The 144,179-nt window shown below is 41.5% G+C and overlaps 1 protein-coding gene across 1 annotated transcript; it reads left to right on the top strand.

The window, feature by feature from the left end:
- Nucleotides 1-60,719: 60,719 nt before the first annotated feature.
- On the top strand, nucleotides 60,720-121,193 carry LOC120054304 (BMP/retinoic acid-inducible neural-specific protein 3-like). Its single transcript, XM_039001719.1, has 7 exons — nucleotides 60,720-60,982; nucleotides 94,081-94,271; nucleotides 94,474-94,658; nucleotides 99,512-99,617; nucleotides 99,989-100,225; nucleotides 103,764-103,986; nucleotides 120,077-121,193. The coding sequence occupies exons 1-7, from the start codon at nucleotides 60,720-60,722 to the stop codon at nucleotides 121,191-121,193; spliced, it is 2,322 nt and encodes a 773-aa protein (XP_038857647.1).
- Nucleotides 121,194-144,179: the final 22,986 nt, after the last annotated feature.

The following is a 144,179-nucleotide window of genomic DNA, read 5'->3' as shown; positions in this document are numbered from 1 at the left end:
GGGCATTGGGCTTGCAACCCCATCCCATAAAACCTTTGTGATAAAGAAACAGCAACAAATGACAATCCTACAACTGGATGCAAATATTTACCAGAGTCCCAGACTTGTACGAATGCAATCAGTGAAAGACTAAGGGAAACTAGTGATGTGAAGACTGGAGCACTGAACACCAAAAACAAACTGCACATTGGCTTATGGAATGTTCAAACAATGTTTGAGTCCCAAAAGCTGGCACAGGTTACCAATGAAATTAGAAGATACATGCTACAGATCCTGGGAGTGAGTGAAGCCAGGTGGACTAACTCTTGTTCCAATGAGAACCAGCACTGGAGAAACACAGTACTACACTCTTGCCAAACATACACTCGTAAAACTGACTATCCTACCGATCCTTGACTTCGGCGATGTCATTTGCAAAATAGCCTCCAACACTCTAATAAGCAAACTGGATGTAGTCTATCACAGTGCCATCCGTTTTGTCACCAAAGCCCCATATACTACCCACCACTGCGACCTGTATGCTCTCGTTGGCTGGCCCTCACTACATATTCGTCGCCAAACCCACTGGCTCCAGGTCACCGTAGGAACACCCACCCGGAGCACGCGCTCCAGCAGGTATATTTCACTGGTCATCCCCAAAGCCAACACTTACTTTAGCCACCTTTCCTTCCAGTTGTCTGCTGCCAATGACTGGAATGAATTGCAAAAATCTCTGAAGCTTGAGACTGATATCTCCCTCTCTAACTTTAAACATCAGCTGTCAGAGCAGCTTACCGATCACTGTACCTGTACACAGCCAATCTGTAAATTGAACACCCAACTACCTCGTCCCCATATTGTTATTTGTCTTCTTGCTCTTTTGCACCCCAGTATCTCTACTTGCACATCATCCTCTGCACATCTATCACTCCAGTGTTAATGCTAAATTGTAATTATTTCACCTCTATGGCCTATTTATTGCCTTACCTCCCTAATAATCTACATTTGCACACATTGTACATACAGTTGAAGTCGGAAGTTTACATACACCTTTGCCAAACAAATTTAAACTCAGTTGTTCACAATTCCTGACATTTAATCCGAGTAAAAATTCCCTGTCTTAGGTCAGTTAGGATCACCACTTGATTTTAAGAATGTGAAATGTCAGAATAATAGTAGAGAGAATGATTTAATTTCATTTCACTTTCATCACATTCCCAGTGGGTCAGAAGTTTACATACAGTCAATTAGTATTTGGTAGCATTGTCTTTAAATTGTTTAACTTGGGTCAAACTTTTCGGGTAGCCTTCCACAAACTTCCCATAATAAGTTGGGTGAATTTTGGCCCATTCCTCCTGACAGAGCTGGTGTAACTGAGTCAGGTTTGTAGGCCTCCTTGCTCGCACACGCTTTTTCAGGGTCAGGGCTTTGTGATGGCCACTCCAATACCTTGAATTTGTTGTCCTTAAGCCATTTTGCTTCAGCTTTGGAAGTATGCTTGGGGTCATTGTCCATTTGGAAGACCCATTTGCGACCAAGGACAATGGACAAAACATGTGCTTTTCTAAGTGACCCCAAACTTTTAAACGGTAGTGTATGTATACCGTAGCTAAGAAAATAATACTAAGTGTATGTTGTGTAGTAAGCTGTTAGTTACCCATGTGCCTCACCCTAATTGGTCCCTTTCCACTCATAATTTAACTTACTGTTGTGACTTGGTGGTGCACGTGTAGCCTGTTTTAGAGAAATGTAATCATGGAATATTGTAAGAGCTTTCTTTGTCTGCTTATATGACCCCTTTACTTATTATACAGTTCTGACTTGGTGTACAGGGAGAATATTGTATGAACAGCCAATGTTCTGAATTCTGTCGCAGTACATTTCAAAAGTGCGGAACAAATAGTTATATTGCCTATGTCAGTCCTAGCTCGCTCATTAAAGTCTTAATCAAAATTACAGATAGCCTCTTATCCGCTCGTCGTTCTCTTATGCCATAGTTTGTACATTCAAGTACAGATGGAGATTCACTCCATCTATCTTGCTGAAAAGAAAGCTCTGCTGTTGGAATATCTTTATGTAGGCCCTAACAGTTTGTGGCCACTGTTTGTCACCATTACAGTGCAATCCATGTATTGTTTAGCAATGTGTTGTGTAGTGGATTTATTGGTATGCATCTAAAACATTTGTTTTGAGTTGGCCCCATCAAGATTAACATGATAAAATCGCCACTGGTCATAGATTTAGCTGGTAACACACAGTGTATTGGCACGGTAAAATAAAATTGCTATAGTTCACTCTTACATGCTCTATATTTGAGCTGTTTTTGAAAGCAAAAGTTGAATTGAAAACATTATTGACATTAGAACATGATTGTCATAATGGCAAGCTAGGACTGATGGTTTGGATAGCTAAACTGCCAAGTCTGTTTGTTTGGTTACCACGGCAACAACTGTAGCTAGCTATCTAGTAAACTTGCTAGCTACTTCAATAGATGTTGAACGTATTTATACTGTCAAATGTGTTAAATTATAGCCATGGTTTAAAAGGGATAACCAACTCGAGGTTCTATGCGTTCTCTGGAAAATAATGCAACTCCGTGGAACTCCACTAGCGCATTGTGGAACACACCTTCCAAGTTGTTCATTACTTTTCCATAGAATGCATAGGCCCTTGTTGATTATCCCTTACATATACTGAACAAAAATATAAACGCAATATGTAAAGTGTTGATGTTTCAGTGTTTCCCAACCATGGTCCTCGAGTACCCCCAACAGTACACAGTTTCGTTGTAGCCCTTGACAAACACACCTCCTTCAACTTATTGAGGGCTTAATGATTAGTTGACAAGTTGAATCAGTTGTGCTTGTCCAGGGTTACAATAAAAATGTGTACTGTTGGTGTGCACATTTTTTTTTACATCCCTGTTAGTGAGCATTTCTCCTTTGCCAAGATAATCTATACACCTGACAGGTGTGGCATATCAAGAAGTTGATAAAAAGCAATATCATTACACGAGTGCATCTTGTACTGGGGACAATGAAAGGCCACTCTAAAATGTGCAGTTTTGTCACACAACACAATGCAACAGATGTCTCAAATTTTGAGGGAGCGTAAAATTTACATGCTGACAGCAGAAATATCCACCAGAGCTGTTGCCAGAGAATTTAATGTTAATTTCTCTACCATTTAGAGAATTTGTCAGTACTTACAACCGGCTTCATAAACGCTGAACACATGTAGCCACGCCAGCCCAGGATCTTCACCTGCGGGATCAGCAACCTGAACAGCTGATGAAACTGAGGAGTATTTATATCTGAAATAAAGCCCTTTTGTGTGGAAAAACTCACAATTGGGTGTCCCTATGCCCTCTCAGTCAAACCCATAGCTGTGCCCCTGCCCAATCATGTGAAATCCATAGATTAGGGCCTAATGAATTTATAACAATTGACTGATTTCCTTATATAAACTGTATGCATGTAGTTCTGTCCTTGAGCTGTTCTAGTCTATTGATGTTCTGTATTATGTAATTTTCTATTATGTTTCATGTTTTGTGTGGACCCCAGGAAGAGTAGCTGCTGCTTTTGCAACAGCTAATGGGGATCCTAATAAAATACCCAAAATACCAAAACTCAGTAAAATCATTGAAATTGTTTTATGTTGCGTTTATTTTTTGTTCGGTGTATATATACAGTGCATTCAGAAAGTATTCCCACGCTTGAGTTTTTTCACATTTTGTTATGTAACAGCCTAATTATAAAATGTATCAAATTGTTTTTTTCCCTCATCAATCTACACATAACACAAATGACAAAGGAAAAACAGTTTTTTTTGTAATATCACATTTACATATGTATTCAGACTCTTTACTCAGTACTGTTGAAGCACTTTTGGCAGCGATTACGGCCTTGAATCTTCTTGGGTTTTGCGCTACAAGCTTGGCATACCTGTATTTGGGGGAGTTTCTTCTATTCTTCTCTGCAGATCCTCTCAATCTCTGTCAGAGATGTTCAATTAGGTTCAAGTTCAGGCTCTGGCTGGGCCTCTCAAGGACATGCAGAGACTTGTCCCAAAGCTACACCTGCGTTGTCTTGGCTGTGTGCTTGAGGTTGCTGTCCTGTTGGAACGTGAACATTCGCCCTAGTCTGAGGTCCTGAGTGCTCTGGAGCAGATTTTCATGAAGGATCTCTCTGTATTTGGTCCGTTCATCTTTCCCTTGATCCTGATTAGTCTCCCAGCCCCTGCCACTGAAAAACATCCCCACAGCATGATGCTGCCTGATCAAGGTCACCTCCCTGACCAAGGTCCTTCTCCCCTGATTGCTCAGTTTGGCTGAGCGCCCAGCTCTAGGAAGTCTTGGTGGTTCCAAACTTCTTCCATTTAAGAATGATGGAGGCCACTGTGTTCTTGAGGATCTTCAATGCTGCAGACATTTTTTGGTACCCTTCCCCAGATCTGTGCCTCGACACAATCCTGTCTTGGATCTCTACAGACAATTCCTTCAACCTCATGGCTTGGTTTTTGCTCTGACATGCACTGTCAACTAACTGTGGGACCTTATATAGACAGGTGTGTGCCTTTCCAAATCATGTCCAATCAATTTAATTTATCACAGGTGGACTCCAGTCAAGTAGCAGAAACATCTCAAGGATGATCAATGGAAACAGGATGCACCTGAGCTACATTTCAAGTCTCATTGCAAAGGGTCTGAACTTATGTAAATAAGGTATTTGTATTAAAAAAAAATCTAAATTAGCAAACATTTCTACGAACCTGTTTTTGCTTTGTCATTATGGGGTATTGTGTGTAGATTGATGAGGGAATAAATAAAAAAAACACATTTAGAATAAGGCTGTAACGTAACAAAATGGGAAATGGGAAAGGGTCTGAGAACTTTCCGAATGCACTGTATATATTTATATTCCGGACTCTGACATTGTTCATTCTGATATTGCTTAATTTCTTAATTTTTACTTTTTGGATTGTGTGCTTATTGTGGCTAGGAATTATTACTGCACTGTTGTAGCTAGAAACACATGCATTGAGCTGCAGCTGCGATAACATCTGCAAATCTGTGTACAAATCCAATAAACTTTGATTTTGGTTTTGATTTAACCAAACACAATTCAATATAACTTTTGCAATACAGTAAATAGCCTATTCAAAATCACTTTCAATATCACTTTTGCAATACGATAAGTAGCTTATTAACTAGTCAATGATGTTCACTTCTCCAACTAAAACAAAAATAAAAGTTAGATAACAGGAATAAGCCAGTGGCTCAGATTAACTGCCTAAACATTAGATATCCTTTAAATGTTGATATTTGGTTGCATTGTCAACCAAACACAATTCAATAAGTGTTTTGTAATATAGTAAATAGCCTTAAATTAAGGCTATTTACAAACTAATGTAACAGTATTTATTCAACCTTAAAATTAGTAGCAAATCCGTGGCCAAATTGAGGTTAACCTACAGTAACAATAAATGTCTCTATTTAATCACAGAAAGTGTACAAGTCGCAGGTTTGTGGAGATCTTCACAATTGCTGTAATAATCTGAGTCTTGAACAGCATTGATCACTTGCGCTATGCACTCTAATCTCAACTGCAATCCAGGTCATTTGGTTGTTCTATTAGATGAAGCACAGTGATAACACATTAACACATGATAAAGCAGCGGTCTAAGGCACTGCATCTCAGTGCTTGAGGCGTTACTACAGACACCCTGGTTCGATTCCAGGCTGTATCACAACCGGACATGATTGGGAGTCCCAACACAATTGGCCCAGCGTCGTCCGGGTTTGGCTGGTGTAGGCTGTCATAGTAAATAAAAATGTGTTATTTTTTTTATTTTTTTTATTTCACCTTTATTTAACCAGTTAGGCCAGTTGAGAACAAGTTCTCATTTACGACCTGGCGACCTGGCCAAGATAAAGCAAAGCAGTGTGACAAAAACAACATCACAGAGTTACACATGGGATAAACAAACGTACAGTCAAAAGCAGTCAATATCTGTATTTCACACCATAAGAAACACAGGGAGGTGATGGGTTGTGGGTTACAGACAAAACTAGAGGACAGAGTTTGGCCATCCATCTATTTCTGTCGTTTTATATAGGTCTGGTGTGGTAGACATGGAACACTAGGGGATAGTATTTCAGTATGTACTGTACAGTACGAGAGGGAATCTTGCCTGTGGTGCTCAGGAATAGCAAGGTCAGGAACAACATAGCTGTTGCAGTTGTTCATGTACTGATAGTGGGAATGAGCTTTACCAAGCATCTATTTAATATGGATTTATACCCTCCACTGTGTTTACCCTCATCTAACCATAATAAAAATGTCCAGCACTTGCGAAAATGGCTAATGCAGAATGTGAGTGTTGGCTGTCTTTATTTGTTAAAGCTAGATTGCACCCAAAGATGCAGCACCTGTACGGTACACTCCTGTTCAGATTTGAGCACACCAGATTTTCCAACTGAATTGGCTCTCCTTTCCATCCGGTATTCCTAGTGACAGCAGAAGAGTGGTGTGAGCTTTGTGAGTGCGGTCAGGTGCTGATGCAATGTTTCGCCAGGTAGGCCGAGGTAAAGGCTCACTAGCTTCAACAACCACATCAGAGTGAGGATTCTATTTGACATGCATGACTTCATGGGAACACTTGGTACTCCCAAGCTTTCTCAACATGTCTCGTGTTATCTATTTGGGTTTTTCTAGTTTGTTTCAGTTACATACACAGAGGAACAAACTCTCTAATAATGGTATTGTTGTCTCAATCTTGATTCCACATTTTTAGAAATTGCCTTCTAACAGGGACACAAATGTAATTTGCAGATTTTGCTAATTTGAAAAGAATTCCTTTAAAAATCCCTTTTTGACGTTCAAGGAACAACACGGCTCCGTTGAATAGAAAGGCCCTACCGGATAACACAAATGTCATGCATAGAAAATTGGTGTGAAAATGACTGTCCAGAACAGTTTATAATGAAGACAGCAGCACCCACCCTGCCTCTGCTACCACCAGGCCTCTTTCTAACAGCATTCCCATCATGGATGCGGCCCTGCTCTGACTGATAACGGTGTGTACTATCTCCTACTCTCCCAGCCTCTTCCCAGGAATAGTTGCTCAGTGTGATTGGTTTGGGCGGCCGGTCTGAAAGCCTGTGCATAATGCTCACATCATTTTCACACCAAATGTCGCTGGAAATTACAGCTGCCTGGCCCTAGCTCCATACTGTGTGGCCCTAGCTGTCTCTCGATCGTTCTTTCTTTCTCTCTTACTTTTTCTCTCACCCTTTTCATCCTGCAGTCCTAAAGACAACGTACCGCCAAAGGAGTAGTACGCACACAGAGAGAGAGAAAATGTGTCTTCCGCAATTAACCAAACCCCCTTAAGGGTTCTCAACTAAGCATCGAGTCGTCTGTATACCACAGAACTAGTATTAGTATGCTGAGCCAAAGCCTAGGCATTAGCTTGGGGAGGTAAAACAAGTCTTCATGCAAGGTTATCATCACGTGAATGTGGTTCAACAAAACACCTCCATTACAGAGGCACACAGACAAACACACACAGACAATATGATATATTGAAAAAATATATAATCTTATCTTCATCGCACAACCCCAAAACATCAATAATTAATTTGTGGATAAGAAACCATCCCTTAAGGACAAAATAATGTCTTAATCAGTGTTTAAAACTAGCATGGAGGGAAACAAATGGATTTTAACTTTCCAACTTCCTCTCAGCTTTACATCAATTGTATAATATGCTGCCTCTGCCTCACCTGCTCAAGTAGTTGGTTGCAATTATAAACTGAAAAGTGGGAGAAAACAGAAAGTTCCACAGTTGTCTGGTGACAGTAAATAAATGGATTTCTGTCACCTTGGTGCGCATAGTATTAAAGTGTGTGTTCATTTGGTTTTAACACAACACTTCAGAGAATGAAAATAATCTAAAGGAACTCAATGAGGTTCTCTCTCTCTCTTCCATCTCCACCTCTGTCTGCTACAAGCTTTATTATCACTCACTTAGTGCTGCCGCAACAACCATACAACACATCTATCAGCACTCAGAACTCTGTTATTACTGTGTGTAATACCATGACATTTGAAGGACCTTTGAGAAAAAATTTACCTTCAGGTTTAACCCGATTCTAGACTGCTCTGGTTGGTTCTTCAACTGGAATCATGTCATGGTTTTGAGAGAAAAGGATAGTGAAAGAGAGAGGGGGGATAGATAGAAGAGTAGACAAAGCATGTATGGTTTCAGAGGGCTGTGTTGAGAAACTAGAAGTATAATTTTAGTCTTATGTTAATGAGTTGTGCAGGTATCTTCATTGCACTGAACTCCCAGCATAATTCTAAGTAATCTCCATAAAAGCAAAGTGCACTGTTGAACAGAGCTTTGTAGCTAAAGTAATAGCATACAATGACAGAGACCAAAAGCCTGTTGTTGTATCAAAGTTCAATACCAGTAATGAAAGAAGCAATTGCTTTTAATTTTTTATTTTATTTTTATAAAAAAAAAAAAAGAAGAAACCTGGCCCACACATTTACTACAAACCCATTCATTTCTTCTGGGCTGACATCACTGGAAAGTTGTACTTGTTTAGTTCTATTTGCTTTTTATGGGTTATTTAGCTGCCTAAGAGTCTATTGTCTGTCCCATTCTCTGTGTCTTTATTTCTCTGACTTTGCAGTCCACTCACACAGGCTCAGGGCTCTGCTTTGGACAAACACAGCAGTCTTTTCATTAAGTAGCCTCCACTGTTTCCAGCCCCCTAAATATTTCTCCCCTCACACCACAGCCTCCTCTAGCTCCACACTGGCTGCTCTGTTTAGCCTCTTTGTGACCAACTCATTTGCACCTGTTCCTCTCTCTCTCTCTCTCTCACTCACTCACTGCATCGAGGTGCCTTTGAGAAAATCCACTGGCATCTAGCTCTATGAAAATTCCCACAATCAATGGTTTGGGTGAGGAAAACATAATGCTTGTTAAAGTGAAGATTAAGGTTCCTCTCTCTCTCTTTCTCTCCATCTTTCCTTATCTCTCTCTCTCACTATCTCTTTCCCTAACCCTATCTCTCACACCCTTTCTCTCAAACTCTTTCTCTCTGTCTCCTTCTCTCTGTCACGCCCTGACCTTAGAGAGCCTTTTAATTTCTCTATTTGGTTAGGTCAGGGTGTGATTTGGGTGGGCATTCTAGTTTTCTATTTCTTTGTTGGCCGGGTATGGTTCCCAATCAGAGGCAGCTGTCTATTGTTGTCTCTGATTGGGAATCATACTTAGGCAGCCTGAACTTTACGTTCGTTTATATTTTGTTGGTGTTTCAGTATTAAATTATCATGAACACTTTCCACGCTGCGCTTTGGTCTCATTCATTCAACGACGAGCGTAACACTCTCTCCTTCTCTCTTTATGTTAATGTATGCTGTAAGCCTCCATAGGTTCAGCTGAGTAAGTGTTTACTATAGCTCCTATGATGCTATATTAGGGAGGAAGTATAGCAGCTCTCAAGGATTCCAGTCCTAGACGGTTTGCTCATCCTTGGCACATTTGCTGAGGTTTGTTAAAATAAAGATATGGTTGCACTGCAGCAGGCAGATAGGAAGGCTAGAAAGTCCTGAACCAGAACAGAAACAGAAGGCCATATCCTGTTGGCTAGCGGAACCCCTCGCCAACAGCCAATAAAATTGCAGGGCGCCAAATACAAATCAAAAGAAAACTCATAAATCAAATTTCTCAAACATACAAGTATTAGGCACCATTTTAAAGATAAAATTCTCGTTAATCCAGCCACAGTGTCTGATTTCAAAAATGCTTTACAGCGAGAGCTCCACAAACGATTATGTTAGGCACCACCAAGTCACAGATAAACCCAGCCATTTTTCCCGCCAAAGAGAGGAGTCACAAAAAGCACAAATAGAGATAGAATTAATCACTAACCTTTGATGATCTTCATCAGATGACACTCATAGGACTTCATGTTACACAATACATGTATGTTTGTTCGGTAAAGTTCATATTTATATCCAAAAATCTTATTTTACATTGGCGTGTTAGATTCAGTAGTTCCAAGACATGCAGTGATATTGCAGAGAGCCACATGAATTCACAGAGATACTCATAATACATGTTGATGAAAATACAGATATTATACATGAAACTTTAGATACACTTCTCCTTAATGCAACCGCTGTGTCACATTTTTTTAAAACTTTACGGAAAAAGAATAATCTGAGAACGGCGCTCAGAGCCCAAACCAGCCAGAGAAACCGCCATGTTGGGTAGTCAACATTATTCATAAATAGCATTAGAAATATTCACTTACCTTTGATGATCTTCATTAGAATGCACTCCCAGGAATCGCAGTTCCACAACAAATGCTTGTTTTGTTCGATAATGTCCATTTATGTCCATTTATGTCCAATAGCTTCTTTTGTTAGGGTGTTTGGTAAACAATCCAGAAGCGCAATCTGGTCAATTCGGACGAAACGTTCAAAAAGTGATATTACAGGTCGAAGAAACTTGTCAAAGTATAGAATCAATCTTTAGGATGTTTTTATCATAAAAGTTCAATAATGTTCCAACCGGAGAATTCCATTGTCTGTAGAAATGCACTGGAACGAGAGCAGCCTCTCAAGTGAAAGCGCGTGACTGAGACGAGGGTGTAGGCAGACCCCTTAGTAAAACAGCTCCCACCTGGCCCCCCTTCACATGAGAAGCCTGAAACCACGTTCTAAAGATGGTTGACATCTAGTGGAAGCCTTACATGCTGACCAGACCGGACACGTCGCGTGCGCGAGCGTTGCAAAATAAATTTTGAAATCCATGTTATTACATTTTTGCACCCACACTGCTTGCGTGCGCCAACGAGCGTCTGCGACACCAATGGCTAAAATAGATGTCGTTCCTATTTCTGACGCAGATCGCGCTGCAAGTGCTGCCTTTCCCATCTCCTCATTGGTTTATAGAAGCAGGTACCCACGTGCCATCTCCTCATTGGTTATACCCACGTGGGTGATAGAAAGACGAACTGTTTTGCCGGTAGTCGTGGTAATACAATGAAAGTTTAGATGCGATCACCATATAATTTAAACGATGAAAAAGCATGGAAGGAGGAGAGATGACTAGAAACGATTCGGTTGGCCGTTTTATGTGTGGATTAATTGTCGGAGTAGAGATCCTTGTGCATTTCAGGTAAAATAATAACTCAATGTTTATATCCCAGGACAAATTAGCTAGCAACAGCAAGCTAGCTAAATAGGACAAATGAACGTTAGCTAGCAAGAGCAAGCTAACTAGCTAAATTACCATACATGTTTAATGCTTTTCGACCTGTCCCCAAATTAATGTCATTGGTTCAGAGTTTGTTTTGATATTTTAACCTGCGTGTCGTGATCGCGTTTGGTGTGGGGGGGGCAAAATACATTTATGCACGATAGCGCACGATGGCGCACGCGCGCAGACGGTTTGGACAAGGTGTTAGGAAGTGAAAAATAACCCGTATCCCACTGTGTATTTGATAGGGGTGAGATCAAAAACTACAAACCTCAGATTTCCCACCTCCGGTTTGGATTTTTTCTCAGGTTTTGGCCTGCCATATGAGTTCTGTTATACTCACAGACATCATTCAAACAGTTTTAGAAACTTCAGAGTGTTTTCTATCCAATACTAATAATAATATGCATATATTAGCATCTGGAACTGAGTAGGAGGCAGTTCACTCTGGGCATGCTATTCATCCAAAAGTGAAAATGCTGCCCCCTATCCCAAATAAGATATACTGGAGCAGACACTAGCCTAGCATGAGGGAAAGCCATCATCATTGAACGCCTCTCAGGGAGAGAGAGAGAGAGGTAGGTGAGAGAGAGGGAGAGAAAGAGAGAGTGATGGTGAGCAGCGACAGAGAGGTAGCCAGAGAGCCAGAGAGACAGTGAAGGGTGTCAATATATATAAAAAATGTAATTAAAGTATAATTAGGAGAGTCATCACCTGACACTTCTCCAGTGGGATTTGGTTAATCCACTCAACAATCCTTCAGCGAATGGATTGCGTTTTATAAGACATTTTTTTTCCAGGGTGACTGACTTGCTGTATGATAGGAGCTGAACTCACAATACCCTTTCTGAGACTGACAATCAAAGGTGATGCCCAATCAATTCAATCAAATGTGATGCCCAAGCAATGTCTACCTAGTTTGATCAAAGTACACAACATTATTTTGTAAACTGGGGATGTCATTAGACATAACATGTATCTGGGGGTGTCATCAAATATATCTGACCACTGCCGAAAAAAAGTTAAGCAGGATACGTTTGTTACACTGCCAAAATGGCATGTCAAAAACAAGACTATGTCCCCAAAATTAAATTCTCAAAGTAAGTCAAATGATCTGCCAGTGCACTGAGATAATCCTACTTGGTAAGATTTTCTTAAAATAAGACAAAATATCTAGTTGACTAAAACCAGCCTTAAATCGTAAAATAAGTGAAAAGGGATCAATTTCAAGCTTCTCTGTCTAGTTTTAAGCATGGCTAGTTTAGTGAAATGTTTAAATAATTCAACAAAAATAAGCATTTTTGTCTTATTTCCGGAACACATACTTTAATCTTTGATGAAAATGTCTAGAATCAAGACTACATGTGAACTAAAACAAGCGCAAGGCTGACAATAAGACTGAAATTGTCACGACTTCCGCCGAAGTCGCTCCCTCTCCTTGTACGGGCGGCATTCGGCGGTCGACGTCACCGGCCTTCTAGCCATCGCCGATCCACTTTTCATTTTCCTTTTGTTTTGTTTTACACACCTGGTTTCATCCCCCAATTACTTGTTCATTATTTAACCCTCTGTTCCCCCATTGTTTTTGTGTGGGATTGTTTGTATATATATGGTCCGTTATTATGGGCTAGTTTATTGTGTTGTATATATTTGTATTCTTGCGTAATGAACGTTCATTACTCATATCTGCTGTCCTGTGCTGGTATCCTCCACACCAGCTACACACAGGCCACAATCTTACAATACAGAAGAATGAGGGCAAACCACTTAAAACAAGAAGTCGTTCCTTTTCAAATAAATTGCATTTATTTCAACATAAGGCACTCCACAATTAACCTAAACATGAATTAAACTCAAAAGTGAAAGCATAGGTTTTTCTATTTGATTGTATTTCTTGTCCAAGACAAAAGTTTACGAAAGAAACCAGGGTCTATGTTTTGTGATAATTCAAACATAAAACTGGAATACATTATTTATGATTTGAATGTGTCACATTTATTTATGCTTAGAAATGCAACAGCTTCAACCCACATCGAACACAGCATGAAATGAATATTTTTGGATTGAGACCAGGCTGCATGATGGGTTAGGGTTAAAGTGACTGTCCATTGCTTCTGAATGTACTTGATACTGATAACAACTTATGTACCTTACACAATCACTTCTTTGCAACCAAGATAATGCATTTTCTGATCAACTTTTTTAATGGAACTTCTCTGTTGACTGTTAACATGTTGGATTACGCATTTGTTGAATATCAAGACACGAAGTGCAAAGAGTATCAACGTTTGTTTCATTGCTAAAGTAATAGCTCAGCAACAGACACAGAGCAAAGAGTATCAACGTTTGTTTCATTGCTAAAGTAATAGCTCAGCAACAGACACAGAGCAAAGAGTATCAACGTTTGTTTCATTGCTAAAGTAATAGCTCAGCAACAGACACAGAGCAAAGAGTATCAACGTTTGTTTCATTGCTAAAGTAATAGCTCAGCAACAGACACAGAGCAAAGAGTATCAACGTTTGTTTCATTGCTAAAGTAATAGCTCAGCAACAGACACAGAGCAAAGAGTATCAACGTTTGTTTCATTGCTAAAGTAATAGCTCAGCAACAGACACAGAGCAAAGAGTATCAACGTTTGTTTCATTGCTAAAGTAATAGCTCAGCAACAGACACAGAGCAAAGAGTATCAACGTTTGTTTCATTGCTAAAGTAATAGCTCAGCAACAGACACAGAGCAAAGCACATTAATTCAAGTTTTGATTGGATTATCAACATTATAGCTAGTTTCAACTGTCAATAAAAATGCAGTAAACATGTGAGGAATGTTCAGATACAGTTCTGGGAAGAGGACTTAGAGTCTTTGTGGCTAGGGCACAAAGAGCTGCAGTTAGTTTCGGAATGGGTATCGAGGAATAAGTTAGTCCTAAATATTTACAAATCTAAAAGCATTGTATTTGGGACAAATCATTCACTAAACCCAAAAACCTCAACTACATCTCATAATGAATAATGTGGGAATTGAGCAAGGTGAGTTACTGTGGATTGTAAACTGTCATGGTCAAAACATATTGATACAACAGTACCTAAGATGGGGAGAAGTCTGTCCATAATAAAGCGCTGCTCTGCATTCTTAACAACACTATCAACAAGGCAGGTCCTACAGGCCCTGGTTTTGTCACATCTGGACTACTGTTCAGTCGTGTGGTCAGGTGCCACAAAGAGGGACCTCGGAAAATTGCACTTGGCTCAGAACAGGGCAGCACAGCTGGCCCTTAAAAGTACACAGAGAGCTAAAAATACACATTATGGAACAACGGTACTGTGAAGTAACACAAACATAGGCACAGGCACACAAACACATGATAACATACACACTATAGACACACTTACACATGGATTTTGTGTTGTAGATAAGTGGTAGTGGAGTATGGGCCTGAGAGCACACACTTAGTGTGTTGTGAATTCTGCAATGAATGTATTGTAATGTTTTTAAAATTGTATACTGCCTTATTAATTCTGCCAGACCCCAGGAAGTGTAGCTGCGGCCTTGGAAGCAGCTAATGGGGATTCATAATAAATGCAATAGAAGCCAAGGAGATAAAGCACCCCCTCCTGCAGCTGGGTTTTGGGGAAGGTAATGATCGGACAGGTCCCAAATGCCACCATGCAGTTGGGACCTTCACCAACAATCAGGACAGGGCAGGAGAGGGAGGGAGATCGAGAGCGAAAGCTAAACATGTTACAAAATGTTTAGGCTACAAAAAAACAAGGCCATCCCATTAATCAAATCAAATCAAATTGTATTTGTCATATGCTTCGTAAACAACAGGTGTAGACTAACAGTGAATTACTTACGGGCCCTTCCCAACAATGCAGAGAGAAAGAAAATAAATAAATAATAGAAAAGTAATAACATGTAATAATAAAAGCTATAATAAATACACACTGAGTTATGATAACTTAGCTATATACAGAGGCTAGATCAACAACATTGTAGTTCCTCCACGATACTAACCTAAATGACAGTGAAAAGAATGAAGCCTGTACAGAATAAAAAATATTCCTAACATAAATCCTCCTGTTTGCAATAAGGCACTAAAGTAAAACTGCAAACAATGTGCAAATAAATTTACATTATGTCCTGAATACAAAGCATCACTCAGTACCACTCTTCATATGTTTCACCATGTTGTTGGCTACATCATGTTATTGGTGTGCTTGTCATCGGCAAGACTATGGAGTTTTTTAGGATAAAAAGAAACGGAATAGAGCTAAACAGCAGGCAAAATCCTAAAGGAAAACACTGGGAGACAAATTCACCTTTCAGTGGGACAAGAACTTAAAACATAAGGTCAAATATACACTGGAGTTACTTACCAGACAACATTGAATGTTCCTGAGTGGCCTAGTTACAGTTTTGACTTAAATCAGCTTGAAAATATATGGCAAGACATGAAAATGGCTGTCTAGCAATGATCAACAACCAATTTAAAGAATAATTTGAAAATAATCTGCAATCCAGGTGTGCAAAGCTCTTAGAGACTTACCCAGAAAGACTCACCACTGTAATCACTGTTAAAGGTGATTCTAACATCTATTGACTCAGGGATGTGAATACTTATGTAAATTAGATACTATATTTCAATCTTATCTGTACCACATTTACATTAAATTTACATTTAAGTCATTTAGCAGACGCTCTTATCCAGAGCGACTTACAAATTGGAAAGTTCATACATATTCATCCTGGTCCCCCCGTGGGAATTGAACCCACAACCCTGGCGTTGCAAGCACCATGCTCTACCAACTGAGCCACACGGGACCAATTCTTGCCACACGGGACCAATACCACAATTCTTAAGCATCTGCCAAACATTGCCCCAACTGGATTAAATAGCAAATACCCCTCACTGCCTTGGGCACATGGGTGACGTTTTTCTTTCTTTTGGTAGCACCAGTGCTCCCAATATAAAAAAATTAGGAGCACCCAGATAGAATTTCAGAGCACCCCAGAGCAACCGTGTGTGCTCTTAAACTTTGTTTACCCAGCTAGGTTCATTGTTTACCTAGCTAGCTAGCTATATGTATTAAGCTAAAGTGTACTGTTAGCTAGCTGGCTAATGTTAGCTGGCTCCCTAGCGGACGTTATTATTAGTTTCCCAGAGGCGTTTGCTTTTCTAGTTCAAGCCTAATGAAATTATTGCCAGCAGAGCTGGTTAGGCTGTTTTCATGTTAATTATCTAGAGGTAAACAAATGATCGGCCAGAGTGTCAAGTGTGCACTCCGAGAGTGAAACGAGATGGTTGGAGCTAAAGCTTAAGAGGGTGTGAACGATGCTGAATGGGTGTAGACAAAGAAGAGTTCTTCACTAGATACCAAAACATTCAAAGGCAATTTTTTCAAAGGTGAGTTTATAAGTTGATTTCAAAGCAGGATTACTTTCTCATTGTTCCTCAAATGCAGTGTATGATATACCATTTTGTAGCTCTGTCTTTTATCCAATGTAAAAAACACTGTCTCACATTTTGCTTCATAAGACTGAATCCAGGTGGTGAGTCACATCGGAAGACTTTTAATGCCAAAACTTTGATGCTGTCATCCTATGCCCCAAAGAAGGGGTTCTTTGAATGTATTCTGGTGTTACTGATTTTGGAGTCAGGGGACTACTTTGGGGTATTTTGGAGTAAATTGCAGAAGCAGTTGACCAGCATAAAGCATTTATATCCTATGTTTGGTGGACTCTATAATCATGTCGCTAATCTACAAGTTTTTCCTTAACTGCTCTCTTCCATAATATTTGATTGTCACAAAGAGAAAATTCTCATCTTTCAGATGATGTTAAGATCATCTCTCTACCCCCATTATTGTGCGATTGGCAAACTGTTTAGACTATCAACCAAATCTAGCAATGCGTTATGAAGAGTATGCGGTTGCAGGCTGTGCTGCTTCTAACTAGGGAGGCTGTGGTGCTTCTGACTAGGGAGGCTGTGCTGCTTCTGACAGGGAAGGCTGTGCTGCTTCTGACAGGGAAGGCTGTGGTGCTTCTGACAGGGAAGGCTGTGCTGCTTCTGACTAGGGAGGCTGTGCTGCTTCTGACTAGGGAAGGCTGTGGTGCTTCTGACTAGGGAGGCTGTGGTGCTTCTGACTAGGGAGGCTGTGCTGCTTCTGACTAGGGAGGCTGTGCTGCTTCTGACAGGGAAGGCTGTGCTGCTTCTAACTAGGGAGGCTGTGGTGCTTCTGACTAGGGAGGCTGTGCTGCTTCTGACTAGGGAGGCTGTGCTGCTTCTGACAGGGAAGGCTGTGCTGCTTCTGACAGGGAAGGCTGTGCTGCTTCTGACTAGGGAGGCTGTGCTGCTTCTAACTAGGGAGGCTGTGGTGCTTCTGACTAGGGAGGCTGTGCTGCTTCTGACAGGGAAGGCTGTGCTGCTTCTGACAGGGAAGGCTGTGGTGCTTCTGACAGGGAAGGCTGTGCTGCTTCTGACTAGGGAGGCTGTGCTGCTTCTGACTAGGGAAGGCTGTGGTGCTTCTGACTAGGGAGGCTGTGCTGCTTCTGACTAGGGAAGGCTGTGGTGCTTCTGACTAGGGAGGCTGTGCTGCTTCTAACTAGGGAGGCTGTGCTGCTTCTAACTAGGGAGGCTGTGCTGCTTCTGACAGGGAAGGCTGTGCTGCTTCTGACTAGGGAGGCTGTGCTGCTTCTGACAGGGAAGGCTGTGCTGCTTCTGACTAGGGAGGCTGTGCTGCTTCTGACAGGGAAGGCTGTGGTGCTTCTGACTAGGGAGGCTGTGCTGCTTCTGACAGGGAAGGCTGTGGTGCTTCTAGGGAGGCTGTGCTGCTTCTGACAGGGAAGGCTGTGCTGCTTCTGACTAGGGAGGCTGTGCTGCTTCTGACAGGGAAGGCTGTGGTGCTTCTGACTAGGGAGGCTGTGCTGCTTCTGACAGGGAAGGCTGTGGTGCTTCTGACAGGGAAGGCTGTGGTGCTTCTGACTAGGGAGGCTGTGCTGCTTCTGACAGGGAAGGCTGTGGTGCTTCTGACAAGGTATGCTGTGGTGCTTCTGACAGGGAAGGCTGTGGTGCTTCTGACAGGGGAGGCTGGGCTGCTTCTGACAAGGGAGGCTGTGGTGCTTCTGACAAGGTAGGCTGTGGTGCTTCTGACAGGAGAGACATCCACAGTTCAGGTGCTAGAGTCAACAACAAAGTCCTCGGTTGAGGTCTCATTGCCCTGGTCGCTTGAAGTATCAAAATCAATGCGATGCCTTTTCAGTCCACAGCCCCTCTGTGGTGTTGGGCCCTACATCTTCTTTGGTGATCCTATATTCTGAACTCTCTTGTACAGTCCTTTGTACATTGTACATCTGTGGCATGTAAGGACATGATCACAATGTTTTTCCAGAAATATGCATGTACACTATGCACTTCCCCACATTAAATTTGAGGTTGAAAAACTGGTGAAGTGTTCCTTTATTAAAATAGACATATTTACTCCTCTATGTGTAAAGCCAGAGGGCTGGTCTTGCAGCATAGGATAGTATTCAACAAGTCTCTTAGCCATTGCCATTATCTCTTCTTATGAAGAGTATCTGTCATCTTCATCAGTCTCAACAGTTGCCCTCAGAATGGAGACTAGATATGTAATGGTGTGTCTCACCCAAATGGCAGTGTGAGGACAGACGGTGGGAGACGAGAAGCAAGTACAGGGAGTGAAGATTTATTGGATAAACGGTCATGAAACAAAACAAGAACAGCATCTGGACAGGGGGAACAAAACAACATTAATGCTGACACGGGGATCAAACTTTGGAACAGACAGAAATAGAGGGGGCAATCAACAAAGTGAAGGAGTCCAGGTGAGTCCAAAGAAGCGCTGATGCGGGTAAAGATGGTGACAGGGTTGCGTAATGATGGGCAGCCTGAGTGGGAGCAGGCGTGACAGGCAGGTGCTTTCAGACTGGGGAGGCTGTGCTGCTTCTGACAGTTAGTCTCATGTCAATGTGCATTACAATGACCCTATCTTCAGTAACGTGGATCCAGCTACTGTACATGAGTCTACTCTGAATAAAAGTTATTTAAACAACATTCAAATTGCTAAGTATTTTCTTCCCTCCAACATTAATTATTGTGTGAAAATATTGGAGGAAACTGTTGCTAGAAAGCATGTGCAAGCAGAAGCTCGCGTTTACCTGCTGGTTTAACTCAGGATGAATCGTTTCCCAGATACTTATTCTCTTCAGAAAGTGCTCTTGTCCGGAAAAATATCCCTTATATCATCCCTTGTCAGGGTGCGCAACAAGACTTCACTGAAGTTTGCAGCTGTAACACAATACGGTAGTTGTATTTTCAAAGTAGAACCTTGATTTAGAAAAACAACAACGTGTGCCCACAACACCAACAATTCCGATTGTTACTTCTCTCAAATGTCTAGATGCCAGGACTAATAGTCTGTGACATCAAAATTGAAGTTATAAACATATTATACATTGGTATCAAACACAGGTGTATGAGTTAGAAAGGAAGTCAGTCGTTCTGAAGCACATGAGCCGTCTACAGTGCCAAGAAAAAGTATGTGAACCCTTTGGAAATACCTGGACTTCTGCATAAATTGGTCGTAAAATTTTATCTGATCTTCATCTAGGTCACAACAACAGACAAACACAGTCTGCTTAAACTAATATCACACAAACAATTATATGTTTGCATGTCTTTTTCTGAACACACCGTGTAAACATTCACAATGCAGGGTGGGAAAAGTATGTGAACCATTCGATTTAATAACTGGTTGACCCTCTGGCAGCAATAACCTCGACCAACCATTTTCTGTAATTGCTTTACAAAACTGTTTCAGTTCAGCAATATTCTTGGGATGTCTGGTGTGAACCGCTCTCTTGAGGTCATGCCACAGCATCTCAATCGGGTTGAGGTCAGGACTCTGACTGGGCCACACCAGAAGGCGTATTTTCTTCTGTTCAAGCCGTTCTGTTGTTGATTTACTTCTGTGTTTTGGGTCGTTGTCCTGTTGCATCACCCAACTTCTGTTGAGTGTCAATTGGCGGACAGATAGTCTAACATTATCCTGCAAAATGTCTTGATAAACTGGGGAATTCATTTTTCCGTCGATGATAGCAAGCTGTCCAGGCCCTGAGGCAGCAAAGCAGCCCCAAACCATGATGCTCCCTCCACCATACTTTACAGTTGGGATGAGGCTTTGATGTTGGTGTGCTGTTCCTTTTTTTCTCCACACATAGTGTTGTGTGTTCCTTCCAAACAACTCAACTTTAGTATCATCTGTCCACATAATATTTTGCCAGTAGCGCTGTGGAACATCCAGGTGCACTTTTGCAAACTTCAGATGTGCAGCAATGCTTTTTTTGGACAGCAGTGGCTTCTTCAGTGGTGTCTTCCCATGAACACCATTCTTGTTTAGTGTTTTACGTATCGTAGACTCGTCAACAGAGATGTTAGCATGTTCCAGAGATTTCTATAAGTCTTTAGCTGACACTCTAGGATTATTCTTAACCTCATTGAGCATTCTGCACTGTGCTCTTGCAGTCATCTTTGCAGGACGGCCACTCCTAGGGAGAGTAGCAACAGTGCTGAACTTTCTCCATTTATAGACAGTTTGTCTTACCGTGGACTGATGAACATCAAGGTTTTTAGAGATACTTTTATAACCCTTTCCAGCTTTATGCAAGTCAACAATTTTTAATCGTAGGTCTTCTGAGAACTCTTTTGTTCCAAGGCATGGTTCACATCAGACAATGCTTCTTGTGAATAGCAAACGCAAATTTTGTGAGTGTTTTTTATAGGGCAAGGCATAGGGCAAGGCAGCTCTAACCAACATCTCCAATCTCGTCTCATTGATTGGACTCCAGGTTAGCTGACTCCTGACCCCAATTTGCTTTTGGAGAAGTCATTATTCTAGGGTTTCACATACTTTTTCCAACCTACACTGTGAATGTTTAAATTATGGTTAAATTATGTATTCAATATATACAAGAAAAAAAAATGTGTGTTATTATTTTAAGCACAATATTTTTGTCTATTGTTGTGACTAGAGGAAGATCAAATTTGATGACCAATTTATGCAGAAATACAGGTAATTCCAAAGGGTTCACATACTTTTTCTTGCCACTGTATAAGTAATATCTTTCAATAATTAACAAGATACAAGTATATCAGAAATGTACATGTCTAAAAAACGCATGTCATGGTAAATACACAATGCTAGGTTGCACCAATAGACTAACATTAATAATGCAATCTATGTCCTTTTAGTCAAAATGGCGGGCCAGATTCCCTTTTCATTGACCCTTTCTGCCCCTATACAAGTCATATTGATATATAGTAGGTCCTTTCCTCCATTATCAAATCTTCAAATAATAAAAGTGACAATCAATTTGCCAAGTTAGTTAAGGTAATGTTACATTAACACATAGTTTTAGGAAAGGCCAATGGTTATCGCTCAAATAGCTACTTAGCCGACCACACACCAACACACTAACGCTAGTAACATTGTTACCTACCTTAGTAGCTTGCTAGCAAACGTTAGCTAGCCTGGGTAGGTAACTAGCTATTTTAAAATGCTCACCAACGTGTCATCCAAATAGTCCATGTCTGACATCCTCTGCACTGTTCATGTGATGAGGGGGTTCCCTCACCAATGCCTATTCTAACTTCTTTTCCCAATTGTTAAAAAAAATGTGATAACGGTTGATTTGCACATTATTGAACACAAACAGCTTATTGACATAATTAGAAAATTATCATTGCTATTATATAATGTATTACCCTACACACACACTATGGGGAATGGTATAAACCAAAAATAGCACGGGAGAAAAATTTTGAAAACACACAATCATTCATTATTTTATTTCATTATTAGTTACTGGAAATTGCTGTCTGGAGCGGGACTCAACCTGCTGACTACAAATACTAGCTAACTAACTTGGAGCATTGTTTGACAAATGCAATGAAATGGCGGTGTGTTATTTGCTTTGTATTTGTGGCCTTGAGTTTGTAGTTTCTTTTTGGGCAACATAAATAAAGCACATGGCCGCAGTCCCGATTTCCGTGCTGTCTGTGGTATCGACAGCTGTGCAGAGGAGTAGAGTTTACAACTCGTGTGACTATCATATTAAATGTATTGTAACGACCCGGTATTGTGTTCTGTGTTTGTGGGTGTGTTATGGTTCTCATGGCTACTAGCAGGGGTTAAATATGTCAGGACAGACGGAAAGGTTGGGGGGGTATGATGGGTAATCCCGCGGGGTTTGGAAATGCATAAATAGGGATTACTGTCTCATCTCTCTCTCTTCTCTTCGGGGCCTTGATCTGTTCCTATGAGAGTGACCCTTAACTCGACATGGTATAATTGTGTACGTTCGGCATTTAGCGGCGTGGGCTGTGGCCTGAACAATAGCCCAGTTTAGGAATAAACCTGTGTTCTGACCTGCACACCTAGAGTCCGTCTCTTTTTCCTTTATGACCCAGCCGGGTCATTACAGTATGCATGCTTTCTATCTGTCAAATGGACGTCCACCAAGAAGCAGGACTACCGATGGAGCTAACGGTGGGCCTTGTCAGCTACCCAACAGAGATCCACAATCCAACAGGCGTAGGATTTCTGCGTGCACTTCACCCGAACACACCCCAAAAAACAATCTTGTTGCTTTTTCAGTGCATGGAGATGTTGATTTTGAGGATGTTCCACAAAAGGCACAAGAGACAGATGCTGGCGTCGATGTTAAATTGGATACTAAGGAGTCGATGCAGGTGGCACCACAAGACCGTGGCATGGTATGTAGTAGCGCCAGCTAGCTATACATTTTGCTAGCTAACATGAATGACTTTCTATCTGGCTATGAAGTTAAGCTTTACAAAAATGTATGAAATGTAACTGATAACTTATACAAATGAATGGTGGTCCCAACCCAGAAGGTTTCGAACACATTAGAACAAAATTCACATCTCCCCCCATTTATTTTTTATTTATTTTTTACGATTTATTGCAATATGCTTTTATTCACTAATGTAATGATGTTGATGGATTGCATAATAACACAGTTACAGCAAGTATTCTCACACTGAAAGGTATGCATGTATTTAAATAGGTGTTTTATGCCTAACTGTCAAACTGTGTGTAGAGACGGACCAAGGCGCAGCGTGCTCTGAGTTCCACATCTATTATTTTGTGAATCTTAAAAACAAAACAAGAAACCAACAACGACCGTGCAGTACTGAGGTGCCACATGCACTGACTCAAAAACAAGATCCCACAAAAAAACTGTGGGGAAATGGCTGCCTAAATATGATCCCCAATCAGAGACAACGATAAACAGCTGCCTCTGATTGGGAACCATACCAGGCCAACAACCTAGATAACCCACCCTAGTCACACCCTGACCTAACCAACATAGAGAATAAAAGGCTCTCTATGGTCAGGGCGTGACAGTTAGTCTGCTATTCATTGACATTACAGGAGGCGTGTCATTTTATTTATTTTTTTATTTTTTTATCTAACCTTTATTTAACTAGGCAAGTCAGTTAACTTCCTTGTTCAGGGGCAGAATAACAGATTTTTAACTTGTCAGTTCGGGGATTCGATCTAGCAACCTTTTGGTTACTGGCCCAACACTCTAACCACTAATCATGCATCAAGACAGAAACTAGAAACGCCCGTGCTAGGGTCTGTTCAACGCTGGTCCGACCAATCGGATTCCACGCTTCAAGATTGCTTCGATCACGTGGACTGGGATATGTTCCGCATAGCGTCTGACAATAACATTGATGAATACGCTGATTCGGTGAATGAGTTTATTAGCAAGTGCATCGGTGATGTTGTACAAACAGTGACTATTAAAACCTTCCCCAACCAGAAACGGTGGGTTGATGGCAGCATTCACGCAAAACTGAAAGCAAGAATCACTGCTTTTAATCAGAGCAAGGCGACCGGAAATATGACCGAATACAAACAGTGTAGCTATTCCCTCTGTCCCTATACTGACGCTTAGCTCGTTTGATTGTCTTGCCGACGAGAGGTATGTGGCAGGGTCTACAGTCAATAACGGACTACAAAAAGAAAACCAGCCCCGTCGCGGAACACAATGTCTGGCTCCCAGACAAACTAAACAACTTCTTTGCTCACTTTGAGGACAATACAGTGCCACCGACATGGCCCGCTACCAAAACCTGTGGGCTCTCCTTCAATGCAGCCAATGTGAGTAAAACATTTAAACTTGTTAACCCTCACAAGGCTGCCGGCCTATACGGCATCCCTAGCCGCATCCTCAGAGCATGCGCGGACCAGCTGGCAGGTGTGTTTACGGACATATTCAATCAATCCTTATCCCAGTCTGCTGTTCCCACATGCTTCAAGAGGGCCACCATTGTTCCTGTTCGCAAGAAAGCTAAGGTAACTGAGGTAAATGACTATCGCCCCGTAGCACTCACTTCTGTTATCATGAAGTGCTTTGAGAGACTAGTCAAGGACCATATCACCTCCACCCTACCTGACACCCTAGACCCACTCCAATTTGCTTATCGACCCCTCCCTGTGCAACTGGGTCCTGGACTTCTCCACCCTGCTGATCCTCAACACTGGGGCCCCACAAGGGTGTGTTCTCAGCCCTCTCCTGTACTCCCTGTTCACCCATGACTGCGTGGCCATGCACGCCTCCAACTCAATCGTCAGGTTTGCAGACGACACTACAGTGGTAGGCTTGATTACCAACAACGACGAGACGGTCTACAGGGAGGAGGTGAGAGCCCTCGGAGTGTGATGTCAGGAAAATAACCTCACACTCGATGTTAACAAAACAAAGGCGATGATCGTGGACTTCAGGAAACAGCAGATGGAGCAGCCCCCTATCCACATTGACGGGACAGTAGTGGAGAAGGTGGAAAGTTTTAAGTTCCTCGGCGTACACATCACGGACAAACTGAAATGGTCCATCCACACAAACAGAGTGGTGAAGAAGACGCAGCAGCGCCTCTTCAACCTCAGGAGGCTGAAGAAATTTGGCTTGTCACCAAAAATACTCACAAACTTTTACAGATGCACAATCGAGAGCATCCTGTCGGGCTGTATCACTGCCTGGTACAGCAACTGCTCCATCCACAACCAAAAGGCTCTCCAGACGGTAGTGAGGTCTGCACAACGCATCACCGGGGGCAAACTACCTGCCCTCCAGGACCTACACCACCCGATGTCACAGGAATGCCAAAAAGTTAATAGGGGACAACAACCACCCGAGCCACTGCCTGTTCACCCCGCTATCATCCAGAAGGTGAGGTCAGTACAGGTACTGGGACCAATAGACTGAAAAACAGCTTCTATCTCAAGGCCATCAGACTGCTGAACAGCCATCATTAGCATTGAGGGGCTGCTGCCAACATACTGACTCAAAACTCTACCCACTTTAATAATTAAAAAGTGGATGTAATAAATGTATCACTAGCCACTTTATACAATGCCACTTTATATAATGTTTACATACCCTACATTACTCATCTCATATGTATATACCGTACTCTATACCATCTACTGCATCTTGCCTATGCCGTTCGGCCATCGCTCATCCATATATTTTTATGTACATATTCTTATTCACTCCTTTACACTTGTGTGTATAAGGTAGTTGTTGTGAAATTGTTAGATTACTTGTTAGATATTACTGTATGGTCGGAACTAGAAGCACAAGCATTTCGCTACACTCACATTAACATCTGCTAACCATGTGTATGTGACAAATAACATTTGTTTTGATTTGAAGATGAGCAGTAAATCTGACCAGATGTGCTACTGCCTTTGCCTTAAATATGTGTGACATCATGTACCATTATTACACACCCTAGTCCTTAGATATGTTGTGGTCTTGGTAAATTGGAATTTCAAAACACTTACGGTATTTTTTATTATATTAGATGGATTACTTATAGAAGATTAAATGCTGGTTGATGTGAGACTTATTGTTTCTGCCTAAGACTGATTGTCTCTGTCCGACAACAGAAAGGAAACAACATTGAAAAATACTAATGTATTGGTGCATTTTGTTTGTGGCTAGTCTAGTGCGATACATTCATGCCATTCATGTTTTTACTACATACCCTTGCTCAAAAGCCTGGAGCAGTTGTTTTCTGACTCAATAATTCTTGCCATGACAGTGACAGGGCCACAGAAGTGCAAGGATAGATTCTTGTATGACATAGCCGATGCAGACCTTTTCCAGTCACACCCACTTTTCTCTGCCAGACCCAATGCTTTGCAGTTGATTTAGTATACATATGAAATAGAGGTATGCAACCCACTTGGATCACATGCGTCTAAAAATTGTTGAGGGTTTACTATTCATTAGTAAATATAGATCAAAGCTAACTGCAATCAGACTTCTTGCCATTGCTAAATTAAGTGACCTTGCTAAATGAAGTTACCTTTCTCGCCATGGTGTTGACGTGGTCTTGGAGAGAATTCTGAATGACTTGGATTTGTTGTATCATGGAGAAAAGATCCAAACTTCCAATAGTAAAATGGATTTCTTTGGTTCATTTATTTCTGTTTGTGGGGACAATTTAGCCCAACATGAGCTTGGTAGATCAAGGAAGGACTCGGGTTTCTGTACAGTAAATGCAGTCACTGAGTGTACGTTTGAAGACATGCAAAGGAACTTTGATTAGAAGGATTTTGTCAGAATGACATTGGACATGCACATTAGGCATAGCCTTGAAATAGAGAAGGCCCCCACAGATTTTCGGAATTTATTTGTTGTTGCCAAAAACCACTTATGGATTAGTAGAAAAAGTAAGCTCATTGAATTTACAGGCTTCTCTCTCATACAACAAACACCACAAGATATTATGCATATACACTACCTGTCAAAAGTTTTAGAACACCTACTCATTCAAGGGTTTTTCTTTATTTTTACTATTTTCTACATTGTAGAATAATAGTGAGGACATCAAAACTATGAAATAACACATGGAATCATGTAGTAACCAAAACAGTGCTAAACTAATCAAAATATATTTTATATTTGAGGTTTTTCAAATAGCTACACTTTTACTTGATGACAGCTTTGCACACTCTTTGTACACGTCTACCAATAGTTGCCTTTCTTTGCGAGCCATTGGAAAACCTCCTTGCTCTTTGTGGTTAAATATGTGTTTGAAATTCACTGCTCGACTGAGGTACCTTACAGAGAATTGTATGTGTTGGGTACAGAGATGAGATAGTCATTCAAAAATCATGTTAAATACTATTACTGCACACAGAGTGAGTCCATGCAACTTTTTATGTGACGTGTTAAGCACACTTTTACTCCTGAACGTATTTAGGCTTGCCATAACAAAGGGTTGAACACTTATTGGCTCAAGATGTTTCAGCTTTTTAAGTTTAATTAATTTGTAAAAAAATTCTAAAAATGTATTTCCACTCTGACATTATGGGGTGTTGTATGTAGGCCAGTGACACAAAATCTGAATTGAATCCATTTTAAATTCAGGCTGTAACAACAAAATGTGGAAAAAGTCAAGGGGTGTGAATACTTTCTGAAGGCACTGTAGGTAGCTAATCTAATTTGAATAATGCATCACCACCTGATCAACACAACACTGGCTTTTTATTCCACCTACCCCTGTTTCTGGAAGGATGTGGACTGTGAGAGGGGATGACAGAGGCTCACCTCGTAGGACACTGTTACTGATTATTTCAGATGTGTGGTGATGTCTCAGGTTCTTATAGCTGCGGAACCATCACCCAGGTGGATGCTACACTTTTGGTGGTTGATGTTCCCGCCTAGGAGGAGTAGCTGTGAACTTCAGAGACAGAGGTGCCTGATGAAAAGCCCCGGGCCAGCCTGTCTGACTGATGTTCTCCCACCCTGGCTGTACCATCGACGCCACCTCCGCTTAAGATACTCCTTTACTAAACTGCATCATCATCTAGCTGTGGAAGACTATCTCTCATGAACTGCCAGCTCACTGAATTATTTGTTTTTTAAAAGCGACTGAGATTCTTTATGAAGCGCTATAGAAAATCGATATATTATTACACAATGTGGTACAAACAACAAGCTTGTGATTAAATTAAGATAAACTGTGAAGAAGTAAATAAAGACGCACAGACAGACTGACGGTGAACTATTCTTAAAAGTTCTGTTCAAAACCACACATGTGTCACGGCTGTTGAAGGAGGAGGACCAAGGTGCAGCGTGGTGAGCGTACATTTTCTTTATTTAATCAAAAATGACGCCAAACAAAACAATAAACACTACAAAAACAAACCGTGAAGCTCAAAGGCAAAGTGCCCTAAACAAAGTCAACTTCCCACAAACACAGGTGGAAAAAAGAGCTACCTAAGTATGGTTCTCAATCAGAGACAACGATAGACAGCTGCCTCTGATTGAGAACCACACCCGGCCAAACACAAAGAAAAAAGAAAACATAGAAATAAAGAAACTAGAATGCCCACCCTAGTCACACCCTGGCCTAACCAAAATAGAGAATAAAAACCTCTCTATGGCCAGGGCGTGACAACATGTTCCACTTAAACTACTTCAACTCCAATTCAACTACAACAGGCAGCCCAATGCTGATCTTTTTTTTTTACGAATTGGTCTTTTGAAACACCCTAAGCGGAGTCGGAAACAACCGGATGCATCTGATTTTCAGTGATAGAGCTATCTTCAACTTAGCTTCCTTTTCTGTTGAAAACCGGATGTGGGAACTTTGTTTAGGCTTTTCGTTTCCGCCTGCTATGTTAGGTTAGCTCTGGTAAAGATCGGATGTGAAAAGAGCTGATGTGATTGGTCAAAAGACCAATTAGTGGAATAAAATATTAGAATTGGGCTGCCTGTGTGTTCACAGCCAAAGTGACACATCCATCATGTCTATCTGGATGACTTAAAAGTAAACACCGTTAACCCTTGACTAAAACAATTTAGGATATGACCCAGATGCAGACACAGGAGACGGAAGGTTCAATATACAGAGTAGTTTATTAAAACCACAGAAGGCAGGCAAGGGCAGGTTGGGGACAGGCAGATGATCATGACCAGGTCCGAGTCTGATAGGTACAGGGCAGCAGGCATGCTCAGGGTCAGGACAGGCAGAAGTTTGTAAACCAGGTCAGATAGATACAGGACAGCAGGCGGGATCGGGGACAGGGCAGGCAGAAGAGGTCGGAACCGGAAGAACTAGAAAACAGGGACTAAAGAGAACAGAAGTACAGGGAAATAAACACGCTGGTAAGCTTGACGAGACAAGACAAACTGGCAACAGACAAACAGAAAACACAGTTATAAATGCACAGGTGATAATGGGGATAATGGGCAACACCTGGAAGAGGGTGGAGACAAGCACAAGACAGGTGAAACATCAGTGTGTGATAGTATCCCCCCTCTGGGGACGCCACCTGGCGTCCTATCCTGGCACATACCTGGTTGACCTGGGTGCAGGCGGTGGAATTCAACGATGAGGGCTGGGTCCAGGATGAGGGCTGGATCCCAGGTACTGGAATCCCCTGCACCGAGGTCGAACACTCAGGAGGTGCCTTATCGTGTATGCCGGATGGCCGTCGATGAGACGGGGCAGAGGGATGGGCCTTGAAAAAGAAAACAGAGGGCTGTGAGACAGAGGTTTAATTCTTGATACATGAAAGTGGGATGTATACGGGGGGCGCGGGGCAACAGAAGATGAACAGCAGAGGGGCTAAGAATCTTAGAGATGGGGAAAGGGCCAAAAAAGGAAAGTTTGTGGGACTCCACCCAGAGGGTCAGATCCCGAGAGGACAGCCATACCCTCTGCTCGAGACAATAACGGGGAGCCGGGGTCAAGGGTGGCGGTCCTCCTGTCGTCGATACCTGGAGGTGGTCTTGAGCAGAGCAGGCTCTCTTCCAGGTATGGCGACAGTGGTGGACGAACATCTGGGAAGAGGGTATGCTGACCTCTTGCTCAGAGAAGAGCGGGGGCTGATAACCCATAGAAAGGCAAGAGACCAGTGGCTGAGCAGGGAAGGGTGTTGCAGGCTTATTCCACCCACATGAGTTGCTGCCTCCAGGTGGTGGGGTTGACGGAGACGAGGCAACAAAGAGTCGTCTCCAGGTCCTGATTGGCTCGCTCCGACTGGCCATTAGATTCGGGGTGAAACCCAGAGGACAGGCTGGCCGATGAAACCAATGAGTGTGCAGAACGCCTTCCAGAACCGGGACGAGAACTGAGAACCACGGTCGGGGACCATGTCCACACGAAGTCCATGGATCCAGAAGACGTGCTGCACCATGATTTGGGCCGTCTCCTTGGCTGAGGGTAGCTTGGGGAGGGGAATGAAATTGGTGGCTTTGGAAAAACCTGTCCACCACCGTAAGGATAGTGATGTTGCCATCAGATGGAGGGAGACCAGTTACGAAGTCTAGGGATACATGTGACCAGGGACGGTCAGAGACAGGAAGTGGTTGAAGGAGGCCAGATGGAGCTTGCAAAGGAATCTTATTCTGAGCACAGACAGTGCAGGCGGCAATGAATGCAGAGACATCAGAAAACATGGTGGGCCACAAAAAGTGTTTGTCACACAAAGGCCAGGGTCCGACGGGAGCCAGGGTGCCAGGCAAGCCTGGAGGAATGAGCCCATTCCAGGACTGTGGAGTGGGCAGCGTCTGGGACAAACAACCGGTTAGCCATCCCCCTCGTCCCCGGGGTCCAACTGGAAAGCTGCGCGTCACGGACATGGTACTCTATTCCCCAGATGTGTGCAGCTGCCAGACACAAGGTAGGAAGGATGGTCTTGGGGTTCAAGGGTGTAGCAGCGGGGTAATAGCAGCGTGAAAGCGCATTCGGATTAACATTCTTGGACCCGGGGGTTAGGAGATGGTAAAGTTGAACCGAGTGAAAAGCAGGGCCCAACGAGCTTGCCTGGAACTGAGATGCTTGGCAGTGTGGAGATTTTCCAGGTTCTTGTGATCCGTTCACACAATGAATGGATGTTCCGCCCCCTCTAACCAGTGCCTCCACTCCTCCAACGCCATCTTCACCGCGAGTACTTCTCGATTTCCCACATCATAATTCCTCTCTGTGGTGTTAAGACGATGGGAAAAGAAGGTGTAGGAACACAGCTTTAGGTCCAGGGGAGAAAGCTGGGACAGAACAGCCTCCACTCTGACATTTGAAGCATCAACCTCCACCACAAACTGACGTGGGTGTCAGGGAAAATATATGGAGTAAAAAGTACATAATTTTCTTTAGGAATGTAGTGAAGTAAAAGTTGTCAAATATTAATAGTAAAGTACAGATACCCCAAAAAATGACTTAAGTAGTACTTTAAAGTATTTTTACATAACCTTTCACGAGTATCAATCCCGGATCCGGGAGCACCCCCCACCCCCCACACACTGATTAGCATAGCTAGCATAGCTTCAGAAGTAGATAGTAGCATCTAAATATCATTAAATCACAAGTCCAAGACACCAGATGAAAGATACAGATCTTGTGAATAAAGCCACCATTTCAGATTTTTAAAATGTTTTACAGGGAAGACAAAATATGTAAATCTATTAGCTAAACACGTTAGCAAAATACACCACTATTCTAACTCCATCAGTTTCTTACTCCTTCAGGTGCTATCACCAATTCGGCTCAACTAAGATATTGATAGCCAATAACCTATAAAAAAAACCATCAGATGACAGTCTGATAACATATTCATGGTATAGGATAGTTTTTGTTAGAAAAAAGTGCATATTTCAGGTAGAAATCACAGTTTACAATTGCACCGACCATCACAAATCGACTAGAATTACTAGATAGAGCAACGTGTATGACCAATTTACTCATCATAAAACATTTCATAAAAATAGACAAAGCATAGCAATGGAAAGACCCAGTTCTTGTGATTTCAGACCATATTTCAGATTTTCTAAGCGTTTTTCAGCGAAAACACAATAAATCGATAAGTTAGCATACTACATGTGCAAACGTTACCAGAGCATCGATTCCAGCCAAAGAGCGCTATAACGTAACCACCGCCAAAAGATATTAATTTTTTCACTAACCTTCTCAGAATTCTTCCGATGACACTCCTGTAACATCATTTTACAACATACATATACAGTTTGTTCGAAAAGGTGCATATTTAGCCATACAAAACCGTGGTTACACAATAAAAATACTAGGAAATCAAGCCTCAATATGTCTGACGTCATCTATCAGAGTGATCTAGTTTAATTAAAAGCTAATCATATACTTGACTAAAAAATACAGGGTTGACAGGAATCGAAAGACAAATTAGTTCTTAATGCAACCGCTGATTTACATTTTTAAAATTATCCTTACTTTTCAATACAGGGTTCGCCAAGTGAAGCTATACCAAAGCTATACCAAACAAAATGGCGAAATATGCGTTTAAAATATTTCGACAGAACAACAATTTATCATATTAAATATTGCTTACTTTGAGCTGTTCTTCCATCATATTCTTGGGCAATGTATCCTTTCTATGTTATAAACGTCTTTTGGTCGATAGATGTCCTCTGTCCTTCGAAATATCCACTAACGATCGAACGGGACACCAAAACGTGTCCAAAGTTTCAGAGTGCACAACAAAGAAATTCCTCAAAATCGCACTAAACGGATATAAATTGCTATAAAACGGTTTAAATTAACTACCTTATGATGTTTCTAAGTCCTATATCGAATTAAATTACAGACGGATACATTTCAAGTTGATAACCGAGCCTGTGAAAATGGCGTCCGGAGGTCCCATCCTGCGTAAGGGCGAGCGTCGAAAGGGGGGCTACTCTCACTCCTTGGTGTTTTATAACCTCTGAGAGCTACCTAGAAGGCCCATTCCACTTCTCATTGGTTACTGACATCCAGGGGAAGGCGGGTGCAGTTCGTGTCGTTCCATAGGATAGACAGAGACCTTAAAAACTGATCTGAAACCAGAGCTTCGCTCTCAGACCTTTCACTGTCTGTCATGGATTTCGCTGTAGAAAGTGTTCTGGGTCACCCACAGACATAATTTCAACGTTGTATGAAACTAGAAGGTGTTTTCTATCCAATATAATTAATAATATGCATATTGTACGAGCAAGAATTGAGTACTAGGCAGTTTAATTTGGAGACGACAAAATGCTAATTCGGAACAGCACCCCCTGTAGTCGCAAGATTAACCTCTCTTGGGCACGTGAGACGGTAGCGTCCCACCTCTTCAACAGCCAGTGAAACTGGTGGGCGCTAAATTCATATACAGAAATACTCATTATAAAAATTCAGAAAACAAAACATATTTTACATAGGTTTAAAGATTAACTGCTTGTGAATCCAACCACGGTGTCAGATTTTTTAAATGCTTTATGGCGAAAGCATACATTACGATTATGAGAACATAGCCCACTAAACAAATCATTACAAACAGTAGCCAGCCAGCTAGAACAGTTACACAATTTAGAAATAGAGATAAAATGAATCCCTTACCTTTGATGATCTCCATATGGTTGCAATCAGCAGACATTCCTTTACTCAATAAAGTTATTTTTGTTCGATAAAGTATCTTTATACCGCGTTTTCTTCAGTAATCCACAGGCTAAAACGCAGTTAAAACAGGAAGACAAAAAAATCCAAATTGTATCCGTAAAGTTCATAGAAACATGTCAAACGATGTTTATATTCAAACCTCAGGTTGTTTTTAGCCTAAATAATCAATAATATTTCAACTGGACAATAACGTTGTCAATATAAAATGTAAATAAGAAACGCACTCTCTCGGTCTTGCGCAGGAAAAAGCTCTGTGACACAGCAGGGTCCACTCATTCAGACTACTCTTACTTCTTCATTTTTCAGAATACAAGCCTGAAACATTTTCTGAAGACTGTTGACATCTAGTGGAAGGCATAGAAACTGCATTTTGAGTCCTAAGTCAATGGATACTGTATTGGCATTGAATAGAAAACTGCAAAACCAACAAAAAAAACTACTTCCTGAATGGATTTTTCTCAGGTTTTTGCCTGCCAGATCAGTTCTGTTTTACTCACAGACACTATTTTAACAGTTTTGGAAACTTTAGAGTGTTTTCTATCCAGATCTACCAGTTATATGCATATCATATATTCTGGGCCCGAGATGCAGGCAGTTTAATTTGGGCATGCATTTCATCCAAAATTCCGAATGCTGCCCCCTACCCTAGAGAAGTTAAGTACTTTACACCACTGTTAATTATTTATTTAGGTCAAGGTAACTGAAGGAAAAGGTAAATGAACTTAACCTCTCTGCGCTCCGGATCCCTTTAGCGGGATCATTTTCCTAAACAACCGCTGAATTGCAGAGCGCCAAATATTACAAAAAATATTTATAATCATGCAATCACAAGTGAAATATAGGGGATAATTGGGAACGTTATTTAAAAAACGTTATTTAAAAAAATAATACTAATCTGACCCCTAGCGTCAAGAAGTTAATGACTATCACCTCTGTCGTCATGAAGTGCTTTGAGAGACTAGTCCAGGATCATATCACCTCGACCTTACCTGTCACGCTAGTCCCACTTCAATTAGCTTTACGCCCCAATAGATCCACAGATGATGCAATCGTCTGCACACTGCCCTATCCCATCTGGACAAAAGGAATACCTATGTAAGAATGCTATTTATTGACTATAGCTCAGCATTCAACACCATAGAACATCCAAGCTCATCACTAAGCTCGAGGCCCTGGGTCTGAAGCCCGCCCTATGCAACTGGGTCCTAGACTTCCTGATGGGCCGCTCCCAGGTGGTGAAGGTAGGAAACAACATCTCCACTCCACTGATCCTCAACACTGGGGCTCCACAAGGATGCGTGCTCAGCCCCCTCCTGTACTCCCTGTTCACCCATGACTGCGTGGCCAAGCACGCCTCCAACTCAATCATCAAGTTTGCAGACGACACAACATTAGTAGGCTTGATTACCAACGATGACGAGACAGTCTACAAGGAGGAGGTGAGGGCGTCAACAAAACAAAGGAGATGATCATGGACTTCAGGAAACAGCAGAGGGTGCATCCCCCTATCTACATCGAAGGGACCGCAGTGGAGAAGATGGAAAGCTTCAAGTTCATTGGCGTACACATCACTGACAAACTGAAATGGACCACCCACACAGACAGTGTGGTGAAGACAGTGAGGCTAAATAAATTTGGCTTGTCACCTAAAACCCTCACAAACTTTTACAGATGCACAATTGAAAGCATCCTGTTGGGCTGTATCACCGCCTGGTACGGCAACTGCACCGCCTGCAACCGCAAGGCTCTCTAAAGGGTGGTGCAGTCTGCACAACGCATTACCGGGGGCAAACTACCCGCCCTCCAGGACACCTACAGCACCCAATGTCACAGGAAGGCCAAAAAGATCATCAAGGACATCAACCACCCAAGCCACTGCCTGTTCACCCCGCTATCATCCAGAAGGCGAGGTCAGTACAGGTGCATCAAAGCTGGGACCGAGAGACTGAAAAACAGATTCTATCTCAAGGCAGACTGTTAAACAGCCATCACTAGAACATTAGAGGCTGCTGCCTATAGGCATAGACTAGGAATCACTGGCCACTTTAAGGAATGGAACACTAGTCACTTTAATTACTCATCTCATATGTATATACTGTATTCTATACTATTCTATGGTATCTTAGTCACTTAGTGTTTACATATCTGGCATTACTGATCTCAAATGTTTATACTGTTTTCTATACTATGCTACCATATCTCATTCACTTAATAATGTTTACATACTGTATCTTGCATTACTCATCTCATATGTATATACTGTATTCTAAACTATTCTACTGTATCTTAGTCCGTTCCACTCAGACATCGCTCTTCCATATGTATATAGTCTTAATTCATTCCTACTTAGATTTGTGTGTATTGGGTATATGTTGTGTAATTTGTTAAACTTGTTAGATATTACTGCACTGTCAGAGCTAGAAGCACAAGCATTTCGCTACACCCATAATAACATCTACTAATCACGTGTATGTGACCAATAACATTTGATTTGATTTGATGTATAGGTCCGTCACCTCTCTAGAAACGTAGAGGTGTAGGAGATTGATAAATTTCCTGTGATACAAAACATTTCATTCTTTCCTGAGGACACAACCTTGACTCTACCACTAATTTCTTCACACATCCCAGTATTTGAAGACAGCTGAACATTCTTTATTTGGGGACTATCCAAAACCACCCATCTCTGTCCCACTGTTGGTGACAGCTGACGGGGTGTCGTACAGTCATCCTACCAGTGACCTTCAGCCTGTAAAGCTTTAGTCCAGCCTGGCCATATAATCTGCTGTCACAGTGTGTGTCCAAACAACATCTGGCCCTGCATTTTACTGCCTGCCCACCTCTGACAGACAGACAGAGAGACTCCACCCGGCCCATCTATTATCACTATATTAGGAACATATAACCACAGAGATGCAGTTGCCATGGTACAGTGCCAATCAACTCAAGGGTTTGCATGTTGTTGTGTCATCACGTATAAGCCTTTGACATGGCATGAGGAGATGTGCACAGTAATACCTGATCTTTTTGTAAAACTAAATAATCAGCCGAGGAGCCTGATATCATCAGTGACCCAGCAGGATGTCAGTGTTGTTGGGATCATGATTCTGAACAGGATGCATCCCATCAAGCAGACCCTTAGGGGGGCTCTCTGACCCGGGTCAGCTCTCTTAGAATGGAGACAACGCTTTGCACGTCAGTCAGGGAATCACACACACATACACTCATTTCATGCATACGCAAGCTCTTACACAAATGAACACACACACACAGATGTATAAGCAAGGTTAAACTCTTACAAGGTAGAACAAGAGTAAACACTTTCATCTTACTGATTTTACATAATCTCCACATGTCAAGTTTGTGATTATCTTCCAATATAAAACTGCACTCTGTTCCTTGCATAGACTATTGAGCAAAAGTCGTTAAACCAATGTTGCTTGGCATCTGTATTTGTACAAATAACAAAGACACACACACCAATGCATGCACGCACGCAAACACTTACACACACACACACAAACACAGTCTTGTATAACGAACCTTGCGAGGACACACAATTTAGTCCCATTCTAAACTCTTAACCTAACCATAACCCTTGTCCTAACCTTAACCCTAACTCCTATCCCTAACCCAAAAACAAACCCTAATTCATAACCCTAACTCTGAACCTAATTCTAACACTAACACTAACCTTAACCCTAAAACCCTTAGAAACAGCATTTGACCTTGTGGGGACTAACAGAATGTCCCCAGTTAGTAAAATGTTTGTTTCTTTACCCTTCTTGTGGGGACTTCTGGTCCCCAAAAGTATGGTTAAACACGTCCACACACACACCATTTTTTTTTTACTGATTAGCAACATGTTGAATATTCTGATTTTCTTGTATATAGTCCTCAGGTACATCCACATTCCACAGGTGTGTGTAATGCAGAGCAGAGCAGATTGGGTTCTAGCAAGCTGTTAGTTTCACTGATGTAATGATAATTATGACAATCAGCCATGCCATTAGTTACAGTAATCAGCCCAGGCCTCACCACAGCATGGAGAGCGGGAAATGGTAAATAGTGGAATAGACCTCTATGATAAGGCCAGGCCACTGTCCTACAAGCTTACAGCTTTCTGGGCCTAAATCATTTATCACCTGCTATTGCTGTACACGGAGGCTGCACTACTTCCTATCAGTGACCTACACGCCCCATAAACCCACACCACACAGGTCACACATACAGTAGGACAGTCCTCCTAACGCTACTTTTTTATACCAGAAAAATATGCTCTAAAGTTGCTTTAGTAGTCTGCATCCTGTTTGTTTTAAATCATCCTTGACTTCTGGAATTTTGGAGATGAACTAAAAACAAACCCAAAATATTACTGTCGATTGTTTGTATTCCCTCTTACAAAATCCACTCCAAATGCAAAATTGTTGTAATGCAACCCGTCTATAAATTAATTGGTTTCTCCTAACAGGAGTGGAAAGATTCTGAATCTAAAATAAACATTTTGGGACCACAAATGGTTTCAATTCCCTAGTGGTCAGAATGTCTGGCTGTTCACCGGCTTAACCTTAGCATATTAACACAGTTGGTTTGTCCAGCCCTCAGGCCCCAATCCCCTTCACGGATAAACTGAAGGCCTAATGGACAGTGGTAATTTTAGGTTATGTATTCCCATCTGATACATATCCTGCCTTAACTGTTAATAGATACTATAGCTGTGTATGTGAGTGGAATCATAATGCTTTTGAGGATGGAATTTGGTTTGTAGTGCAGGGTAACTGGCCTTGGTATGGAAGTGGTTAATTATGCATGACATTTGTTGTAATCATGTTGTTTGTCTTAATTGTGTGCTTTTAAAATGTAAATTGTATGGATCAGGTCCAAAACACCTTGTGCCAAGCCTTTGATATTACTAATTGCCCCTCTGCATACTGTTACTCTTAGATTTACAATTAACAAGGAGAAAGAAGCCATTTGGATTATCGGGTTCAGCATATCATTTTCTCTCTTTTCCTAACCATTAATTACATGCATACTGTAATTCAATTAAATGTTCTGCTTAAATTGACCGGCAAGGTCTCTATGTTCCGTTTAACATATTTTTACTGGTGAGTAAAAATCCGAGGTTTGGGCTGACTCGGTAGCGCCGAACTTCCAAGCCCAAATTTTGCCTTCCAGTCTTCAAAAGGAAAATAGAGTGAATGAATCTACTGTTGATCACTTCCTTGGCTTGGAGTGTTGAAAACATTGTGAGGCTATAAACAGTCCTGAAGCGTTTGGAAGGGAACTAAAGTGAACAAGAGTGCATGTGCACAATACTATAGCAAATCAAATCAAATTTTATTTGTCACATGTGCCGAATACAACAGGTAGACCTTACAGACCTTACAGTGAAATGCTTACTTACAAGCCCTTAACCAACAATGCAGTTTTAAGAAAAATACAACAACAACAAAAAATAAACAAAGTAACAAATAATTAAAGAGCAGCAGTAAAATAACAATAGCGAAGCTATATACAGGGGGTATGGTACAGAGTCAATGTGCGGGGGCACCGGTTAGTCAAGGTCATTGAGGTAATATATACATGTGGGTAGAGTTATTAAAGTGACTTATGCATAGATAATAACAGAGAGTAGCAGCAGCGTAAAAGAGGGAGGGGGGGCAATGCAAGTAGTCTGGGTTGCCATTTCATTAGATGTTCAGTAGTGTTATGGCTTGGGGGTAGAAGCTGTTTAGGCTACAGGGCAAAACGCCTTGGTTTAAACAATATAATATTTTTTAAACTCTACTACCATTGTAAGAGTTGCAAAATATTTTCAGCACATGATGATGATGATGACCAGAAATAAAGCACCCGACAGTCTAACTCACTTACTGTGCCTTCGGAAAGTATTCAGACCCCTTGACTTTTTCCACATTTTGTTACGTTATAGCCTTATTGTAAAATTGGTTAAATTGTTTTTTTTCTCATCAATCTACACACAAATACTATCTAATGACAGAGCAAAAACTGTTTAGAAATTTTAGCTAATTTATTAAAAAGAAAAAACAGATCAATTTTACATAAGTATTCAGACATTTCTAAACTTAGTACTTTGTTGAAGGACCTTTGGCAGCAATTAAAGCCTTGAGTATGACACTACAAGCATGGAAAACCTGTATTTGGGGAGTTTCTCCCATTCTTCTCTGCAGATTTTTCAATCTCTGTCAGGTTGGATGGGGAGCATTGCTGCAGAGCTATTTTCAGGTCTCTCCAGAAATGTTTGATCGGGTTCAAGTCCGGGCTCTGGCTGTGCCACTCAAGGACATTGAGACTTGTCCCGAAGCCACTCATGTGTTGTCTTGGCTGTGTGCTTGGGGTCGTTGACTGTTGGAAGGTGAACCTTCGCCCCAGTCTGAGGTCCTGAGCGCTCTGGAGCAGGTTTTCATCAAGGATCTCTCTGTACTTTGCTCCATTCTTTTTCCCCTTGATCCTGACTAGTCTCTGAAAAACACCCCAACAGCATGATGTGCCACCACCATGCTTCACCACCGTCCCAGACGTGACTCTTGGCATTCAGGCCAATGATGGTGAATCTTGGTTTCATCAGACCAGAGAATCAATGTTTATCATCGTCTGATAATCTTTAGGGGTCTTTTGGCAAACTCCAAGCGGGCTGTCATGTGCCATTTACTGAGGAGTGGCATCCGTCTGGCCACTCTATCATGAAGGCCTGATTGGTGGAGTGCTGCAGAGATGGTTCTCCTTCTGGAAGTTTCTCCCATCTCCACAGTGGAACTCTAGAGCTTTGTCAGAGTGACCAAGGTCCTTCTCCCCCGATTGCTCAGTTTGGCCGGGCGCCCAGCTCTAGGAAGAGTCTTGGTGGTTCCAAACTTCTTCCATTTAAGAATGATGGCGGAACCTGTGTTCTTGGGGACATTCAATACTGCAGAAATGTTGGCTTGGTTATATAGACAGGTGTATACCTTTCCAAATCATGTCCAATCAATTGAATTTACCCCATGTGGACTCCAGTCAAGTTGTAGAAACATCTCAAGGTTTATCAATGGAAACAGGATGCACCGGAGCTCAATTTGGAGTCTCATTGCAAAGGGACTGAATACTTATGTAAATAAGGTATTTCCGTTTATTTTATTTTATTAATTTGGTAAAATTTCTAAAAACCTCTTCACTTTGTCATTATTGGGTATTGTGTGTAGATTGTTAAAGATTTAAAAAAAAAAAAAAATTAGAATAAGGCTGTAACGTAACAAAATGTGGAAATTCAAGTGGTCTGAATACTTTCCGAAGGCACTGTACATCATCTAAACGAAAACATGTCTATTTCTCTCCCATTTTGTCAAACTATGAATCAAACTACATAATTATTATCTTGTGAATCTAAAAGATTCCACTTGTAGTAAACCCCAACCAGTCCATCTATGTCTGTACAGCAGCACGACTCTATTTCGGGAATATACATTCAAATGTCTGTACTGTAACCAGCCAACATTATGTCTTCAATAAACAAATCACAACACATGATACTGATCTGACAAAGTAGTGACAAAAGCTGTCTAGTATCTGGTAATTAAAATATTATCTTTGGTAACTCTTCCCTGGTTGCTTGTCACTGAGACACTTCATTGGTGTTAATGAACAAGCTAGAATGAATACTCTATTGACTGTTAGGCAGTTGTATAGAGAAAATACTGTGCATACCTGAAATGTCACCTGAATAACACTTTATTAGAAGGTCTGCTTATAAGCTGTTTATAAACACTATTACATTATTAATTTGCCAATATTATCAAATAAATACAAACTGAGCATTTATGAAAAATTCCAACGATATGAGCTACCTATATACGACAAAAATATGAGCTCACCTCACCTGCCAAGGACATCATTTTTGCAAACTGCAGCCCCTGTAACACAAACCTATCCAGACAAGTCCTCATTATTCTGTTGAGCCACGGCAACCTGGACAGACATCCTGTGCTTTCTATCCCTATAATGAGCACTCTGCTTTGACACACTCTTAGATTTTCCTCTGGCTTTCCAACTGTTCTTTCCATGGCCAATCAGATAGAATACTGGCCATCAATTGCAAATCACTTTGACCATTTTTTTTATAAACGATTAGACAGGCACGCAGGCACGCAGGCACGCACACACATGCATAGCTCAGTCACACTTATCATTGATTCTGACCTATAAATAAAATATTGCCTCTTGGTTCTCTCCACCATTGCGTAGTTATGCCATGTTGAGACACGTCAGTACATGAGTCACCTTTTATTGCACCAAACAGAAGCAGGTGGATGACCAAAGAGGAACCAGACTTCTGGGTCTTATCTAAGGAAAGTGAAAGAGCATAGTGTAGGATCCAACATCAGTTTTTTTTATCAAGGATCCAGTGCTACAGTTGGCTGTGTTCCTTTGTCATAGTTTGCACACAAACAAGGCTCTGGTCAAAAGTGGTGCACTATAGGCCTATGGGGATTAGGGTCTGAGATCAAATAAAATACAATTTTATTAGTCACATGCGTCGAATACAACCTTATAGTGAAATGCTTACATATGAGCCCCTATACAACAGTGCAGTTAAAAAAAATATGGATAAGAATAAGAGATAAAAGTAACAAGTAATTAAAGAGCAGCAGTAAAAAAAATAACAATATATATAGGGGTGTGCTGGTGCAGAGTCGTTGTGCGGGGGCACCGGTAAGTTGAGGTAGTATGTGCATGTAGGTAGAGTTATTAAAGTGACTATGCATAGATGATAACAGAGAGTGGCAGTGGTGTGGAGGGGGGGCAACGCAAATAGTCAGGGTAGCCATTTGATTAGATGTTCAAGAGTCTTATGGCTTAGGGGTAGAAGCTGTTTAAAAGCCTTTTGGACCTAGACTTGGCACTCAGGTACCGCTTGCCGTGGGGTAGCAGAGAGAACAGTCTATGACTAGGGTGGCTGGAGTCTTTGACAATTTTTAGGGCCTTCCTCTGACACCGCCTGGTATAGAGGTCCTCGATGGCAGGAAGCTTGGCCCCAGTGATGTACTGGGCCGTTTGCACTACCCTCTTTAGTGCCTTGTGGTCAGAGGCCAAGCAGCTGCCATAACAGGCATTGATACAACCAGTCAGGATGCTCTCGATGGTGCAGCAGAAAAACTTTTGAGGATCTGAGGACCCATGCCAAATCTTTTCAGTCTCCTGGGGGGGAATAGGTTTTGTCGTGCCCTCTTCACGACTGTCTTGGTGTGCATGGACCATGTTAGTTTGTTGGTGATGTGGACACCAAGGAACTTGAAGCTCTCAACCTGCTCCACTGCAGCCCCGTCGATGAGAATGAGGGTGTGCTCGGTCCTCTTTTTCCTGTAGTCCACAATCATCTCCTTTGTCTTGATCACGTTGAGGGAGAGGTTGTTGTCCTGGCACCACACGGCCAGGTCTCTGACCTCCTCCCTATAGGCTGTCTCATCGTTGTCGGTGATCACGCCTACCACTGTTGTGTCATCTGCAAATGTAATGATGGTGTTGGAGTTGTGCCTGGCCATGCAGTCATGAGTGAACAGGGAGTGCAGGAGGGGATGAGCACGAACCCCTGAGGGGCCCCTGTGTTGATGATCAGCGTGGTGGATGTATTGTTACCTACCCTTACCCCCTGGGGGCGGCCTATCAGGAAGTCCAGGATCCAGTTGTAGAGGGAGGTGTTTAGTCCCAGGGTCCTTAGCTTATTGATGAGCTTTGAGGGCACTATGGTGTTGAACGCTGAGCTGTAGTCAACGAATAGCATTCTCACATAGGGGTTCCTTTTGTCCAGGTGGGAAAGGGCAGTGTGGAGTGCAATAGAGACTGCATCATCTGTGGATCTGTTGGGGCGGTATGCAAATTGAAGTGGGTCAAGGGTTTCTGGGATGATGGTGTTGATGTGAGCCATGACCAACCTTTCAAAGCACTTCATGGCTACAGACGTGAGTGCTATGAGTCAGTAGACATTTAGGCAGGTTACCTTAGTGTTCTTGGGCACAGGCACTATGGTGGTCTGCACTTCTTATGGCTGCAATCCCGTTAACGGGATGATATGACAACAGCCAGTGAAAGTGCAGGGCGCCAAATTCAAACAACAGAAATCTCATAATTAAAATTCCTCAAACATACATGTATCTTATACCATTTTAAAGGTAATCTTGTTGTTAATCCCACCAAAGTGTCCGATTTCAAATAGGCTTTACAGCTAAAGCACCACAAACGATTATGTTAGGTCACCGCGAAAAACACATCCATTTTTCCAGCCAAAGACAGGGGTCATAAAAAGCAGAAATAGAGATAAAATGAATCACTAACCTTTGATGATCTGCATCAGATGACACTCGTAGGACTTCATGTTCCACAATACATATATGTTTTGTTCGATTGAGTTCATATTTATATCCAAAAACCTCAGTTTACATTGGCGCCATGTTCAGAATTGCCTCCAAAATATCCTGAGAAATTGCAGAGAGCCACGTCAAATAACATAAATACTCATCATAAACTTTGATGAAAGATGCATGGTTTACATAGAATTAAAGATACACTTGTTCTTAACTTCTTATGGCTGAAGGGGCAGTATTGAGTAGCTTGGATGAAAGGTGCCCATATCAAACGGCCTGCTCCTCAGTCATAGTTGCTAATATTTGCATATTAGTATTGGATAGAAAACACTCTAAAGTTTCTAAAACTGTTTGAATTATGTCTGTGAGATTAACAGAACTCATATTGGCAGGCAAAAACCTGAGAAGAAATCCAACCAGAAAGTGAGAAATCTGAGGCCTTGAAGTAGTAGTTCCCCTTGCTCTGCAAGGGCCATGGCTTTTGTGGCTAACATACCGACAAAAAAATATGAACAAACGTTTGTCTTTACATTAACTAACATATTCCTCTCAGTTGTACATTTTGTCAGCCATCTTCACCCAGGGACGGGTGGCTTGCGTCAGAATTCGTCATTGGAACCACTCGATATGATAGGTCATATAAAAACCTTGGGACCCAAATGCATAATGAGTGCTCTAACTCCCCCTTGTGGTGGTCTGGAGCAATGAAGCCGGGTACCTCTAAGTTCCGCGGTGCAAGCTCGCAACTTTTAAAGGAGGAACCACTGTAGCCAAGTTATAGTTACTCCTTGTGTATTTATTATTACGTATTTCACTTATATTATTTCTCGATTTCCTTTCTCTCTGCACTGTTGGGAAGGGCATGTAAGTAAGCATTTCACTGTTAGTCTACACCTGTTGTTTACAAAGCATTTGATGAATACAATTTGATATGATTTGATAGGTCGTTATACAAAAATGATTGGCTTTTTGACCAGCCAATTAAAATATATATAAATATATACATTTTTTTTACCAACACTTAATGAGATAAAAGTTAACCCATAAACATTGTAAATCAACATAAATGACAGCTTAATGTTTTTTATATTTTTACTACATACATTTTTTTTTTAAATATTGTGTTGCCTTTTGGCCATGTGTTACCTAAAGTTGAAGTCGGAAGTTTACATATACATTTAAACTCAGTTTTTCACAATTCCTGACATTTAATCCTAGTAAAAATTCCCTGTCATATGTCAGTTAGGATCACCACTTTATTTTAAGAATGTGAAATGTCTGAATAATAGTAGAGAGAATTATTTATTTCAGATTTGATTTATTTCATCACATTCCCAATGGGTTAGAAGTTTACATACACTCAATTACTATTTGGTAGCATTGATTTTACATTGTTTAATTTGGGTCAAACGTTTTGAGTAGCCTTCCACAAGCTTCCCACAATAAGTTGGGTGAATTTTGGCCCATTCCTCCTGACAGAGCTGGTGTTACTGAGTCAGGTTTGTAGGCCTCCTTGCTCGCACACACTTTTTCAGTTCTACCCACAAATTTTCTATGGGATTGAGGTCAGGGCTATGTGATGGCCACTCCAATACCTTGACTTTGTTGTCCTTAAGCCATTTTGCCCTAATTTTGGAAGTAGGCTTGGGGTCATTGTCCATTTGGAAGACCCATTCGCGACCAAGCTTTATCTTCCTGACTGATGTCTTCAGATGTTGCTTCAATATATCCACATAATAACACCATCCTGCAGCAAAGCACCCCCACAACATGATGCTGCCACCCCCGTGCTTCAGGGTTGGGATGGTGTTCTTTGGCTTGCAAGCATCCCCCCTTTTCCTCCTAACATAACAATGGTCATCATGACCAAACAGTTCTATTTTTGTTTCATCAGACCAGAGGACATTTCTCCAAAAAGTAGAATCTTTGTCCTCATGTGCAATTGCAAACCGTAGTCTGCCTTTTTTTATGGCGGTTTTGGAACAGTGGCTTCTTCCTTACTGAGTGGCCTTTCAGGTTATGTCGATACAGACTTGTGGAGATCTACAATTTTGTTTCTGAGGTCTTGGGTGATTTCTTTAGATTTTCCCACGATGTCAAGCAAAGAAGCACTGAGTTTGAAGGTAGGCCTTGAAATACATCCACAGGTACACCTCTAATTGACTCAAATGGTGTCAATTAGCCTATCAGAAGCTTCTAAAGCCCTGACATCATTTTCTGGAATATTCTATTTTAAAGGCACAGTCAACTTAGTGTATGTCAACTTCTGACCCACTGGATTTGTGATACAGTGAATTATAAGTGAAATAATCTGTCTGTAAACAATTTTTGGAAAAATTACTTGTGTCATGCACGATGTCCTAACTGACTTTCCAAACGTATAGTATTTTAACAAGAAATTTGTGGAGTGGTTGAAAAAAGAGTTTTAATGACTCCAACCTAAGTGTATGTAAACTTCCGACTCCAACTGTATATTTTAATGACAACTGAGGCTTTCCAGAATGTAATTTGACTATTTAATTTGAATATTAAATCAAAGACAGAAATAGTTAACGATTTAAAAAAAAGATTTGTAACAATTTACTTTAACCTGTCTGGCACCGGGGTTCCGCTAGCGGAACTCCTCCCACATTCCACTGAAAAGGCAGAGCGCGAAATTCAAAAAATATTTTTGAGAAATATTTAACTTTCACACATTAACAAGTCCAATACAGCAAATGAAAGATACACATCTTGTGAATCCAGTCAACATGTCCGATTTTTTAAATGTTTTACAGCGAAAACACCACATATATTTATGTTAGCTCACCACCAAATACAAAAAAGGACAGACATTTTTCACAGCACATGTAGCATGCACAAAGCCAACCTAACTAACCAAGAACCAACCAAACTAACCAAGAAACAACTTCATCAGATGAGTCTTATAACATGTTATACAATAAATCTATGTTTTGTTCGAAAAATGTGCATATTTGAGGTATAAATCAGTTTTACATTGCAGCTACCATCACAGCTACCGTCACAAATAGGACCGAAGCAGCCAGAGTAATTACAGACACCAACGTCAAATACCTAAATACTCATCATAAAACATTTCTGAAAAATCGATGGTGTACAGCAAATTAAGGACAAACATCTTGTGAATCCAGCCAATATTTGTCTACATTGTGCTAACGTAGCATCTTTTTCCCAGAATGTGCGGATATTTTTATGACACTCAACTATTCTGACCAAATAACTATTCATAAACGTTACTAGAAAATACATGTTGTATAGGAAATGATAGATACACTAGTTCTTAATGCAATCGCCGTGTTAGAATTCTAAAAATAACTTCATTACGACATCCAGCTTAGTTATAGCGAGAGCGTGCCCAAAATCTGGGCGCAAACTACTAGTACAACATGTTCGACAGATATATGAAATAGCATCATAAAATGGGTCCTACTTTTGATGATCTTCCATCAGAATGTTGTACAAGGGGTCCTTTGTCCAGAACAATCGTTGTTTGGTTTTAGAATGTCCTCTTCTCCAGTCAATTAGCACGGAAAGCTAGCAAAGTAGCGCGAAGCTCTCCTTCCTGAACAAAGGCACACAACGCAACACGCCTAACGTCCCGAATAAATTTCAATAATCTAATAAAACTATATTGGAAAAACACTACTTTACGATGATATTGTCACATTTATCGAATAAAATCAAAGCCGGAGATATTAGTCGTCTATAACGACAGCTTTTCAGAAGGCAATACCAGGTCCCTTCTCGCGCGCTCCAGAAAACAGGAAACTGGTGACACGTCATACAAAGAGCTTTTATTCGACCCCAGATCAAGTTATACACTCCATTTCTTCTCTCACTGCCTGTCGACATCTAGTGGAAGACGTATGAAGTGCATGTATACTAATAAATATCAAGGACATTTATAGGCAGGCCCTAGAACAGAGCATCGATTTCAGATTTTCCACTTCCTGTCAGGAAGTTTGCTGCAAAATGAGTTCTGTTTTACTCACAGATATAATTCAAACGGTTTTAGAAACTAGAGAGTGTTTTCTATCCAATAGTAATAATAATATGCATATTGTACGAGCAAGAATTGAGTACGAGGCCGTTTAAATTGGGCACGATTTTCCCCCAAAGTGAAAACACCGCCCTCTGTCCTCAACAGGTTAAGCCCTTACACTCATGGGAATTTGCCTATATTCTTACAGAAATGTGAAAAGCAAATGCATAACCATGGTAGATATTAAAATTGGACAGTTTGGAGGTCATGGTAAATTTTTTAGACTAAATGTGAGGACACCGCAGTTTGCCTGGCACAAGACTGAATCCAAATATTACATTGTTGATTTGATGTGCATTTTACATTTACTATACTTTTTACCAGATTTGTTGATAACAAAATACTCTGGATCCATTCAGTAACATGATAAGAATATTCTTGGAGAATTTGGGGTAGGCGCATCATAAGAAAAAAACATACAAGGGTTTGAGTGAGATGTCTACCTGGTGTATCAATGTGGCCACACACTTCTCCAACGTGTGCACAGTAAATAGAATTGCTCTCCTAACTGTGGAACTAGAGCAAACACAATTGTAGTTGTTTTGTTTGGAAAACCACCCTGCATCCCTGCCTAAAACACAATCACTGTTGTTTTTTTCGCAATCCAAAAACAGTGCATCATAAATCGCAATCTGGGTCAGGTGGCCATAATATTAAAGCTTGTATTGCCAGCATGACTAGCTAAATTATAAAATGCGATATTACAGTGTTAGGCTTTCACAAGTCATTAAAAAAAGCTCATGGTAATTTTGGCAAGCATAGAATGGAGTCATGAGTGCATTCAGACGCGTGGTCCACGGCGACTTTTCTTCACAATACAACAAACACAGGCTCATTCTGTTCAGGACAACCCAGAGTATAACACCATGTCATCTTATAATTGTACATCAAACATAGTGATCATAAACGTTGACACTGTATATTACAGTGACTTTACACCCATTGACTCTTTCCAGATTTTGTTGTGTTACAGCCTAAATTTAAAACTGATTAAATGTAGATTTTTTGATCACTGGCCTACACACACACACACAATAACCCATAATGCCAAAGTAGAATTATGTTTTTCGAAGTGTTTACAAATTAATAAAAAATGTATAGCTGAAATGTCATGAGTCAATAAGTATTCAACCCCTTTGTTTTGCCAAGCCTAAATAAGTTCAGGAGTAAAGCGGACTAAATATTAGTGTTTAACACAATATTTTATGACTATCTCATCTCTGTACCCCACACATACAATTATCTGTAAGGTCCCTCAGTCGAGCAGTGAACTTCAAACACAGATTCAACCACAACGACCAGGGAGGTTTTCCAAGAAGGGTACCTATTGGTAGGCCTACATGGGTAAAAATGTAATAAAGCAGACATTTATTTTTATTTTTATATCATCCAGTATTATAAATAATTTACAGGGAATAGTTGTCCCTCAATCACATGTTGCTGATGTTACCCTTTATAAAAACCACCAACGCAACATCCTTCACAATTTCTTCCTGGGTCAAAGGTTCATTGGAGGTAGGGCTGTTTTGAAAATCACATGGTGGATCTGCACTCGATCTTCATACGTTATCATCTGATGATTTCATGCGAGGCTTTAAGATCTGTCACTGGTTTTGCACCATTTATAATAAGGTGAAAGGACATTTTATTAAAATAATTGATCAAATCACACGATTAAGTGATTTATTTACAATTTAAGAAGTGTAGTTTGAGCTGCTGTGGCCGCCATCTTGTCTGCAGATTTGTTACTGGTGTTACCGTCACTGGTGTTACTGTTCCTGCTGGTGTTAATAGAAGTGTGCAGATTTGTCACTGGTGTTACTGTCACTGGTGTTATTATAGAAAAATGTGTTTTGTGTAGCCCTTTACACTGATACCCGTATATGGTTGAAAATTGCAGATTTGGACAATGATAAGCACCTAAATTGGAATGCAGTAGCTGTACAGTAACAAACTATACATGATGTCAGAGCTCAGGTTCTCCACTTCACAGCTCTGTGTGAGTTTTGACTGACAGCCGTTCTGAACTTGAGCACCGTGTGCGACAAGAAGTAGCCCCCATCCCTCCCGCTAATTGGGCAACTTTTGCACATTTGTTGTCTGAGTGAGGGAAATGCTGTAAATTATGAGGACTCAGTGTATTTTGATAGATGAGACGCTGAGGCTTATAAAAAATACAAAAACATGTATGTCATACAAGCAAGCCAAACACCAGTCCAACTGTGCACTTCACATTTCCATATCATAAAACTCATATACAGCACCTTCAAAAAGTATTCACACCCCTTGACCTTTTCCAAATTGTGTTGTTACACAGTGGGATTAAAATTTATTTAATTTTCATTTTCTATCTACACAAAATACTATGTAATGTCAAAGTGGAAAACAAATACTATTATTTGAAAAAAATTATGAAAAATAAAACTAATATGTTTTGATTATATAAATATTTTTGTATTTTTATTTATTAAGGATCCCCATTAGCTGCTGTGAAGGCAGCAGCTACTCTTCCTGGGTTCCAGCAACATTAAGACAGTTACACACAGTTTAAAATAGTACTTGACATTACTTTACAATACACTTTACCAAATACATTTAGTGTGTTCCCTCAGGCCACTACTCCACTATCACAAATGTACAATACAACATCCATGTGTATGTGTGAACCCTGTTCCATAAGGTGTGTTTTTGTCTGTTTTTTCAAATCCGATTCTACTGCTTGCATCAGTTACCCGATGTGAAATAGAGTTCAATGGAGCCATGGCTCTATGTAATGCTGTGCACCTCCCATAGTCTGTTCTTGACTTGGGGATTGTGAAGAGACTTTCTGTGGCATGTCTTATGGGGTATGCATGAGTGTCTAAGTTGTGTGCTAGTAGTTTAAACAGACATCACTGTGCATTCAGCATGTCAACACTTCTTACAAAAACAAGTAACAAGTCTCTCCTCCACTTTGAGACATGCATAGTATATATGCTAGCTCTCCATGTACATTTAAGGGCCAGCAGTGATGTCCTGTTCTGAGCCAATTATAATTTTCCGAGGTCCCTCTTTGTGGCACCTGAACACACGTCTCAACAGTAGTACATGTGCGACAAAACTAGAGCTTGTATGACCTGCCTTGTTGATAGTTTTTGTGAATCTGCCCATTCCTACACCTCACACAATTCATTGAGCCTTTCACGGGTCCACGAGAAGCAGGATAGTGTACACCTGCTGCTCCTGGCGTTAAGTCCAAACCTCCCACAGCAGGCAGTGCCCCGTCAGATCCAGACTGAGGGAAAGGACACAAACTCGACAGCGAAGCCGCTGCTGGAGTCAGCATTGTTGGAGTCAGCACAGCCTTCGTAGACACAGGCAATCCCAGCTATGAAGGCACAGGTAGATCAGGCACCAGTGCAACGAAGCTATTCCTTATGTCAATCTGCTCCGACCCTCTCCCAGTCACTCCTGTCCGCTTAGCAGCATGCCGCTGCCTTCGGTTTCCACGACTTGTTACATGGCACCAGCCCTGGTTGGAATAGTCTTCTTGCTGTTCTCCATCTACTCCACTACTAGATGGAGGAGGAGAAGCAGATGGAGACGACTTCCTTGGCAGGCAAGTTCCAGGTAGCACAGGCCATTTGGCGGGGAAAAATCCATCAGGCCTGAGCGGCGTCCAGTCAGAAAGTTCAAATTTGCGTTTTCCCAATATGTATGCTCAGAATTGAGATTTGCTTGCTAAGCATAGCCACCTCCTTCCTGTATTCCTCCACTAGCAAACAAGTGCTGCATTGGAACGCTGGATAATCAATATTGTCCCGGACAAGAGAGTAATAAACACAGCTTCTACAGTGCTGGAAACTTTTGTTAGCTATTCCAGGCGAAGCGGTCTCCATTGCAACCCAGCTAGCCAGCTAGCTAGTTGGTAGCCGGTGTTGACACAAACAATTATGAACAATACAAAAATAAAACAAAATAAAAGTTCCGAAACAGGCTGAAGCAACAGGTCTAGGTGCAGGAGGTATCCGAGTTTGTGACAGGAAATGACAGGAACCCCCGAAGTCAATACATGTTAGAATCACCTTTGGCAGTGATTACAGCTGTATGTCTTTCTGGGTAAGTCTCTAAGAGCCATCTACACGTGGATTTTGTAACATTTTCCCATGATTATTTTCCAAATTCTTCAAACTCTGTCAAATTGTATCTTGGTCATTGCTAGACAACAATTTTCAGGTGATGCAACCATTTTTGTAGTTGCATCATGCCGACACACATCAGATAACATGTTTGTATTATCTTATCTGTGTATTGTGGGCATATGCACTGCTCAAATAATCCATCCATCCCCATGAACATTATTCCATGGTCTTTTTCATATCATTTTTTTGGTGGCTAGTCGGGAAAGGCCTACCAGCGCCTTTATTTTGACATTGGATCCTCGGCACATCTCATTGTTATCTTTGTTGAGTATTTATAATTACATGTTGTTTTATCAACTATAATAGCTTTATATTTGCAAATCATGCAATCATTATTGTAAATCATTGAAATTAGAATTGTTAGTTGGCGCCAAATCTCATCCGTAGTCTCTGTCCAAACAGGAAGTGGCATAGGCTGCTATACTTGGTTTAAACCAATGACTATTTATGAATGGACAAAGCCACCGATCACGTGACACCATTAATTCCTATGTGAAGACTAAATATTGGATTAAACCCAAATTAAGTCGTTTAAGATGGCGTCTCATGCATAGTTTGAGCTATTCCAGGAAGTGACGTTGCAGGCTAGCTCAGTGCTGGCACCTCTTGAGAAACTCAAGTTGAAGGCCGACGGGGTACTGCAGGCTGCCATTAGCAACTAAATTATCCGTATAACTTCTTCAGTGTGAGATTTTAAAAAAAAATGGTTCAAGAACATACACAGTACCATGAATGGCTTCAAAAATGTTTTTATTTACACGAAGATTGACCACCAAGATTGTACATTTTCCTTTCTCTGTGAAGGTCAAAAAGCCACGGATGGTTACTAAGCTAACATATGGAACTGTTTTAAAATGGTCATACTAATTTAACTATTTTATTTAAAATTTTATGACCGCTATATGTAACCCAAAAATATATTAAAGCAGTGTTTGATGAAATATTAAATAATAGCCTTACCGCATTTGGCCTTGAATTTACATTGATTCAATGAGAAGGAGCAGTTATTCTCCCCTGGATTGAACACTGGGACCTCCTCTACTAATGTCCTTGGAATCTCGAAACCGAGGTTTGCCACTTCCTGTTTGGACAGACGAATTTTGGCGCCAACAAACAATTCTAATTTCAGAACAGGTTGGAATTTTAGTGTTGAAGTTTCATTATAATTGTCTTTGATTAATTTATTGTAACTTGATATGTTATGTGTAACATAATAGTTCCCATGTGGCTCAGTTGGTATAGCAAGGCGCTTGCAACGCCAGGGTTGTGCTTCAATTTCCACAGGGACCGGTAGAAAAAGTATGCAAATGTATCAATCAATCAAATTTATTCATAAAGCCCTTCTTACATCAGCTGATGTCACAGAGTGCTGTACAGAAACCCAGCCTAAAACCCTAAACAGCAATCAATGCAGGTGTAGAAGCACGGTGGCTAGGAAAAACTCCCTAGAAAGGCCGGAACCTAGGAAGAAACCTAGAGAGGAACCAGGCTATGAGGGGTGGCCAGTCCTCTTCCGGCTGTGCCGGGTGGAGATTATAACAGAACATGGCCAAGATGTTCAAATGTTCATAGATTACAGGTCAGCACCTCAGGAGTAAATGTCAGATGGCTTTTCATAGCTGATCATTCAGTATCTATACCGCTCCTGCTGTCTCTAGAGAGTTGAAAACAGCAGGTCTGGGACAGGTAGCACGTCCGGTGAACAAGTCAGGGTTCCATAGACGCAGGCAGAATAGTTGAAACTGGAGCAGCAGCACGACCAGGTGGACTGGGGACAGCAAGGAGTCATCAGGCCAGGTAGTCCTGAGGCATGGTCCTAGGTCTCAGGTCCTCCGAGACAGAAAGAAAGAAAGAAAGAGAGAAAAAAAGAGAGAGAGAATTAGAGAGAGAGAATTAGAGAGAGAGAATTAGAGAGAGCATACTTAAAATTCACACAGGACACCGGATAAGACAGGAGAAATACTCCAGATATAACAGACTGACCCTAGCCCCCCGACACAAAAATACTGGAGGCTGAGACAGGCGGGGTCAGGAGACACTGTGGCCCCATCCGATGATACCCCCGGACAGGGCCAAACAGGCAGGATATAACCCCACCCACTTTGCCAAAGCACAGCCCCCACACCACTAGAGGGATATCTTCGACCACCAACTTACCATCCTGAGACAAGGCCGAGTATAGCCCAAGAAGATCTCCACCACGGCACAAACCCAAGGGGGGGGCGCCAACCCGGACAGGGAGATCACGTCAGTGACTCAAATGATGCACCCCTCCCAAGGACGGCATGGAAGAGCACCAGTAAGCCAGTGACTCAGCCCCTGTAATAAGGTTTGAGGCAGAGAATCCCAGTGGAGAGGGGGGAACTGGCCAGGCAGAGACAGTCAGGGGGGTTCGTTGCTCCAGTGCCTTTCCATTCAACTTCACACTCCTGGGCCAGACTACACTCAATCATAGAACCTACTGAAGAGATGAGTCTTCAATAAAGACTTAAAGGTTGAGACCGAGTCTGCGTCTCTCACATGGATAGGCAGACCATTCCATAAAAATGGAGCTCTATAGGAGAAAGCCCTGCCTCCAGCTGTTTGCTTAGAAATTCTAGGGACAGTAAGGAGGCCTGCGTTTTGTGACCATAGCGTACGTGTAGGTATGTATGGCAGGACCAAATCGGAAAGATAGGTAGGAGCAAGCCCATTTAATACTTTGTAGGTTAGCAGTAAAACCTTGAAATCAGCCCTTGCCGTAACAGGAAGCCAGTGTAGAGAGGCTAGCACTGGAGTAATATGATCACATTTTTTGGTTCTAGTCAAGATTCTAGCAGCCGTGTTTAGCACCAAATTTAGTGTATTTAGTGCTTTATCCGGGCAAAGTAGAGCATTGCAATAGTCTAACCTAGAAGTGGCAAAAGCATGGATACATTTTTCTGCATCATTTTTGGACAGAAAGTTTCTGATATTTGCAATGTTACGCAGATGGAAAAAAGCTGTCCTTGAAACAGTCTTGATATGTTTGTCAAAAGAGAGATCAGGGTCCAGAGTAACGCCGAGGTCCTTCAGTTTTATTTTAGACGACTGTACAACCATCAAGATTACTTGTCAGATTCAACAGAAGATCCCTTTGTTACTTGGGACCTAGAAATAGCATCTCTGTTTTGTCCGAGTTTAAAAGTAGAAAATGTGCCGCCATCCACTTTCTTATGTCTGAAACACAGGCTTCCAGGGAGGGCAATTTTGGGGCTTCACCATGTTTCATCGAAAGGTACAGCTGTGTGTCATCCACATAGCAGTAAAAGTTAACATTATGTTTCCAAATGACATCACCAAGAGGTAAAATATATAGTGAAAACAATAGTGGTCCTAAAACGGAGCCTTGAGGAACACCGAAATGTACAGTTGATTTGTCAGAGGACAAACCATCTACAGATACAAACTGATATCTTTCCGACAGATAAGATCTAAACCAGGCCAGCACTTGTCCGTGTAGACCAATTTGGGTTTCCAATCTCTCCAAAAGAATGTGGTGATAGATGGTATCAAAAGCATCACTAAGGTCTAGGAGCATGAGGACAGATGCAGATCCTCGGTCTGACGCCATTAAAAGGTAATTTACCACATTCACAAGTGCAGTCTCAGTGCTATGATGGGGTCTAAAACCAGACTGAAGCGTTTCGTATACATTGTTTGTCTTCAGGAAGGCAGTGAGGAAGGCAGTGAGCTGCGCAACAGCTTTTTCAAACATTTTTGAGAGGAATGGGAGATTCGATATAGGCTGATAGTTTTTTCTATTTTCTGGGTCAAGGTTTGGCTTTTTCAAGAGAGGCTTTATTACTGCCACTTTTAGTGAGTTTGATACACATCCGGTGGATAGAGAGCCATTTATTATGTTCAAAATAGGAGGGCAGGAAGCAGCTCTTACAGTAGTTTAGTTGGAATAGGGTCCAGTATGCAGCTTGAAGGTTTAGAGGCCATGATTATTTTCATCAATATGTCAAGAGATACAGTATTAAAAAACTCCCTTGATCCTAGGTCCTGGCAGAGTTGTGCAGACTCAGGACAACTGAGCTTTGGAGGAACACGTAGATTTAAAGAGTAGTCCGTAATTTGCTTCTAATGATCTTTTCGTCAAAGAAGTTCATGAATTTATCACTGCTGAAGTGAAAGCCATCCTCTCTTGGGGAATAGCTGTGCGACAGTATCAAAAATACATTTTGGATTGTTCTTATTTTCCTCAATTAAGTTGGAAAAATAGGATGATCGAGCAGCAGTGAGGGCTCTTCGATACTGCACTGTACTGTCTTTCCAAGCTCGTCGGAAGACCTCCAGTTTGGTGTAGCGCCATTTCCGATACAATTTTCTGGAAGCTTGCTTCAGAGCTCGGGTATTTTCTGTATACCAGGGAGCTAGTTTCTTATGACAAATGTTGTTTGTTTTTAGGGGTGCGACTGCATCTAGGGTATTACGCAAGGTTAAATTGAGTTCCTCAGTTAGGTGGTTAACTGATTTTTGTACTCTGACATCCTTGGGTAGGTGGAAGGAGTCTGGAAGGGCATCTAGGAATCTTTGGGTTGTCCGAGAATTCATAGCACAGCTTTTGATGATCCTTGGTTGAGGTCTGAGCAGATTATTTATTGCGATTGCAAACGTAATAAAATGGTGGTCCAGGATTATGAGGAAAAACATTAAGATCCACAACATTTATTCCACGGGACAAAACTAGGTCCAGACTATGACTCTGGCAGTGAGTAGGTCCGAAGACATGTTGGACAAAACCCACTGAGTCGATGATGGCTCCGAAAGCCTTTTGGAGTGGGTCTGTGGACTTTTCCATGTGAAAATTAAAGTCACCAAAAATTTGAATATTATCTGCATGACTACAAGGTACGACAGGAATTCAGGGTACTCATTGAGGAACGCTGTATATTGCCCAAGAGACCTGTAAACAGTAGCTATAAAAAGTGATTGAATAGGCTGCACAGATTTCATGACTAGAAGCTCAAAAGACGAAAACGCAGTTGTTGGTTTTTTTTGTAAACTGAAATGTGTTATCGTAAATGTTAGCAACACCTCCGCCTTCGCGGGATGTGCAGGGGATATGGTCACTAGTGTAACCAGGAGGTGAGGCCTCATTTAACACAGTAAAATCATCAGGCTTAAGCCATGTTTCAGTCAGGCCAATCACATCAAGATTATGATCAGTGATTAGTTAATTGACTATAACTGCCTTGGAAGTAGCCCTATTTTGAGATGTGAGATATCACAATCTCTTTCAATAATGACAGGAATGGAGGAGGTCTTTGTTCCAGTGAGATTGCTAAAGCGAACACCGCCATGTTAAGTTTTGCCTAACCTAGATCGAGGCACAGATATGGTCTCAATGGGATAGTTGGGCTGACTACACTGACTGTGCTAGTGGCAGACTCCACTAAGCTGGCAGGCTGGCTAACAGCCTGCTGCCTGGCCTGCACCCTATCTCATTGTGGAGCTAGGGGAGTTAGAGCCCTGTGTATGTTGGTAGATAAGATGAGAGCACCCCTCCAGCTAGGATGGAGTCCGTCACTCCTCAACAGGCCAGGCTTGGTCCTGTTTGTGGATGAGTCACAGAAAGAGGGCCAATTATCTACAAATTCTATCTTTTGGGAGGGGCAGAAAACAGTTTTCAACCAGCGATTGAATTGTGAGAATGCTGTAGAGCTCATCACTCCCCCTAACTGGGAGGGGGCCAGAGACAATTACTCGATGCCGACACAACTTTCTAGCTGATTTACACGCTGAAGCTATGTTGCGCTTGTTGACCTGACTGTTTCATCCTAACATCGTTGGTGCTGACGTGGATAACAATATCCCTATACTCTCTACACTCGCCAGTTTTAGCTTTAACCAGCACCATCTTCAGATTAGCCTTAACGTCGGCAGCCCTGCCCCCTGGTAAACAGTGTATGATCGCTTGGATGATTTGTTTTAAGTGTAATACTGCGGGTAATGGAGGCGCCAATGACTAGGGTTTTCAATTTGTCAGAGCTAATTGTGGGAGGCTTCGGTGTCTCAGGCCCCGTAACGGGAGGAGAAGAGACCAGAGAATGTACAGCCTCTGACTCCGACCCGTTGCTTAATGGGGAGAACCGGTTGAAAGTTTCTGTCGGCTGAATGAGCGACACTGGTTGAGCATTCCTACAGCATTTCCTTCCAGAAGCCATGAGAAAATTGTCCGGCTGTGCGAGGGGATTTATACTACTATCTGCACTTATTCGTGGCACAGACGCTGTTTCCTCCTTGCCTACACTTAAATTACCCTTGCCTAACGATTGCGTCTGAAGCTGGGCTTGCAGCACAGCTATCCTCACCATAAGACGATCGTTCTCCTGTATATTATGAGTACAGCGACTGCAATTAGAAGGCATAATGTTAATGTTACTACTTCGCATTGGTTGGTGGAGGTCCTGACGAACCATGTCCAGATAAAGTGTCTGGGGTGAAAAAGTGAAATGAAAAAAGTTGAGCGAGGGAAAAAATATATATATAAAAAACGGTAATTAAAAAGTAAAGTTGACAGGTAGCAAAGTAAGGTTAGCAACAAACTGCACAGCAGCACATAAACAAGTCTTCAAGTTGTGACCGGAAATGACGCCTTTCTCACAAGTCACCACAGATCACAAGACCGTCTTGGAAGCCCTCACTACTGTATGCACTCACTACTGTAAACCGCTCTGTATAAGCACGTCTGTTAAATGAATAAATGTCAAAAATATATATATATGTTTGTCATTTTTTGTCTTTTGCATGGAGCATGTAACTTTATTGGCCCAAGCCAAATTGATGTTTTGTTATGTAATTTTTTTGTCCAGCAAGGTATTTTCCTCCCTTCAACTTGGATCTGAAACTACACATCTTTTGTAAAATTAACGAATGGTGTCTTTCAAGCTTTCAAGGGCTGAGACAACATTACAATCAGCATAGCCCAATAACCTACAACAAACATTTAGCCGATATAAGATGTGTAGCCTATAGTCAGATGTTGTGCCTCTCAAATATTTGTATTCGACAAATGGCCCCTGATTTATTCTGACAGAAGTGAAGAGCCTATTCTCTAGGTAATCTCTTGACCATCCGTTCTATTATACAGCCAGACCTAAACCCTGCCTCTCTTATCTCCATTCAGCCAATGGGGAGTGGGGTGGGCTCGGTTTGGGAATAAATTTGACATTTTAACCGTGCTCGAGAGCAAACCAGCGAATATCACTCTGATACATGCCACCACACTGACTGGAGTACAAGAGAGCATCGCACTCGAGTGCGCAGTGCTCCAAGTGCGTCTCAGTTAGAAAAGAGGATCGTTTGGCTTTTTTGACGTTGAGGGGAAAGCAACCACCTATTTCTGCATTGTGTTTTTTCTTCTGAGGAACATCTTAAACAACTTATTTTCCCTCGGAAAAAAACTACAGAAAATTCACCTGGAAGGTGGCAATTATTTTTCCTCCAGCTGAATGAGCAGCGCGCCCTTGTTCGTCTCTGTCCGGTGCGCTGTTGCCTTCTCCTTCCTTTGGATTTTACATAATCGAGTGTAGCCTAACAACTGGACGTATGATGCGGTAAGAGGGAGCTCCAGCCATTTAGGTGGATGTCCCTCAGTCACTATTTTTTTTTACTTCCCATGGCCGTGATTTATAGCGTATGATCGTCTGACCCGGTAAACGGAGGTTTATCTAGTTGGGTCTCCATCCCATGCGAGTTCTCTAATGCATTGGGCTGATCACAACTTTACGGTCCACTCAGAAGATCCACTGGGGCGAAATTGTAACAATAACTTCACCGATAAGCTTAGTACCACACCGTTAGCAGAATCAGGTAAAATGGCTTTCTACTAATGTTCTACCAGGAATGTGTAAAAATACAATAGCCTATCAATTGTAGACAATTTGACACCTGTGTTTAAAATACTATTTACATTATCATATTAATTTGGTTGTTTATTGATTAGAAAACGTATACATAATTTACAATACACACTACATTATAGTATTTAAATCGCATAGTGTTAATTCGGTAGATAATCTTTTTTTGGTAAAGACTTATTGAAAAATAGTCAGGTTGCCTAGCTAATGGAAGGTCAAGAAATGACAAGCTCCTAGTACCTACAGTATTTCACTGTGATGACACAAGCACAGTATCTCTCACACACACACACTGTGGTGACATGTTAGCCTCTGGTTATTACTCTCATTACAAAACTCACACACTCATCCCCTTCTAACATCTAACCATCCTGTCTGTCTCCCTCCTATCGTTCAGGACAAGGGGAGAGAAGTTTGGGGAGAATGAGGAGTCGTCGGGTGCGGGGGAAGCATGAGCGGCCGGCGTATCACTGTTAGACGGGTGGCTCTGATGGTTCTATGGGAGTGTACAGCTCTAAGCCTCCTACAGTGCTGGGTGGTAGGGGCGGCAGCCAGCAGGGCCGGGGCAGGAGCGTCTGCAGGGGGCTCCAGCGACGCCACGGGGCCCTTCGCCTGGCTCCTGTCTGACAAAGGGCCCTTTCATCACTCCCAGGAGTTTTCTGACTTTACGGAGCGCTACCAGCAAGGATTCACCACCAAGTACAAGATATACAGGTGAGTCTGTCTGCATGGCTTAAGTAAAGATGGCTGCAGGGTTTAGCGAGACTGTTGAGATCTTCGAAAGTTTGTTGAGTAGCAAGGTTCAGAGTAAGATCAACACTATGGTTTAGGGATACCTGTACAGGTGACATTGATACAGGTGGGATTGCCAGTGTGTGTGTGTTACGAAGCAGAGGGGTTTAGCCTTACAGCTGGCATTTCTAGTTCCAAAAGAACAGGAAGGATGAGGCAGTTTGCAAAGTCTGGCAGAGTGGCCGCATATATCGCAGCTCACAACCAGTGTTCTTCATCAATAACATATACTGCACTGACTGCTGGCAAGGTCAGGTGGATGAATACTGGGGTTGTTTGCTGTAGTGAGTGCTGTCTTTGTCACCTGTCCATACCTATCATGTTTATTGTGATTTTTCCATATTTGTGCAAGGCGTGTGTGTGATTTTGCATGTGTTTGTCCCTGGTGTGTTTGTGTGTGATGTTGTCAGGCATGGGATTGCTGGAACAGCATAGTGGATGATACCAGCTAAAGGGTCCTGATTGACACACAGTGGCGTTTGGCTGCCGGCTGAGGTGACACGGCCAGGCACAGATGGGGAATGTAACGCTGCTCTCTCTCATCCAGTGCTCCAGTGACCTGTTCAGTCAGGACCAGGGAAAGGGAGTTAAGAGGACTGTGAAAGTGTTAGCTCTCTCCCTCTTTCTCTCTCTCTGTGCCTTACTCCCCCCTGCTGGTGACTCTCAGCACAGAGCTACACCTACTGACTCTGGAAGAGAAAGGGCAATAGTATCTTAGAATTTCAACACCTCAGTCAATGTCATCCCTTATTAAGGACTGTGATATGTAAGATAAGCTCTCCCTTCTCCTGTGCAAGTGATAGTTATTTTGAGCTGTTATGTTGTGCCATAAAAATACATGTTAGAATTTTCAAACTCGTTTTCATTGGCAACGCATGTAAAGCATTTTTATCAAAAGCAATCACTTTTCATGTGAAAACACAGAATCCTACTCATCACACATGCTTAATTACGTCACTTTTGATTTGAGCTGACTTCGCTGTCGGCCAGAGCGAGGCACCTGGCTCACGCCCGGGAGGCAGCCTGGATCCAAAATGAGTGCAATCACTTTTCATCCGGTTTAAACTCCTCCCACCGGGGTAACCCTTGCCAGATAAACAAACCCCCTCAATACCTTTGCCATTCAACTGCATTAGAGCAGAATTCTGGATTGACAGTGGAATCAACCAATCAAATTTTGACTTGCAAAAAATTGTCAGTGTATGGGATGATTTGTTTATTTTACTGAGTGACTGCTGTCTTTCTATCGGCCGTGCTATATAGGCCTATGTTTTATAAAAAGTGCGCTCTCCTACATGGAGTGTGCAGGTATTACGGTTGCTGTCTTTTCAGGACCACGAGACTAGCTGTCACATCCTTTGACGTGTCACTGACTTTTGTCGCTATTGGTGATAGTGATGGTGTGGGCTACCATAAATTGGGTGCGCAGTGTGGCTGTTGCGGGTCGCATTATTCTGTGCCAGTACTGTTATGTCTCTGTGCAAGTTGCAGCCTTGTTTGATTAATTCACGATGTCATCAAAAGCATTGCTTCTTCTGCATTAGAGCTATATATAATGTTGGGTGCATATAGTGATGTTATGACTCTGTAATTTGTCTCGATTTTTGAGTTTGATACAATGTTTTGGAATAATTTTTTTTTCTCTCAGAAGGCCTAGGTCCAATAGCCACGGTTCGCCACCGACAAAAACATGTTTGTTCTGGAGAGGCGTCTTGATCAAAGCCTACAAGATTAAATCATACGATAGTGTCGTTCAATGGCTGGTAACTATGCCACTGGTTTATTTTCAGAGCCATCCTAAGGCAACAGACAGTTCTCATTGCCTGTAGAATAGTCCTCCAAGAGGGAAATGATTTTCAGTCTCCTAAAAATCACACAACATAGCCACACAGAATATAAACTGCTTCAAATGGTTAATATATAGACTCAGCATAACCTCTCCTCCCCCAGCCAAAGGTTGGGTGATGCCTCAGGACAGTCACAGTAGCGTGTCCCTGTAGCTCGGGGAGTCGTGACGAGGAGCTCATAGAGCACAGGTCTTATGGTTCCTGACAAGTGTGTGATGGGGGCGTTATATGGGGCAGAGGTCCATGGTGTCACCTCTGCCATAGCGACTGTGTGCGTGTGTGTAGCAGAGGTCCATGGTAACGTCTGTTCCAGAGCCTATGCTGTGTGTCGGTGGTGACAGAACTCTCAGGGGCAGCCGAGTGAAGATGTAAGGAGTGTTGATGGCAGTCTGGTGCGCTTATGTGCACAGTCTTGCGCGTGTGTGTGAATAAGCTATACCGATGTAGGATCTTCATTTGATCACCCTTTTGTTGTTGAGAAATGCAAACTTGTAGTGTATTCAAGGTTTAAAAATGCTTCTAAAGTTTGACATTTTAAAGTGGAAATTACAGACTTGATTTGCCCTAACAAAACATTTATCAACCCTACAAAAAAAATCTATTAATTAGAATCCACATAAGCTTCTGGATTATTTTCCACCTGTAGCAAACTGGCTCATTAAGTATTCAGACCCACATTTTATTACGTTACAGCCTTATTCTCAAATGGATGAAATTGTTTTTTCTTCCTCATCAATCTACACACAATACCCCACAATGACAAAGCAAAAACAGGTTTTTCAAAATGTTTACAAATTTAGAAAGAAAAACCAGACCCTTTTGAGCTCAGGTGACTCATTTTTCCATTGATCATCCATGAGATATTATACAGCTTGATTGGAGTCCACCTATGGTAAATTCAATTGATTGGATATGATTTGGAAAGGCACACTCCTGTCGATATAAGGTCCCACAGTTGACAGTGCATGTCAGAGCAAAAACCAAGCCATGAGGTCGAAGGAATTGTCTGTAGCGCTCCAAGACAGGATTATGTCGAGGCACAGATCTGGGGAAGGGTACCAAAACATTTCTGCAGCATTGAATGTCCCCAAGAACACAGTGGTGCCCATCATTCTTAAATGGAAGTTTGGAGCCACCAAGACTCTTCCTAGAGCTGGCCACCCAGCCAAACTGAGTAATCAGGGGAGAAGGGCATTGGTCAGGGAGATGACTGAGCGCCAGAGTTCCTCTGTGGACATGGGAGAACCTTCCAGAAGGACAACCATCTCTGCAGCACTCCACCAAACAGCACTTTAAGGTAAAGTGGCCAGACGGAAGCCAGTCCTCTGTAAAAGGCACATGACAGCCCACTTGGAGTTTGCCAAAAGGCACCTAAAGGACTCTGACCAAGATTCTCTGGTCTGATGAAACCAAGATTGAACTATTTGGCCTGAATGCCAAGCGCCACATCTGGAGGAAACCTGGCACGATCCCTACAGTGAAGCATGGTGGTGGCAGCATCATGCTGCGGGGATGTTTTTCAGCAGCAGGAGACTAGTCAGGATAGGGAAAGATGAACGGAGAAAAATGCAGAGAGGTCCTTGATAAAATCTGCTCTAGAGTGCTCAGGACCTCAGACTGGGGTGAAGGTTCACCTTCCAACAGAATGATGCCTCTAAGCACACAGCCAAGACAATGCAGGAGTGGCTTGAACCTGATCAAACATCTCTGGAGACCTGAAAATAGCTGTGCAGCGACGCTCCCCATCCAACCTAACAGAGCTTGAGAGGATCTGCAGAGAAAAATGGGAGAAACTCCCCAAATACAGGTGTGCCAAGCTTGTAGCGTCATACCCATGAAGACTCGAGGTTGAATCACTGCCTAAGGTATTTCAACAAAGTACTGAGTAATATCTTTTTTTTTTAATGTAAATGTGGTATAATTTCATTATGGGGTATTGTGTGTAGCTTGAGGGCTGTAACGTACCAAAATGTGGAAAAGGTCAAGGGGTCTGAATACTTTCCGAAAGCACTGTGTGTGAGATATTCCAGGCACTGCTACAGTAATGTGTCCTTGCGCAGAGTGTGAGATCCTGACTCGTCTGCTTTGTTGTGACAATAGAGACACAATGAGGATCAACAGTGAACATGGTGTGTAGCTCTACCCCGCTCTGCCAACCACCATAGATTATAAACCAGGCCAATATGATGGCTGTTTACAGTGAAGGTGATTACATTCACACCTGCCTCTGGTAAGGAAGAGAGGCCAGGTACTAAATACGCATATGTTAGGCTCCCTCCATTATGTGACAGTAGCCTCATTTTGTGGCCCAGGCTAAAGTCTTATGGCTGGGATCGGGACTAGGGAGAGGGTAATACCGTAATGACCCTGTTGTGTGATGAAAATTAGCTCCTCATCCTGGAGATCTAGCGATACGCTACAGTGACTATTACATGCAATTCTGTCCTAAATCCATGATGCTGAATCCATATCACATTGTTTACGTAAATCGTTTGAGTGTTTGATCCTTTTTGGTAGTGTTGGTGGCATGTTCACTATTGGGATCATTATTCAGAGAGGATCATAGCTGTTCTCCATTCCAATACTCCATCTCACTTTTGTCTCTTTTCTCTTGCTTGCAGTCTCTTGCTCTCTATCACACAAATTAAGCAGCTCAATTAGGAAAGTTGATCTGTGCTCCTTTGAATGTGAAGCTGGCGTAGGGGCTGTTTACTTCGACGTCATGTATGGTGACTTTGAAGTCGTTGCAATCAAAAGGATATTTCTTCCTGGGTCTAAAAATTCAAAACTATTCCTCTGTTGCTGATGGGGTGTGCACATTGAACATTCAGAGGGATCAATGTCATATTAGATTAATCCCTGAGAGAGAACGCACAATGTAAGTCTTCAACTTGTAAAAACCACAGCAGGAGCTGTAAGCTGTGCACTGTTAAAACATTTTTTTTAATTAAGTCAATGGCAGCACAGGGGTGCCAAACATTTACCGTAAAATGACATTTGAAAATCTTAATTAGACATTTACGAGTGACAAACTGTTAATTAACATTCTCTGCTTTAGCAGGCAAATTACAGTAAACATTATTATTTATTTAAAGTGTGTTAAGATGACTGAAACATTGTAGAAATGTTCCAAATAGCCAATTTTAGGGGTACATTACTGTATATTTACAGTTTAACAGTAATGCCATAACTTTTTTTTAATTGTTTTTATAGATTTACTGTTAACTTCTCAATAGGGGGTGCTGTTTTCACTTTGTAAAAATTTCGTTCAAGTTAAACTGCCTCGTACTCAATTCTTGCTCGTACAATATGCATATTATTATTACTATTGGATAGAAAACACACTCTAGTTTCTAAAACTGTTTGAATTATATCTGTGAGTAAAACAGAACTCAAGTTGGAGCAAACTTCCTGTGACAAATCTGAAATCAGGCAGGCTGTTCTAGGGTCAGTTTATTAATTTGCATGTCTTCTATTGGTCGACATGCACTGCATACGCCTTCCCCTAGATGTCAGCAAATAGTGAGAATTGGAATGGAGTTGCTAGGCAGATCTGAGGCCATATAAGGGCTCTTGGAACCGGGGGTGCACTCTTTTCAACATTCGCCATGACGCAAGACAGACCTCAGGATGGCGTTCTGGAAAGCTCCCGTTATAGGCCTTAGAAAAATCTGGCTCTGATTTTATTCGATATAGGTGTTAAGAACGTCATAATGTAGTTATTTTAAACCGAGTTATATCATTTTATATCAGTATATTGCGATTTTCGGAATTTTCTTTGTGCTGCGTTATAGTGAGTTGGGCACGTCTTCGCCACATGGCTACTGTTTACTGCTAATTCCAAAGTTGAAGGCGACAATCTACAACCGAGCAACGATTCTTCTGGACAAAGGACAACTTGCCCAATATTCTGATGAAAGCTCATCAAAAAGTAAGAACTATTTATGTTAATTCGTTGTTCTGTTGAAAAATGTAAAACTCCTATTCCGCCATTAATTTCGGTGCGGTCTCGCTTTAACGCACGCTGTATGTCGTAGTAACGTTAATTTTAAAAATCTAACACCGCGGTTGCATTAAGAACTAATGTATCTTTCATTTGCTGTCCAACCTGTATTTTTTTAGTCAAGTTTATGATTAGTTAATGATTAGATTAGGTGCCTCTCCCAAGATTTCTCCCGACATTTTGTTGGCAGCTTGGCTACTATTCTCATTGTATAACCACGATTTGTGCCGCTAAATATGCACATTTTCGAACAAACTATATGTATTGTGTAATATGATGTTATAGGACTGTCATCTGAAGAAGTTTGAGAAGGTTAGTGAAAAAATGTATATCTTTTGCTGGTTTATTCGTTATCGCTATTGTTGGCTTGAATCAATGCTGTTGTGTGGTTGGCTATTGTAGTAAGCTAATATAATGCTATATTGTGTTTTCGCTGTAAAACACTTAAAAAATCTGAAATATTGGCTGGATTCAGATCTTTGGCTTTCATTTGCTGTACGCTGTGTATTTTTCATAAATGTTTTATGATGAGTATTTAGGTAATTCACGTTGGTCTCTCTAGTTATTCTAGTTGCTTTGGTGAGAGTTGTGATGGTGGCTGCAATGTAAAACTATGATTTATACCTGAAATATGCACATTTTTCTAACAAAACATATGCTATACGACTGTCATCTGATGAAGTTGTTTCTTGGTTAGTGACTATTTATATCTTTTATTTGGTCGAAATTGTGATAGCTACCTATGCAGGAAAAAAATGGTGGGGAAAAAAAGTTGTGTCTTTTGCTATCGTGGTTAGCTAATAGAAATACATGTGTCTTCCCTGTAAAACATTTTAAAAATCAGAAATGGCTGGATTCACAAGATGTGTATCTTTCATCTGGTGTCTTGGACTTGTGATTAGATGCTAGTATTTACTTGTGACGCTATGCTAGGCTATGCTAGTCATGTTTTTTACTGATGGGTGTGCTCCCGGATCCGGGATTGTGTGCAAGTAGAAGTTTTAATGTACCCTTAAAATTGGCTATTTGGAACATTTATATGTTTGTTATCTTAACAGTAATTTCTGATTTAAAGTATGTGTTAAGCTGTAAATCCACTTGACAATTTTGTAAAAATACGTAAATAGTCACATTTTGGGGTAAATCTGTATATTTACGGTATTAGTCATTTTATAAAAGATTGCTTTATCAAAATATACATTTTCAATCAAATTAGGGGTTTCAGAAGTAAATTAAGTACATTATAAATGCAGTAGTTTAATCAGATGACTTATTGTAATTTTTGCCTGCCATAGCAGTAAATCTGTTAGTCTGTAATTTCAAGATTTTCACATGGCATTTCAATCTGACATTTTTCTGTAATTTTACGGTTAATGTTTTTTTATGCATATTTACAATATTGCCCTGTAATTTTAGGGGCCATATCTATAAAATTACAGGACAATATTGTAACTGTCAAAAGCATGGCACCACAGGGTGCCAAAAATTAACAGTAAAATTACAGATTCAAATGACGTGTGAGAATCTTAAAATTACAGACATTTACATGAAGAGTAAGAATGACAGAAATGGTTAATTAACATATGGCCTGCTTTGGCAGGCTAAAATTACAGTAAAACAAGTAATTTGATTAAATTACCATATTTACAATGTGTTTTTATAATATTGGCTAGTTAATTTAAATCTGAAACCCCCTACTTTAACTGAAAATGTATGTGTTAGGATTCAAGTTAATGTACAGTATCAGATCTTTCGAACATTTCCAGTTAGATTATGGGCCTCAAATTATTATAAAATAAGCAGATGTAATTATCCAGTAGAAATTGTAATTTAAAACAAATAATTCATAAACAAGTATTCATATGCGTCTAGCTCAGATATAAAACGCATCGTTAACAGTAGGCCAAGGGCCTCTGATATTGGGAAAGCAACTTGCTGTGCATGATTCTTCAAATATGTGTTAGTGATGGGCTGGAGAAATCCTGCACAGAAGCTCTCTAGGAATAGAGTTGGCGAACCCTGGGGTAGGCTATAACTTACAATAGTTTAATGCAGTGGATAGGGAATAAAATGCAATGGTAGCAAATTCATAGACTCCTTTTATAGGAGCATAACATGTGGAGAGTCACCTCATGCATGCTCCTTCCCTCCACTTCAAAGCCAGCAAAAGGATATCCCCTCATGATGAACATCTCTGGAGCACCTGATGAAAGCATATTTATAACACCATTAGCAATTTATCCAAAACTGATTTTTATTTTATTTTGGGGGGTGGGCTTGAAAAAGTACACATTACAAGTACATTTCAAAACTTACCCAACCACTTTGTTTTATTTGTAGATATTATCAGTTGAAAAGCTTATGGATGTTCACCCCCCTAACAATTGTTTAAGATGGCTTGATGGTTTGTGTTTTTATTATTTGATTCTCCATTTAGGACACCTGGGGGTATCAGAAACAAATGTGGATTTTTGTTGTTGATGAAACTTGAATTTGACCTCACTGCTATCATCTCAATAAACAAACTTCCGCTTCACACAAAGTAGCCACGTTAGCAAGCTAGTTTAGATAACTACCAGGGATGAATAAACTGTTATTATTCACTTCTGTGACTTTCAGAATGCAAACAGCGCTGCTCTGGAAACAGAACCAAAAAACTTCAGGGGTCATTTTCTCTAAACAGCTGATCAGGGATATCTCCGGTGTAATTAGATCAGCTCTGAAAAAGATCTGTTGTGAAAAGGAGGTTGAAATGATAACATTGTTTTGTAGTGTATTGTTATATACTCAAATCTCAAAACCTCAAATCTTCAAGAAATGGATAGGGTCCTCTCATGAAGCAAGGCAGGCCTCGCAGCACAGCCCATCAAGTGTTTTAGCAGTACCTCCACTTTTCTTGGTCCTGTAGAATTCAATGAGCTTGGCCAGATGACTGTCCAGGCCTTCATAGAACGACTTCTTGAGGTCCACAGACACCAGTGTTGTGAACTACTTAGCAACCTGTTTGAGCGAGCATAAAAACAGACAATTTCCTTAATGAGTCCTTACGCAATTCCGTGTCCTGTCTCCTCACCTTCACAAAATGCAATTAAGAAGGTCTGAAGGGAGGCCTATTGAGGTATTCACAAGTTATTTAATGGCAGCAAATATCAGATTTCACTTTGAACAGTCCTGGCAAACTGTATTTAATCTATTCAGGCTCATCTTCCAAAATATATTTTCTTAATGAGAATGTACTCCTAAAGCTGCATTGACAGTTACAGTCTTGCAGTTGCATAGGTGTAATGTGTGTGATTACAAAGACTAACAGGCTAACAGGCTTGCTAACTGATGTTAGCTAACCCTAACTAGAAAGACACTGCATGGCCAAAAGTATATGTGGATACCTCTTCAAATGAGTGGATTTGGCTATTTCAGAAAGAGCCGAACCTGTTGCTGACAGGTGTATAACATTGAGCACACAACCATGCAATCTCCATAGAAAAACATTGACAGTAGAATGGCCCGTACTGAAGAGTTCAGTGACTTTCAACGTGGCACCGTCATAGGATGCCACCATTCCAACAAGTCAGGTTGTCAAATTACTGCTCTGCTAGAGCTGTCCCGGACAACAGAAGTGCTATTATTGAAGTGGAAATGTCTAGGAGCAACAACTGCTTAGCCGTGAAGTGGTAAGCCACACAAGCTCACAGAATGAGATGCCTGAGTTCTGAAGCGCGTAGCGCGTAAAAATTGTCTGTCCTCGACAACAACACTCACTACTGAGTTCCAAACTGCCTCTGGAACCAACGTCAGCACAATAACTGTTCGTGGGAATCTTCATGAAATGGGTTTCCATGGCCGAGCAGCCACACACAAGCCTAAGATCACCATGCGCAATGCCAAGCGTCGGCTGGAATTGTTTAAAGCTTGCCGCCATTGGACTCTGGAGCAGTGGAAACACGGTCTATGGAGTGATGAATCATGCTTCACTATATGGCAGTCCAATGGATGAATCTGGGTTTGGAGGATGCCAGGAAACGCTACCTGCCCAATGAATAGTGCCAACTGTAAAGTTTGGAGGAGGAATAATGGTCTGGGGCTGTTTTTCATGGTTCGTGCTAGGCCTCTTAGTTCCAGGCCCTTTCCTGTTTCAGAATGAAAATGCTCTCTTGCACAAAGCGAGGTCCATACAGAAATGGTTTGTCAATCGGTGTGGAAGAACTTGACTGGCCTGCACAGAGCCCTAACCTCAACAATTGGAACACCGACTGTGAGCCAGGCATAATTGCCCAACACCAGTGCCCGACCTCCCTACTAGTCATGTGCTTGTGGCTGAATGGAATCAAGTTCCCGCAGCAATGTTCCAACATCTAGTGGAAAGACTTCCCAGAAGAGTGGAGGCTGTTATAGTAGCAAAGGGGAACCAACTCGAAATTAATTGGCCATGCTTTTGGAATGAGATATTTGACATTCATACTTTGATGTCCAACATTTTGGCCATGTAGTGTACATGGTAGCCTCAATGGTTTTCTGACTTATTCTTTTTAAACAATTTGAGGAAAATAATTGGAAAAATGCCATTATAGAAACCAATGTTAGCTTACTTTCTTAACCGAATGTAAAACTAGCCAAAGTTAGATTGAACGAGCTAGTTATCAGACTTTGGTAGCTAGCCAAACTTGAAATGGAGGTACATATTAGATTCGTAGAACACCAACTTGCTTCCCAACCCCCCCCCCCCCACCCACATATAGCAAGATGGCGCTGACAGAGATGGTCGCTTCGATTCAGGTCCTTAGAAAACTATGCAGTTATGTTTTTTTCTTTTAAATGTATCATTTACATTGTTACCCCAGAAAATCTCAAGTGTTACTGCATACAGCCGGGAAGAATTATTGGATATAAAAGCGATGTCAACTTACCATCATTACGACCAGGAATACATCTTTCCCGAAGCGGCTCCTTTGTTCGGACCTCCACCCTGGACATGCGATCTTATCCCAAACGGCCGACCCAAAACAACGTGGTCGCCGCAGGAGAGGCAGACGGAGTGGCCTACTAGTCAGACTGAGAAGTCAAGTACACTTTACACCGCTTCCGAGAATCATAAAACACGGGACGAGATGTTAAAACTGTCCATTGTGCCAATAGATGGTATGCACTCACATGAGATTTGCCGTGATGTTGACAGTGGCATGGGAGGTTTATTTCTTAGACTGGGTTAAGATGTCAATTTTGGGACACATCCTCAGTAGTGTGCCTTCGAATCAGTGGGTGTTTCGGCCTTTAATCACTAAACACCCTCATCAAAGGTGGCCAGCTAAAGGGTGATCAAGCCTTAGCTTGTGTCCCATGCCCAATTAAGATTTCCCACGGGACTATGCAAGGCAGGGGCGTCCTCTTCCCTGAGCCAGCCCTACAGCTGACCACATACGTCATATGCCCTCAAGTTGGAGGGATCTGAATTGGGTTCTCAGGTGGGGGTGGGGGGTCATGAAATTATAGCCCAGCAAGGGTCCTTCCGTTTGATCCAGATCCACTGGCTGCCTCTTTCAGCTGCTTGAGAAACTGCTCTGACGGTCTGCCGCAGAGCCTGTCCATGGATTCCAAGTTCTTTCAGCAACCTGATGGTGGAAGAAACCACGAATCCTCTGCATCCCACTTCAACTGGCCAGACTTTTGCATTCCAGCCACGCTGAGTTGCGTCTGCTGCCAACTCTGTGTAACGCAGTTTCTTACGCTCGTAGGCCTCTTCAACAGAGTTTTCCCACGGGACTGTGAGCTCTATGATGTACACAGCCTTTCGTGAAGGGGACCAGAGTACCATGTCTGGCCTAAGGTTGGTAGAAGCAATCTCAGGTGGAAAAATGAGTTGCTGGCCAATATCGACAAGCATCTTCCAGTCCCGGGCCATGCCTAGGTGTCCAGTTTCTGGCTTTGTAGGAGGATGCTTGGGCCTTTTCTGTCCCTCCCGGATGAATGTTGTTGTTTTGACGGGATTGCTTGTTTTTGGAGGTAATGAATTGGTTGCACTCCTCTTGGTCTCAAGTGCTGCAGCCAGGCTCTTGAGGACCTGATTGTGCCTCCAGGTGTAGCGGCCTTGTGAGAGGCTGGTCTTGCAACCTGTCATTATATGCCTGAGAGTCGCTGGAGCTGGGCAGAGGGGGCAGCTCAGGTCCTCGCCATACCATTACTGTAGGTTTTTTGGTGATGGAAGCACATCATAAACAGCTCTTATGATGAAGCTGATGTTGCTTGCCTCCATTTGCCAAAGCTCACTCCAGTTGATCTTTCTCCTCTCCAGGCCTTCCCACCGCGTCCATTGCCCTTGTTTAGCAAGAGAGACAGCCTTTGCACTTCTTGCAGTCTCCTCCTGTCTGCGCACCTCCTCGACCACCAGCTTCCTGCGTTCAGATGTTGTTGCCTTATGGAACGTTGGTTTGCTTGCTGCCAGGCCAAAGCCTCCTCTTCCATGCTGGATATTCCCCACAATGTCTTGGTGTCTCAGGGCTGATGTTGCTTGCTGCACAGCCTTGGATGATGTCCATTTCCGTCCAGTTTGTAGGGGAGGTGCAGCCTTGCTAATGGTCTGGTCTTTGGAGTCCTTCAATGTCATCTGAAGTCTGGGAAAACAGCCCCAGCCATTTCTTCACGTATGAGGTAATGGTTCGCTCCATCTTCTCCACTGTTGTTATTGGGACCTCATAGACGGTGAGTGGCCACATTACCCGGGGGAGAAGTCCAAACTGTAGGCACCAAAGCTTGAGCTTCCCAGGCAGTAGGGTCTTGTTGATGTTCTCAAGTCCGTCGGCGATGTCCTGTCTTACTTGCTGCACTTGATCTTTATCTCGGAGGCTTTCGTTGTACCATCTACCCAGGCTCTTGACGGGTTGCTCAGACACCGTTGCCCATTCGAGAACATCCTGTCGGGCTGTATCACCGCCTGGTACGGCAATTGCACCGCCCTCAACCGCAAGGCTCTCCAGAGGGTAGTGTGGTCTGCAGAACGCATCACCGGGGGCAAACTACCTGCCCTACAGGAAACCCACAGGAAGGCCAAAAAGATCAAGGACAACAACCACCCGAGCCACTGCCTGTTCACCCTGCAGTTATCCAGAAGGTGAGAGGTCAGTACAGGTGCATCAAAGCTGGGACCGAGAGACAAACTATTTTTCAATCTCAAGTCCATCAGACTGTTAAACAGCCATCACTAACATAGAGAGGCTGCTGCCAAATCTCTGGCCACTTAAATAAATTGACTTAATAAAAGGTATCACTAGTCACTTTAAATAACATCACTTTAATAATGTTTACATATCCTACATTACTCATCTTGTGTATATACTGTATTCTACACCATCTACTGCATCTTGCCTATGCCGCAAGCCATCGCTCATCTATATATTTATATGTACATATTCATCCCTTTACATGTGTGTATAAGGTAGTTGTTGTGAATTTGTTAGATTACTTGTTAGATTTTACTGCATAGTCGGAACTAGAAGCACAAGCATTTCACTACACTCACATTACCATGTGTATGTGACCAATAAAATTGGATTTGAAATAAAAACTAGTCAACAACCTTAAGTCAGCTAGCTAAGTATCATTAATGTTTTTTAAGAATAAGATGCTCACTTTTTGATTCACTCCTGTTTCAAAATCCTCTTGTGAAGTGCAGGTGCAGCCAAAGCGTGCTGCGGATCCATCTTCTCCCTGTTAGAGAAATGCACAAATCAGAGATTTTAGTGTGGTAAGGTGGTACCATGAGAATAACATCAATAGGAGTGATTGCTAACCGTTGTTCTGTTTCTCTGATAGTTCAAAGGCAAGCTCCCGTGCTCTCTTAAAAGTGTACATACACATCTAACCTCACAAGGGAATGAATGGTCAAAAACATCTCTGACTACACACACCCAGTGCTCCAGGCAAATGATATAACTTTAACCCACTTTGATCAAAGAAAATATTTTGTTATAGGCCCCGCCCCGCCCTACAAAGGTAAAAGGCAGGAACTATGTCATTTTCTTTACTGCAAAATCGGACAAAGATTTTTTTGTCACAGACAGCAATTTCTGATACACCATTATATATTCTGAACAACAGGCTTGTTCTAGTGTCAGGAACTGATTAAAATTATCAAAGCTAATTGTCATTAGGCTGTAGATTATCAACACCACCAAAAGTGGAAGGTGTGCTTTCATTACTAACACCTGCTCCTTCCATGACACAGACTGACTAGGTGAAAGCTATGATCCCTTATTGATGTCACCTGTTAGATCCACTTCAATCAGTGAAGATGAAGTGGAGGAGATGGTTAAAGAAGGATTTTCAAGCCTTGAGACAATTGAGACATGGATTGTGTATGTGTGCCATTCAGAGGGTGAATGGGCAAGACAAAATATTTAAGTGACTTGAGGAGGTATGGTAGTAGGTGCCAGGCGCAGCTGTTTGAGTGTGTCAAGAACTTCAACACTGCTGGGTTTTTCACACTCAACAGTTTCCTGTGTGCATCAAGGTCTACCACCCAAAGGACATCCAGCCGACACCAGGCCAGTGGTCAAAAACGGGTCATTGATGAGAGGACAAAGGAGGCTGACAAGAATTGTGCAGAGAAACTGACTGGCTACAGTTAGTCAACTGACAGTCCAATACAACATTGTGTCACGAACCGGCTCAAAGCCCGTAACAAAAGGGAGACCACGTGGAGATAAGGAATAACAAAATATATTTATTAACTAAGTACAATATACAATGGTGTGTGTAATCAGTAATCAGTAGTGTAAGTGAGTGTGTTGCATGCATGAATGTGATAATGCAGGGTGTTGAAAGGTGCTAAAGCAAACAACCAAAAACCACCAAGATACACAACAAAATCTGTCAAGGTGTCTGCATGGAGAGAGTCTCCCCCATGAATGGGGAAGTGGTGCATTTATCCTATGACAGTGGGCCCAGGTGTTTCCCATGTAGCTGACGACCCTCCCAACTCCGCCCACCGGCATCCTAATAAGGAAACAAGAACAAAGAGAGAATACGGCAGACAGAGTGGGAGGGTCGTCACAATTGGTGCCCAAAGACCTGTAAATAATGCACAACTCGTTGTACCTTGACACAAATGGGGTATGGCAGCTGATGACCTTACATAGTTACACTCCTTTCAGCAAGAAAGTGTGGTTCCAGTGGGCTAAGGAATGAAAACAGTGGAGAATTGGAAAAACGTCTGATGAATCCTGGTTTGTGCTTTTTTTAGGCTTGTGATGGTGTGGGTTGTGTTTTCATGGCACACATTGGTCCCCTTGACCAAGGTGGACCAACATTTTAATGCCACATAAAATCTGAATATCATCAGTTGCATCCCTTCATGGAAGCAGTGTATGCATCTGCAAATAGATTTTTCCAGCAGGATAATTCCCTATGCCACAAGGTTGGAATGGTTCCACAAACATGACAGTGAATTCAGCTTACTGCAGTGGCCTGCCCAGTCACCAGATACCAATCCAATTGAGCAGCTGTGGGATGAGATGGAACGAACTACTTCCAGCCAACTTGACACAACTGTGGGAAGCATTGGAGTCAACATGGGCCAGCATCCCTGTGGACCACTTTCGACACCTTGTAGAGTCCATGCCCCGATAAATTGAGGCTGTTCTGAGGGAAAAAGGGGTGTATATCAATATTAGGAAGGTGTTCCTAATGTTTTGTACACTCAGTGAATAGTAATTCAGTTTTTGCAGACCATGATGCATGCCCAGAGTAAAAAAAAAATATATATATATTTATTTTACCCCCTTCATTGGTTAACTGTGTAAAATGGCTGGAAATATGTTCTTTGCTCTAGCTCCTTGCTTTAACTAATGTTGAAAATCACAATTGAGTATTTTATCTGAAAATCCACAAGCTGGTGTGAGGGTCAAACACCCTACACATGGTGCCAATAGGGTAACCCCACTTGGGAATGGTAACGTGGCTTTGACCACATCAGTCTCCTCAAAGGTCCAGCCGTGCTTTCCAATTGCCTCACTGCTGCCATCCAAATTCTGACACCAACGTAGCAAACTGCAATGCAGAGAAGGGAACCTGGGTCACTGCGATGAAAAGCAAACACCGTACGCATTGCGCCAGTAGGGTAAACCCACTTGTGAATGGTAACGAGGCTCATATTAGCAAGGACCACTATATTGCTCCCTCCAAATGGGAATGCACGATTCCGTGCTTCAACCACATCGGCCTCTTTAAATGTCTGGCTGTGCGTTCCAATGGCCTCACGGCCGCCATACCAATTCTGGCACCAGAGTAGCGAATGGCGGGGCAGGGAACCTGGGTCACTGGCATGAAAGGAAAACTCCCTATGTTAACAGGGTTAACCCACTTGGTGGGAATTGTAACGTCACTATAATACATTTGCAAATAGCCTATTTAAAGGGATAGTTCACTCAAATTACAACATTATATTTAGGCTTTAATTACCCTGTAAAGTATGACCTCAATCCATGCTTTGGTTTAGCTTCCCTGGCACTGTTTCCAAATGCTAATATTTTTTGCATTTGTATCACAAATCCCATTCAAGTCATGGGACCGATATGAGCGTATTTCGTGCATCATGTCCAAATCATCAAAGTATCTACAATTGAGTGTAAAGCTCAACAAAGTAACTTAGATGATTTGAACAAAATGCGCAAAAATGCTATTATCGGTCCCATAACTTGAATGGGATTTGTGCCACCAATGCTAAAACATTAGCATTTTGGAAACCTTTCCAGGGAAACTCAACCAAAGAATGGATTGCTGTCACCCCTTTTCCATATACTGCTAACAGGGTAAGAAAACCAATATGTAATTTTGGAATTTGGGTGAACAAGAAATGCTTACCTTATATTAGAATTTGTGGCGCAAGTCAATGGTACGTACAGTACCAGTCAAAAGTTTGGACACACCTACTCATTCCAGGGTTTTTATTTTATACTATTTTCTACATTGTAGAATAATCTTAAAAACATCACAACTATGAAATAACACATGGAATCATGTAGTAACTAAAAAAAGTGTTAAACAAATCAAAATATATTTGAGATTATTCAAAGTAGACACCCTTTGCCTTGATGACAGCTTCATGAGGTAGTCACCTGGAATGTATTTAAATTAACAGGTGTGCCTTCTTAAAAGTTAATTAATGGAATTGCTTTCCTTCTTCTTAATGCATTTGAGCCAATCAGTTGTGTTGTGACAAGGTAGGGGTGGTATACAGAAGATAGCCCTATTTGGTAAAAGACCAAGTCCCTATTATGGCAAGAACACGACAGTCCATTACTTTAATGACCCTAAACACAACCCTAACCCTTGCTTCGTGTCCACATCCCGGTTCAACCTTAACCCTAGCATCAAAAGTATTGGACTAGACATGAAGGTCAGTCAATACGGACGTTTTCAAGAACTTTGAACGTTTTTTTCAGATGCAGTTGCAAAAACTGGCTCTCATGAGGACCACCACTTCTTGGTTCTGATTTGTTATTTGCAAAAACAACTAGATTTCATTTTTTTGCAAACTCAAAACATTTTGCAAATGTATTTAACTTGACTAGATAGAATTTCTCTCTAAATGAGTCCTTTTATCTTTTTTTACAGTGTTGGTAGGCCAATCCTTTTCAAATTCAGAGCACTAGTTGCAAGGTCAACCATCTGTCGTGAAGAGAAATATTTGGCCAAACAGATTCATATCTTGACTTGGGGTTAATGTTGGGATGAGACCCCCTTCAGCCCCCAGCTGTGCCCTGGACACCATATGTGGATTGATCGCCCCCCATCTATCTTCAGAGTTCGTACTGTTAGGTGACCTAAACTGGGACATGCTTAACACCCCGGCCGTCCTACAATCTAAGCTAGATACCCTCAATCTCACACAAATTATCAAGGAACCTACCAGGTACAACCCTAATTCCGTAACTATGGGCACCCTCTTAGATATCATCCTGACCAACTTGCCCTCTAAATACACCTCTGCTGTCTTCAACCAGGATCTCAGCGATCACTGTCTCATTGCCTGCGTGCGTAATGGGTCCACCCCTCATCACTGTCAAACGCTTCCTAAAACACTTCTGCGAGCAGGCCTTTCTAATCGACCTGGCCCGGGTATCCTGGAAGGATATTGACCTCATCACATCAGTAGAGGATGCCTGGTTGCTCTTCAAAAGGGCTTTCCTCTCCATCTTAAATAAGCATGCCCCATTCAAAAAATGTAGAACTAAGAACAAATATAGCCCTTGGTTCACCCCAGACTTGACTGCCCTTGACCAGCACAAAAGCATCCTGTGGCAATCTGCATTAGCATCGAATAGCCCCCGCAATATGCAACTTTTCAGGGAAGTCAGGAACCAATTTACTCAGTCAGTTAGGAAAGCTAAGGCTAGCTTTTTCAAACAGAAATGTGCTAACTGTAGCACTAAATCCAAAAGGTTTTGTGACACTAAAGTCCATGGAGAATAAGAGCACCTCCTCCCAGCTGCCCACTGCACTGAGGATAGGCAACTGTCACCAACGATCAATCTACGATAATTTCAATAAGTGTTTTTCCACGGCTAGCCATGCTTTCCACCTGGCTACCCCTACCCCGGCTAGCCTATTCAACCTCTCTTTCGTATCGTCTGAGATCCCCAAAGATTGGAAAGCTGCCGCGGTCATCCACCTCTTCAAAAGGGGAGACACTATAGACCCAAACTGTTATAGACTTATGTCCATCCTGCCCTGTGTCGTGTCTTTGGCTATGCCGGATTAAGTGATTTGACATGCTATTCTATAAAATAATTTCTCTGTAATTAATATCACCTGATTAAGCTAATCAGGTAAATGTAGTTAACTAGAAATTTGGGGCACCACAAAATAATGTTTATAGAGCTGTTATTTTCCGAATAAACTCTTAAAGACCTAGTAATCTTTTACATCAGTAGCAGTCAATATTTAATCCTCACCTTATCCAGTCTCATCTGAAAGTTGTAAATTCTTGGTTATCTTCACGAACCCTGGCTAACAAGTTGAATCAGCAATACAACATGTGGTTTAATTATTTATTTACTAAATACCTAAATAATCACACAGAATTACATCTACACAGAATGGATCATACGTTGATTACAAATTCTGTCATAAAGGAAAACGTCCCTAGTGGACGGAACAGATATGATGGCTGGTTACACAAAGAAATGGGGTTGGGTTTTGAATGAAAGAGCGGGAAGACTAAGGAACAAAAAGACTTTGTTTCTATCGGGCCGTAGGCAGCTATGCTATCGTAAATACAGTATCTTACGCATTCTAAATAACCACCCATTTGAAAAAGGAAAATGCAATAAATATTTACTCTGAGCTGCGCTTCGGTAGATTGGTCGTAGATAGAAGGCAGGGTTGTCCACCATGGATCTCTTGTCCTCTGAAGAATGTCTAGTGGTGAACTGGAGAGTGGTAGAATGGATACTCTGTCCGTCCTCTCCTAGCCCACGTTTATAGCTGCTGTTGCTAACGCAACGGCTAGGAGGTATCACTTCTTTAGTGAATAAGAGTTCAAAGTTCATGCTATATAAGCTCATGCTATATTCCGGCTGGTATAGTCGAAATTCATCCTTTCGGCGTGTTGATCGTTACCTTCACGTTGAAATTCAATGCTAATTTTGTTTGGTTCTTGTCGTTCAACCAGAGCTCACGCTGAGGTTGGCTTAGTTCTGTTGGTGATCCTTTTAACGTGGGGACCACCGTCCTCTCGTCCTTGGAACAGAAAGTTGAATTTTCGTCAACGGGTTTATATAGTGGTGAAAGAAGGGCGTGTTTCATACTTTACATCCAATGTCTGTTCACTTGGATGGGGCCACTGAGTGAGCAAAGTTTACTCTTATGACAATCCGTTCTCTCATTTAAGAAGCTAAAATTACATTTAATCTTTTCACAAATAGTTTCATATTTAACCTCTACTTCCTCAGAAACCCGGGTCCGGGAGCACCCCCCACCACCCCCACCAGTAAAAAAGCTGACTAGCATAGCTAGCATAGCGTCACAAGTAAATAGTAGCATCTAAATATCATTAAATCACAAGTCCAAGACACCAGATGAAAGATACACATCTTGGTAATCAAGCCATCATTTCTGATTTTTAAAATGTTTTACAGGGAAGACACAATATGTAAATCTATTAGCTAACCACGTTAGCAAAAGACTTTTTTTTTTACTCCACCAGTTTTTGACTCCATCAGTAGCTATCACAAATTCGACCAAATAAAGATATAAATAGCCACTAACCAAGAAACAACCTCATCAGACGACAGTCTGATAACATATTTATTGTATAGCATAGGTTTTGTTAGAAAAATGTGCATATTTCAGGTATAAATCATAGTTTACCATTGCAGCCACCATCACAACTCGACTAGAATAACTACAGAGAGCAACGTGTATTACCTAATTACTCATCATAAAACATTTCTTAAAAATACACAGCGTACAGCAATTGAAAGACACAGATCTTGTGAATCCAGACAATATTTCAGATTTTCTAAGTGTTTTACAGCGAAAACACAATATAGCGTTATATTAGCTTAGCACAGTAGCAAACCAAACAACAGCATTGATTCCAGCCAAACATAGCGATAACGTATTCACCACCAAAAATATTAATTTTCACTAACCTTCTCAGAATTCTTCAGATGACAGTCCTGTAACATCATATTACACAATGCATATAGAGTTTGTTCGAAAATGTGCATATTTAGCGGCACATATCGTGCTTATACAATGAGAAAAGTTGCCAAGCTGCCCAGAAAAATGTCGGTCGCCATCTTGGAGAGTCACCTAGTCTAATCAATAAATAATCATAAACTTGACTAAAAAATACAGGGTGGACAGCAATTGAAAGACAAATTAGTTCTTAATGCAATCACTGAATTACATTTTTAAAATTAACCTTACTGCGCAATACTGGGTACAATACAGGGTGCGATAGCGCAACGCTACACGGAAAATAATGGCGTCTTATACATTTTACTTTTTCAACAGAACAACGATTTATCAGCATAAATAGTACTTACTATTAGCTGAACTCCCATCAGAATCTTGGGAAAGGTGTCCGTTGGCCAAAAGAATCGTTGCTGGGTTGGAGAATGTTTCCTTCGACGTTGCAATTAGCAGTACAGAATGGCATTCGAGAGAGAGATACCCAACTTCCTACAACGCCAGAAAATGAAATGCCTGAAAATCGCAATATACTGACTAAACTGATATAAATCGGTTTAAAATAACAAGCGTATGATGTCTTTAAAGCCTATATCGAATAAAAACAGAGCCGGATATATCTAGTTTCTAAAACCAGAGCTTCTAAAAAGACATTCCAAGACCCTCTCTGCGTCAGCGCGAAGGTCCAAAAGGGTGGACACCTCGGTTCCAATCAATTTATCAACTTTCTGAACTACGTAGAGACTCCATTTCAACTCTCCCTATTCGCTAACAACCAGGGGAAGGCGTATGCAGTGCATCTCAACCAATAGAAGACAGTCAGGGTTATCTACAGATCTGGGAACAGCAAGCAGATTTCACCATTTTCAAATCCTCATAGGAGAATTGCTCTAAGTCGAGTTCTGTTTCACTTACAGACATAATTCAAACGGTTTTAGAAACTTGAGTGTTTTCTATCCAATAGTAATAATAATATGCATATTGTACGAGCAAGAATTGAGTACGAGGCAGTTTAATTTGGCTACGAATTTGTGCTATGTCGAAATGGCACCCCCCTAGTGGCAAGAAGTTAAACATTTAAATTGCACAACAATTCCATGTGAATCTGATAACTAGAATTTGTCGACTTTCCAAGATACAGTTTCTGTCATCCTGTCATTAGTAGTAATGTCTCAGACAGCAACTGATCTGAGATCATATTCATTAAGTACCAATGCATATTTTCAACTGGTTGGATTACTGAAATATGGTTCCGTTTCCCACCTTTTGATGTTACCAGACTCTGTTACAAAGGCTTTACAAGAGTCAACTCTATAAAATAGAGAGAAAGGAAAGGTATTTATGGGGGTCATAAACCTCCACCAACAGGCCAACGTCATGACACCTGCCTTTCTAAAATCTTTGAAAGCCAAGTTAATAAACAGATCACTGACCATTTCGAATCCCACCGTACCTTCTCCACTATGCAATCTGGTTTCCGAGCTGGTCATGGGTGCACCTCAGCCACGCTCAAGGTCCTAAACGATATCATAACCGCCATCGATAAAAGACAGTACTGTGCAGCCGTCTTCATCGACCTGGCCAAGGCTTTCGACTCTGTCAATCACTGCATTCTTATCGGCAGAATCAATAGCCTTGGCTTCTCAAATGACTGCATCGCCTGTTTCACCAACTACTTCTCAGATAGAGTTCAGTGTGCCAAATTGGAGGGCCTGTTGTCCGGACCTCTGGCAGTCTCTATGGGGGTGCCACAGGGTTAAATTCTCGGGCCGACTCGTTTCTTTGTATATATCAATGATGTTGCTCTTGCTGCTGGTGATTCTCTGATCCAACTCTACCCAGATGACACCATTCTGTATACATCTGGCCCTTCTTTGGACACTGTGCCTACAAACCTCCAAATGAGCTTCAACGCCATACAACACTCCATCCGTGGCCTCAAACTGCTTTTAAATGCTAGTAAAACTTCAACCGATTGCTGTCTGCACCCTCCCGCCCGACTAGCATCACTACTCTGAACGGTTCTGTCCTAGAATATGTGGACAGCTACAAATAACTAGGTGTCTGGTTAGACTGTAAACTCTCCTTCCAGACTCACATTAAGCATCTCCAATCCAAAATGAAATCTAGAATCGTCTTCCTATTTCGCAACAAAGCCTCCTTCACTCATGCCACCAAACATACCCTTCTAAAACTGACTATCCTACCGATCCTTGACTTCGGTGATCCTTGACTTCGGCGATGTCATTTACAAAATAGCCTCCAACACTCTACTCAGAAAATTGGATGCAGTCTATCACAGTGCCATCCGTTTTGTCACCAAAGCCCCATATACTACCCACCACTGTGACCTGTATGCTCTCGTTGACTGGCCCTCACTACATATCCGTCGCCAAACCCATTGGCTTCAGGTAATCAATAAGTCTTTGCTATGTAAAGCCCTGCCTTATCTCAGCTCACTGGTCACCATAGCAACACCCACCCATAGCACACGCTCCAGCAGGTATATTGCACTGGTCATCCCCAAAGCCAACACTTCCTTTGGCTGCCTTTCCTTCCAGTTCTCTGCTGCCAATGACTGGAACGAATTGTAAAAATCTCTGAAGCTGGAGACATATCTCCTTCACTAACTTTAAGCGTCAGCTGTCAGAGCAGCTTACCGATCACTGTACCTGTACACAGCCAATCTGTAAATGGCACACGCAACTACATCATCCCCATATTATTACTTACCCTCTTGCTCTTTTGCCCCCCAGTATCTCTACTTGCACATCATCATCTGCACATCTATCACTCAAGTATCACATCTATCACTAAATTGTAATTATTTTTGCCTCTATAGCCTATTTATTGCCTACCTCCCTACTCATCTACATTTGCACACATTGTACATAAATAGAAAAATCTTTATTTTCCTTTGTGTTATTGACTGTATGTTTGTTTATGTTTAACTCTGTGTTGTTGTTTTTGTCGCACTGCTTTGCTTTATCTTGGCCAGGTCACAGTTGTAAATGAGAACTTGTTCTCAACTGGCCTACCTGGTTAAATAAAGGTGAAATAATTTTTTTTTTTTAAATGAGCATGCACACAAGATAGACATATAAGAATTGTGGCTATGCAAGAGAAAATAAAAATGTTGAAGAGAAACTTCCAGTGAGCAGCCAACATGACACATATTTCATTTCTAAATTGTTAAATAGATTTTTTTATTTCCAATTTTTTCTTTGACATTGTGTTGTATCTTTCTAATTTATGTTTAAGCTTGCATGCATTACTTCAAATATGTTACTTATCTTCGCTGCTGTCAGATGCCACTCCAAATTTGGAGGGCGAGGAAGAGCTTTGTACGCATCTCTGTGTGTGGAGTAAATGTGGTCTAGAATGTTTAACATGCTGTTAGAAATTAGGTAAAACAGATTTGAGTTTTCCTGCATTAAGGCCACTAGGAGCACCGCCTCTGGATGAGCGTTTTCCGGTTTACTTATGGCTGTATACAGCTCATTGAGTAGTGCAAGCATTGGTTTGTGGTGGTATGTTGACAGCTACGAAAAATACAGATCATCTCTTAGTAAATAGTATGGTCTACAGATTATGAGAAACTCTACCTCAGGCGAGCAATAGCTCGAGACTTACTTAGATTTTGTGCACCAGCTGTTTACAAATACATAGACCAGCACCCCTTGTCTTACCAGATGCTGCTGTTCTATCCTGCTGAAAAAGCTTAAAACCCGCCAGCTGTATGCTATTCATGTCGTTGTTCAGCCACTACTTGTGATTGTGTTTTATACTATTTACTCCTTGAAAGCGGCAGCTTTAGCCTTTAGCTCGATGCGGATTTTGCCTGTAATCCATGGCTTCTGGTTGGGATATGTATGTACAGTCACTTTGGCGACAACGTTGTCGATGCACTTATTGATGATGCTGATGACTGAGTTGGTAAACTCCTCAATGCCATTGGATGAAAACCCAGAACATATTCCAGTCTGTGCTAGCAAAACAGTCCTGTAGCGTAGCATCCGTGTAATCTGACCCTTCCATATTGAGCGAGTCACTGGTACTACCTGCTTTAGTTTTTGCTTGTAAACAGGATTTAGGAGGATAGAATTATGGTCAGATTTGCCAAATGGAGGGTGAGGGGAGAGCTTTGCATGTGTACCTGTGTGGAGTCAAGGTGGTCTAGAGCTTTTTTTGTGTTTTTTTTTTTTCTGGTTGCACGTGACATGCTGGTAGAAATGAGGTAAAACAGATTTAAGTTTGCCTGCATTAAAGTCCCCGGTCACTAGGCGCGCCGCTTCTTGATGAGCAATTTCTTGTTTGCTTGCGGCCTTATATTGCTCGTTGAGTGCGGTCTTAGTCCCAGCATCGGTTTGTGGTGGTAAGTAGACGGCTATGAATAATATAGATGAGAACTCTCTTGGTAGATGGTGTGTTCTACAGCTTATCATAAGGTACTCTACCTCAGGTGAGCAATACCTTGAGACTTTAATATTAGACATCGCGCACCAGCTGTTATTGACAAACAGATACACACACAGAATGTATTCTACAATATGTTTGAGTTATTTTACGTCTTAACTTCTTATGGCTGCAGGGGCAGTATTGAGTAACTTGGATGAAAGGTGCCCATTTCAAACGGCCTCGTACTCAATTCTTGCTCGTACAATATGCATATTATTATTACTATTGGATAGAAAACACTCAAGTTTCTAAAACCGTTTGAATTATATCTGTGAGTAAAACAGAACTCATTTTGCAGCAAACTTCCTGTCAAAGTGAAAAATCTCAAATCGAGGCTCTGTTCCAGGGCCTACCTAATCTTTTGCTTGAAATCTATTAGTATACATGCACTTCATACGCCTTCCACTAGATGTCAATAGGCTGTGAGAGGTGAAATGGGGTCTCTAGCTCTTTCTATGGTCAAAAGAGAGCGCTTGGAATGACAGGACCCCAATTTCCTTTGTTCAGGAAGACGCGGAAAGGACTTCCGGATTGGCTTCTGAAAAGCTGTTGTTATAGACGGCTAATAGCTCCGGCTTTGATTTTATTTGATAAATGTGACAATATCATCGTAAAGTATGTTTTTTCAATATAGTTTAATCAGATTATTGAAATTTTTTCGGGAGTTTTGGCGTGTTCCGTTCTCTGAGTTTGTTGACGATGGAGAGCTTCGCGCCACTTGGCAAGTTTTGCTTGCTAAATCGAGAGGGAAAAAGGCCGTTCTAAAACCAAACAACAATTGTTCTGGACGAAGGACCCCTTGTACAACATTCTGATGGAAGATCATCAAAAGTAGGACCCATTTATGATGTTATTTCATATATCTGTTGAACATGTGTACTATTAGTTTGCTCCCAGATTTTGGGCGCTCTCTCGCCATAACGTAAGCTGCATGTCGTAATTAAGTTATTTGTAGAATTCTAACACGGCGATTGCATTAAGAACTAAGCTATCTTTAATTTGCTGTCCAACATGTATTTTTTAGTAAAGTCTATGAATAGTTATTTGATTAGAATAGGTGAGTGTCAGAAATATATCCGGACATTCTGGGAAAAAGGTGCTAAGTTTTCCCAATGTATAACCACGATTTGTGCCGCTAAATATGCACATTTTCGAACAAACCATATATGTATTGTGTAATATGATGTTATAGGACTGTCATCTGATGAAGTTTGAGAAGGTTAGTGAAAAAATGTATATCTTTTGCTGGTTTATTCGCTATCGCTAACGTGCCTAACGAATCAATGCTGTTGTGTGGTTGGCTATTGTAGTAAGCTAATATAATGCTATATTGTGTTTTCGCTGTAAAACACAAAGAATCGGAAATATTGGCTGGATTCACAAGATGTTTGTCTTTAATTTGCTGTACACCATGTATTTTTCATAAATGTTTTATGATGAGTATTTAGGTATTTCAATTTGGTCTCTGTAATTGTTCTAGCTGCTTCGGTGCTATTTCCGATTGTAGCTGCAATGTAAAACTATGATTTATACCTCAAATATGCACATTTTTCGAACAAAACATAGATTTATTGTATAACTTGTTATAAGACTGTCATCTGATGAAGTTGTTTCTTGGTTAGTTTGGTTGGTTCTTGGTTAGTTAGGTTGGTTTTGTGCAAGCTACCTGTGCTGTGAAAAATGTCTGTGCTTTTTTGTATTTGGTGGTGAGCTAACATAAATATACGTGGTGTTTTCGCTGTAAAACATTTTAAAAATCAGACATGTTGTCTGGATTCACAAGATGTGTATCTTTCATTTGCTGTATTGGACTTGTTAATGTGTGAAAGTTAAACATTCTATTAGTTGCAAGAATTTTGTACAGGAATTTAAATTGAAAAATTCGAAGTTTTGAATCCGGCGTTGTTTTGCGTATCAATTCATAAACCATGTGCCATGGAATGGGTACATCGCAAATCTCTTCCCAACTATTTTGCAATTTATATGGCACAGCTGTCAGTTTTTTGGTCCTTAAATGAAATTGGTATATGTTTTTATTTATCACACTTTTCTTTAACCATTTATGTTCTTTAATATAGGGCCGACATAAGTTCCTTACTTTTTCCCCTTCTACTTGCCTCTTCCATTTTTGTGGTAATGCTGCAATTAATTGGTTGTAATTTTGGGTAGAGCAGACATTTCCATATGTCTGTGTTAACTGCATAACTCCACCAGTCCTATTTATGATATCATTCACTAAAATTATACCTTTTTTTATTTTTATTCTTCGATAAATAGTTTTTTTTTATCAATTAATATATTTGAATTTAACCATAATATTTGTTGTGCTATTTGTTCCGTCCTTTCAGGTGGATTAAACTGAAATTGCCACCAACTTTCTAAGGCTTGTTTAAAAAATTAAGATATTTTGACAATTATTTGCTTTTCAAACAACCGAAAGTGAGCAGGTGTAATCTGAATAAAGGGAAAAAGGCCCTTCTTGAACATAGGATGAGACATTCGTACCAATCTACTAGAGAACCAGTTTGGATTTAAGTATAACTTTTGTATGACTGATGCCTTTAGTGAGAGGTCTAATGCTTTAATATTTAATAATTTCTGCCCTCCAAATTCATATTCGTTATATAAATAGGCCCTTTTAATTTTATCTGGCTTGCCGTTCCAAATAAAATTGAATATTTTTTGTTCATATAATTTAAAAAGCAGGTCACTAGGTGTAGGCAAAACCATAAGCAAATAGGTAAACTGTTTATTATGAGTATTTCTGTAAATTGATGTGGCTCTCTGCAAATTACCGGATGTTTTGGAAGCAAAACATTACTGAACGTAATGCGCCAATGTAAACTGAGATTTTTGGATATAAAAATGAACTTTATCGAACAAAACATACATGTATTGTGTAACATGAAGTCCTATGAGTGTCATCTGATGAAGATCATCAAAGGTTAGTGATTCATTTTATCTCTATTTCTGCTTTTTGTGACTCCTCTCTTTGGCTGGAAAAATGGCTGTGTTTTTCTGTGACTTGGTACTGACCTAACATAATCGTTTGGTGTGCTGTCGTCGTAAAGCCTTTTTGAAATCGAACACTGTGGTGGGATTAACAACAAGTTTCTTTAAAATGGTGTAAAATACTTGTATGTTTGAGGAATTTTAATTATGAGATTGCTGTTTGAATTTGGCGCCCTGCACTTTCACTGGCTGTTGTCATATCGATCCCGTTAACTTCTTATGGCTGAGATCCCGTTAACTTCTTTGGGGTAGGGGGCAGTATTTTCACGTCCTGATGAAAAGCATGCCCAGAGTAAACGGCCTGCTACAAATCGATAAAAGCTAGAATATGCATAGTATTAGTAGATTTGGATAGAAAACACTCTGAAATTTCAAACTGTTTGAATGATGTCTGTGAGTATAACAGAACTCATATGGCAGACAAACCTGAGAAAAAAATCCAACCAGGAAGTGGGAAATCTGAGGTTTGTAGCTTAGGCCATGCCCTCCGCACCTGCCAGCTCGGGGATAACCCGGATGGCGAGTTACGTCACCTCCTGTTGGGCGCACACCGAGACGGCCCCTCCGATGGTTCCGGTACGAATCGATGGCATCGACACCAGCTCTCTGCTGGACTCCGGTAGTATGGTGACCCTGGCCCACCCGCAGTGGCTCACACGAGAGGGGAAGGAGGAACCGGGGGACGAGGAGGTGACAGTGTCCTGTGTACATGGGGACACGAAGAGGTACCCAACGGTGGCCGTGAGGATAACCACCCCAAAGGGGGAGTGCAAGATGCACGTGGGAGTTGTGCCTAACCTACCCGTGTCATTCTCCTCGGTCGAGTCTGCCCTCTCTTCCAGGCACTGTGGAGGAGGGACCTGGGGAGGCGAGCACAGGAGGTAGGAAGAAAAGGAAAAAAGACGGTGGCCTGTGACAACCAACCCCCGCCACAAGAGGTGGCCACTGGGCCCGAGTCGGACCCTGAGGAGGGAGACAACCCCGCTCCGGCAAGCGAGCCACCGTGCAAGGAAAACCTCAGGCTACACTTTGTGGAGGCCCTAGACGGACCTCCCAACACGGGAATCCTCACGGGTCAGTTCGGGACTGCCCAATTAGAAGACCCAAATCTCCAGAACGCTAGGGCCTCAGGTGATGGCGGTGGATGGCATACTGTTACCTGGGGTAATTGATTGGCGCTAACCCCACTTCACAATTAAGCATAATTTATTGTATCAGGTAGTAAAGCATAATGGTGAGATCAAAGACTTGTTACTCATACCCAGCCAGTATGTTAGGACTGTGTTGCAGCTTGCCCACACCCACCTGCTTGGGGCACACCTGGGGTGGAGAAAACCAGGGAGCGGATCGGGAACCGGTTCCACTGGCCCGGAGTCAAGCGCACCATGGAGGACTACTGCCGTAGTTGCCCGGAGTGCCAGATCACAGCTCCGAGGGTGTGGTATTGAAACCCTTTGGTTCCCTTGCCCATTATAGGAGTGCCATTTGAGCGGGTGGCAATGGATCTGGTGGGTCCGTTGGTGAAGATCGCGACGGGACACCAATACATCCTGGTAATCATGGATTACGCCACCCGGTATCCTGAGGCAATCCCGCTACGCACGGCGGCATCCAAAGGTATCGCACGGGAGCTCTTCCATTTATTCAGCCGGGTGGGATTCCGCGGGAAATCCTGACGGACCAGGGAACCGCGTTCATGTCTCGTGTGATGAAGGATGTCTGCAATCTGTTACGAATCAAACAGGTGAGAACCAGTGTGTACCATCCACAAACCGACGGGCTGGTGGAACGCTTCAATAAGACCCTGAAACAGATGCTGAAGAAGGTCATCGAGAGAGACGGGAGGAACTGGGACGAGCTGCTGCCCCACCTGATAATTTCAGTGCGCGAGGTACCCCAAGCATCCACAGGGTTCTCCCCCTTTGAGCTCCTGTATGGCCGTCGGCCCCGCGGGCTGCTGGACCTAGCCAAGGAGGTCTGGGAAGAGCAGCCGACCCCCCCCCCCCCCCCCCCTTTCACAGCGTAGTAAAACATGTGGAGGATATGAGGGAGGGAGAGGATGACGGTGATTTGGCCAGTGGTGAGAGAGCACATGGTGCAACGTGCCCAGGAGCGTGTCTACAACCGGGGGGCCCAACCACGAGAGTTCCAACCTGGTGAGACGGTCTTGGTGCTGATCCCTACCACGGAGAGTCAATTCCTGGCTACGTGGCATGGGCCCTACGACATCGTTGAGTGGGTAGGCGATGTCAACTATAAGGTCCGCCAACTGGGGCAGAAAAACCCCTCCAGCTTTGCCATGTGCATTTACCGAAGAAAAGGCATGGACGCGAGGCACCGTGCGTAACGTGGACCCGGCCACAGCAAGGCCCGCCCTCGGTTGAAGTTGCAATGGGGGAAGATCTCAGCCCGACCCAACGACAGGAGCTCAGAGTTGGTCCAGTGAAATTCGGCCGTGTTCTCCGAGGTGCCGGGGCGCACGGACCTCGTGGAACATCAGATCCATTCTCGGGAGGGGAAATGTGAAACCCCAAGAAAAAAAATCGCTGCCAATATGGGATGGCCGGTCCCCTGAACCAAGAGGCAGCTAAAGTCATTCCTGGGGTTAGCAGGCTACTACAGTAGATTTGTACCTAACTTTGCCGCAATAGCTTCTCCCCTAACAGATTTAAAAGGCAGGACTACCCCAGACGGTGTGATGGACGGAGGACACAGAGGCGGCGTTCCAGGCCCTGAAGGATATGCTATGTTCGCACCCGGTACTCGTCACACCGGACTTCTCAAAAAACCTCCTGGTCCAGACGCGTCTGACACCGGGATAGGGGCCGTTTTGTCCCAAGAGCAGGAAGGCGAGGAGCACCCCATGCATGTCAGCAGGAAGCTCCTCCCGAGGGAGAAGAAATACTGAATTATCGAAAAGGAGTGCCTCGCCGTGAAGTGGGCCCTCGACACCCTCAAGTATTACCTCCTCGGGAGGAAGTTCACCTTGATTACTGACCATGCCCCTCTCGTGTGGATGGCACGAGGTAAGGACACGAATGACCGTGTCACCCGCTGGTTCCTGTCCTTACAGCGATTCTCTCTGTCATCCACAGGTTGGGGGCCCAGCACGGCAATGCGGACGCCCTATCCAGGACGGATGCAAACCTAGCCCTGAGCATGCCTCCCTCCCAGTCAGGGCTAAGGGGGGGGATCCCAGGAGATCTACCCCGGGGGATGGTAATAGAGGGGAGGTACGTGAGGCGATGTTGGCTCCCTCTGCTGGGAATACGGGAGCTGGGCACCCTGACACGGACAGCTAAGTGGAGGTAATTAGAGGAAAGTTCCAACCAGCTGTGGAGGCTAAATAAAAGGAGCACGATAGCGCACCGCGGGAGAGAGACGGACACCGGTTTAGAGAGAGAAGGAAGACAGAGATAAATCTAAGTTATTTCTTTGATATATTTATTTTCTGTCTTAAGTAAAGTTGTTTTTCTGACTAACGCCTCCCTGTCTCTGTGTCAATCTCTGCACGCTCAACCCAACACCCCACGGTTTACCACAATAGGCTATTTAGCAAATATGGGATTGGCTTACATTTTTGTTATTTTGTTTCTGTAGGGTATTTTATAAACTAGACTACAGCATACTCATGTTTGAATTGGAGTTGAAAACAATGCAATACATTTAATACACAACTTAAAGGAACCACATACTGTATTTAGACATCTGATTGGGCAGTGAGGGGTCAAGCCCTTATGTGCCACCGCCAGCTAGTGCACCCATAATTCCCGCTGTGAAAATAGCAAAAATATTTCTGACACACCGCCTGACCTATGGCACTACTGCCAGTGCTAAGATTTACCATTGCGTTCTTTAAAAAAAAGTTTTTAAAATAAATAAAGCTCTGAGTGTCTTAGCATCCCTGTGGGGGAATTGCCCAGTGTTAATGCTAGCTAACTCGCTAGGGTGTTTGTGTGTGTGCCCTTGCTAACCATCATCCGTAACTGTACATCAACAAGCCTGGCGAGGCTTTGTCAATCACGGTTAAGCTCTGCTCTACTCGCTCCCTCCTTCTCTCCCCCACGATGTCAGTTGCAGGAATACCCGTAATTGACCCTCGTTATGGAGAAACGGCATCGTGAAACAGGCCCTAATGAGCTGATTCCTGTTGGCTACTTTTTTGTGTTTTTTTTTTCTCTGGGGGGACTTTTCATTAGTGAGCTTTTGATTGACAGCTACTGTGGCTCCTGAGCGTGTGTGCGGGTGGGTGCCCATGTGTTTTTCCTGATTGTTCCACAACAGACCTGATAAACTATTCCGACTCACAGTAGATCACCTCCATTGTAATTCCATTAAAATCCGCAGCACTAATTTCTGACAGTTTTACAATGATCCTTTCTCTCCATAACAGGCTTGACCACTGAAGCCTGGTTATTATGGGCTGTTTGAGCTGCATGGTAATCTGTAAGGACCGACGCTGGAGTAGAGAAGCAGGTACGGGGAGTCAAACATTTAATCGGAACAGACATGGAACAAGACAGGAACGGCGTCAGCACACGGCTACACAAGGACATATGACAATCAATGATGAAGCAGGAAACAGTGAGGGGGAACAGACAGATATAGGGGAGGTAATGACAGAGGTGATTGAGTCCAATAATCGCTTATTTGTGTGATGGGGGGGAAGGCAGGTGTCCGTAATGATGGAGAGCCTGGTGCCCTCAGAGAGAGAGACCTTCTCAGAACAGTGTAAACAGCATGGCACCGTTCATATTTTAAGAAATGGCACCGGAGATGTCGTGGCGTGCAGACATATTTTCCACCCAGCATTGCCTGAATCTAAAAATGAGTCTCCTCATACAGGGCAAGGCTGTTGGCTGGCTGTAACATGCTCTTGAGACCGTTTTCCTCTGTCTTCACTATGACTATGAAAGAGGGTGTTTGCAAATGAAGCCTGCCGTGTGTGGGGGGGGGGGGGGGGGGGGCATCTCTGCCTGTGTGTGTGCTAATGTGTGTCTGTGACATTGCAGGGAGTTTGGCCGCTGGAAAGTGAACAGCCTGGCTCTGGAGAGACAGGACAACAATGGTCTGGCCCTGCCCCTGGACCCCGAGTTCCTCCAGACCATCAGGCACCTGGGCAGACGGCCCAGCCTCAGCTCCATTACAGACAGCATCATCAGGAAGTACGGAACACACTTCCTGCTCTCAGCCACCCTGGGGGGTAAGAATAATATTTATTTATTGGTGTAATGATTGGAAGACCTTTTTCTTTTAACCCAATCCTCTGTATGCTGCTGATGCTCAGCTTCAGAAACGCAAACAGTAAATTCTCTCTTTGCTGTAAAGGTGTCATATTGAATGTGTTGTTCTATTCCCCAGCCCAGTTCTCAGTGCATATTCTGCTCCACTCTGTGTGTGTTTAGGGGAGGAGTCATTAATGATCCTTGTGGACAAGCGGGGGTTGAGTAGAACGGTGGAGACAAGAGAGGCCAACGGTACAGCCGTGACTCTAGAGGCCCTGCACCAACTGGCTGCCTCCTACTTCATCGACAGAGAGAGCACCCTGCGCAAGCTGCACCACATCCAGATAGCATCCACAGCCATTAAGGTAAACCTACAAGCTGCACCACATCCAGATAGCATCCACAGCCATTAAGGTAAACCTACAAGCTGCACCACATCCAGATTGCATCCATGCCTCCCCCCCCCCCCCCCCCCCCCCCCCACACACACACACACACACACATTCATTCCCAGATCCCTCTAGCTGGGTCCATTAATCACTGTGTCAGTCATTATTACCGAGTAATGAGTGTGATCGGCTGAGTTTGCCCTTTGCACAGCAGGACATGTTTGTCAGACTCCGTATTCAGAGTGATTCGTTTCCATGTGAGCCTGTGATTTGTTTACATGTACCTGTGGCAATGAGAGGATTATCATTGAGGAATTTCCCATGCATAGACACCTTGTATGAGAGCAGTGTTTCACCAGCTGGTGAGCCACTGGCGTCGAATTAACATTTCTTTAAGAGTGATGGTTTAAAACTGGACTGCTAGACTGTTTTGTACATCTTGAGGTTTGGGGAACCACTTCTAAAGAATGTGGGGGAGGGGAGAAGGTGTGTGCTAAAATACATGTGACAGTCATACCTGACACAATTGTATAGTTCAACATTGATTTTGAACATTATCTAAGATGATGTAGAGTTATAAACTCACTTGTAGTTTGAAAGCATCCATCCGTTTATCATTGACTTTTCCCAGTGCTATCCCATCTTTGGCCACCACAGACAGATAAGGCCATATATTCCTTAAAGTGAATTGGCAACGGGACACATCATGGCTTTGTTGGCAGCGTCCTCGTGGACAAAGTGCTGCTAAAATCGTCTGATTGAGATGAATGGAGCAGAAGTCCTCTGAGGTGCATTTGTTTAGGAGGCAGTTTCAGGTGACTGATGTGAAATATTCACAGCATCAGCTGCCTTTAATTCAGGCCATGGATTTTTACCTCGTCAAGATGAAGACGGATGGCAAAACAAAAGCATCTCTTAGAAAGAGGGCACCGGACAACGGCTTTAAGAGAACAGATTTCAGGAGGAGAAAAGCCTGTTGTCCTGGTATAATGTAGGAGCTATAGCTATAACACTTCTGGTGAAAAATAAAGGGAAAGGAAAAATGAAAAAGATAAAGAGGGGAGGCGAAGGGAAGGGGTGCCTCTACAATTACGCATCAGAGTGATGAATCCTCGGTTCTATTTCAACAATTTCTTAGAGAGCTTGCCCCATTTGTCAGCCATTTTGGGTATGAGTTAAGGTGTCACGCTAATGAATAGAAGACGTATGAAGAATACTGGGGTTCCGCCATCTGTAATAATCGGTGCTTTAACCTACCAGCGAGCAAGAAACACTGACAGGAGACACTAACAGTGCTGGGTGGACATAAATCAATTGGTTATAGTTTGATTTACAACCCAGGTCCGTTTCTACTAAGGTTTATTACAATTAGCCTGAAAAACAACTAGCCATCGATGGGGAGAGGACAGAGGAGTGTTTTTGACCCAATTTGCTGCCTTGCTACTGCAGTGTTTAGTCATTCATGTCCTCTTATGGTTCATTTGTAGGAGAATAAAGATCATTTGTGAGGCTGAGCTTTGGAAATCAAGGAAATCTAGTGAGAAATGATGGTTGTAGTTGTTCACGATGTAGAACAGATTTGATATGGATAAATAAAAACTAAAAACACTCTGTCTTGTTTTATTCCTTGTGTATCAATGAATTATTAATTTCATACAGATTTTGTCATCTTCGTTATTATATTGTTGTGTCCTCTTTAACATTTTGCCATGTCCTCCCCCTCAAGAAAAAGACACCCTCAGATGTAAAAACAATAGGAAGTTTGTTATTTTCTATCAAGGACTTATATACTCTGGGAGAACTTTACAAATTAGATAAAGGTATGTGCTGCAGTTGGCTTCGCTTACCCTTTAACCTCTGTCTGGGTCATCGTCAGTCAAGCTACTAATATGCAAGTTGTGAGTAATCTTAACCTTTTGCCAGCTCTGTTTCCTCTCTCTGCAACATTGTTTGCCAAGAGCACCAGAATTATTAAGCTCTGAGAGAAGGGAAGAGGGATGATAATTTTTTCCAAATCAAAAGGAGTCTCTCTCAGCCCCATCCAAGTTGGGAAACAGACTCCCATCTAAAAAAAAACAGCATATCATAGTTTCCCTTGCCACAGTATTAACTCCTACTTTCTTCTCTTAATGGTCCCCTGCGGATTTCAATGAGCCTCCATTTATTTAGGGGGCACAAATATAATCTCATGCTAGTTTATTTTTTCTCTCTTCAAGTCGATAAGCTGATCCCCAGCTCTGGTTGACATCGTAGTGTAAGCCAGTGCAACAAAGTGGTTTTAAAACATCTTGCCGGAATCGTCAAAGAATGTCTAAACACACGTAAACACATCTAGGATGCAAATGGGAATATGCTGCATCGACTAAGGCTATGCCTAGTGATTAAAAACAGGACGATTCTCTGTGGTGCTGTGAAAAAAGCCATTTCCAAAGAAGTGCCGGTCCCAAACATTAATGCCATTCCATACTTTTTTAACAGGTTGGTGTATAGGCCTCTTAATACCCCTTATTATTTAAATATCTGACATCTGGGGCTCACTTACTGGCATTTTATGTATTATATTCTGCTTTTGTGGAATTACTCATAGGTGGAATTAACAGAAGGCATGATCTTCACCAGTTTCCATGCCTCTGCCTTAGTGGTATCATGATAATATTAATAATGCTTGCATTTAGAAAATAATTGAGCTTCCTTGTCATTTGAGGCATTGCATATAAAAGTATACAAGGGTTGTTACTGCATTGCTTTGGAGCACTTGTGATATGCTTATATTTTCATTCTCGCTTAAAACCATTAGCTATTCCCAAACACTAAACACTAGCAAGACCTTTAAACAATTCCCCAGGGGCAGATTCTTTGGCTGAGGCAGGACAGGGGACTCTGGTCTCTGCCTTAATCAGAAGAAGCATCCATACTGTGAGTGCTGTTCCCTTATATCAAGTCTCATGTGGCTCAGTTTGGTAGATTACTGCGCTTCCAACGCCAGGGTTGTGGGTTTGATTCCCACTCGAGACCAGTACGAAGTTAAAAAAAATGATGCACTCCCTACTGTTACTCGGTTTGGATAAGAGTGTCTGCTGAATTACTTGTAAATGTAGAATATGATGATGCATACCAGACACGTCTCCATCACATAACCAAGCAACACATTCCTATTCCAGGAAAGCCTTTAAGAGCAATCGCCAGACCCATTAAATGCAGCTGTTAGAATTTCTGATAGTCAGCACTCGATTATGGCATATTAATACAACCCGCTCGCTCGCTCTCTCCACCTCATTTACATTTTTTTATTCACCAAAGTCCCCATAAGTTACTGAACATACTTTTATACAAACAACTGTTAAGAGTTTTTTTCTAAATCCATTTCTTATAGAAAGGACTAAGTGTGCATATGCTCGGCTTCACTTGGTCCTTGTTGCAGATGGTCTCATTGCTATGCATAGAAAATCCAGATTTAAATTAAAACATTTCCCTTTAAGTTGGACATCTGTCTGTGTTAGAAATGTATCTGCCCATCCCTCTAGACATTTTGCGGATTTTAATTATTTGCGTCGAAGCATCAATAAAAAAAAATATGGAAATGCCGTCGATAGGCCTGCTGAAGTTGAGGTTTTCATTCTCTCTCTCAACCCTCTTCCCCCCCTCTCCATTTCAAAGTAACTCAAACCTCAATGTTAAATGAAAAATAATATTTTGTGATTATCATATAATGAATCACTGCTGCTTATGTAATGAAGGTTGGTTATGGTTCTGGTGTCTTAATGTTTTGAATGCATACCTTTTTGATACAGTTCAGTTTCTGTTATTCTTTTTCTTTCTTGTGTCTCACCCTTCCCTCTGTTTTCACAGTGACCTTAAAGTAGGTGTCAAAGAAAGCCAACTTTTCTGCCCACAGAGCGAAAGGAAAGTGTCCCCTTTCTTCTGAATGTAGAACCATAGTTCCTCATTGATCTACACTGGTGATGTGGTTACTTTTATTGGCCCTTTGGGAAAATATTAAAAGAAGGAGCCACTGTGGCGTTAGGGGAGAATAACGTGCAAGTGACGAGGAGGGAGATGGATAGGCCCGCAGGCTGCCAGACTTGGAATGGTGGCAGAGAAACCTTGATATATGGGAGCTTTAAATCATCCTTTTGTCAAGGATGATTGAGCTGTGATTGTGAACGATCTAACCGCTCACCCAGAGGAGAAGAGATCCAGTGTCTTTCTCATTTGTCAGCGTGAATCTAGTGATATGTCTGCCAGGCTTGCATGTAACTGCATCTTTCAAGACTTAAAGCATAATTGGAAGGTGCCACCGAAAATAATTCTTCATACGTAGTTCTTTCTTTTACTTTTTTGCAGACTCCACATTCTTCTCTCCCTTGTGTCAGATTACAGTGTTTTTTGGTTGCATTGCTACTGTATGTCATCATCGCTTTCTCTGAGTAGACAAGAAACCACCTCTCACCCTTAAGCTTCATGTACTATACTTTTTTGATATAACATAATGTGGCTTCTGAACAGAGAATTATCATCTAACAGACTATACTGAATAGTGGATATGTCTAAATGCACAACCTTGGTGTTGCATCATACACCAAACAACTGAACTACTGTACTACTACTTGTAATGTTTGTTGATGTGAACATTTAAACGTGTCTCAATAAGGTGTAAAATATTTAGTCCTGTGGAAGTACAGATGGTAGGAACTGAGTGAGCATACAATTGTTGTTGTTGATCTCATTCCACATGACATTCAGCTCTGCATCCCTACATTTTTTATGACTTTAGTGGCTCTCTTACAGTGTAGTGGAGTATTGCCATGTGCCTCTGTCTTTCCCGTTAGGTGACCGAAACCAGGACGGGCCCTCTTGGATGCAGTAACTATGACAACCTGGACTCAGTCAGCTCTGTTCTGGTTCAGAGCCCTGAAAACAAGATTAATCTGCAAGGTCGGCCATCCATAATTGAACCCACCCAGACATTCTGATGGAATTGTCACAGTTTATATTCTCTGCCAAACGTTAGACAAGAGGCACCAGAGTGTCAGAAGGAATTTAGCTTCAATTCGTCTTTGTCTGTCATTGGAAACCGAACCTCTGGATTCCTAAGTGGATCACAGGGATTTGTAGACATGTATGAACAAACCAGTGGAAATGTATCTATAAAGTGAACAGAAAATACCTCTTCTGTCCTATATTAACTTACAGTAGAAAGTCTATAGTTAATACAGTATTTGAGTCTAGTTTACATTATTACAGTAATTTGTCTTGTAGTTTAGCCAGTGTTGTCATATATAAACTGTACCATGTCCTCTCCCCAGGTCTCCAGGCCATCCTACCAGAGTACCTGAGGGTCAGGTTTGTCCAGGCTGCTCTGAGCTACATCGGCTGTAACGAGGAGGGTCAGTTTGTGTGCCGAGACAATGACTGTTGGTGCCGCTGCAGCCCAGGCTTCCCCCAGTGTAATTGCCCCGGCGTGGACCTGAGGGCCATGGAGGCCAGCCTACTGCACATCAGAGACACCTGGAACATGGCCAACCAGGACTTTGAGGAGTCGGGTATGGGAGTATGACATTGACGATACACTCACAAAGGCGTATATAGAGAATTTGTAACATTCAATATACTTGCACAAATGTACTGCAACTGTATGTCAAATAAAATTGTATTTATCACATGCGCCGAATACAACCTTACCGTCAAATGCTTATTACAAGCCCTTAACCAACAATGCAGGTCAAGAAATAGAGTTAATTTTATTTTTTTAAATATTTTCTTAAGTAAAAAAATTAAAAGTTACACAATAAAATTATAATAATAAGGATATATACAGGGAGTTCCGATACGGAGTCAATGTGCGGGGTACAGGTTAGTTGAGGTAATTTGTACATGTAAAGTGACTATGCATAGATAATAAACAACGAGTAGCAGCAGTGTAAAAACAAAGGGGGGGGGGGGGGGTGGATTGGGGGTAGAAGCTGTTAAGGAACCTTTTAGACTTGGCGCTCTGGTACCGCTTGTCATGCGGTAGCAGAGAGAACAGTCTATGACTTGGGTGACTGGAGCCTTTGATAATTTTTGGGGACTTCATCTGACACCACCTAGTGTATATATAGGTCCTGGATGACAGGAAGCTTGGCCCCAGTGACGTACACGGCATGAGGCACTACCCTCTGTAGCACCTTACGGTCAGATGCCGAGCAGTTTCCATACCAGGCGGTGTTGCAACCGTACAGGATGCTCTCGATGGTGCAGCTGTAGAACGTTTTGAGGGTCTGTGGACCAATGCCAAATCTTTTCAGTCTCCTGGTATATGCCACAGAACCTTACACAACACGGAAATCAGTGTGACGTCTGCTGTCTATGGGTTCACATGTATATTTAAAGGCTGAATTATTCATATTAAATGTCAGGCCACACTTGAAGTCTGTAAACACATACAGTAACTCCAGAAAGTATTTACGCCCCTAGACTTGTTCCATATTTTGTTGTGTTACAGCCTGAATCTAAAATTGATTAAATAGAAATTTGCTGACACTGGCCTAAACACAATACCCCATAATGTCAAAGTACAAATTAATAAAAACGAGTGAATAAGTATTCAACCAATTTGTTATGGCACGCCTAAATATGTTCAGGAGTAAACATTTGCTTAACAAATCAAATAATAAGTTCAATGAACTCTGTGTGCAATAATAGTGTTTAACATGATTTTTGAAAACCTCAACTCTGTTCCCCACACATACAATTATCTGTAAGGTCCCTCAGTCGAGCAGTGAATTTCAAACACAGAATTAACCACAAAGACCATGGAGGTTTCCCAAATCCTCGCCAAGAAGGGCAGACATTGAATATCCCTTTGAGCATGGTGCTTTTCTACACCCAATCACTACAAAGATACAGGCGTCCTTCCTAACTCCGTAGCCGGAGAGGAAGGAAACTGCTCAAGGATTTCACCATGAGGCCAATGGTGACTTTAAAACAGTTAGAGGGTGATTAATGGCTGTGATCGGAGAAAACTAAGGATGGATCAACAACATTGTAGTTACTCCACAATACTAACCTAATTGACAGAGTGAAAAGGAAGCCTCTACAGAATAAAAATATTCCAAAACATGCATCCTGTTTGCAATAAGGCAGTAAAGGAAAATGGCAAAACATTTGGAAAAATAAATTAACTTTATGTCCTGAATACCAAGTGTTCTGTTTGGGGCAAATCCAACACATCACTGAGTACCACTCTTCATATTTTAAAGCATGGTGGTATCATGTTATGGATATGCTTGTCATCGGCAAGGACTAGGGAGTTTTTTTAGTATAAAAATAAACAGAATAGCTAAGCACAATCCTAGAGGAAAACCTGGTTGTCTGTTTTCTAACAGACACTGGGAGACAAATTCACCTTTCAGCATGACATTATCCAAAACGCAAGGCCAAATATACACGAGTTGCTTCCCAAGACAACATTGAATGTTCCTGAGTGGCCTGGTTACATTTTTTTACTTTAATTTGCTTGAAAATATATGGCTAGACTTGAAAATGGCTGTCTAGCAATGATAAACAACCAACTTGACAGAACTTGAAGAATTATTTTAAAGAATAATGTGCAAATATTGTACAATCCAGGTGTGGAAAGCTCGTAGAGCCTTACCCAGAAAGACTCCGTCTTTCACAGCCGTAACCACTGGTGATTTTAACATGTACTGTATTGACTCAGGGTTGTGAACACTTATGTATATGAAATATTTATAAAATAATAATTTGAAAACATGTTTTCACCTTGTCATTATAGGGTATTGTGTGTCAATGGGTGAGGAAAAAGTTATATTTAATCCATTTAGAATTCAGGCTGTAATAAAACATAATGTGGAATAAGTCAAGGGGTATGAATACTTTCTGAAGGCACTGTATGTTTAATTCACATGGCCCATGCGAGGGACTAAACCTACAACCTTGATGTTGGCAGCATTATAGTTTAACTGTCTGAGCCAGTTGGACCAATTATACCATCCACACCATCTGCCCTACTGCATTGTTGATGTGAGCTGTTTAATTTGCCGTGGTTCAGTACCTGTAGTTCTGCAGTGGTTCGCAGCAGAGCTGTGGGAAGGCATTAAGAGAGAAGCATTGTTACCTAGCTGTTTTCAGCCTCTGACAAGATAATAATGGTGGGAAGAGGCCTGGCTTTCAGGGATGAGGTGTCATTCTCGTGGCAGTGAAACAGCGCTCTAGTCTTGGCATGAACAGACTTTTTTGTGTGTGTGTGTGTCCCGGGAATGGTGCCAGCCTAAGCAGGTTTACTCAGGGTGCAATGGAGCACACTAATTCATTTGAATGCAGCAGCTGGAGGCTGATTTAAAACATGTAAACATCCTTTACCGAGCACATCATGGAATCTAATGGCCGTAAAGACACTACTACGTTTACTTCTAATTGCAATCTGAGATCTCTCTATCCTAATATAGCGATGGTTTATCAAAAATTCCATTGTGTTAGTTATTTTTTAGAAGCTATTCATTTCACAGCAGTACATATTACACCATGGCTAATCACTTTGAGAGCTAATTACTATTGTAATCTAAGATAATCAACATCACTGTTAATTGTAAATATCACTGTCACTTTCTCATTACAGATTAGTTAGAATTGAATTCTGAAAAATCTATTCAATCATGAAAGCATATCGATTGCTCTGAAAATAGATTTTTGTTCATTCCTGCGATGCCCCCTTTGACTCGTTAAGCCTAACACTTACCATGAAGCAAAGTAATATTTTTTGCTGCTTTTCTATCTGTTTGGCTGTTGTGCCTCTGCACACAGAGCCATGAGCTTGCTTTGCCAGGAGCTGGCTGGGTTCTTGGTGTTTCAAACAGAGACACAGACCTACATTTAGTTCTGCCTCTTTCTATTAGCAAATGCATCACTTCCATTTTCCCCCACCGCGGCCCGGCAAACCAAGTCCCATGTGCTCACTCTAAAGTGATCCCTTAATGCCGTCTGACTTTATCAGACAAAATGAACAGTATCATATAAATAAATAAGCGGACCAGAACGACAAGAGGGCATTAAACCTCTCCACACCTGTCTGCCTTTCAGAGGAGTTCCAGAACTTTTTGCGGAGACTCCCGACGTTCTACGCCCTCAACACATCTGCCATCCAGTACTTCTGGAAGATGGAGCCGGCCATCCACCAACGCTACAGACAGCTGGAGCTCAGCAGCAGACAGCTCATTGCCAAATCCCGACGAATCGTCAACAAACTCTTCACCCTCAGCAAGAGGTGTCGGACACAGCCGAAAGTCATTGTGCTGAGAGAGAGGTGAGACTGTATTATGATAAACATTCCCTGTGAAGTTTAGCTGCCTTGTAAAGTACCAGTCAAAAGTTTGGACACCTACAGTACTTGTTCCAGGGTTTTCTTTATTTTTACTATTTTCTACATTGTAGAATAATCAAATCAACTTTATTTGTCACATGCGCAGAATACAACAAGTGCAGACCTTACCGTGAAATGCTTTCTTTCAAAACCTTAACCAGCAGTGCAGTTCAAGAAGAGTTAAGACAATATTTACCAAATAAATGTAAATAAAAAATGTAATAGTCCGGTGGCCATTTGATTAATTGTTCAGCAGTCTTGGGGCTTGGGGGTAGAAGCTGTTGAGGAGCCTTTTTGTCCTAGACTTGGCGGTCCGGTACCGCTTGCCGTGCGGTAGCAGAGAAAACAGTTTATGATTTGGGTGACTGGAGTCTCTGACAATTTTATGGGCTTTCCTCTGACACGGCCTATTATATAGGTCCTGGATTGCAGGAAGCTTGGCCCGAGTGATGTACTGGGCCGTACGCACTACCCTCTGTAGCGCTTTACGGTCAGATGCCGAGCAGCTGCCATACCAGGCGGTGATGCAACCGGTCAGGATGCTCTTGATGGTGCAGCTGTAGAACTTTGCGGATCTGGGGACCCATGCCAAGTCTTTTCAGTCTTCTGAGGGGGAAAAGGTTTTGTCGTGCCCTCTTCATGAGTGTCTTGGTGTGTTTGGACCATGATAGTTTGTTGGTGATGTGGACACCAAGGAACTTGAAGCTCTCGACCCTCTCCACTACAGCCCCATTGATGTTAATGGGGGCTGGTCTGGCCCGCCTTTTCCTGTAGTCCACGACCAGCTCCTTATTCTTGCTCACATTGAGGGAGAGGTTGTTGTCCTGGCACCACACTGCCAGTTCTCTGACCTACTCCCTATAGGCTGTCTCATCGTTGTCGGTGTCAGCAGGGAGTACAGGGAGTACGTGGGTGAACAGGGAGTACAGGTGGGAACTGAGTACACACCCATGAGGGGCTCCAGTGTTGATGATCAGCATGGCAGACGTGTTGTTGCCTCCTCTTACCACCTGGGGGTAGCCCATCAGGAAGTCCAGGATCCAGTGACTGCACTTGAAGACATCTGGTATCATATAAAATATATTTTATATTTGAGATTCTTCAAAGTAGCCACCCTTTGCCTTGATTACAGCTTTGCATACTCACTTGGCATTCTCTCAACCAGCTTCATGAGGTAGTCACCTGGAATGCATTTAAATTAACAGGTGTGCCTTGTTAAAAGTTACTTTGTGGAATTTCTTTCCTTCTTAATGCGTTTGAGCCAATCAGTTGTGTTGTGACAAGGTCGGGGTGGTATACAGAAGATAGTTTTCACCAAATAGGGCTTAGTCCATATTATGGCAAGAACAGCTCAAATAAGCAAAGAGAAATTACACTCCATAATTTATTTAAGACATGAAGGTCAGTCAATCTGGAAAATGTCAAGAACTTTGAACGTTTCTTCAAGTGCAGTCACAAAAACCGTCAAGCGCTATGATAAAACTGGCTCTCATGAGGACCGCCGTAAAGGAAGACCCAGAGTTACCTCTGCTGCAGAGGATAAATTCATTAGAGTTAACTGCACCTCAGATTGCAGCCCAAATAAATGCTTCACAGAGATGAAGTAACAGACACATCTCAAAATGAACTGTTCAGAGGAGACTGCAAGAATCAAAACTTCATGGTTGAATTGCTGCGAAGAAACCACTACTAAAGGACACCAATAAGAAGAGACTCGCTTGGTCCAAAGAACACAAGCAATGGTCATTAGACCGGTGGAAATCTGTCTTTTGGTCTGAGTGCTATTTTGACATTTTTGGTTCCAACCAACCTGTCTTTGTGAGATGCAGAGTAGGTCAACGGATGATCTCTGCATGCGTGGTTTCCACCGTGAAGCATGGAGGAGGAGATGTGATCGAGTGGGGGTGCTTTGCTGGTGACACTGTCAGTGATTTATTTAGAATTCAAGGCACACTTAACCAGCATGGCTACCACAGCATTCTGCAGCGATACGCCATCCCATCAGGTTTGTGCTTAGTGGGACTATCATTTGTTTTTCAACAGGACAATGACCCAACACACCTCCAGACTGTGTAATTGCTATTTGACCAAGAAAGAGAGTGATGGAGTGCTGCATCCAATGACCTGGCCTCCACAATCACCCGACCTCAACCCAATTGAGATGAGTTGGACAGCAGAGTGAAGGAAAAGCAGTCAACACCTGCTTAGCATATGTGGGAACTCCTTCAAGACTGGTGGAAAAGCATTCCAGCTGAAGCTGGTTGAAAGAGTGTTCAAAGCTGTCATCAAAGTAAAGAAGGGTGGCTACTTTGAAGAATCTCAAATATAAAATATATTTAGATTTGTTTAACACCTTTTTGGTTACTACATGATTCCATATGTGTTATTTCATAGCTGTGATGTCTTCACTATTATTCTAAAAATAAAGAAAAACCCTTGAATGAGTAGGTGTCTGTCCAAACTTTTGACTGGTACTGTAGGTGCATGAAGAATGCAAGGGGGGGTGGGGGGGTAGAGAGAGGTGAGAGGATGCTATGATGAACATTGTTGGTGACCTTTAAATTACATGAATATGGATGAACAATCAAGCCTCAAACTGGTAGTTATATTTCTGTGCTATCTCTGGATGGGGTATCAAACAAGTTTAATTGTTTTATCTTTATTTAACTAGGCATGTCAGTTAAGAACAAATTCTTATTTTCAATGATGGCCTAGTAACTGTTAAATGCCTTGTTCAGTGGCAGAACGACAGATTTTTACCTTGTCAGCTCGGGGATTCGATCTTGCAACCTTTTGGTTACTAGTCCAAAGCTCTGACCACTAGGCTGCCTGCTCCCCCAAAGTGTTGTGTTTATAACATGGTAATAAACACAACACGTTGTTTTCAGCAGAGACCTGAGAAGGGTTTTTGTAGAAAGAATTGTTTCGATGCTGATGACTTGGTCCCGGTCTAGTCTCCCTTCAAAATATCCAGGCCATGTAAGAAATCTGCCTGAGTATCCCTTTTGTGCCTGAATAGACTCGGGGATGTTGTGAATGTCCCAGTCAAAAATGGCTGCTGTTCAGACATACACATTGTTGATAGGTGAAGGGAGATGAATTCTGTACTCTGCATATTGCTTTGACATTTCTGCACAGATTTGTTTTGTTTCTTATGTTCTAAAGAGTTCACAGGCAATCAATCAGAACATGAGATAGCATCTCCAATTTCACCAACCCTCTTGTCGGGTGAAACTCTGCTGTGCTTGTGTTTTTTCTTCATTTTCTTCTAAATGTGTTTTAGAAAAGGTTTCACTTGGCAAAATCAGCCCATATTTCTTCGTCAGGGGAAAATTGACTTTAACAAGCAGAAAGGACTGATTAATAAAACTGAAACTCTATTTCATACATTAGATATACTGAGAGAGCTTTGATATTAATAGACTACATACAGAGAATACAGTAGTTACCTAGATCTGACTAATACCGTCAGCCAAAATTCATTTAATTCATTCATGTTTATTATTTAGATACAAAATCCCATTGAGAGAACATCCATTTCTTTCCTTTTACTGTTATTTTTCACCGTCAAGGACTATTTTGCTCAGTGAATGACTGTATTCTGTGGTGTTGAGTGTCTTTTTGTATGACTTTCCCTCTTTTTTGATGAAACTACCTATAATGGATACAAATAAAAGGTCTGTGGCCATGAGATTCTCATAAACTATGTTAATTTGTACTAGTCTCCTAGTACTACTGCTATTGTGGCTCTAACACAGAAGTGACCGTGTACATGAAGAGTCTGACTCTGTGACATATTTCTCTTAATGGGTTTTAGTAAAGCAATACAAGCTACTCTCTGCCCCTCCAATTTCCATTAGAGGTCTCTTTGCCCCTTCCATTTCTCAACCTTATGGTGTTTGGACAAATTGTTTAATGGACGCAATTCAAAAAGTAAATCCAGTTATTCACAGAGAATTGGGTGCCAGCACAGAGATGCAGAGACACAGGGCTCTATTTTCGGCTGGTGCTAAGGAGGTGCACATTAGTTTGCAATTTCGTCATGTAAAAACTGTTGCACTGGCATTTTCCAAACCTAACGCCAGGTTCGGCTATTTACCTGTCTAACATCAGCTTGCTTACGCTGAGGTTGAAGGGGTGGCAATATTTGAGGTGTGTCCTTCACAAGCGCAAAAGTCACAATTTCATGCAGTGCTAATGGGAGGTTTTAAGACTCACAAAAAGCAGGTCTTAACTGTAATGCAGTAGATACTGGCATGGATTTTGAGAGCGAAAGCGCACCCTATCCAGCCATGATGCACAGTGCCCATGGAAGGAGAGATGTGCCTTTTGTGCAGGTGAATCTCGTATTTAGAAACAGATTTTTTCCACCCCCATTTAATTTGATTTAAAAAAACAAACAAACAAGCATAGCCTGCCCTCCCCTTAATTCGTATTTATGTTGACAAATGTCAAATAATAATTCCGCCATGAATTTCGGTGCGGTCTCGCTTTAGCGCACGCTGTATGCTGAAGTAACGTTAATTTAAAAAATGTAACACAGCGATTGCATTAAGAACTAATTTGTCTTTCATTTGCTGTCCAACTTGTATTTTTTAGTCAAGTTTATGAATAGTTTTCGATTAGAATAGGTGCCTCTCCAAGATGGCGCCGGACAGATTGCTTGAAGTTTTGGCCACTAATCACATTGTATAACCACGATTTGTGCCGCTAAATATGCACATTTTCGAAAAAACTCTATATGCATTGTGTAATATGATGTTATAGGACTGTCATCTGAAGAATTCTGAGAAGGTTAGTGAAAAAATTAATATATTTTGGTGGTTTATACGTTATCGCTATTTTTGGCTTGAATCAATGCTGTTGTGATGTTTGCTATTGTGGTAAGCTAATATAACGCTATATTGTGTTTTCGCTGTAAAACACTTAGAAAATCTGAAATATTGGCTGGATTCACAAGATCTGTGTCTTTCATTTGCTGTACGCTGTGTATTTTTAAGAAATGTTTTATGATGAGTAATTAGGTAATACACGATGGTCTCTGTAGTTATTCTAGTTGCTTTGGTGAGAGTTGTGATGGTGGCTGCAATGGTAAACTATGATTTATACCTGAAATATGCAAATTTTTCTAACAAAACATATGCTATACAATAAATATGTTATCAGACTGTCATCTGATGAAGTTGTTTCTTGGTTAGTGGCTATTTATATCTTTATTTGGTCGAATTTGTGATAGCTACTGATGGAGTAAAGAAATGGTGGAGTAAAAAAGTGGTGTCTTTTGCTAACGTGGTTAGCTAATAGATTTACATATTGTGTCTTCCCTGTAAAACATTTAAAAAATCAGAAATGATGGCTGGATTTACAAGATGTGTATCTTTCATTTGGTGTCTTGGACTTGTGATTTCATGAACATTTTATTATATGATACCCCTGTGGCTTTAGGCTAGGCTATGCTAGTCAGCTTTTTTGATGGGGGGGATCCCGGATCCGGGTTTGTGAGGCGTTAGAGGTTAATATAGGCTGGTTTAGCAGCATAACATAGTGCGTCTTTTTATCGTGGCCAATAGCCAAGTAGACTATGAATAAGGAGATTTTAAATGGTCTACTGAGAGTGCTTGGAAATGTTTTTGATGCAACTGGTCAGGATGTTCTCGATGGTGCAGCGATCGTATTTGTAGAGGACACAGGGCAACATGCCAAAGTTCTTCAGCCGCCTTAGGAAATAGAGACGCTGTTGTGCACTCTTGACACGAGTGGTGGTTTTATTGGTCCATGACAAGTCCTTGGTGATATGGACTCCAAGGAACTTCAAACTCGGAACGCTCTCTACTGCAGTCTCGTTGATGTGGCTAAATGGTAGAGTATCCATCCCCTCGTCCAATTACCAAAGACACGCTCCTCCAAACTATTCAGTCTTCCTATAATGCCATATCAACCAGGTAAAAAAAATATTTGCCTTGCACATACTGTAGACAACGATAGAATTGAGAGGAGCCTAGTATTTTGTATAGAAGTGTGAATATTAGGCGTAAAGACATTTAGGCCTACATGTGCACACAGTGCCATGAAATGAGAGAAGCGATTTATGGTATATTTCTGACTCGATCCTATTTAGACATATTGTTGTTGGTTTAAAAAACAGATTGTTTTTTGTTTCATTTGATTAAAAACCAAACTTATTAGAAAGATGTATCGTTAATTGGTTTATGGTGAGAACATACATGGCTCGAATGCAATGTCATTTCAGCTGCTAATTCTGGATAAGTGCTAATATGATCTGTAAGATGGTTCCATGATGTTTATAAAACATTACATTTGCGAGCAGTATCACAGTGAGTGTACATTTCCTCATTCTCTTTATATTGGATCATTATCCAGCTCCTGTGAAAAGTTTGGATGTGCATAGAACCCTCCATAGTTTAAGTTGTCTGTATTATATGCCCACAAGGAGCAATTATGGTGCCTGTAACTGTATTTAGACATAGCCTATTTAAAACAAGTTGTAGAATTTGATAACAATTATACAGTCTTTTTAGGCCTTATCAATAGCCTAGTGAATTTAATCTTGCTTATTGACTACATTTGGCATGTCCAGACTGCAATTTTATTCAGCAGCATACCACCCTGTGTCCCACTGCTAGCTTGCCACTGAAGCTAAGCAGGGTTGGTCCTGGTCGGTCCCTGGATGGGAGACTCTTTCATATTGTGGGTAATTTGGGTAATCTGCCTCTGCCATCAGTACTATTAGCCAACGTACAATCATTGGATAACAAAATAGATGAACTATGATCACAAATATCCTTCCAACGGGACCTTAAAACTGTACTATCTTATGTTTCACCGAGTCGTGGCTGAACGAGGACATGCATAACATTCAGCTGGCCGGTTTTATGCTGCATCGGCAAGATATAACAGCCGCCTCCGGTAAGACAAGGAGTGGCGGTCTGTGTATATTTGTAAACAACAGCTGATGTACGGAATCTAATGGTAAGGAAGTCTCTAGGTTTTGCTCGCCTGAGGTAGAGTATCTCATGATAAGCTGTAGACTACACTATTAACTAAGTTTTTTTTCTATATTCTTTGTAGCTGTCTATTTACCACTACAAACCGATGCTGGGACTATGACTTCACTCAATGAGCTGAATACAGCCATAAGCAAACAGGAAAATGCACTGGCGGCGCTCCTAGTGGCAGGGGATTTTAATGCAGGGAAACTTAAATCTGTTCTACCTCATTTCTACCAGCATGTTAAATGTGCAACCAGAGGTGGAAAAAAAATCTGGACCACCTTTACTCCACACACAGAGACGCGTGTACAAAGCTCAGAGACATTGGCCGTGTGGTACCAGGATAACAACCTCTCCCTCAATGTGATCAAGACAAAGGAGATGATTGTGGAATACAGGAGAAGGAGGACCGAGCAGACCCCCATTCTCATCGACGGGGCTGTAGTGGAGCAGGTTGAGAGCTTCAAGTTCCTTGGTGTCAGCACCAACAGACGTTCATGGTCCAAACACACCAAGACAGTCGAGAAGAGCGCACGACAAAACCTTTTCCCCCTCAGGAGACTCAAAAGATTTGCCATGGGTCCTCAGATTCTCAAAAAGTTCTACAGCTGCACCATCGAGAGCATCCTGACTGGTTGCATCACTGTCTGGTATGGCAACTGCTCAGGATCCGACCACAAGGCACTACAGAAGGTAGTGCGTACGGCCCAGTACATCACTGGGGCCAACTTCCTGCCATCCAGGACCTCTATGCCAGGCGGTGTCGGAGGAAGGCCCTTAAAATTGTCAGACTCCAGCCGCCCTAGTCATAGACTGTTCTCTCTGGTACCGCATGGCACGCGGTACTGGAGTGCCAAGTCTTGGTCCAAAAGGCTTCTTAACAGTTTCTACCCCCAAGCCATAACACTCCTGAACATCTCGTCAAAGGGCTACCCAGACCCCTCTTATATGCTGCTGCTACTCACTCTTTTTAATCTATGCATAGTCACTTTAACTCTACCCACATGTACATATTACCTCAATGACCTCGACTAACCTGTGCCCCCGCACATTGACTCTGTACCGGTACCCCCTGTATATAGCCTCGCTACTGTTATTTTACTGCTGCTCTTTAATGATTTTTAATTTTTTCCTTATCTATTTTTTACTAAACACATATATTTCTTAACTGCATTGTTGGTTAAGGGCTTGTAAGTAAGCATTTCACTGTAAGGTCTACACCTGTTGCATGTGACAAAATGTGATTTGAACATTTGATTTGAAGTGGGATTAAAATAGATTTAGTAAAAAAAAAATATCTACACAAAATATTCTGCCAGTGGAAGAAAACTTCCAACATTTGAAAAATAAAACACTAATAAATGTATATCTTCATTAGATAAGTCAATACATGTTAGTCACCTTTGGCAGCGATTACAGTTGCTATTCTTTCTGGGTAAATCTCAAAGCGCTTTCTAAACCTGGATTGTGCAAAATTCTTCAAGCCTTATAAAATTGGTTAATTGCTAAACAACCATTTTCAGGTCTTGCCATAGATTTTCAAGCAGATTTAAGTTGAAATTGTAACTCGGCCACTCAGGAACATTCACTGTCTTCATGTTAAGCAACTCCAGTGTAGATTTGGCCTTGTGTTTTAGGTTACTGACCTGCTGGAATGTGAATTAATCTCCCAGTGTCTGGTGGAAAGCTGACTGCACCAGGTTTTCCTCAAGGATATTGCCTGTAGTTGGCTCCATTCTGTTTAATTTTATCCTGAAAAACTCCCCAGTCATTAACGATTACAAGCATACCCATAACATGATTCAGCTACCACTATGCTTGAAAATATGGAGAGTGGTGCTCAGTAATGTGTTATGGATTTGCCCAAAACACAACATTTTGTATTTAGGACAAAAGTGAATTGCTTTGCCACAGTTTTTTTGCAGTATTACATTAGTTCCTTGTTGCAAACAGGATGCATATTTATGACTATTTGAATTCTGTACAGACATCCTTCTTTTCACTCTGTCAATTAGGTTAGTATTGTGGAGTAACTACAATTAATTAATTGTGTGGGATACAGAGATGAGGTAGTCATTCAAAAATCATGTTAAAGGCCTCCCGAGTGGTGCAGCGGCCTAAGGCACTGCATCGCAGTGCTTGAGGCTTCACTACATTCCCGGGTTCGATCCCAGGCTGTGTCACAGCTGGCTGTGATCGGGAGACCCAGTGCGGCTTGGCAGGGTTGTGTTTCGTAGGATGCATGGCTCTCGACCTCTGCCTCTCCCGAGTCGGTAGGGGAGTTACAGAGACTGTAACTACCAATTGGATATCACGAAAAAGGGGTAAAAAGCACCAAAAAATATTAAACACTATTATTGGACAAGCAACTTATTATGTGACTTGTTAAGTACATTTTTACTCCTGAATTTAAGGCTTGCCATAACAAAGGGGTTGAATACTTATTGATTCAAGATATTTCAGCTTTAGATTTTTTATTAATTTGTAAACATTTTAGAAAAAAAATCATTCTATTTCGACATTGTGGGGTATTGTGTGTAGGTCAGTAACAAAACAATCTCAGTTGAATCCATTTTATATTCAGGCTGTAACACAACAAAATGTGCAAAGGGTCAAGGGGTGTGAATACTTTCTGGTGTATTAGAAGCAATTATTTTGTCCCATATAATGGGGGTCCTGTTTTCTGCTAACAATGCCTGCAGTACTATGGTCGGCCTTCAACTTCCATGGCTTCAATGAGAGGGGGCAGTCGTTCTCCCTTGGCGCTGACAGATTGACTGGTACATGTAACACCTCTTCAGTTACCACCCACCTTCTCGCTCACCTCACCCTGTCTCTCATGGCAACACGACTCCAGTAGTATTTACATATCCCCCATCATGAAGTATTCTGGGTCAGCGTGGTGGGAGAAAAGCATTCCTGGCTGAGCAGAAGTTCCAGTGAGGAGGAGAGATATGCACAATACCCATGTGGGCGACAAAACCAGGCCCAGTAGATATAAATGTTTCTGCAGCTATAAAGAGATTTGATTAACAAACATGGATAAAATGTCTTATAGATAAATAACCCATTATAGATACCTTGAGGCTGGCTTTTAAGGGAGAGCATTTTATTTTCGGTTTTTCCACTTTCATATATTTTCATAAACTGTTGCTGTGTGCACATATACCCACATAAATTCAGTATCTATCATTGTTTACAGTATGTCTCATCTGGGGTTCTGATAATACCATGACACCCTGCCTGCATATATATATATGAATTAAACACTCTGCGACAACCTACTGATATGGCCAGACATAAAATACTACAGGGTAATACCTAATATAATGTTATTTTGTTGTGAAAATACAGCTGTATCATGACATGAACCCAAGGAAGATGGAATTTTGTATTGGGGAATGTGAATATCTAGTTATTCTAGTGAACTTGATATCCTCATAGTGACCGTACGTACACCACCGTTCAAAGGTTTGGGGTCACTTAGAAATGTCCTTGTTTTTGAAAGAAAAGCTCATTTTTTGGTCCATTTTTCAAATAAGATCAAATTGATCAGAAATACAGTGTAGACATTGTTAATGTTGTAAATGACTATTGTATCTGGAAACAGCAGATTTTTTATGGAATATCTACGTAGGCGTACAGAGGCCCATTATCAGCAACCGTCACTCCTGTTGAAAGATTAGTGGAATCTGTGTGGGTAGCTGGACAGGTAGGATGACTGACAGTGAAGGTGAACAGGTGGTCACGTGTCAGGTGACAGAGGAATGGATGAGACTGAGGCAGGAATTCCTTTAACCATAAAGTGGTATATTTACTGAGTAGTCTGTGCTGCATAACAAAGGACACAAAATAACATGTATCCAATCAAATTCATAATCACAAAGATCAAATCATAACAATCATTCATTATTAACATAATTAGGGAATTCAACAATCCAGTTCATTAAGAAGTCAATAGTAATCACCTGTGAGTCATTTAGGCTCTTAACTATTTATCATAAATCATGAAATAAATACGAACAGTGAATGGTCATTCAATCTATAATCTCCTTTAGTTTGATATCAAAGTCGATCAGTTAGCAAACAATGACGTTTCTCATTTCACCCTTTCAATTGTCTTCATGTGTACATGTAATTAATTTAATTACATATTAACCATATCGATTGCATAATTGGCCTATGAGGATCCGTATGGCCGCGATCATTTACAATTCACATTACACAATATGTTTGAAGCGTGCGCTCCAAGCCACGCTCCGCGATAATAACTATAAACAATAACTGATGGCCCACTCTCCCGATCGCAACAGATAGTTCAGATGAAAGGTAACAGAGTCGGTGGACTTACGTGGATTCATGGACGCACAGAACTTCGAGCAGACGGAGTTAAGGAAAAGAAAGCAGCGAGATCAGGCGATGCCGTTTTCCTCCTTTTATGTGGATGAGATCTGTCGGTCATTGCCACCTGACCTAATTAAAGCGCCCCTGGCCCAGCTGAGTAAGTGGCCATGAATTAAAGGATTATTCCACCAACTCCATGGGCCTTTTCTACACCTGTGTTCCAATGCCATGTTAGCTAATCCAAGTTTATAATTTTAAAAGGCTAATTGAGCATTAGAAAACCCTTTTGCAGTTGTTAGCACGGCTGAAAACTGTTCTGATTAAAGAAGCAATAAAACTGGCCTTCAGACTAGTTGAGTATTTGGAGCATCAGCATTTGCGGGTTCGATTACAGGCTCAAAATGGCCAGAAACAAAGGACTTTCTTCTGAAACTCATCAGTCTATTATTGTTCTGAGAAACGAAGGCTATTCCATGCGAGAAATTGCCAATAAACTGAGGATCTCGTGCAACGCTGTGTACTACTCCCTTCACAGATCAGAGAAAAATGGCTCTAACCAGAATAGAAAGAGTGGGAGGCCCTGGTGCACAACTGAGCAAGAGGACAAGTACATTAGAGTGTCTAGTTTGAGACACAGACGCCTCAAGTCCTCAACTGGCAGCTTCATTAAATAGTACCCGCAAAACACCAGTCACAACATCAACAGTGAAGAGGCGACTCCGGAATGCTGGCCTTCTAGGCAGAGTTGCAAAGAAAAAGCCATATCTCAGACTGGCAATAAAAATAAAAAATTAAGATGGGCAAAGGCACACAGACACTGGACAGAGGAACTCTGTCTAGAAGGCCAGCATCCGGGAGTCGCCTTTTCACTGTTGACCTTGAGACTGGTGTTTTGCGGTTACTATTTAATGAAGTTACAGTAGTCATTTACAACATTTTACAATGCCTACACTGTATTTCTGATCAATTTGTTGTTATTTTAATGGACAAAAAAGTAGCTTTTCTTTCAAAAACAAGGACATTTCTAAGTGACCCCAAACTTTTGAACGGTAGTGGACATACATACCAGAAGCCATGGAAGCTTATAAGAAATCCCGCTTCGGCCTCCAACGAGCCATCAAACAGGCAAAGTGTCAATACATGACTAAGATCAAATCCTACTACGTCGGCCCTGCTCGACGGATGTGACAGGGCTTGCAAACTATTATGAATTGCAAAGGGAAACCCAGCCACGAGCTGGCCAGTTTCGTGAGCATACCAGATTAGCTAAATACCTTCTATGCTCGTTTTCGAGGTATGCAACACTGAGCCATGCATGAAAGCACCAGAAGTTCCGGACAACTGTGTGATCTCACTCTCCATAGCCGATGTCAGTAAGACCTTTAAACAGATTAACATTCACAAGGCCGCAGGGCCAGATGGAATATCAGGATGTGTACTCAGCGCATGCGGTGACCAGCTGACAAGTGTATTCACAGACATTTTCAACCTATCTCTGACCTGGTCTTTAATACCAACTTGTTTTAAGCAGGCCACCACAGTCCCCATGCTCAAGAATGCCAAGGTAGCCTGTCTAAATTACTGTCGCCCCGTAGCACTCACATCTATAACCATGAAATTCTTAGAGAGGCCTGGACCCACGCCAATCCGCATACTGCCCCAACAGATCCACAGATGATCTTTATTGCATTCCACACTGCCCTCACCCACCTGTACAAAAGAAATACCTATGTAATAATGGTGTTCATTGAGTACAGTTCAGTTTCCAACACAAGTCGTCGCCCTCCCCCCCCCAAGCTCATTTCCAGACTCAAGACCCGACTTCCCCTGGTGGTGAGGGTAGGCAACAATACATCCGCCACGCGGACCATCAACATGGGGGCCCCTCAGGAGTGTGGGCTTAGTCCCCTCCTGTACTCCCTATTCACCCATGACTGTGTGGCTGCACAGTACTCCAACACCATCATCAAGTTTGCTAATAACACAACGGTGGTAGGACTTATGACCAATGAGGCAGCCTATAGGAAGGAGGTCAGAGACCTGGCGGGGTGGTGCCAGGACAACAACCTCTCCCGCAATGTCAGCAAGACAAATGAGCTGATCGTGGACTATAGGAAATGGAGGGGCAAGCACACCCCCATCCACATTGATACATTGTTGGGGCTGTAGTGGAGCAGGTCAGGAGCTTCAAGTTCCTCTGTGTCCACATCACTAAGGAAATAATATGATCCACACACCCACACTTTTGTGAAGAGGGTACTTCAGTGGCTGTTCCCCTCAAGAGGCTGAAAATATTTGGCATGGGCCCCCATATGTTAATTGGCTGCATCATTGCTTGGTACGGCAACTGCAAGGCATCCAACCGCAAGGCGCTACAGCGACCGCAAGGCGCTACAGAGGGTTGTGAGTATGGCCCAGTACATCAATGGGACCAAGCTACCTGCTATCCAGTACCTCTTCACCAGGCGGTGTCAGAGGAAGGCCCAAAAAATTGTCAGACCCCAGCCACCCAAGCCATAGACTGTTCTCTCTGCTACCACGGCAAGCGGTACCAATGCACCAAGTCTGGAACCTACAGGACCCGGAACAGCTTCTACTCCCAAGCCATGAGACTGCTTAACAAGACTGCTAAATAGTCAATCAAATGGTTACCAGGACTACCTGCATTGACCCTATTTTGCACTAACTCTCTTCCGCTGACTCTACATACACACTGGACTCTACCCACACACTCACACATACAGTCGGAAGTTTACATACACTTAGGTTGGAGTCATTAAAACTCATTTTTCAACCACTCCACTAATTCCTTTTTAACAAACTATAGTTTTGGCAAGTCGGTTAGGACACCTGATTTGTGCATGACACAAATCATTTTTCCAACAATTGTTTACATACAGATTATTTCACTTATAATACACTGTATCACAATTCCAGTGGGTCAGAAGTTTGGGTCAGAAGTTTGACTGTGCCTTTTAACAGCTTGGAAAATTCCAGAAAATGATGTCATGGCTTTAGAAGCTTCTGATAGGCTAATTGACATCATTTGAGTCAATAGGAGGTGTACCTGTGGATGTATTTCAAAGCCTACCTTCAAACTCAGTGCCTCTTTGCTTGACATCATGGGAAAATCAAAAGAAATCAGCCAAAACCTCTGAAAAAAATTGTAGACCTCCACAAGTCTGGTTCATCCTTGGGAGCAATTTCCAAACGCCTGAAGGTACCACGTTAATCTGTATAAACAATAAGGAAGGAGACGCATTCTGTCTTCTAGAGATGAACGTACTTTGGTGCGAAAAGTGCAAATCAATCCCAGAACAACAGCAAAAGACCTTGTGAAGATGCTGGAGGAAACGGGTACAAAAGTATCTATATCCACAGTAAAACGAGTCCTATATCAACATAACCTGAAAGGCCGCTCAGCAAGGAAGAAGCCACTGCTCCAAAACCGCCATAAAAAAGCCAGACTACGGTTTGCAACTGCACATGGGGACAAAGATTGTATTTTTTGGAGAAATGTCCTGTGGTCTGATGAAACAAAAATAGAACTGTTTGGCCATAATGACCATTGTTATGTTTGGAAGAACACCATCCCAACCGTGAAGTACAGGGGTGGCAGCATCATGTTGTGGGGGTGCTTTGCTGCAGGAGGGACTGGTGCACTTCACAAAATAGATGGCAGCATGAGGATGGAAAATTATGTGGATATATTGAAGCAACATCTCAAGACATCAGTCAGGAAGTTAAAGCTTGGTCGCAAATGGGTCTTCCAAATGGACAATAAAACCAAGCACATTTCCAAAGTTGTGGCAAATTGGCATAAGGACAACAAAGTCAAGGTATTGGAGTGGCCATAACAAAGCCCTGACCTCAATCCTATAGAACATTTGTGGGCAGAACTGAAAAAGCGTGTGCGAGCATGGAGGCCTACAAACCTGACTCAGTTACACCAGCTCTGTCAGGAGGAATGGGCCAAAATTCACCCAACTTATTGTGGGAAGCTTGTGGAAGGCTACCTGAAACGTTTGACCCAAGTCAAACAGTTTAAAGGCAATGCTACCAAATACTAATTGAGTGTATGTAAACTTCTGACCCACTGGGAATGTGATGAAAGAAATAAAAAGCTGAATTAAATCATTCTCTCTACTATTTTTCTGACATTTCACATTCTTAAAATAAAGTGGAGATCCTAACTGACCTAAAACAGGGAATTTTACTGGGATTAAATGTCAGGAATTGTGAAGAACTGAGTTTAAATGTATTTGGCTAACGTGTATGTACATTTCCGACTTCACCTGTACTTACACTGACACCTCAACACGCACACACCAAACACAGATATACCACATACGCCCTCACATCGCATGAGCACACATGCATACTGACGCCACACTCACACACACATTTAAAAAGGACAGCAAGCATTTCACTATTAGTCTACACCTGTTGTTTACGAAGCATGTGACAAATTGAATTTGATTTGATCCTAGTGCAGATAGTGTTCAAAAGGGATTGTGTTAAATGCGGAAGACACATTTCAGTTGAATGCATTCAGTTGTACTGACTAGGTATCCCCCGTTCCCTTTTCCCAGAACTGCAAAGTGTTTGGCCACACAAAGTGCATTTCCTGTAGAAAACAGTCGAAGTTTATCTTCATTGTGTTTGTCTGTGTTTTGCAGGTCCTTCACCTACTGGCTGAACTTTATCTTGTCCATCATGTACTGCAGTGAGAACAACCACATAGGTTCATACCTGGAGGAGACGAGGAGCTGCTCTTGCCCCTATGAACACCCGTCCTGCCAGGGTGTCATACCCTGCACCATGGGTGAGGGCTCCTTCTGCGCCTCCTGCTCCTACGACAACCGCTCCCGCTGTGCAACATGCAATCCTGGGTACATGCTCAGCCAGGGGGTCTGCCGCAATGAGGTGCCGGACTCCACAGATCACTACATCGGCTTTGAGATGGACCTGCAGGACCTGGAGCTGAGATACCTGCTACAGAAGAAAGACAGCCGTATTGGCATCCATGGGATCTTCGTCAGCAACGATGTCCGGCTCAACAACTGGTTTGACCCGTCGTGGAGAAAGAGGATGCTGCTGACACTGAAGAGCAACAAGTACAAGTCCAACCACGTCCACATGCTCCTCGGGATGACCCTGCAGATCTGCCTTACTAAGAACAGCACCCTGGAGCCAGTGCTGTCTGTCTACATCAACCCCTTCGGGGGCAGTCACTCTGAGAGCTGGATCATGCCTATACACCAGAACAGCTACCCCGACTGGGAAAGGACTAAACTAGACATTCCCCTGGACTGTTACAACTGGACGTTGACTTTGGGCAACAAGTGGAAAACATTTTTTGAGACTGTCCACTTCTACTTGCGGAGCCGGATCAGTGCTCCGTTGCCCCAAGGGAACGGCTCAGTCTACTACGAACCTTTAGAGTTCCTGGAGCCTGGTAAGAACCTGGGCTACATGAAAATAAACAGCATCCAGGTGTTTGGCTACAGTATGCACTTTGACCCGGAAGCGATCCAGGACCTGATTCTGCAGCTGGACTACCCGTACACTCAGGGATCGCAGGACTCAGCCCTGCTGCAGTTGCTGGAGATCAGGGACCGAGTCAACAGACTGTCCCCTCCTGGACCTCAGCTCCTGGACCTCTTTTCCTGCCTGCTGCGCCACCGCCTGAAATTATCCACCACAGATGTTGTCCGAATACAGGCAGCGTTGCAGATTTTTTCTGCCAAACAGCCGAACTCCATGGAATACGAAACAACCAAATTATGTAGCTAATAAGGGGCCGGAGTCCAACTACACAGATGCTTGTGCTGCTATTACACTGACTTGATTACAGTTAAGAGCAATTTTGTAAGGCACTGAGGGACATTTTCTTTTTTTTATGATGTTGAGCGCTGTTTATTGGGATTTGTGTAAAATGTTATATTTCTGGAAAGCGTGTGTCATACAAACACAAGGGGGCTTCACCATGCCCACTTTGCCTTTTTAAATGATAAGAATAAGAAACAGAGTTGATTTCTGACCGTGATGGATATAAAAGATGTATCATCACTGATATGTTTCCCATAGATTGCACAGATCTCAATAATCCGTTAAAATGTGAAGCTTTTGCTGATAATTAAGTGTTATCTCAACAGTGTGTTTGGTTTGACACCAGCATGGCTTTACTTAGGTCTTTCACTTTGTTATTGAACACACCATTTTTTTATTATCATACTCTTCTGTTTAATCCCACTCCACCCCATGTGTCCAGAGCTAAATGAGACGCTAAGGAAAGCAAATGTTCCTTGTTTTTCATAAGTTTAAATTCCCACAGGCTTTTCTATTTCACATATTTGTAAAATTAGAGTTATGCAATACTTCAGACATGCAGAAATAAAACACCATACACACAATGGCTAGTATGTTTATGTTACTTTTATTTTTTATAATGCAGTCGTTTGTGAACAGTTATGAAATAATGTCTATATGATGTATGAAAACATTCTGAATTTGCTAATTCACTAAATAAAAGTCATTTTTATGTGCCATCTGTAAATAGTTTAGATGTTTTATCTAGTGGAAATTTTTATCAGAGATAATCTATGTATGATGAATCAATTTCATATTTATGTTTGATCTTTGGTTAATTAATCTAGATTATATCATATCTGATGCAACTGGCACAAAAAGAGACACATTAAAATAAAGTTATTTCCAGATCCTGTCAATTAATACCAATTTACAAAATGACAGGGATATAAAACGGAAGTGTGTCAGTTAAGATTATATTTCAATATCAATCTCTTCTATGAAAAGGAAATGCTTCATGCAAACCACAGAATATAAGATGTTCCATTCAGTCCTTCGGTGTTTTGAGAGGATTTCTTATCCTGTCATTTGAGAGCAGGACAGCCAGACATTCTAAGAAATGTTGCCTTGAATGAACCTTTACAATTTATCTGTGTAAAAGACTTCGACAAGGCAACATTGCCCGACAACAAAATAATATATTTAAGTCACAACAAACCCTAGAGCACAACTCGCTCCAGTGTTTGGCATAAAACGCCAGGTGACTTATTCTTCGACTAATGACTTTTCCCCTTGGATATCATTGAAAGCAATCCAGCCAATTCACTGCAGGAAAAAAGTGTAAAATACTAAGAGTGGTAGCCTGGAAAGTTTCCCTATAACTTCAGATGACCATCAATCAAAGTGGGGACATTCCTTATTTATCGATTTACTCTCTCTTCGTTCTGTCTGTCATTATTTAGTACTTTTTCAGAATTTGTGAGAATATGAGGTATGAATCTTTTTTATGTGCCAATATGAAATCTGGCTTTAAGAAAAAAAATGCTCAGGTTAATTGGACGTCTGATTACATAACAGTGAAACAAAAGTGTCCATTGGTACACTTGAAATGTGAGTTTCAAGGACTTTCAATTGTCTTTGTTTTAATTACATCCCACTGGGCACTAACTGGTTGAATTAACGTTGTTTCAATGCAATTTGTCAACCTATTGTGATATGGAATCTACGTGGAAAATACATTGGATTCGAAAAAGTCATCAATGTAAACTTGTTTTTGAGGGTGAAAATTCAACCACAGGATTATGTCATCATGGTAACTACATTTCAACATAGAAGGTTTGACTATAAATTATTTTGAATTTGTATATTTAAAACATCAGATCTTCAAAGATAAATCCACTATCAGAAAAAAACAATAAGCTGGGCAGAAGCTCCTACTGGAGAATGAATCTATCTACAGCAACCTTTTGGTCTCCCATTCAGGATTTTAACCAAGCACTGCTTAGCTATGATATTTGTCACTGACTATTACCAATATTTTATTGTGAGAATGATGTTGAGTGATTTCCACTTAAAAACTAAATAGATTCACTGTTGCTATCGAAGTCATTCCAAAGGGTAGATTTAACAGAGCAAATTGATGTGACTCATATAACATCAATGATGCTATTTAGGCCTATATTTTTTTTTTGTTAACCTTTATTTAAAGTTGGACTGACAGCATTTTTAAAAAATGAAATATTTTTTAAATCTGTTCAAATACACCCCTAGGAAGAATGTACATTTTTTTGGTACATTTTCTGACAAGCGAGCACATTATATATCATATAAGATCATCTATAGAGATATCAAATAGAGTGGGAAAGCGGCCGTGTGTTTTGACAGTTAATAGACACTACAGTAAATAAAACCTAATAAAAAAAAATCTCATCCAGGACTGGAGTCTACACAGGCTGTTGCCAATCAGAGCTACAGTAGGCCTTTACGCAAACAACCATTTGCCACAAGGACCTGCCATCATTCACTTTGAACTGACCTGTGTGTTTAGAAAATTAGAATGCATTTGGCGCAAGCCACAAATTACACCTGAATGGATTTCTGCAAATATATAAATACCAACAATCCTCTTACATTTTGGAACTTTACAGTCCTATTGATCAAACGACCACAAAAAGGTAGGCTATCTTTCCTTATATGCCAATCAACAACAACAAGATGAACAACTAATGCTAGCCAGAGCAAGATGAGGTAAAATCGAACTAAGGAACGTTAGATAAACCCTTTCAAACTTTTTGAGCTAGTTGGCTGTCAAAATTGCACTGATAAACGATGGGGAATAGTAAGTTGCCTGCTCTTCTTTCTGCAGCATACCTGCCATATGCATGCTTCTCACAACCAAGCACCCAATCTAAATGGCTAAAGTTGGCTAGCTTACTAGCTAGCTACTTCCAGACACAAATGAGAGAACACCTCACCTTGACCATTTTACTTGCCATAACAGAGCTGGTTAGTGTGTTTACATGTTAACCTGTTTGGGGTGCAGCCCGACACCGGTACACTTATGACAACATCCAGCTCAAGTGCAGGGCGCGAAATTCAAAAGATATTTTTTTTAAATATTTAACTTTCACACATTAACAAGTCCAATACAGCATATGAAAGGTACACATCTTGTGAATCCAGCCAACATGTCCGATTTTTAAAATGTTTTACAGGGAAGACACAATATGTAAATCTATTAGCTAACCACGTTAGCAAAAGACACCACTTTTCTTACTCCATCAGTTTTTTACTCCATCAGTAGCTATCACAAATTCGACCAAATAAAGATATAAATAGCCACTAACCAAGAAACAACTTCATCAGATGACAGTCTGATAACATATTTATTGTATAGCATATGTTTTGTTCGAAAAATTTGCATATTTCAGGTATAAATCATAGTTTACATTTCAGCTACAATCAGAAATTGCACCGAAAGCAGCCATAATATTTACAGACACCAACGTCAAATACCTAATTACTCATCATAAAACATTTCTGAAAAATACATAGTGTACAGTAAATGAAAGACAGGCATCTTGTGATTCCAGACAATATTTCCGATTTATCAAGTGTTTTACAGCGAAAACACAATATAGCGTTATATTAGCGTAGCCACAATAGCCAGAAACACTTGGGCGCCCACGACCAGTTCACATGCACGACAGATATTAGAAATAGCATCATAAAATGTTTCTTACTTTTGGTGATCTTCCGTCAGAATGTTGGACAAGGTGTCCTTTGTCCAGAACAGTCGTTGTTTGGATCTGGAACGGCAAATTTCCCTCTTGATTTAGCATGGGCACTTGCCAAGTGGCACGGATCTCTCCAACGTCAACAAAGTCAGAGAACGGAACACGGCAAAACTCCCGAAAAAATTTCAATAATCTGATTAAACTATATTGAAAAAACATACTTTACGATGATATGGTCACATGTATCAAATAAAATCTAAACCGGAGATGTTAGTCGTCCATAACGACAGCTAAACAGAAGGCAAATCCATGTCCCCTTTCGCGCGCTCCAGAAACAGGAAATGGACGGTCACGTCATACAAAGAGCTTTAATTCCACCTCAGACCAAGATAAACACGAAATTTCTTCTCTCACCGCCTCTTGACAACCAGGGGAAGGTGTATGAAGTGTACGTAGACTCTTACGTGTCATGCCCATGTATAGGCAGGAAGTTGAACAGAGCATCGATTTCTGACATTCCACTTCCTGGTCAGGAAATGTGCTGCAGATTGAGTTCTGTTTCACTCAGAGAAATAATTCAAACGGTTTTAGAAACTAGAGAGTGTTTTCTATCCAATAGTAATAATAATATGCATATTGTACGAGCAAGAATTGAGTACGAGGCCGTTTGAAATGAGCACGATTTAACTGGCTACTCAATACTGCCCCTTGCAGCCATAAGAAGTTAACTAGAGCATTCGTGACTAACAATTACTTTTTTTTGCCTATGTTTACTGACACCGGTCATATTCAGCATGTTGCACATTCTTATTCATCAGTTATTCTGTACTTTGGCACACTCAGACGAGAGTGCTCTGAAATCGGAGTAGATAGTCAGAGTAAATTTGCAAACACAAGAGATATGCTAACTGGGTAACAGTCGTTCAAGTTCAGCATAGCTAGCTAGCTAGCTGGCAAAACAATTCACATGTATTGCTAGCTGAGCAAAAGACACCTGACTCTCTAACGTAAACTCACCCCATTCCGTACAAATGTGCGCAACCGCAACATTCAAACGAGGCTACAAAGAAAACTAATGGGACTGTAGCGACTATGTTGACTTCAAAATCGGGGGTGTGAACTAGGTTTCTATTCAAGCGTTAATTGACATGGTATTGGCTCTATAGTATTGGAGAAAAGTTGAAAAAACAGACCCTCTGTTACATCGTGACGTGTCATGTCGTAACGTACAGCACGCATAAAGCAACTATTTCTGTCTTACAATCTCTCTCCCCCAGGTGTAGCACTTCTCTCATCGTTTAAAAACAAGAAATGGACAGTGACGGGGGTAAGTGGGGGATACCTAGTAATTTTTTTGCATCATCATTCTCAAAGCCGCTGTTTACTTTTAAGATCACTTTAGCACCGCCCTAAAAACCCGATTCAAATTCGACACAAACCTTCAAATAGGTATGTAATGACACATTATATAAACTCTTTATAGTGTTTTATTTACATTTTAGAGGCGATACGGTGATAAGTTGTCAAACAGATCAAGAGATATAAACATGTTCCCGTTATAGCACAACAATGTGGTTGATATGTAAACATAATATTTGGGGCGGCAGGCAGCCTAGTGGTTAGAGCATTGGGCCAGTTATCCGAAAGGTTGCTGGATCGAATCCCCGAGCTGACAAGGTAAAAATCTGTCGTTCTACCCCTGAACAAGGCAGTGTTCCCCGGTAGGCCATCATTGTAAATAAGAATGTCTTCTTAACTGACATGCCAATTTAAATAAAGGTTAAATTAAAAATAAAAATATGAATGTTCTTGCATGTTTTGAGTGTTTGCAACATATGTACCAAATTGTGTTACAATACGAATAACCTTGACTTATTTATATGCATTTATGTACCAGGCCACGACCACGTAAGTGTTTATTGGCAGTTTTGTTTTAGGTAATAGTCTGGAAAAAATTGTCCATAGATGCCACATATCAAGTTCCATGCATATCAGTCATTCGGTGCCAGAAGTGTTTTCACAAAATTAAAAATGGCGGAAATTCCATCATGTCGAACCTTATGGGTCCCTGAAGCAAATGTGTTCCTTGTGAGAAGAGGGACCTATGTACCTAATTTCATGACTTCAGATCAAACAAGGTGAGGGTCGTGACCTTTCAAAGTTTGCATTTTCAATCTCTTATTATAGCGCCACCATCTGGCCAATCAGTGTAATTTTGTAAATGCTGGATCTCTATGGCAAGACACATCATACACCAAAGTTTAGTTAAAATTGGGCCAGTGCTGTTTGCGATATTGTGTGTGCCTAAGGTATGAACAAACAAATCTACGAATGAATAAACGAACTAACGTACAGACGGACGGAGAAAGATCCACATTCCCCTCCCCCGATTTCATCATTTGGCACAACAATGTGAGAAAAAATGGACAACACAGACAGAAGACACTGGCTACAGCACAAATACAACATTGGCAAACAGTGGATGTGTGTGACATCGAGTGAGAACTAGAAACAACTACATGTCTCAACAACCTGTTTATCTATTTGTCCTTTGAACTCCTCCAGGGACACCAGGTCCTGGAGATTTAGGTTGGCTTGGAGGGAATTCCAAGACCAGGGGGCTGAGTAATGAAAGGAACTTTTTCCGTGCTTGGTTCTAATTTGCTGTACGATTAGCATAAGACAAGATTGATATCTGAGCTTGTTTGTGTTTCCATTTCAAGCTAGAAGAGCGGATAGATAAACGTTACCTCAAATGACCTCAAGAATGTTCCAGTGTTTGAGCCTGCGTGTTGCTAGTACACTATAGAGATCACCATGATGAGTTAGACGTCTCTGATTGGTAACAAAATGAAGGCTGCATGATACAGATTCAAGAGCCTTCAGTGTAGAGCTTTAGGCTTACACATAATAGTATCACCATAGACCAACACAGAGAGAAAGGTACAACAAATCAACCATTTTCTGGCGGCAAAGGAAAAAACGAGATTTGTGCAGGTAATAAAACCCAATTCCCAGCATGTGTTTATGGACAAGGTTCTCTACATGGGTGTTGAAACTCAACTTCTCATCCTCCCTGTTGTAACAAGAGCCCACGAGTGAGGGTTACACACCCTCCAGGCAAAGATTTTAAGTTTTGTTGTTGACAAGTGGCCCTCAGTTATGAATGGTGGAGAACATATATTCCCGATGTACTACATTCCAGGCCAGAGTGTTATGTTATTGACAGCACCTTCCTCAAGCTATCAATTATGGAGCAAATTTTCCCTCTGCACGCATTAATGTGCAAAGGAGGGTCAGACCTTCCAGTCACTGAGTAGCTTACAAGGCGCCCCTATCACAAGAATAATAAACTCCTCTCCCTTTCCCCTTTTTATGACTCTGAGTGTCTCCTGAAGGAGGTCTAAGAGACAAAGAACAGGCACTTTCTGCAGATCAGAAGACCATCTTTACAATGTACATGTGTTACTGGGTATTACCAACTAGACTTTCGGGTACCATAGATGTGGATTCCAAGGGGGGGCAGGCTATGATATTCCTTGTAACAAGAAGGAAAAGTAGCAGCAATTGTGGAAGTGACAGTTAAACTCATTTCCGAACAATGTATCGAACAGAAGGACTCATGACATTGGTTGGCATAACTTGATATTTTTCTTCAGATTTTTCGGTCTCTAAAATGGTTATAATGTGTATTTGCTGTGACATGGAATGAATGCATTTTACTTAACCTGTCTGGAAACGGGGTTCCGCTAGCGGAACGTTTCTTAAAATTTCTCAAACATACAAGTATTAGACACCATTTTAAAGATAAACTTCTCGTTAATCCAACCACAGTGTTCGATTTCAAAAAGGCTTTTCGGTGAAAGCAGAACATATCATTATGTTAGGTCAGCAACTAGTCACAGAAAGCATACAGCGATTTTCCAACCAAAGAGAGGAGTCACAAAAAGCAGAAATAGAGATAAAATGATTCACTAACCTTTGTCATCTGATGAAGAATATCACTCCCGGGACAACATGTTACACAATACATGTATGTTTTGTTCGATCAAGTTCATATTTATATCCAAAAACCTCAGTTTACATTTGGCTTTGCCTCCAAAACATCCCGTGAATTTGCACAGAGCCATATCAATTTACAGAAATACTCATAATAAACATTGATAAAAGTGTTATTCACAGAATTAAAGATATACTTCTCCTTAACGCAACCGCTGTGTCAGATTTCAAAAAAACTTTACGGAAAAAACAAACCATGCAATAATCTGAGTACGGCGCTCAGACAACAAATCAAGCCAAACAGATATCCGCCATGTTGTGTAGTCAACAGAAGTCAGAAATAGCATTATAAATATTCACTTACCTTTGATGATCTTCATCAGAATGCACTCCCAGGAATCCCAGTTCTACAATAAATGTTTGATTTGTTCGATAAAGTTCATCCTTATGTCCAAATACCTCCTTTATGTTTGCGCGTTTAGCCCAGTATTCCAAATTCATGACGCGCGATCACTAGGAGCAGACGAAAAGTCAAAAAGTTCCGTTACAGTCCATAGAAACATGTCAAACGAAGTATAGAATCAATCTTTAGGATGTTTTTTTACATAAATCTTCAATAATGTTACAACCGGAGAATTCCTTTGTCCTCAGAAATGCAATGGAACTCAAGCTATCTCTCACGTGAACGCGCATGGTCAGCTCATGGCACTCTGGGAGAGACCTTACTCAATCCCCTCTCATTCGCCCCCACTTCACAGTAGAAGCATCAAACAAAGTTCTAAATACTGTTGACATCTAGTGGAAGCCTTAGGAAGTGCAATATGACTCCATAGACACTAAGTATTCGATAGGCCAAGAGTTGAAAAACTACAAACCTCAGATTTCCCACTTCCTGGTTGGATTTTTCTCAGGTTTTTGCCTGCCATATGAGTTCTGTTATACTCACAGACATAATTCAAACAGTTTTAGAAACTTCAGAGTGTTTTCAATCCAAATCTACTAATAATATGCATATATTAGCAACTGGGACTGAGTAGCAGGCAGTTTACTCTGGGCACGCTTTTCATCCAAACGTGAAAATGCTGACCCCTAGCCCAAACAGGTTAAAACTTCTTCGTGATCAGTGTCCCTTCCACGGGACGGTTGAGATAATGTAGGTTAATGCAATTAGTATGAGGTTGTAAGTAACAACAAAAAAGTCCCAGGACATAGACATATCGGACATTGGCAGAAAGCTTAATTTCTGGTTAATCTAACTGCACTGTCCAATTTACAGTAGCTATTACAGTGAAATAATACCATGCTATTGTTTGAGGAGAGTGTACAATTTTGAACATGAAAAGTTATTAATAAACAAATTAGGCACATTTGGGCAGTCTTGATACAAAATTTTGAACAGAAATGCAATGGTTAATAGGATCAGTCTAAAACGTTTCACATACACTGATGCCATCTAGTGGCCAAAATTGCACCTGGGCTGGAATAATACATTTTGGCCTTTCTCTTGTATTTCAAAGATGATGGTACAAAAAAAATACAAAAGAACGGTTGTTTTTTTCTTTGTATTATATTTTACCAGATCTATTGTGTTATATATTCTACTACATTCTTTTAACATTTCCATGAACTTCAAAGTGTTTCCTTTCAAATGGTACCAAGAATATGCATATCCTTGCTTCAGGGCCTGAGCTACAGGCAGTTAGATTTGGGTATGATATTTTGGGCGAAAATGGAAAAAAAAGGGGATAATCCTTAATTAAGAATGAGAATTTTATTAGACAGAGTATTCCTTGAGGTACATTACTGGGGCCGAGCTCCCTGCCACCAGGACCGCTATATCAGGTGGTGTGAAAAGAAGGCCGGAAAATCGTCAAAGACCCCAACCACCCAAGCCATAGACTATTTTCTCTGCTGCTGCACGGCAAGAGGTACCGGTGCATCAAGTCTGCCACCAACAGGCTCTTGAATAGCTTCTATCCCCCAAGCAATATGACTGATAAATAGCTAACAAAATAGCAACACGGACCGAGTTTACCTTTTATCTTTATTGACCTTTTATTTCAGGATTTTCCCTGCACACTCACACACTGTCATACCAACACACACACACAAACACTCACTCCGTCATTTGCTCACTCACACATAATATGCACATACATTTATACTGACTCTACACACCCGCACACCCACTCACATGCAAGCTGCTGCTACTCTGTTTATATTATATCCTGTTGCCTAGTCACCTTAGCGCTATACATATCTGCCTCCATCACTCCAGTATCCCTGCACATGTAAATATTGTATTGGAACTGACTTTTAAAATATTAGTGTACTTACTTTATTGTGTATTTCATATTTCTTATTCTTACTTTTCGTATTTTGGGGTTTTTGATACATTGTTATTGATTATTGCATCGTTGGGTTTTGAGTTTGCAAGAAAGTAATTTCACTGCATGTGACATTAAAACTTTAAACTTGAAATTATTGACTTGTTGATATAGTCATTAATGGTATAACGGTTAATGATAACTACATTATCATTAAGCATTAAGTCAATTAAGTCAAGGGAGCATTAAGTCAAGGGTTTCTCTGTATCCAAACCTTAATGGTGTCCTCATAGATTATTTTGAATAGGATAACCAAATTAATCAAACAAATCAGATAATTTTATTATTCCAGTAATTTATCAGTAAATGATCTTAAATATGAATTAGCCAAAAGTCACAACAACCCAAACTCCCAGATATTTGTATGTTTTGATTTGCTCTGTAGAATGTCCATCCAAGGTAGTAATTACATGGTTTTCAGAATGTTTAGTATTGGGAAATACCATGCATATTTTTTTCGAGAAATTCAGACCAAGCTTCAAATTGTACAGATTTTGTTGAATGACGTTAAAAGCTGTTTGAGCTTTTTTCGAAAACCAAAGTAAAATTTCTGCCAATTGAATGGAGAACAGTGTCATATGCATAAAAAATATACATCAGCTGTCTCAATATGTCTCCCAATGTTGTTGATATAGATTATAAACCACAGGGGGCCTAAAATGGATCCTTGAGGCACACCCGAGCACAACTCTATGGTGTCCGATTTACAACCAGCTACCTTAACACACTGGTTTCGATTTGACAGGTAGTTCATAAACCACTCCAGAGTATGACCAGTAATCCCAATACACTTGAATCTCTGCACCAAGAGAATGGTCTACAATGTCAAAAAAACGTTGACAAGTCTATGATAACAGATACACAATGCAGTTTCTTATCCAGGTCACAGTGAATATCACACCCTCAAAGTTGCTGTGGCAGTACTATGGCTAGACCTGAAACCTGATTGCATACCATTCAAAATGTTTTTTTTTTCCTGGAGGTTAACCTTAAGCTGCCTATTGACTAGGGACTCAAATACCTTTGCCAGAACAGATGATTTAGATATTGGCCGATAATTATTAAGTAGAGTGGGATCACCTCCTTTCAAAAGAGGTAGGACAAATGTTGATTTCCACAACCTGGGGATTTCATTACATTCTAGGGTGAGGTTAAAGATGTATGTTAAAGGGGGAGCAACGATGTCTGCAGCTAATTGTAGTAGGTGGGGTTTTAGATCATCAGGGGCAGGGGATTTTTTTAACATCAATTTAACTCTATCAAATAATGTGTCTGCATCATGAAAATGTTGATTAAAATAGTTCAGAATAGAGGTTCTCAGTTACCACCTGTGAGTCAGATTTATATTCAAAGACAGATATTGAAATTGCTTGGGTTTGGTAACATAAGTCAGAATGGTTTCCAAAAACGTGCCTTTTATGTATATAGCAACACCACCACCCTTAGATCTGCAATCGGAACAAAAAAACATTGTAACCATCAATATCAATGTCACTGATATATATATATATATATTTGACAGGTTTCAGAAAGCATAAATACATCTGTGTCTGAGGTTTTTAATGCAAATATTCACAAAATCATGTTTCGGCAGAATACTTCTTATATTTATGTGCAAAGTTCAGACCATTCAAGCATTTTAATTCAGATGGGGTGGAAATGTCAGGATGTGGGTTAGATTGCACATTTCCTGACAGTAAAAGCAGCAAAATATCCGATTTTACAACATTTGGATTTACAAACAGTACTAGAACCATAGTCCAGAGGAACCAGAGTCTTTAACCTGTTGGGGATGAGGGCGCTGTTTAGGCTATTTATGCTAATTGGGTACTTTTTTTAAACGGCTTCCCACAAAATCCTTGATCGTACAATATGCATATTATTATTATTATTGGATAGAAAACAGTCTATAGTTTCTATAGGAGTTGAAATTTTGTCTCTAAGTGGAACAGAGCCCATTCTACAGCAATTTCCCTGACATGGATTCAGATTTCAGAAATGTTGGCCACTGTTCTGAAGTCAGTTAAAAGGGCACTGATTTTGCTATGACTATACGGACACTTCTTACGTCTTCCCCTGGATGCCTTTACGTGATGACGATTCCAATGGGGTCGATTGCGCGTTCACAGGCCCTACAAATGAAAAAACCCTGAAGCTAGTCATTCTTTTGGAGCTGCGTCATGCGCCTAGAGGACACCGGCCCGCACCTTTTCCAAGCATTAGTGAAGGGGGTAATATTACTCGGGTCATGTTTCTACTCGTTATGGGAGTTAAAAACATCATAAGGTAGTTAATTTAAAGCGTTTTATAGCAATTTATATCCGTTTAGTGCGATTTTGGGACATTTATTTTTGCAACGATGTGAATAGTTGGGCACGCTTTTCAGTTCATCCCGAACGCCGTTGGCATTTCCACATGGCAAGAGGACAGCTTTCCACCAAAAGACGATTTCTCCCAAGAAAGGATCCTTTGCCCAAGATACTGATGGAAGAACAGCTCAAGGTAGGACATTTTTATTATGATAAATCGTGTTTCTGTCGAAACATTTTAGTGGCTTAGGACGCCATGTTTTTTGACGTAGCTTCGCTTGGCGCAAACTGTATTGAAAAGTAAGGATAAATTAAAAAATGTAATAACGCAATTGTATTAAGAATTAAATTGTCTATCAATCCCTGTCCACCCTATATTTTTTAGTCACGTTTATGAGTATTTATGTATAAGAGTAGATCACTGTCTAAGTGGCGCAAGGAAATTTTCTGACCAGCTGAGCTAAATTTCACATTGTATAACCATGATTTTGGTGGCTAAATATAAACATTTGCGATCAAACTGTATATGCATGTTGTAATGTGATGTTACAGGAGTGTCATCGGAAGAATTCTGAGAAGGTTAGTGAAAAAATTAATATCTTTTGGCGATGTTGACTTTTATCGCTCACTTTGGCTAGAATCAATGCTGGGCTGCTATGTGGTATGTGCTATGCTAATATAACGATTTATTGTGTTTTCGCTGTAAGACACTTAGAAAATCTGAAATATTGTCTGTATTCACAGGATCTGTGTCTTTCGATTCGTGTATGCTGTGTATTTTTACGAAATGTTTGATGATTAGTAAGTAGGTAAACACGTTGCTCTAAGTAGTTTTTCTATTCCATTTGTGACGGTGGGTGCAATTGTAACCTATGCCATCTACCTGAAATATGCACTTTTTTCTAACAAAACCTATCCCATACCATAAATATGTTATCAGACTGTCATCTAATGAGTTTTTTTGTTGGTTAGGGGCTATAAATATCTTAGTTTAGCCGAATTGGTGATGGCTACTGGTGTTGGTGGACAAATAAAAGATGGTGGATTATGCTAATGTGTTTTTAGGTAATAGATGTACATCTTTACATATTGTGTCTTCCCTGTAAAACATTTTAAAAATCGGACATGTTGACTGGATTCACAAGATCTGTGTCTTTCATTAGCTGTATTGGACTTTAATGTGTGAAAGTTAAATATTTTAAAAAAATATTTTTTTTGAATTTCGCGGCACTGGTTTTTCAGTGGGGGGGGGGGGGAGTGCCGCTAGCGGCACACTCATCCTAGAAAGGCTAATACAACATGTGTGTACAGTCCAGAGACATGGTTAAGTACCGAAGGAACAATCCAGACATGTTTTTGCATTTAAAAGACAACAGGACCTAAATGCATCATCCTCAGTGTAAAAGTCAATGGTAGACAATAGCAACAATAACAACAGTAATATGTTCATTTGTGGCCTATCAATCAACATGAGAAATAACCATACGTTTTCTATGACTATAAAATATTAAGCATATGCGGTTGCACACTAATCACAAATTGGCCTAAGCTACAATAAATAAGATACAATAAAATAACAATTGGCCAAGTAATACAAATCTAAATGTGTACAAGTTCTCAAGGAAAAGTTCACACAAGTCCGCAGGCTAAAGACAACATTTGGATCAGATGTTGAGTGTAAGTGTGTGCTGGAGCGATGAGTGAAGCTCGGGAGAAAATGGGCCAAGTGGTGGGGGTACCTGTACCAGACATTAGGGAGCAGGCCTAGGTAGTCAAGAAAAGACCGAAATGTGGAAGCCAAGCAGTGCAGGACGCCACCGGAGTAGCCTAGGTATCATACCCGCTTGGGAGAGGCTGATGTCAGGAGGCTGAGTAGGAGACGAGACTTTCAACCAGAGGTGCGTGGTTGAGGAGCTTTCAGCATTGGCAAATGAGCAATTGATATCTGTTTGCTTTCTCCCATAATCAAAAAGATGGAGAATATTTTATATGGCCCAAGTAACTTGTTGACTACACCAAAACATTATTTGGAATGATTATAACAAAAAACACTTGAAAACAAACAAATCGAAGCGCACGAGTTCAGCTTGGTGGGAAATCGTGGAGTGTCACCTAAATTCAACTCAGAATAAAAACATTTAAAATGTACAATACAGTAGGCCTAGGATTTGATTTCAATTGTATTTATATTTATTGTTATTGAATTGTGTTTGATTGTCAACACACCTAAAAATCAACATTTGAATAATGTTAATTCCAGTTTGTCTTCAAATTAATAATTTAATTGATGAATTCACAACCATCTCAACCAAAAATAAAGGTTAAAGTATAAGTATCAAACTTTGTTTTTTTATTTTTGTTTAGTTTTAAGATTGGATTTGATTTAGTCATATTATATAATATACATTTTTGGTTGAGATGGAGACTTGAATCCAACATATTAATTATTCATTTGCAGACAAACTGGATTTAAAGCCAGACCAAGTCAGTGGCACAGATGGAACTATCCAAGCAGAAGATTCATCTCCTTCAACTGTTGATATTTGGTTGCCTTTTAGATGGTTGAGAGCATAACACATTGGTTATCTTTTCGAGTGGTTATTTTTTATTTAACCTTTATTTAACTAGGCAAGTCAGTTAAGAACAAATTCTTATTTACAATGACAGCCTACCAAAAGGCAAAAGGCCTCCTGCGGGGACGGAGGCCTGGGATTAAAAATGTAAAATAAATACAATAGAAATATAGGACAAAACACACATCACAACAAGAGAGAAAACACAACACTACAGAAAGAGAGACCTACGACAACTACATAGCAAGGCAGCAACACATAACAACAACATGGTAGCAACACAAACATGGTACAAACATTATTGGGCACTGACAACAGCACAAAGGTCAAGAAGGTAGAGACAACAATACATCACACAAAGTAGCCACAACTGTCAGTAAGAGTGTCCATGATTGAGTCTTTGAATGAAGAGACTGCGGTAAAACTGTCCAGTTTGAGTGTTTGTTGCGGCTCGTTCCAGTCGCTAGCTGCAGCGAACTGAAAAGACGAACGACCCAGGGATGTGTGTGCTTCGGGGACCTTTAACAGAATGTGACTGTCAGAACGGGTGTTGTATGTGGAGGATGAGGGCTGCAGTAGATATCTCAGATAGGGGGGAGTGAGGCCTAAGAGGGTTTTATAAATACGCATCATCCAGTGTGTCAAGTTGCGACAGGTGACCAGATGACCAGTTTATAGAGGAGAATAGAGTGCAGTGATGTGTCCTATAAGGAGCATTGGTGGCAAATCTGATGGCCGAATGGTAAAGAACATCTAGCCGCTCGAGAGCACCCTTACCTGCCGATCTATAAATTATGTCTCCGTAATCTAGCATGGGTAGGATGGTCATCTGAATCAGGGTTAGTTTGGCAGGTGGGGTGAAAGAGGAGCGAGTATGATAAAGGAAACTAAGTCTAGATTTAACTTTAGCCTGCATCTTTGATATGTGCTGAGAGAATGACAGTGCACTGTCTAGCCATACTCCCAAGTACTTGTATGAAGTGACTACCTCAAGCTCTAAACCCTCAGAGGTAGTATTACCACCTGTGGGAAGAGGGGCATTCTTCTTATCAAACCACATGACCTTTGTTTTGGAGGTGTTTGAAACAAGGTTAAGGGTAGAGAAAGCTTGTTGGACACGAAGAAAGCTTTGTTGTAGAGCATTTAACACAAAATCCGGGGTGGGGCCAGCTGAGTATAAGACTCATCTGCATATAAATGTATGAGAGAGCTTCCTACTGCCTGAGCTATGTTGTTGATGTAAATTGAGAAGAGCGTGGGGCCTAGGATTGAGCCTTGGGGTACTCTCTTGGTGACAAGCAGTGGCTGAGATAGCAGATTTTCTGACTTTATAGACTGCACTCTTTGAGAGAGGTAGATAGTAAACCAGGCCAAAGACCACTCAGAGACACCAATAATCATTAGCTGGCCCACAAGAAGGGAATGGTCTACCATATCAAAAGCTTTGGCCAAGTCAATAAAAATAGCAGCACAATATTGCTTAGAATCAAGGGCAATGGTGACACCATTGAGGACCTTTAACGTTGCAGTGACACATCCATAACCAGGAAACCAGATTGCATACCCAAGAGAATGCTATAGACATCAAGAAAGCCAGGTTTTTCCAACACTTTTGATAAACAGGGCAAAATAAAAATAGGCCTATAACAGTTAGGATCAGCTTGATCTCCCCCATTAAATAAAGGACGAACTGTGGCTGCATTCTAAGCAATGGGAACCTCCCCAGAAAGAAGAGACAGGTTAAAAAGGTTGGAGATAGGCTTGGAGACGATAGGGGCAGCAACCTTCAAGAAGAAAGGGTCTTATTAATGATCTGACCAAGATGGTTTTTGGGGTCAAATTTAAGGAGCTCCTTTAACTTCTTGACGCACGGATCCCTTTAGTGGGATCATTTTCACCAACAACCGCTGAATTGCAGAGCGCCAAATACAAAAAAATTGCTAAAAATATTTATAATCATGAAATCACAAGTGCAATATAGCAAAACACAGCTTCGCTTGTTGTTAATCCACCTGTCGTGTCAGATTTTGAAAATATGCTTTACAGCGAAAGCAATCCAAGCGTTTGTGTGAGTTTATCGATCACTAGACAAAACATTAAGAACACCTAGCAGCCATGTAGATTGGTCACGAAAGCCAGAAAAGCAATAACATTAATCGCTTACCTTTGATGATCTTCGGATGTTTGCACTCACGAGACTCCCAGTTACACAATAAATGTTCCTTTTGTTCGATAAAGATTATTTTTATATAAAAAAAACTCAATTTGTTTGGCGCGTTATGTTCAGTATTCCACAGCCTTAGGCAGGTCATCAAGGCTTGACGAATAGTATCCGTAAAGTTCGTAGAAACATGTCAAACGTTTTTAATAATCAATCCTCAGGTTGTTTTTAACATCAATAATCGATAATATTTAAACCGGACTGTAAACTTTTCAAAACTGGAGAGAAGGAAAATGTCGAGCAACGAGTGTCGCGCGCATCAACTAATGGAGGGACATCCGTGTATCCACTGACGCAGTTCCTGGTTGGATTTCCTCAGGTTTCGCCTGCAAAATCAGTTCTGTTATACTCACAGACAATATTTTGACCGTTTTGGAAACTTTAGAGTGTTTTCTATCCTACTCTGTCAATTATATGCATATTCTAGCATCTGGACCTGAGAAATAGGCAGCTTACAATGGGAACGTTATTTTTCCAAACATAAAAATTCTGCCCCCTAGCTTCGAGAGGTTAACACCTCAGACTCAGTGACTGCCTGCAGGGAGAAACTTTGTAGCGGGGCAGGGGAAAAGGAGGGCGAAGCATCGGGGATAGTCGCATTAGAAGGGGTGGGAAATTAGGAAATGTTGGACGGGCAGGGAGGCATGGCTGAGTCAAATATGAATCTTCTTAAGACCCCTTTTTTTTTTTTTTATGTTGCCTAAAATGACATACCCAAATCTAACTGCCTGTAACTCAGGCCCTGAAGCAAGGATATATATATTCTTGGTACCATTTGAAAGGAAATACTTTTACGTTTGTGGAAATGTGAAAGGAATGTAGTAGAATATAACACAGTAGATCTGGTAAACAATAATACAAAGAAAAAACCAACCATTATTTTGTATTTATTTGTACCATCGTCTTGGAAATGCAAGAGAAAGGCCAAAATGTATTATTCCAGCGCACGTGTAATTTTGGCCACTAGATGGCAGCAGTGTATGTGCAAAGTTTTAGACTGATCCAATTAACCATTACATTTCTGTTCAAAATTTTGTGTCAAGACTGCCCAAATGTCCCTAATTTGTTTATTAATAACTTTCCATGTTCAAAATTGTACACTCTCCTCAAACAATAGCATGGCATCCTTTCACTGTAATAGCTACTGTAAATTGGACAGTGCCGTTAGATTAACAAGAATTTAAGCTTTCTGCCAATATCAGATACAGTATGTCTATGTCCTGGGAAATTTTCTTGTTACTTACAACCTCATGTTAATCGAATTAGCCTAAATTAGCTCAACCATCCCGTGGAAGGGACACCAATCCCAAATAAGTTTTTAATGAAGTGGTGATTATAGAGCTCAGCCATGTGCTTCTTGTCAGTAACAGCCACATCATCAACATTCAGGGACATGGGCAGCTCTGAGGAGGAGGGTTTATTCTCCAGGTCTTTAACTTCTTGCAACTATAGGGGGTGCTGTTCCGCATTAGCATATTTGTGTCTCCAAATTAAACTGCCTCGTGCTAAATTCTTGATCGTACAATATGCATATTATTGTTATTATTGGATAGAAAACACCTTCTAGTTTCTATAGAAGTTGGAATTTTGTCTCTGAGTGGTACAGAACAATTTCTACAGCACTTTTCATGACAGGGTTCAGATTTCAGAAATTTTTACCTCTGATCTGGGGTCTGTTTTTAAGGCGACAGTGAATGCTATGAAGAAACCGACACTGCCTACGTCTTCCTCTGGGTGTCTGTACGTCATCACGTTTTCAATGGAATCGATCGGACATTCACAGCCATTATAAAAGACCAAAATGTATAGAGACCGCCCTTTCTCGTCGTGCGCCTGAAGCGTGAAGGACATCGGACCTGCCTCGTTCCAAATCGTTTTCTAACCAGCAGTATTTCTCCGGTCATGTTTTCAGTTGTTATAGTTGTTAAAAACATCATAATGTAGTTAATTTGAACCGTTTTATAGCAATTTATATCCGTTTAGTCCGATTTTGAGGAATTTCTTTGTTGTGCACTCTGAAAGTTTGGACACGTTTTGGGGTGTCGGTCGTTGGTGGTGGACATTTCGAAGGACAGAGGACATCTATCGACCAAAAGACGTTTATAACATAGAAAGGATACATTGCCCAAGAATCTGATGCAAGAACAGCTCAAAGTAAGCAATATTTAATATGATAAATCGTGTTTCTGTCGAAATATTTTAAACGCATATTTCGCCATTTTGTTTGGTATAACTTCACTTGGCCAACCCTGTATTGAAAAGTAAGGATAATTTAAAAAATGTAAATCAGCGGTTGCATTAAGAACTAATTTGTCTTTCGATTGCTGTCAACCCTGTATTTTTTAGTCAAGTATATGATTAGCTTTCAATTAAACTAGATCACTCTGATAGATGACGTCAGACATATTGAGGCTTGATTTCCTAGTATTTTTATTGTGTAACCACGGTTTTGTATGGCTAAATATGCACCTTTTCGAACAAACTGTATATGTATATTGTAAAATGATGTTACAGGAGTGTCATCGGAAGAATTCTGAGAAGGTTAGTGAAAAAATTAATATATTTTGGCGATGATAACGTTATAGCTCCCTTTGCCTGGAATCGATGCTCTGGTAACGTTTGTACATGTGGTATGCTAACTTATCGATTTATTGTGTTTTCGCTGAAAAACGCTTAGAAAATCTGAAATATGGTCTGAAATCACAAGAACTGTGTCTTTCCATTGCTATGCTTTGTCTATTTTTATGAAATGTTTTATGATGAGTAAATTGGTCATACACGTTGCTCTATCTAGTAATTCTAGTCGATTTGTGATGGTCGGTGCAATTGTAAACTGTGATTTCTACCTGAAATATGCACTTTTTTCTAACAACACCTATCCTATACCATAAATATGTTATCAGACTGTCATCTGATGAGTTCTTTTCTTGGTTTGTTGCTATCAATATCTTAGTTTAGCCGAATTGGTGATAGCTAGTGGTGGAGAGAGAAAATGGTGGACAAAGAAAGATGGTGTATTTTGCTAACGTGGTTAGCTAATAGATTTACATATTGTGTCTTCCCTGTAAAACATTTTAAAAAACAGAAATGATGGGTTTATTCACAAGATCTGTATCTTTCATCTGGTGTCTTGGACTTGTGATTTAATGATATTTAGATGCTACTATTTACTTGTGAAGCTATGCTAGCGATGCTAATCAGTGTGGGGGGGGTGGGGGGTGATCCCGGATACGGGGTTGAGAGGCGGTAAAAGTTAACCGTTTTCGAGAACTGCTCCTTAAAGTAACTAACTTTGGCCTTTCGGATAGCCTGAGTACACTTGTTTCTCATTTGCCCGAATGATGGCCAGTCAGCCTGAGCCTTTCGCCAAATGCAATTCTTGAGGTGGAGAAACTCAGCAAGATCATGGTCGAACCAGGGGCTGAACCTGTTTTTAGTTCTCATTTCTTTATGGGGTCGTGTTTGTTAACAATACCATGAAAAATATAAAAACAGAAGGTCCAAGCGTCTTCGACAGAGGGGATCAAGCTGATTCTATACCATTTTACAGAGGCCAGTTCATGAAGGAAGGCTTGCTCATTTAAGTTTTTTATCATGAGTTGTCATTTTATCTATGACAAATCAGGACAGGTCGTTTCACTGAGCAGCCATTATGAAAACGGGCTGTAAAACAGTGATCGCTAAGGTCATTACAAAAAACACCAGACTGATACCTATCAGGATTGTTTGTGAAGATAACATCGAGGAGAGTAGCCTTATCTGGGTGTTTGGAGTCATACCTTGTGGGATTGGTGATAATCTGAGAAAGATTTAGGGAATCCCATTGCTTTAGGACCTGGTCATGTGGTTTAAGCATGTCACAGTTTAGGTCACCTAGCAGGACAAATTCAGACTTATTGTAAGGGGCCAGGAGAGAGCTTAGGGCAGGTAGGGTACAGGCCGGTGCTGATGGAGGACGATAGCACCCAGCAACAGTCAACAAAGAGCTATTTACAAGTTTAAAGCTTTAAACCAGCAAATGAAATTGTTTGGGGACAGACTTGGTGGAGATAACCAAGCACTGAAGGTGATCCTTGGTAAAGACTGCCACTCCCCCACCTTTGAAAGATCTGTCTTGCCAAAAAAAAGTGATAACCAGAAAGGTTAACATCAGTATTCAAAACACTCAACCTTAAACACTCATCCATGTCTCACTAATGACCAACACATCTGGATTGGAGCTGTGAACCCACACTTTCAATTGATACATTTTAGGTAATAAGCTTCTAGTGTTAACGTGCAGAAAACCCAGGATTTTACGAGAGCAGAAATCAGTGAAGCAGATATCAGAGCACAATGAGAATTGGGGCTAGCAACAGTAGATGATGGGCCAGGGTGTTCATGCACATTTCCAGATATGATCAACAGTAATACAATCAAGGCACAGCATAGTACAGGGAGAGATCTGCAGTGCTGATTTATGACATCTGAATGTGCATCAGATGGCAACAAGATCCTATCGTACAGCAATTTCATCAGGTAACATGAATACAAAGCCGGCGAGAGGTGGTTGGAATAGGATGGGAGGCCAAAAGTCTGTGTAACCAATAGAGAGTCAATGTCCCAAGTGTGGGAATAAACATAATCTATCCAACGGTTGGGTAAAGAAACTTTGTAGTCAACAAAGTATGCAGTAGTCATGAGGCAAATAGCAAAATGCACAAGAAAAAAATAAATATATATAACGACTTGGGGCTAGCCATTGTAAGTTCAGAGTCCCTCGCCCCAACAGTGTGTGTGTGCTGGAGGAGAGCGAAAGCTCGGGAGAGAGGGGGGAGTGTGGTGGAGGTACCTGTACCAGACAGTGGGAGACAGGCCAGGGCGGACGGTGAACAGATCGCCAGGTGGAATCCAAGCAGCAGTGCAGCAGGCAATGGGAGTATGTGTCACACCCACTTGGGAGAAGCTTTTTTGGGGTTGAATATAGGTAGTAATCTCAATGTATAATATCGCAACCAAATATTACCTAATTACCCATGTTGAAATGACATGGTGTTCCCAGTGGGATGTAGGTGGGTGCAGGTATAAGTTATGTTCGGTAAGTAACAAGACGTCGCCATCCCTAATAAAATCCCATCGCTCATCCCAGCAGCTGGCGTAGTCGGCAGGACACCAGCAGTAGGCTATACTACATGGGCAGAAAATTGCTTCACCAAAGGTCAGGCAGGTGTGTGGAATCTAGTTTCCAGTGACAGGAGGAGAATAACCCAGCTTTGGCCCTCTCTGTCTCTAACATTTCCATTGATGGATGGCTGCTGGAGGAAGAGAGACAGGCATCGTATCAAAGCTCATTATCTCAGGTGTTTCTCTCACTAGCTGCCAGTCTTTTGTAATCTATAGAGTTTTATGTCTTACTCTGGGTCCTGGAATAAAGGAATTTCACCTGAGAGGCCTTGGAGTGAAAAAGCTTTGGGTTGTCTCGACAGCGGGCCTGATGGGAGACAAATGTTTACATTCTGGTTTAAATCTCCCAACCCTAGCTCAGCTTTAGCTTCATCACCCAGAATGACAATTGGAGGCAATGAGACTCAAACATTCCACAGCATCCGCTGAACAGCTCAGACACAAGGAGTGAAGCAGGATGAAAATAGTAAATAGAAAACAACAGGGGTGGTCAACCCTCCTGCCGGAGAGCTACTGTGCTCTCCTGCTTTAAGAAATCTGCTTTACAAATCAGCTGCTCATCAGGACCTTGATTAATCAAAT

Source organism: Salvelinus namaycush, chromosome 10 (genome assembly GCF_016432855.1).
Source record: "Salvelinus namaycush isolate Seneca chromosome 10, SaNama_1.0, whole genome shotgun sequence".
NCBI classification, from domain to species: domain Eukaryota; kingdom Metazoa; phylum Chordata; class Actinopteri; order Salmoniformes; family Salmonidae; genus Salvelinus; species Salvelinus namaycush.
The sequence above is the reverse complement of the archived record's forward strand: the minus strand, read 5'-3'. Positions and strand labels throughout refer to the sequence as shown.

Coding starts and splice junctions, on each gene's coding strand:
- LOC120054304 (XM_039001719.1), top strand. CDS start 60,720: ATGAGCGGCCGGCGTATCACTGTTAGACGGGTGGCTCTGATGGTTCTA. Junction 60,983..94,080: donor ACCAAGTACAAGATATACAG/GTGAGTCTGTCT, acceptor GTGACATTGCAG/GGAGTTTGGCCGCTGGAAAG. Junction 100,226..103,763: donor CCAGGACTTTGAGGAGTCGG/GTATGGGAGTAT, acceptor TCTGCCTTTCAG/AGGAGTTCCAGAACTTTTTG.